Source organism: Pempheris klunzingeri, chromosome 8 (assembly GCF_042242105.1).
Source record: "Pempheris klunzingeri isolate RE-2024b chromosome 8, fPemKlu1.hap1, whole genome shotgun sequence".
Lineage (NCBI taxonomy): Eukaryota > Metazoa > Chordata > Actinopteri > Acropomatiformes > Pempheridae > Pempheris > Pempheris klunzingeri.
In genome coordinates, this window is record NC_092019.1 from 22,057,489 (window position 1) to 22,175,145 (window position 117,657).

The 117,657-nt window shown below is 42.2% G+C and overlaps 9 protein-coding genes across 14 annotated transcripts in view; 4 read left to right on the plus strand and 5 right to left on the minus strand.

The window, feature by feature from the left end:
* Window positions 1-3,286: 3,286 nt before the first annotated feature.
* On the minus strand, window positions 3,287-7,987 carry LOC139204668 (beta-1,4-galactosyltransferase 3). The gene is made up of 6 exons (XM_070834623.1): window positions 7,627-7,987; window positions 5,186-5,421; window positions 4,289-4,476; window positions 4,031-4,153; window positions 3,764-3,868; window positions 3,287-3,543 (listed from the first exon to the last, which is right to left on the minus strand). The coding sequence occupies exons 1-6, from the start codon at window positions 7,898-7,900 to the stop codon at window positions 3,315-3,317; spliced, it is 1,155 nt and encodes a 384-aa protein (XP_070690724.1). The 5' UTR covers window positions 7,901-7,987; the 3' UTR covers window positions 3,287-3,314.
* A 12,274-nt stretch (window positions 7,988-20,261) lies between these two features.
* On the minus strand, window positions 20,262-26,760 carry psmc4 (proteasome 26S subunit, ATPase 4). The gene is made up of 11 exons (XM_070834622.1): window positions 26,710-26,760; window positions 25,985-26,083; window positions 25,225-25,411; window positions 24,209-24,355; window positions 23,792-23,901; window positions 23,559-23,652; window positions 23,130-23,297; window positions 22,847-22,923; window positions 22,019-22,187; window positions 20,861-20,916; window positions 20,262-20,732 (listed from the first exon to the last, which is right to left on the minus strand). Exons 1-11 carry the CDS (start codon window positions 26,740-26,742, stop codon window positions 20,619-20,621), a joined length of 1,254 nt encoding a protein of 417 aa, XP_070690723.1. The 5' UTR covers window positions 26,743-26,760; the 3' UTR covers window positions 20,262-20,618.
* A 1,679-nt stretch (window positions 26,761-28,439) lies between these two features.
* LOC139205671 (uncharacterized) lies at window positions 28,440-35,811 on the plus strand. The gene is made up of 5 exons (XM_070835957.1): window positions 28,440-28,523; window positions 29,955-30,314; window positions 30,904-31,173; window positions 31,953-32,089; window positions 35,383-35,811. The coding sequence occupies exons 1-4, from the start codon at window positions 28,478-28,480 to the stop codon at window positions 32,063-32,065; spliced, it is 789 nt and encodes a 262-aa protein (XP_070692058.1). The 5' UTR covers window positions 28,440-28,477; the 3' UTR covers window positions 32,066-32,089; window positions 35,383-35,811.
* A 4,392-nt stretch (window positions 35,812-40,203) lies between these two features.
* On the plus strand, window positions 40,204-56,450 carry scn1ba (sodium channel, voltage-gated, type I, beta a). Of its 2 annotated transcripts, XM_070835368.1 has the most exons (6): window positions 40,204-40,788; window positions 50,760-50,926; window positions 53,528-53,765; window positions 55,159-55,300; window positions 55,597-55,668; window positions 56,242-56,450. In XM_070835368.1, exons 1-5 carry the CDS (start codon window positions 40,734-40,736, stop codon window positions 55,661-55,663), a joined length of 669 nt encoding a protein of 222 aa, XP_070691469.1. In that variant the 5' UTR covers window positions 40,204-40,733; the 3' UTR covers window positions 55,664-55,668; window positions 56,242-56,450. The 2 variants fall into 2 exon arrangements, with proteins under 2 accessions (XP_070691469.1, XP_070691470.1); XM_070835369.1 differs by lacking the exon at window positions 55,597-55,668.
* A 4,567-nt stretch (window positions 56,451-61,017) lies between these two features.
* On the minus strand, window positions 61,018-88,099 carry gramd1a (GRAM domain containing 1A). Of its 2 annotated transcripts, none has more exons than XM_070834954.1 (19): window positions 87,747-88,099; window positions 78,421-78,655; window positions 77,387-77,407; window positions 77,032-77,116; window positions 76,761-76,864; window positions 76,444-76,539; window positions 76,047-76,127; window positions 75,185-75,303; window positions 74,137-74,446; window positions 71,571-71,724; window positions 70,581-70,727; window positions 69,067-69,188; window positions 68,331-68,473; window positions 66,832-66,935; window positions 65,806-66,036; window positions 65,424-65,508; window positions 63,935-64,042; window positions 63,218-63,338; window positions 61,018-62,964 (listed from the first exon to the last, which is right to left on the minus strand). In XM_070834954.1, exons 1-19 carry the CDS (start codon window positions 87,860-87,862, stop codon window positions 62,863-62,865), a joined length of 2,484 nt encoding a protein of 827 aa, XP_070691055.1. In that variant the 5' UTR covers window positions 87,863-88,099; the 3' UTR covers window positions 61,018-62,862. The 2 variants fall into 2 exon arrangements, with proteins under 2 accessions (XP_070691055.1, XP_070691056.1); XM_070834955.1 differs by lacking the exon at window positions 87,747-88,099 and adding an exon at window positions 80,873-80,954.
* A 3,971-nt stretch (window positions 88,100-92,070) lies between these two features.
* Window positions 92,071-96,026, plus strand: LOC139204925 (sodium channel regulatory subunit beta-1). Of its 2 annotated transcripts, none has more exons than XM_070834956.1 (6): window positions 92,071-92,407; window positions 93,232-93,398; window positions 93,711-93,945; window positions 94,823-94,982; window positions 95,080-95,132; window positions 95,257-96,026. In XM_070834956.1, exons 1-5 carry the CDS (start codon window positions 92,365-92,367, stop codon window positions 95,123-95,125), a joined length of 651 nt encoding a protein of 216 aa, XP_070691057.1. In that variant the 5' UTR covers window positions 92,071-92,364; the 3' UTR covers window positions 95,126-95,132; window positions 95,257-96,026. The 2 variants fall into 2 exon arrangements, with proteins under 2 accessions (XP_070691057.1, XP_070691058.1); XM_070834957.1 differs by having other exon boundaries at window positions 92,071-92,345; window positions 93,240-93,398.
* Window positions 96,027-97,528: 1,502 nt separating this feature from the next.
* Window positions 97,529-98,055, plus strand: LOC139205284 (potassium voltage-gated channel subfamily E member 1-like). The gene has a single exon (XM_070835450.1). The coding sequence runs from the start codon at window positions 97,529-97,531 to the stop codon at window positions 97,970-97,972; it is 444 nt and encodes a 147-aa protein (XP_070691551.1). The 3' UTR covers window positions 97,973-98,055.
* On the minus strand, window positions 98,021-100,613 carry dnajc28 (DnaJ (Hsp40) homolog, subfamily C, member 28). The gene is made up of 2 exons (XM_070835449.1): window positions 100,537-100,613; window positions 98,021-99,582 (listed from the first exon to the last, which is right to left on the minus strand). The coding sequence occupies exon 2, from the start codon at window positions 99,567-99,569 to the stop codon at window positions 98,418-98,420; it is 1,152 nt and encodes a 383-aa protein (XP_070691550.1). The 5' UTR covers window positions 99,570-99,582; window positions 100,537-100,613; the 3' UTR covers window positions 98,021-98,417.
* A 9,370-nt stretch (window positions 100,614-109,983) lies between these two features.
* The window catches only part of LOC139205641 (uncharacterized), a 17,346-nt gene continuing 9,672 nt past the window's right edge, over window positions 109,984-117,657 (minus strand). For 2 of the 3 annotated variants that reach the window (XM_070835915.1, XM_070835914.1), the window contains 13 exons: window positions 117,479-117,657; window positions 116,028-116,071; window positions 115,858-115,919; window positions 115,492-115,706; window positions 115,141-115,394; window positions 114,853-114,984; window positions 113,260-113,413; window positions 112,806-112,835; window positions 112,543-112,587; window positions 112,184-112,228; window positions 111,928-111,968; window positions 111,526-111,811; window positions 109,984-110,968 (listed from right to left, as the gene is read on the minus strand). The exon at window positions 117,479-117,657 is cut by the window's right edge and continues 98 nt beyond it. In XM_070835915.1, the coding sequence (XP_070692016.1) occupies window positions 111,548-111,811; window positions 111,928-111,968; window positions 112,184-112,228; window positions 112,543-112,587; window positions 112,806-112,835; window positions 113,260-113,413; window positions 114,853-114,984; window positions 115,141-115,394; window positions 115,492-115,706; window positions 115,858-115,919; window positions 116,028-116,071; window positions 117,479-117,657 (1,465 nt within the window). In that variant the 3' untranslated portion in view covers window positions 109,984-110,968; window positions 111,526-111,547. Of the gene's footprint in view, window positions 110,969-111,525; window positions 111,812-111,927; window positions 111,969-112,183; window positions 112,229-112,542; window positions 112,588-112,805; window positions 112,836-113,259; window positions 113,414-114,852; window positions 114,985-115,140; window positions 115,395-115,491; window positions 115,707-115,857; window positions 115,920-116,027; window positions 116,072-117,478 lie in introns of those variants that run through there. The other variant, XM_070835916.1, reaches the window with a different exon arrangement.

Here is a 117,657-nt window from a genome sequence, read left to right on the forward strand (position 1 = left end):
GAGATTTATACATATTTCCAATACAGGGGCTTTTTATTCTGGGGGGAAATACATTACTGATTACTGACTCTAGAACTACATGGTGCTTTTCTTTTCTTTCATTTTCAGTAACCTATTTAGGTAGTTAATGTAGGCTGTTCAATATTTCTCCAGGTTGAAAATCTGAGGAAAAGGCCATTTATGCATTTGTCCAAATGTAGGAAAGGTATATTTAAAATGATCAATATAACTGTTGAAACTTCTCATTTCTGACTATGTCTAACAGAATTTGGTATATTATAAACTCTATGGGTAGAATTTATGGCAGAGTTGCTGAATTTAAACTCAGCAGATTGTACTTCTTGCCTGTAAATTTGTTGCCATTATGTTAAGTGCTGATTCTGAATGAATCCTTACAGCAGCTGAACAAATGATAGCTTGCACGCAAAAACTTCTTCAGACATGATCTAATCAGAGGATGGAGGTTTTCATTCATTGATTGTGTGTTAGATCTCTTGAGGGCTCCCTTGCTTTGTTCAAACATTTGTTTTCTAGCATGCTGAAGGAGCGCAGCTTTGTAATTTTATTTCTTAGATTTGAACCATGTGTATTGTGAAGGGGATATATGCTTCTGTCCACTCACATTGTTTTAAAACACAAAACAATAAAAGAATTGATTGTGAAAAAGATCATTTGACCTGGAAATCATTTGAACAATCAGTTTATTAATGAATTTAAGGCCACTCTGGACTGTGCAGAATTCATAAAGAGAGCAGAAATAACTCACTAAGTCACATTGCCCTTGGTTGCTTCAGTGCTATTCTGTGACGGCTGCTCTCTGTTGCTGCTGGGCTTGTCCACATCAGAACGGAGTCCAAACAAATCAAACAAAGTAGCTTAAAGAGAACCAAAACGGGTCAAGTGTTACATAGTAAATGGTGGAAACTGTACATTGTGACTTTGAATATAAGCTTCCTTTGTACATTTTGCTCAAAGATGCTACACAGCAGTGAGGAGCACTGCAGACGGAAACTTGCATTTGAAATCACAATAAGACAGTTTCCAGCTCACAATATAGACACTCCAGCATGCTTCTTATTTTCTGGGTTCGCACTGATATGTATCATCTCCATGTTGTACTCGGTACATTCCCGCACCCTTACTAATAGGTTCTTTGCCATGCATATTAAGTTTTGATATAAAGATGCTATTAGTGACTGAGTGGATAATAGTATTGTGTGTTGCTAAGGCAATAGGAGCTGAGTATGAATTCACATCAAAATGCTAATACAGAATATAGTCAGCTATTCAGGAAATTCACAGGCCACCGCTCAAATACCATAATGGCATGAGGGTAAAATAAAGTTTTCAGTACAGTGTATTAAAAAAAAAAGAAAATAATCATGAACCGTTGCTGAAAACTGGTTTTTCCATCTCTGGTTTCAGAAGTTAGAACTGGAAGAAATTACAGGCCTCTAAGACAGAATAAAGGACACAAATCATTCACCATGTATACGTGTACTGTACACATACATGCCCACACACAGCTTTTATCTATCGTCACAGCTTTCCATGCAGTAATCTTTGGTTTCAGCCTGCTCACCACACACTGAGTGAAGGGGAAATTGTTTCACTCATGAACACAATCAAATCTGTCAGACGGGGGATGAGTGAGGAGGGAGGAGAGTTGACATGCAGTAGGTGGGCACTAGTGGAAATGACACGGCAGATATCACCATGTGATGACAAGTTAAAGGACTGCCTGTCAGTCTCATTGTGGGGAAACTGGGGGCAGTACGTTTTCAAAATAAACTAATTGAAAGAATAAAAAAGGAGAAGGAAAAAAAAATAAAAAAGAGAGAAACAGTGCGTTTCCTTTTCGGCCAGCCAACCTATAACTTGCGAATATTGCTTAAGATAACTGCCAACGCTACAGATGTTTTTCATCAATACGTCAACTTGACCAAAACAAATGTGGACAGAAATGTAGCAAATCAAATCGAAGGGCAACATAATCCTTCTGAAACGCAAAATCACAACGGCCTCTTCTCTTGTAAGGAACAGCAGCGTCCGATGGCTGTATTCAGCGACCGCAGGCTTGTCCTGTCCTCTCGGCTCCAGCTACTGAACAAACTTGTTTGTCTGGACCTGCTCTGTTCTGATGATGCTGCAAAAGCTTGCAGAGAAGATGGGCAAAAGGTGGGAAAAAAAAAAAAAAAGATTGTTGAGGGAGCAAGACAGCTCTTGGGGGATACATTTACATAATGGGTTATATTGTACGCTAAACACAATCAACATGTATTGACATACATAAAGTTAAGCAAGACAGACTCCGTTTTGATGTGAATCACAAGCTCACCTGAAGGCAGAGGACTGATCACCATCACCTGCTCTATTTGATAAAGGCAAATACACAAGAACACACACAAAAGAAAAGCCAACCAAATGTTGGTGATACTGGATATGCTGAAACGTGAAAGGCTGAACTGAATGTACTGGGATAGCGCTACACAGGCCCCTGGCCCCCAGTGGATGTGACTTTACTGTTTTCACTTTGCTTACATTCACACTGGTGAATGCGCGTGACGAGAGGAAAAATTATGTGTGCGGCACCTATTACTTTGGAAAACAGTAGAGTGATGTGGTCTACCTTCTGATGCGATAACGTAACTGATACAGATCAGCATGTCTTGCTAAACGAGCCAGATGAGTCAAAAGCAGTGGTAGTAGTAACAGTAATACACACCCGTCAGGTTCCCTCACTGTAGCAGCTTTACACACTCTACTGGAAAACAATCTCCTTCAATCATGTATTCATTGGCGTCGAGACAAATTATTAGTCACACTGTGTGTAGTGGCACAGTGTGACTGGAAGTTGCAGCTACTGCTCCATTAAACCAGATATTCTAAATAATGTAAGGTACAAGTGAGAAGACAAAAAAAAAAAAGAACAAGATTCTAAGGCATCACAAGGTTTAACCAGCGACCACAGCGCTGTAGATATATAAACTCATAGAGTCCAACTTTTATCCTTCACTCTTCACTGTGGCTCCCTTGGAAGAATAATCAGTGATGTCACAGGGACCACGGTGGGGAGCCGTCACCTCACGGTTGAGAAATCCCGGTCTGTTGTTTCTATTTCTAATAAATCACCCAAGTGAGTGTTCCACTGTCCGAAGGCAGTATGATGTCAATTCTTCAGAAACTGACTACAAAGCTGAAAATGAGCAAAAAAAAAAAAAAGAGAGAACAAAACCACCACCCTACACCGTGTACAGATTATCCCACTGAGGTTATGAGAGTCAAACATGACTAGCGGTCTCTACTAGGGTCGACTACTTCGCTGGGTGGCCCTCTGTGAGTTTGGCTGGGTCTTTTCCTGCGGCAGGTGCTTTGGCAGGGGGACGAGGCGTTGGGGGTGGTGGGTGCAGACCGACCTCAGTGCCGATATTGACGGTGATGTTGGTGTAGAGGGGCAGGTATTCCCGTGAGATTGTCTCATATTCGGCTGTGTTCATCCCATCCAGCTTCCAGGTCTGCCGCGTCTTGGCCAGCATGTTGAACCTTGAAACGCAGAGCAAAGACAGAGCAGTGAATACCGACGGCTGCCTGCCTTTTACACTCACCTGTACAGTAAAAACGTGGCTAATAGTATTGTCGCTGCTCTTTCTATTTATAATCAAGAGGTACAGAGTTTGTGCCCTTTAACATCACTTTTCTTTTTTCTTTTTTTTTTTTAATTCAAATCTGCATGAGACCAAATGCAACAACTTCTTTGACGTACCTCTTTGGGTTCACATCATTGCCTTTGTCCAGCTTGTGTTTAATCATCTTGTAACGGCCAACCTTCAGCGATGGCCGAGTGATGTACATCCCCGCCAGAGACACTCTGAGAGTGCAAGAAACAAAAGTCAGCACTTCACATTGTCCATCTCCTTATGTGGTTCAAGAGGACATTTTGAGTTCGACTGGAAATGTCTGAGTAGCTATGGTGAGCTGCACCATTTCCACAGTAGAACCTCTCTTCTTCAGGAGTATTGGATATTCTCACCTGACTCCAATGTCGTCGTCCTCTCCGCCCCAGCCCCAGTAGTTGTTGGGAAAGCCGTTCATTTTGAGGTAGTGCAGTGGCGTCAGAGCTGACACTCCTCCAAAATACATCTTGTACGGAAGCCTGGAGAGTATTCAAGAGCACAAAAACACGGGTAAGTATTTCAAGTAAAAATGTCCCATAGAATAGAATGTGCTGTGGGCCTATCTGTGAAAACCAAATGCTTCAGTCGACGTTCACAAACAAGAAGAGACGTACTTGTAGCCAAACTTATCCATGGCGATGGCTGCGTGCTTGGGGTTGGAGTCGCAGACGTATGTGTTGCGATCGTCCTCTGGAATGAGGTCCACATCATGGAAGAAGAGACAGTCCCAGTCTTCCTCCTTCATGGCCTCCCGGAAACCCACATTCATCAGCTTGGCCCTGTTAAAAGTGTAGTTTCCAGCCTGCCGAGAAAACATGGACACACACTGTCAAAGCGGGCTGTTTGTAGAATAATAAATTATAATATTACTGTACTTCCCGTCAACCTGGAACACATTCATTTTTGGCTGGCTACAAAAAGGAAAAAAACACCACTACTCGCTTTATAATTTTAATACACAAAATAATACATATAAATTTCTATAGACAAATAACCATAAAAACCAATAAAAATCACGATACTCACCAATAAAAGGCAATATATACATTCTGTTCATTTCTACTACAATGTTAATGCTGCATCATAGAATAAGCCTTGTTTAGGGAGAATAAAAACACACCAACCCACTAGGATTATTTTGAGGTTTTCCTCTAAGCAGAGCCGAGACAACACAAGATTTAACAATAGTATTGTGCAAAAGCAAATCCAGCTCAAGGCGGTGCAAAAGATAAAGTGCCAAAGAGTAAACATGAATGAACTGCTACTAGAAACTAAGGAGATTAAACCCTCTAAGACACTTAGGCGTCTCATCCTTTAACATGCACAGCCGGTGGCAGAACACAAGGGGGCACTGCTCATCTAGCCTGAACTGTAGTGGATACCAATGAAAGGACACGCTGTCAAAACAGTCCAAATCAGCTTATGACGGCTATAAATATCCAACAAATAGCGATATATATGAACCTAAGGAAAGTGTTACTTTCTCACTGTTAGTGTTTAATGTGTTTCACCTGATGAATGATGTAAATCCCATAGTGGAGCTGCTGTCGCTGCAGAAAAGGATGTAGGTAGTATAGTAGAAACTTCAGGTGGTGCTCTCTGTGTCTGTGAGGGATGATGATGGCTGTTCGGTGCCTCGCCTCACAGTCAGGTGGCCTGTAGCGTCCTCCGCGCACCACCAGTGGATTTTTCCTCTGAACCTCTGCCAGAGTGAGCCCGGATGGAAAGCTGACGTGGATCGGCCCACCTGTTGGCAGAAATTGGCCTGCTGTCATTACCAGTAGGAAACAAGGTATGTTTGTTGGAGCCAAGGCAAATACTCTGGCTAAAGTGACGGAGCCTGTCATTTGAATGTGAGATCATGTGTTGACAACGCTTGTTCTTTATTTGATTAGCGTAGTATGTTTTAGGGCCTCAAACAGTTAATTTTCGTTTCTCTCAACTTTTACTGTCAAATTTAAGCAAAAAGGCCAAACATTTGCTGCCCCGGCTTCTCAAATGTGAGGAAGTCAAGCTTTTCACATTCACGGACTTTTTAATACACCATAGAACGCAAATAAAACCCATTTGGTTATTACTATGCTGCTTTTTCAGAACCTCCCAGCAGTGTGCAACAATACTTCCTAATGATATATACTTAATGAAATGACCACATGCTGAATTAGAATAAGCAGCAGAAATGGATGGAAGAATGATTAATTCATTTACATTTATGCTAAAAAAGTCTGCACTTGGCCAGTATTAGTCTGTGACTGTCCTAGCTTATGTATCTAGCAATAGCAGCAGTGTTTGCTACAGCACTGATGGTGCTGACTGAACACAACCCATGATCGAAACAATCCCTCTTCTAGCTAATAGGTGTGTCCCTGGAGTCCATAGTTTACAAAAACATTTTTAGCATTGCTGCCTCCGGCAAGTGAGAGACAGTACTTATACTTTACTTTAGCAAATTCAATTTAAGACCTTTTCTGAAGGTTTTTTTGTGCTTTCGGTTGGAACAAGCAATTTGAAGATGTCCCCGTGGTCTCACAATTCTTCTTGAATTCAATTGAAAAGTAGAAGGAAGGAAATCAGAGGTTAGCCAATAATCTAATTAAATTTTTTTGTAGTAGCACTAGATGTTTTTTTAAGTACGCTGCAGCAGGAGTTTGTTCAGGTGAAAAAATTCCAATGTGCTCCCCACATAAATTTGCCTGTGACATTCTAACCCGACCTGCTGGGCCTGTGGTAATACACGAATACCAGCCATTCTCCTGTTTCACTGACTCACCAGGTGGTTTCTGTTCACTTCCTACTGCCTGAGAGAACCTCAGTGACCTATATCCATTATTGTTTTCAACAAAAGCAGCCCGCCTCAGTTATCAGCATGTAGTTTAAAATCACTGGCAGCACTGTGGGAACAAACAAGCTACAAACTACGCTTGCTTTGACAGTGTAACCTAGGTTTACTGAATAAACATAAAGCAGGATCAAATTGTCTAGGTAATCTGTAACGAGTATGATCTCGCTGTCGTCAGGAGCTTGTGGAGTTTGTTCAGCTGTAACCGAGCAAAGAGAGACGGTTGAAAGCTCTGGAGGAAAAAAGACATTCAGTAGAATTTAAGTGAAGATCGTAAGTGAAGAAACTGCTACTACCAAGGTCAAGATCAATTTTTCACACTCAAAAGACACAGTGAGGTGGTTTACCCATTGGTTACATTTACAGTCTCATTCAGTGTGTTTAAATGAATAAAAACAACTCAGATTTCTATTAACCATGTCTCTTTTTGTTCTTTTGTTATAGATGTGTTTTCACTTTTCCATTTACACCTCTATCACTGTGTTACTTTTTGTGGGCTGAAAGCTTTACGCTGTATGTCAGAGAGAGCAGCTGATGACGGATACAACAAACTAGCACAGCTGATTTTGTATGACTCTGGCTCAACCTCACTGCGCTAAATGGAAATGTCTGGCAGCTGTACCACCGTGATGCGTTTGGCTGCCATTGCTGCTGCCGAACAAGAGCAGGAGTTGAGATAAAGGCCTCTGTTAAGGTGTGACATTGTAATTCTAAACTTCTAACAGCAAAGAGTAATAAAATTTCAGACACTTTCCATAAAAAAAAATTACTTGAAGGAGGAACAAGTGGTGCCAATGTGTCCCAGTGTGAATCTACAACCACAGATGCACAACACAACTATTGAACCGGAGAAGTCACCTCCAGCTTTCAAGTAAACACAACTTAGTGTCATAATCCACTGAAATTTGCTTTTCAATTCATAATGTTGACCATTTAAGCAAGCAGACCAGGGCTGCCATTAGCGACTCACTGTGGCAGATTGCCAGGTAAGTTTATTAATACGTAATGTTGCTTACAGATTTCCACGTGTGTGAAGGACTAAATGATCTCCCTTCAGTAATAAAGTCTAGTCAGGTACTATGGAACGGCACAGAGGCAGGAAAGACCACTCACGTATAAGAGGGGACGTCTTAGGGCAGTAGGTCAAGTCATCTCCATGGCTATGAGGTTTGGATAGGTGGGAGAGGTTGGCGTACACATCCCCTCCAGGGATGCTAGCTGCTGTGTGGTTACGGCTTGGCGAGCCAGTGGTGTCGGGTTTGCGGAAGATGCGGATGAAGTACGAGACCCTCTTCTGGTATCCCTCTCGGGACAGCAGTGCCATGACCACCAGCTGGATGCCCAGGAACATGAAAAGGTAACGCCATTTGGACTGGATACTGACCATGGTTGCGGCACTCCGTCGTCAAAGCAGCGGAGGTCCGGAGGGGGCAGTGCAGAGAGTCACGCTGGTCTGGAGCAACCTGACTTTCAGTTTTTTTAACGCGGTGGCTGTGCTGATAACTGTCAGCTGTGTATGTGACCCACGCATAAAGTCAAACACACTGTGTACCTAAAATATGGCTACACAGTGAATGTGACAGTTACTTCATGTAAAGTTACATGCAATAATCTGTGGCAATATGAAATATGAATATAAGTAGATGGGGCGAGATAAGACAAAAATAACACAAAAAGGCACTTTTGGTAGGTTATAATTGAAAAAAAACACCAAAGAGAAGAAATGATAGAAAAATATTCTAATTCAAACAAAAAGTCTGTCTACGTTTCTCTATTTCACTGCATCCCTTGCTACAGATCACTATGTGGCAAATATCTCCAAAGTTGAGTGTTGGTCCGATACGTGATTGGCGTGAGGTGGTGAAGCCAGTCCCACATCATGTGGTTTCACCCTCACTGAATTCCATCCATTGCCCCCTGAAGCTCATTTTTCTCTGGTCAAATGAACGGCGGCGTCAGTGTCTCTCGCTCACTCTCTCTTCCTCCCTTTATGAGCTTTATGCTGCCTTCTGTTCTCCCTCATGTTCTCTCCTGAGGGAGGCCTCTGCAACAACAACAGCCACCATGACAAAAGGGAGCATATGCAGCCGTATAGGCCCTTTACTTTACAAAGGATTACACAGCCTCCACCGACTCACTGCCTGACTGGCTGGAGAGACAGGGGGAGTGGACCATGGCCAGTGTGGGAGGAGTGGTCAGACAGCTGCATGTGTGTGACTGTGTATTTGTAAGGGGGAGGTTTTTAGTGGCGAGTCAGGCTGAAAAAAAAAAAGAAATGGGGGAGAGATGAAGGAAGACGAGGAGGAGGAGGAGGGAGATTCCCACTGTTATTGCCCCATAATGATGCAATCAGCAGCTCTGAGACACCTCGAGTGGCTCACTGGGCCGTCGGCCTTTAGACTCACTGGGTGGACGGGAACAGGAGCAGTCGCTACAGCACAGCTCTGAAAGACAAAACACAGAGGAGGAGGAGGAGGAGGAGGGTTAGTTACATTGACTGACACCCTTTTTTTTCCCCCCAAACTGTTGACATCAGCGATTTCGTACTTGTACAGCAGAGTGGCCATCCCATACAAACAATGAGTAATTGTGTGCAGTATAGGCCCAACAAGTGGATTGTGTTTGTTTACATGGAGAATCAACAGCACAGTTCAACAGCCCTGACTAATCAGGCCCAGCGTGGGCTCCAGCGCTGATGCCTCCCCAAAGAGAGGCCTGCTGCCCACAGCGGATGGCAGGCAGGAAGCCATGTGCTGCCGTGCGGCTCAAGCTTCCTAGTTCTACAGCCAACAAACTCAACAGCCCCGTTGCTGAAGTTTGCTGCAATGTTGCGTTTGCCGACCTTACATAACCCCTGCCCCTGCTCTGTTGCTGTCTGCTGCAGTATTCAACACATCCTTAGTCACAAATCAATTAGAGCTTGTTAAAGTAGACGGTCTCAGGCCACTAATCCTAATCCCGCTGAATGCTACGAGCCTCGTAGAAAGACAGAGAGACAGACATAAATGTTCAAAACAACTAGAGCAACTCCTCTGTCATGAAGGTCAGGATGCATGTTTCCCACATTTTTTTAAAAAATGTTTTGCTTGGCTAATGTGTGCTTCATGAAAAGTATTTCAAGAAAAGTCAGAAATTGAAAAATGTCCGGCGTGCAGCTACTTCAGTGCTTCTTTAGATCATTCCTCCTCAGCCATCAGTGTGTTGTTGACATCTTCAGCCCTGAGAGCATGCAATGCTAATTGCACGGAGGGAAACGGCAGCATTATGAGCACTCCGATGTGTGCAGAGTACATTTGTTTTCTGAAGCAGCGCTCTTGTGTTTGCCTGACTCCGTTTAGTCTGTCAGGCAATCCGTATCACACTCTACAAAAGCAGTTACATTATACACAGCTTGTTAAAAGGAGAGAAGCAAAAATTAAAAAAAGAGACAGAAAAGAATAAAACTGACGGGGCTGGCACAAAAGGGGATGACTGCTTACTCTTTGTTATGCTGCATTATATTTTCATCAAACAAGAGATGAATTACAATTATTGTCTTGACAAAAAATTACTTTTTTGCACCATTTCACATTGTTATCATCTAGCTTTTACAGCTCTGCAATACAAAATTGTAAATGATTAGATGGATATAAATTGGACTCTTTATCAGTGAAGATGAAGAATAATCCCTGAATGTTTGCTTATCTGACTAGAAATGGTTAAAGGATAACCTGGCACAATTGCACCAAAGAACAACATTACACCTATTGCAGCTCTTTGCTCGCCGTTCTCTGCTGCGCTGGAGGCAACCTACTGGACTAATTCCAAAACTTGCACCTACCAGACATTTTGAACCCAAAATTCGCAAGACAAAAGACAGCACATTATCCTTTAAATTTATAAAAACAGGTTGCCAAAAAAATCCTTTAATAGTGAATACACAAACTGACATGTACAACCTACCTAAACGACTACACAGATGTGGAGCTGGCATCTGACAAACTCCTGCCTGCTGGAATTTCTGTATTTTGCTTTGACAGCTTGACTGCGAGGATTTTCAGTTCAAGGATAAAAAAAGGTCTTCCTCTAAGGGGATATGTGGATCAAAAAGGAGAGGAAAGCCTCTGCTTGCCGCCGCAGATTTTTATCTGCATGTGGAACTGTGAGCAGATGGGAGATTTACCCCTCTCACTTTGCCCGGCCTGGTAATAGCCACATAGATTATGGATATGGTTTATAAAGATCATGTCGTAAAGACTTTGGGTAATCCCACAGCGGGGAAATCCAACTCCATCACTCAGAGATGTGATCCAGAACACAAAAACAACCGACCTGGAGGTAATCTTTACCTAGCAATTTGTTTTCACTAACTGATTGGTGGCTTTTCAGGCTCAAAGATTAATATCGCCTAAATGATTAATCCTCGCACATTTTCAAGGACAAAACATGGCCGATAAGATCAATGTGGTATTCAGGTTAGAGACGCAGGATGACTGAACATCATGCATGAGGAAAACACCCCAGGACTGAATTCAAATGTTCTATGACATCCCCTTTCTATTCTCCCACAGACCAGTGTCACATTCATCTGTAATGAGATATGCGAATGTCTTTACAAAGGAGAGAAATGATAGGCCTGGTTTGCTCGAGGGCCACGTAGTGCTTGAGCTGGATTATGCAGCGATAGAAACTGGCAGCGAGCACCTTCTTTAACAAAGCTCTGGCACTGACTTAACGCGCATATAAAAAGAGATCCAGTGGCTGCATTTGGACAAATTTTCTGAGTTAGAGGGCCGAGGATGAGGAGTGAACCAAAAAGAGACAGGGACAAAGCAAACTAAGAGGAGCTGGAAGGGTAGAGGGAGAGCAGCCAACAGTCTGGCTACACTATGTTCCTTTGACTTCAATGTCTCTCTAGCACAGATGTCCTTCCGGTCTACATTTAGAATTTCAAAAGGAGGCAGGTTTGGCATGGCATTACAATACTGGAGCGAGAATTTTCTGGTCTCTGCTCTTTTTTTAAACCTCACTGTGCAATGGGTTCTTTTAAACAGTGATGGCACATAATGGTTGACAAATAGGACATTTTCTTTCCTGCCCATGGGGCATTAATATTACATATATGTGGTATGTCCACATGCATGCTTGCACACACATGAATGACTGCAAGAGGAGCCACGAGGGCTAGCATGTGGGTTAGAGTGAAGAACAGACAAGAAAATAAAAAGGGATGAGGCTATAGAGTGTGGAGTTATATATTTAGCCCATCATCTAGGGACTATAGCAAATCCTAAAGGGACAGTATAGAACTCATTCACAGTCCACTGGCAGCCACAGCAGAGAGAAACAAACAAGCAGCCGGACCACGTCACAGCAGGAGGACTCACAGAGGAGGTTTACCTAACCAGACAGTCCTCGAGTCTCTACTGGCCCTAACACCTGAGTCACGTATCTTCCTTCTTCTCCCATTTTTATTCCTCTCAAACTGTCCAGGTAGCTTATTCCATGGGCTAGAACAGATCAGTAACATTAATGTACAAAATTTTATTTCAATTTCCTCATACTTCTGTCATTTACTACACATCACAGGCTATTTTATAGTTGGTAGTTATCGGAGCCAGAAATTCCAGGCACAGCTGGTTCACATCAAATGAGCAGAGTGCAGAGCAGAGACACAGTCCATCCCATCATGAGTACAATGCTATTTTAACATTGAATATTGTTAACTTAAAAGTGTGTGTGAAGGACCTGGACGTGCATCTCTCTGAGGTTGAATGGGATGGAATGCTTGGCCAGTGCGAGGAGTGCACACCTCCTCTCTTTGTGCTGGACATGGATTTATTTAAGCTCTTGCTTACACTACACTCAACTACTCCTAAGTTAACTGGGATCTATCCAGATGTGGGCCCTGCTTGCAGTAGATGCAAGCATTCACCATGCCCTCTGGCTCACAAGTGATGGCTTTGCCCAGTTACATTTTGGAGGGAAAGTCCTGTAATGGAACTCAGTCTTAGTAACGTCCACCCCTGGGCATATTTGGTGTGGGAATGCATGACATTGACCTGCATAATGATAAGTACAATGTTACTGCAGTAAGAACTTATTAAAATAATTTTATATTTTATTCATTCACTCTATTTTTTCCAACTTTATCTGTAATTATCTCGCTCATACTTCATCTGTGTAAAGTATATCTGCATTTACACTCCTGTTATTGCCGTTTTTGCTTAATAGGCCATTATTTTTACTTTTATGCATGTATCCATATATTCACTCTTGTCATTCTTATTGTTATTATTACACTGCCTAGAATTATAAAAAGATTTTTTTAACAAAAGAAAACTGATTGTGTCCTTTTTTCCAGTAACAGACAAGGTATTGGAGGAAACATGCATCTTAGTCAGTGCCTCCAAACCAAAAAAGGCCATTATTCACTAATCGAATACTGACACAGCAGATAGAAATGCTCAACACTTCTGCTGCTATTTTTACCATGAAAGTAGACAAAAAAGAATAGAAAGGTTGCCACAAAAATCGAGACTAGATTGTATTATGGTGTAATGAGGGCCTTAACCTCTTAACCCCAATGAAGCACACAGCAAGGCTCTGCATTAGAGGATGAAGCTTTCACATGAGTGAGCGCTCTCTCGTTTTAAATGTGACTTTCCTGTTAAATCTGCTAAACCCCTACTCTACTGTTAGTGAGGGGAAAGTCCATCAAATCCCACTCACTTTTATACAAGACTCCCTTTAAGCTTTTATTCAGGGACACAGGATCACTCCTGCATGCTGTAGGGTCATGATATCCATCTCTCTTTCCACCATTTGTAGTGTTTGCGTGAAACATTATTTCTTGTGGTGAATACTCTGAAGTCCTCCCTCCAGCCCATACACTATATGGACAAAAGTATTCGGACGCCTGACCATTATACCAACAGGGAGTGTAATGACATTGTATTCAAATACATACTTAAATGTGGAGTTGGTCCTCCAGCAAATTTGGTCACATTTTCAGTTGACCCATAATAAAGTCACAAAAGAACCAAACTTCATGAATGTTTTCTGTTCCAATCACTCTATCAGAGAAAAATCAGAGTTGCAGAAATAACTGGAAACTCAAGAGAGCCATGACATTATGTTCTTTACAAGTGTATGTAAACTTTTGACCACAACTGTAGGTGTGAAAATGCACCAGATCCAATAGTGAGCAATGTTACAAAAAAGTATTTCCAGGGCATGTTTCCCCACAGTTACTATGACTATTTCCACCACTGATAAAAACACAATCTGAGCCAGGTCACATCAGTGTGCTGTTGGGTTCATTGTGACCTCAAATGATTTGAACACACCAACAGGTGGCCTCATGCTTGGCACCCTGTTAGCCTCGCAGCAGAGCTGTGTTACGAGGTCTGAAATGAAAGCATTCATTTATTACCCCTGGTGATTTAACTTTGTCCTCGGTTTGCCTTTTCTCTGGCAGCCGTTCAGCAATCAGTGATGTGTCACGCACTCCACAACAACAACAAAAAAAGGTTTTGCGGGGTTGAAATAGGAACTTCTGCCATTAGAAATGTGCATAGGGACGGACAGTTCGCAGTTCACTGCAGCAAACTTGCCAAAGCCAGCTTTACTCAGTCTTGCAGCAATAACAGGAATTAATAATTATACTATATGTTATCAGTTCCTCATTCTTCAAGATACAAAGCAGTTCCACAGCTAGGCAGCTGATCCACGTAATTGCTCAAAACTGATACAGTGAGGATCTGTGAGTTAAGCAAACTAACAGTTGTATTTCTACTAGTTAAGGGACTGGTGTTTAATACTGCACATAGGAGAGAAACTGATCTGCACAGATGTGGTCAGTCGACCAGGAAGCAGCTCTTGCAAAACAGCTTTTTTCTTCTTTACTAGGCTGCCAAGGCAGAGAAATATTCTTTACACAAACCATTATCGGTCTTAAAAATACAACAGACTTAAGGGGAAAGCATTATTCAGACTCTGTATTCGCAAGCTGGCCTTTTCTCCGGAGTACCAAAACGAGCAAGACCAGGCAATGAAATGATGTGCAAACATGCCCTGAGAAAAGAGGTGTCTGCATAACAACGCGTGCCAGCGTCCGTGTCATGGCAACACATCCTAAGCCCTGGCCATTCATCGTGGGTGCAGCTGGTACACGTCTCTATGGCTGTTCCCTCGAGTACAGCTCTGCTGGGACAGACTGCTGAGGAGGGAGGGGGCGGGGGGTATGGGGAGAGGGCACATCGTCCTCCTATTTCCTCCCACTTTCGCTTCTCTTCCGTCTTCCAGTGGTTGTCTGTGCTGTTTAGTGTAGTGTTCACCTCCAGCTATAACCAACCCACCAGGGACAGTCACTTATCCAATCACAGGAACTTTCCAACTGAGCAAACGACTACCATGGTGATAGGGAAACCCCCACGGGTCCAGAATATCCACAGCAAAACTGGAGCGACGAGTTATACAAGAAAGAAGAGACTCCTCTAATATTCAGCCTATTCAAACAAAATGGAACTGCAAGTAATTGAGAACAGTTGTTCCATGGGAATATCTAAAGCAGAAGATAAAGAACACAAGTTATGACAGCTGATGCCACCAGCTAAATCTGATATTATTCAGTTTGAAAAAGACACAGATGTTATCTAGGGAGCTGCACTTTAAGATAAAGATTATGTATCGCAGGACCTCAATATCGCTAATGTGACAATATTTGGACCTGACTGTTAAAGATATTAGATAACGTTTACCCAGTCTAAGCTGGGGTAGGAGCTGTGGGCTGTCAGGAAAAAAAAAAAGACTGATAATATATCGTTACAAGTTAGTTTAGATAACGATTTTTAGTAATAATTTTGGGCTTTAGTATCTTGTTTAGGCTTTTTAAATAGTAAATGACTGTTCAATGAGAAAAAAAAACAAAACAGTAATGTGTACGACAATAATTGAGAAATCATGATAAACCGTCAATGACAACCTCAGTATCACAATCACCTGCAATAACTGCCAACGACCAGGTGCAGAATTCACTGCCAACAACCGAGTAACAGAGAGATTACAGGTGGGGATTGTACGCAGTTAGATGTACGTCCAGCTAACTTTGTATTTACTGTTTTGTTTAAAAATGGGCCATCATATTTGCTTTAACATCCAAGCACTTGGATTTATACCTCAGCTACTATGACTATTCAAGTGTGTGCATTTGACAGTGAGGATAACAATATATTAAAAAAAAAAAAAGACCGTTTTCATTCATGCCCAGTTGGAGTCCTACTCTTAAGAACACAAACGTCTATCCAGCCTGACAGGTTGGATGTGCAGGTTTCCCCTGATGCAGAGGTGTGTCTGATAAATCAAACAAAAAGAAAAAAGGTGTGTGAGTGTGTGTGTGTGTGTGCACCGTCCTGACCACACACACACACACACACACACACACACACACAGTAAGTCAAGGACAACATCCCAGCTGTCAGAGGGTTAAACTACTTGTCCATCTTCTTGTGTAACACACACTTCAACACATCTAAACACACACGCACACGTTCACGGTCCTTCAGTCATTCGTCAAGCAGGGGCTCAGTCTGACACTTGAGGGGGGGAGGGGGCCGCCGTGCACAGCCTTTTGGCCTTTTGTTCTTCTCGTGCTCATAATACATGAGAATCAACAGAGGCAACGAAACTTGTTTCGTCTGGAAGTGACACAAGCGAGCAAGTAGCGAGAGTATTTTTAAACTCCCGGACATCTCAACAGTGAGCATGTCGCTAACTCTAGCCCCTCATGAATAGTTAGCTATTAATACACCGGGCTGTTCGCCAAAGTTAGTGGCTATTAAACTTTTGTTTGTGTCGCCTTTGTGCTTTTGGCTGTGACAAAGAACCTCGCGGACTTTGGTGGGCAAGCAAACCTCAAAGTGGTTCGACGAACATTTATAAAAAGTTATGCAAGCGTTTTTTGGGGAGTAAGTGAACGCACACTGGGCTAATAATGACCAACACTGGCGCAATGTTGGCTGTGTAGCACGATTGGCTAACAGCGCACGGCTAAAACCTGAGAAAACGCGTGTCTTCCCGTGTTTCTGTCACGGTGGGGGCTCTTTTATCCACTTTATTCACCGCAGTGTTTTATAACGCTGCCGCCTGCTTGACTTTCCACAGAGGCTAACACTGACGCCGCCGCCGCCAACTATGTTAAACTGTTGGGTGACTGAACAGGTTCACTCAAAGCCAAAGATCATCAACCACGCTTTCAAACACACAATCCCGTGAACTCCCCGGGAGGAAACTGCTCTCACCCAGCCTCCTGCTACAGCCAGCTGTGATGGGGAAGAGCGAGCCGAGCTGAGCCGAGCCGAGCCGCTGCGGGTTAACTGACGTTAGTTAGCAAGCTAGCAAGCTAGCAGCCTCTCTCTCATACACACACACACACACACACACACACACACACACGGTGCTGTTCTCGCTGTCGTTTAGCGATAGTTTCAGTGTTTTATAGTTTATTTCTCACCCGGGCAGCTGCTCCGGTCCCTCGGCTGGTCCGGTAGCTGTTAGCCGTCGATATGCCCAGCAGCACCTCCCTCCTCAGGATTTCCGATATGTTTTGAAGTTGATGCCGTGCGGACGCGGATATGTGCGGTAGTCTCACGCAGCGAATGAGCAGAGCCAATGTCGCACAGCACTTTTCCCCTCCCCTCCTCTGGAAACCCCAAATTACGATCATGTGCCCACAGAAGCTCCAAAAACAAAACCAGATGCAAAACAACAGTTATTCTTAGTTTTTTCTTTTGATTTTTTATCGTTATTATTCCAGCAGTAGCAGCTCAGATGTCGTGGTAATATAACCTAATGATAATGTTTGGCATTTTTATATTCAAGATTCCGTGTGGAAAATGCTGTGCAAATGTTGTAAACGCACGTTCAACACCATTTATACAAAACAACAACTGCACCGTAGACACAATCAGAGTGAGATCATGAGAGGAAAATGAAGTTATTATAATATAAAGCTGCTGGAGACGTTTACAAGTGACAGAAATGAGGACTTCGGTTTGGACTTGACAGCTGTTAAGACTTCAGCTGAGACTGAGTCTGAAGGTAGACAAAGACCAGTTTTGACCTAAAATCCTAAATAAATGAAAAATGAGACAGCACCAGAGAGGCTCTGAGCAGCTTTGCCACATGCATTCACTGGATAGTGTAAGTCTATTACCCTGTGACTTTTAATAAAGAGAAAAAGAAACAAAACCACCAGACAGAACAAATAAACTTTTCATCTGTCCAAAACGTACAAAAAACAACAGTTGGTCATGTTTCATTCAACAATGAAATCTCTGTGTAGCCGGTTGTTTTTCACTCCTCTGGTGCATTAATGAATTCATCAGGATCAACTTGTTGACATGAGTGTTTAAATAAAGCCACATGTTCTAGAACTGGACCAGGAATAAAAGTAAACAAAAAAAAATGGCATTTCATGCAGGACATTATATTTCACAGTTAAGGTAAGTGATGGTCATTTACTCACACACATATGCCTGCTTTATTCTAATGTAAATGCCAGTTCTGATGGAAAACATGCAGAAATAATGAATGATTAATGAATGATCATGAATAATTACATGAACATTTTAATAAATACATAATCACCTCATGCTGCAGCCTCCAGGACACTGATTTTGACCTTGTCTTTGTTTTTGGTGGGACAGACACAGCAAAATGGCTGCATCTTTGTACCAGTTATTTAACCTCAGGCCCTCAGCTGCTCAAACCAGCATGGACGCTCTGGTGTCAGCCTTGTGGTGCAGACTCTTCCCTGGACAGTCCTTTGGTCAAAACCACAGGCTGGATCCAGTCTTTGCCAGGATGTCCCAATGGCCAGAACTGGCAGCCGTGAAGCTCTGCCCTTACTATTTTGACCAGGTCACTTACAGCCTTCCTACCAGAGACCAAGTGAAACACATGTGGGTATCAAGTCATATTCAGGGGGTTCCCAAACCCTCATGGACCCCCAGCCAGTGTTTTTATTTGCTTTGTAGTCTAGAGTGTAACAGCAGGTTACATTGAAACTTATTTTACAGGTCGGAATAGTCATTTCTTTAAAAAGTCCCATATTGTAGGTATTTGAATGTCCTACCAGGACAAGTTTACATGGGTTAAAAACACATTGTTGCTCTAATGGCAAACGTGGCTGCTGCAGCTGTTTTCAGTCTCCGTTTCAGAGGAACAGTAACAATCCGCTGCTTCGCTCTCTTTCATCATCTTCGTGTTATCGAGAGCTGGCTTGAGTCAGGTAAAAACAACGGTTGACAGTGAGGTTGACTCAGGAGGTCCTCTGTCGGCCTGCTGAAGCGCTGGAGGAGGTCACATGATCAACAGACCCCCTCATGACATCAAAAGGGGAGCCAAATCCAAACAGTGTTTTTACATACTTTTAGTGAAAGATGGGGCAGGGAAAAAAAAGAGAGAGAGGACGGTCATTTCTCAGAGTTTGAGTGTCTCACACACTGGGGACACATATTTATGCTGAAACAACGTTAACATAATATGGGAACTTTAATCAAATGTACTACCCCAAATTCCAAACTATTCCTCCTGGGACTCCGGTCTTCAACCCTCAATCTATCCATGTTGATCCACACTGTTGGTGGACAAAGGTGATATTTGGTGTGTCGTGTTTGTTCACTGACCCTGAAGCTTGAGTGTTCTAATGAATGATCTTCCTCCCACTTGTGGCCTGAAGGGAGAGCTGCAACCTCAGGCTGCACTGGTTCAACTCATGGGCAGACCTAACAGAGGAGAGGCTGAGGGCCACCAAGCAGTACTGGAGACCGCATTTAAGGACTAGCCGAGACACGGGGCCCAACACTGGCATCCACTTGAGTCGACTCTGTCAGCTCCAAGATCCAAACACTGGCGGGAGTATATCCACTGAACAGTATATTTATCTGATGTATGGCTGCCACTTGACTGCCAACAACCTCACACCTTTGTCTCACAGCTGTTAATAAATTTGTCTTATTACAGATGTGAAGGTCGAGCATGTTTAATAGAGAACACTTTCTATGTGCATGTGGGAGATGAGGTTCATTTTTGACATATCATTTTCAGGTTAATGCCCTTTTGTTTTGTTTTGTTTTTACAGAGTTTGTCCAAGTAATCAATTCCCCCCTCAAAGGCAACATTTCCCATCTAAACTGCCTCAAAATGTTGGCCAACAGAATCAGAGTACCGGCTTTGGAAACATCTCTCAAAATAACATTTTACTGTCAGGAAACACAGCACCACTACTTAACAGTGCACAAGTAGTGTCGCTAAAGGTCAGGTGATGCCAGACTATAGTTGAGGTAATTACTGCATCCACAACTTTCTACTACTGCTACTAACAACAACAAGGTCTTATATTAACAATTATTTTCCTTGTTATTTTCTATTAATCGTGTGGTCCATAAAATATGAGAAAATAGTAAAAAAAAAAAATCCAAAAAGCTTGAGCTGACATATTTAAATAGCTTCTTTTGTATAAACTGCAGTCTACAACCATAAGGATAATTGATTTAATATAATAAATGACTGAAAATCAGCCAATGTTCACATTTGCAAAGCTGGAACCAGTAATTTTTTGCAGGTTTGTTTAAAAATGACTACCTGTTGCAGCTCTAGTCACAACATTCAACTGGTGCAGGAAAGATCGAAACACAACAATGTTGTTTTACAGTTAAAAGCCATATATTTTAAAGCCAGAAAAACAAACCACCATTTACTTTTTTTATGGAAAACATCTTTAATGGATTGTTAAGTGAGTACATATAGATACAAATGTTCTATCCTAGCTACAGTCAGGGCCAGATATTTGTAGGAACCAGTAGAGTGGCTGCACAGCAAAGCCTCCACCACGTGTGTGTGTGTGTGTGTGTGTGTGTGTGTGTGTGTGTCTTCTCAGGGCTGGAGACACAGGGCTAATCTGACATTAGGCCTTGTGCTGCAGTGAGCACATTTCGTCCAAAAAAAAAAAAAAAAAAGTGAATGCATGTCAGGGACTGTAAATCCTAAAAGACACTGTAGACACAGACGTAAATCAATAACAAATTGTGTCTGGACACCTTGTTTTTCTGTATTTTTTCTCTCTACTTGTAGAATTCGTGCTCCTGCTCGTCCTTCTTGATGACGGTCTTGTAAGCTTTTTCAAAGTCTTTGGCCAGGACGATATACCTGTTCTCACGCACGGCCAGCATGCCAGCCTGAAAAGAAGAAGAAGCAGCAGCAAAGTAAAAGATTATTTTCATTTCCATTAGTTTTCATTTCACATTGCTTCAAGAAAAGAAGAGGAGAGCGTAAATAAACAGATAATTCAACAGCTACAGCTCACCTCCTGGCAGATGGAGTTGATATCAGCTCCAGAGATCTTGTCTGGTCTGGCCACATCTGTACATCAGTTAAGGATGACTGAACAACACAGACGTGCCAAAATACACGCAAAACATCTGAGCGTCTGAGCTGTGGTAAAACATAATGATGGGGAATATGTAGCAATCATGCAGTGTAAACAGGCTGCAGATTTTCACCTTTCATTTTTTTGAAATAGCAAATTAACCAGCTGACTTTGTCTTTGTGATTCCAAGACTGTGTTTTTACATATTCGTCAGTCTGCAGGCAGAATTAACAGTCAGAAGATCAAACAATGACTTCTTCACAGGTCCACAAGAGAAAGCTTCTCACACTCAGAGCTCTGTGTTAAACGTGATAAATGTCATATTGATGCGACCAAATATGTGACTCGAAGCCAAACGTCACAGGTCATTAAATCTAAGAGGGGTTCATTTTCAGTAAAAACACAGGAGTAGGATTGATGAGTTCCTGCTGTCAGCCTCTGTGTTTTCAGTAAGAGAGAACGCACTCGTATGGCTGGAAGATAAACAGCAAACAGATACATCCTTACATATGGTAACCGACTGACTATGACACTATTAGAAGTATTTCAAACATGAGTCATTTTAGCGTCCATGACTCTACACACTCATCCCTCCACACAAGACTGATTGGGTGCCACAAATGATACTGCACACAGAAAAACACATATTCTGTACAGACCAGGAAAGGCTCAAAAGGGAGCTTGGGGCAAATGTGTTTTTTAAAAAGTTACGTGTATATGCTCTACACCAGGGAAGAATGATTATTAAAACAACAGAGTACTCAGCCAAAAGGAGGAAGAACCATTGGCACAAAAAGGCAGTGGTACCAAAAAAAGATGCTGATCTGATGCATGCAACTGCTTCAACACAAAAAAAAACAGCCCATATTGGAAGAGAAAAGAAATTCAAGCCATCTTGATTCATTGTTCCAGCAAACAAGTTCAAACTTATCTTGAAGCTTTATTCTATTCTATCTTTATGTAAAGCGCATGTATTATTTTGTACTATGGAAAATCCATCAAGGGAGCACAACATCCCATCTAACAGGAAAAGTTCATTTCTCACTGTTATACACACACAAACTTAGACATGCTGTTACTGAACCAAAAGGATACAGTCCTCCAGGTCGACCTCCTCAGAGAGGTTCATTTTACTGGTGATGGTGGAGAAAATGAGACGTTTCTGCCTGCGGTCAGGCAGGGGGAACTCAATCTTTCTGTCCAGACGACCAGGACGTAGCAGGGCAGGATCCAGCGTGTCTGCTCTGTTTGTGGCCATGATCACCTAAAAGGGGATCAAATGGCAATAGACGTCCTGTGAGCATGATGGCTTATTGTAAACATATCGTGATATGGAGAGCATTTGCTTCCACATAAAATCTTGGCCTCAGGCTCACCGACGGGGAGACAAATGAGCTAAACTTGGAATGCCCCCCCAGGTATCTACGACAATGGTTTTGCCGATGGTATCTGCCACTGACAATTTTCAATGGCATTAAAAGGACGATTACCTTTAATGGAAATGTTTGACTTTGCATTGTCAGTGTTATTTTGCCAATAGAAATGCTATACGTCAGGCAAAAAGAACTGCCCTTGCTACGTCTATAGTGTACCAGCAAGCACAATGCAAAGCTACAGCGGCACAGTTAACAGGATTTGTCAATATCATTTGTATACCCATGGCACATTGAATTTTTCACAGAAAAACCAGTCCTTAGAAATAAACAGCCATCCACTCTATATGCTGAAGGCTTCTTTGTGCAAGTCTGTGCTGCTTTCACAAATAGCTTAATGGAGAATAGCATTGAAGGAAGATTGACAACACAGAGCTTTTGGGTGCTTGCTGAGCTGAATGAATGGAAACAGGGCATAGTGACAATGGACATATGGAGATGGTGCAGTCACAGGGGAGAAGTTAAGAGTCAGACCGGTACATTGACTCACCTTGACGTTGACATTCTGGTCAAAGCCGTCCATTTGATTAAGCAGCTCAAGTAAGATTCTCTGTACCTCCCTGTCAGCTGCAGAAGAAAAAGACAAGGTCAAACACAAGAGTACATTTTTTGCCATGCTGTTGTTAACCGGAATGTAATCAGAGAAACACAAACATTCCTTTAAATTAAAAGTAACATTTGTCCCTAAATAAAATCTATAACAAACCCAGTGATTGAGATGGTGGTTTGGTTTGCGTACAGTTAGTCTACCAGTGAGCCACACATGTTCGTACCTCCAGTCTGTGCATCGAAACGCTTAGTGGCGATGGCATCGATCTCGTCAATGAAGATGATGGCCGGGGCATTTTCCTTCGCCAGCCGGAAGACGTCACGCACCATACGAGGGCCCTCACCCAAATACTTCTGCACAAACTCCGAGCCTACCACACGGATGAACGCCGCTGGGGACAGAGAGAACGGGCAAAGATTGTTTTATCTTTTCACTGTACACACCCTTTAACAATAATCCATAACTAAAATACAGTATCTACTGTCGCTGTCACTTATGGTTTGTAGTAATCTGCATTGTTTTAAATAATGGAATGATGTAAATATTGTCGTGTTTGAATCCAACTTCTACGGAAAAACGGCTTTGTGTCTAATTTGGTATCAAGATATCTCACTACACTAAAACATACAGGTTTCTGACATGAAGGACTTACCAGTGGTGTGGTGTGCCACTGCCTTGGCCAACATGGTCTTACCACAACCTGGAGGTCCATACATAAGGACACCCCTGGGTGGGTCAATGCCAATCTGAGAAAGGAGATAGAGTAGAGTTATTAAGTATCTAGCCCAGGTTTTGTACATTTTTAGAGAGCAAATTCATGTTATTTCCTTCACGGTGACAAGGAGTGTAAAATCTATGAATAATATTTGTCCATGTGTATCTGACCTGTTTGTAGAGCTCAAAGTGTGTGAGCGGCAGCTCTACAGCTTCTCTGACTTCCTGCTTCTGAATGTCCATACCACCAATGTCTGCATACATCACATCTGGCTTTTGGTCTGTGAGCAGAAACAGTGAAAAAGGAAAGTTACAGCAGCTCTACTATTCAAACATAGTAACTTCAGCCTTTTTTAAGAGCTTCAAAAAATGGCATCTGTGTATTTTCAACGGATGTGATTAATGGCCAATTGATCAAGAATTAATAAAGTGATTGTTTGGTATAAATAATGGGTAAAAACTATGAATGCAATTTTCTGTGAGAGTAGTAAAAAGTACTCTCCAGATATGACCATGGAGGTCTTTGCAGAGGAGCTATTCAAGCATGTCCAGAAATCCTCTGGGAGACAGCGGTACACAGTGTTTTACCTGACGTCAGCATCATAATGCTGCTGTCAGCTTCAGGAGGGAGCACATCCACCAGGGCATTGCTGTGCTTGTGCAAGGCCACCGAGGCGTTGGGCTTCAGCAGCTCTCTGTCGATGGTGCTCAGGATGCGCACATAGTAGTTGGACCCTGAGAGGGGAACAATGAGGAAGAGCACGGGAACAGAAGCCATTACACATTTAAACCATGTAGTTCACACTGAATAATTAAAATGTAACAACACACAGTATTGCTCTTCCACATCCTCTCAAAAGACTCTGAAAACCTGAACATAATAAAGCATTCAAATATACAACTTGTATGCATCATCTGCAATTCCATTAATTTTTAACTCCCAGTTTTATCTATTCATTTATTCATTTCCACAGCCAGTATTTTCTGGTTTTAATGCACACTATTTTATTTTCTATGTAACTATAGAAACGTAACGTAAACTGAATGCTAATAAGAACTTAAGTGTTCCTCAGTGCAGAGAATATCACCTTAATATTAAAGTTGAGACACACTAACATTTCAAACGAAAAAAATCAATAAAAAGGACAACACACACAACAGGAAACAACAGATTCTATTTCAGTGTTCTCACACTTGAGAACCAGTCCAGTCCCAGTTCCAAATCTAGCACGTCTTTAAATGCAATCATCTCATGATGAAGCCACGTCTGTTGGCGAGATTTTCAGTAACCGCTTCACACTGAAACTTAACATAGTCCAAAGACACAGGCTATTTGTTCACTGTTTTTGAGCACAGCTACCACAGGCAGATGAAACTTAATCAGTAAATAGATACATGCAGCAGTAGAAAACACTTAATGTTAATAAAATTTCAATGTTTCAGATCCCATCTCAAGGTGCAGCTGCAATCATATCCATTTTAAAATGTACAAGGTTAGTCTTGTGTTTGTGTTTAACAGTCTGAAATGCTGCGACATAATTAGTTGAAGCTGGAGTCAGTCTTTTATATTAAGGCAGGTTTTTATTCATATTATTTCACGGTACCTGTAGTAGAGCCAACAATGGCTGTGTTCTGGTCAACAGCTTCCAGGAACTGGCCGATGACAAGCGGGATGCTCTGTATCCTCTTCACCTCCTCCTGGGCATGGAGGAACTCTTTCTTCAGGTTCTTCTGTTCATCTTTGATGTATTCCTCCTGCACCTCCAGGAACTCCAGCTCCTGTTGCAGCTTCTGCAAACACACAACAAGAGGAATGAAAAGGTGAGAGCCTGCTGGAGTACCATAAAGCTTTGCCGGATATTACTGACCAAAGTTGGTGACTTGTGCTCTGACATAGAAAGTTGAAGAACCACTAAGACAACAAATGTTTCATTAAAAACATTTTGAAATGTTGGGGGAAAAAAAACAGTAAATGCAGATTTATCTGCAAAGGCAGTGTGGATGAAGTTAATCCAAAAATACATGTTATGTTTCATCATGAATATAAATTGCCGAGATGGAAATTTTTGAATACATTGGCCTGAGGAGACCTGTTTATACCAAATGCACTACATTGTATCTGATGTAAACTAATGTTCACATTTTCAACATAAACTGAAGTAGGCAGATCTATATTGGATGAACCTTGTGTAAATAGGATCTGACAAGATTGAAACCAGGCTGCAGTAATCTTAAGCATAATTAGACAAATTTGTTGTGTTTCTATTCCATTGTGATGGAAATTTCGGCAGTCCACAGTCCTCAAGCTATAACATTGTGGGTAGGGTATAACCTTCAATACAAAAGCATGAACAGATATCAGACCTTGTATCTGCTGTAAAGGTCCTCCAGATCTTCTGGTTCTGGGGCCAGGAATGACAGCCCTGTCTGGGGTCTGGAGGTCAGTACTGCTGGCATTTCTTCCTGTGAAGGTGCAAAACAACATTAACATTTGAAATTAACAAACTAATGTATTTAACATCACACATCAGCGGAAAACTTGTATTGTATTCAAAGGGTGGTATGTTACTGTTATTTGGGCTCAGAAACAGAGTACAGCGAAAATCTAACTTTGGAGAATCACACCGATAAACAACAACTCTGTTATGACCCTGCAGCCAACAGACAAGAGACACTAGCTTAGCTACCACCAACTCGTTAACAGCTAGCTAACTAACAGCTAGCTAAAGCGAAAACTAAACATACACAAAAACCGCTTGCAACGCAGCGATGAACATTAAGAATACCCTCCAAGTGATTAACATCAAATAGCTTTACAAAATCAATACAGCTTTACACAATCATCATCTAGTTTTTAAACACACCATGCTAATGCTAGCAGCTACCCTGCATGACATAGCAACTGCAGTAAGTGGAGAATGAATTGGCAGGTTTACGTTTCGCCAGTGTTAACGAGCTAACAAATGGTAAAAGACTACGATAAACAAATATAAACAGTGACACTCAAAACAAGTATATTTACAAAGGTCTACTCCACACGCTCCGTTAGTTTAAAGAGCAAAACACGAAACAATCACACGAATTCATACCGGGCTCTTTTCTACAGCTACGAGGTCCTCCATGTTGAAATATGCCTGACGATTGACGTTATGACGTGACACGCTGGCAGAAGGTTGTGTGGGTAATGTAGTTCATCGCACGGGATAGGCATTTTATTGCTTCAGGCTACTTTATGAAACATTTTATTGTGTTTAACTAATGTTTAAAAAATGTGTCACACATATAAAATCAGCAAGGGGTCTGAAGAAATGTATAAAAGAAACAAAACAAACGCTTTTTAATGATTTCTGAAATCATTCACATCCAGTGTGACTACATTTGCATAAACTGCTCATTAGATAAGATTCAACTTCATTGTCACTGCACAGAGTACAAGCGCTAAGACAATGAAATGCAGTTTCGCGTCGAAAACCAAAAGCAAAAAAGCAGGAAAGTGCAGAATATGTTCACACATGTCGTGGTAGCATATAAATAAATAAAATAAGCCTATATGCAGTAGGAACAGTATTCACTGAAGATAATGGCTGTAATGAATTCGCTATATTATAGAGTAGAAGTAGAAGAGTATAAACAGAGTGCAGATATAGTCTAAAAAGTCTAAAAATGTGCACATATCTGACTTCTGTTGTAGGCTAAAGGGGTGAGTGTAGCAGAGCCCAGCTAAGACAGATGCAACCACTTTTAGAGAATATAAAAGAAATAAATACCACTTATTAGTATTTTTATGCCTTATGTGTCAACTGAGAGTAGTTTTTAAACCGTTTTTGACACCTTTTTACCACAGGTTACTGGATGTGCTGAGACAATAGTGTTGCAGAACTTGGGGTCTTCACACCTCTGCTATATCGATGAATCACACACACACACACACACACACACACACACACACCCACACACACCACAACGTTTTCTATTCACAGATGGATGATTACACTACAGATGCATTTTTCCCTTGTGTAGGAGGACATGTGGAAAAAGTACATCATTGTCTATCAGCAATAGACAGACCTCCGCATTTTCTTCTGGGGAGATGGTGGTTTGTTTAAAGCGCATCAATACATCTTGGTCTAATAATCTATTAGTCGCCCATGTTGGTGGTTGACAAACAAGGAAAAGAGAACTTTACGGTTCAGTCAGCACATGATTGTTATCTTAAGTGAGCCTGACAGTTTGTCTTTAACCTAATCTTCATCGGTAGTTAAAACTTTTCGGACTTCTTGCTAATGTTGGCCAGTAAATTGAGTTTAACAGTTCAGAGTTTGGAAACATCAGTCGAAAAAACAATCTCACAGATTATTTAAATCAGCTGATGTTTCCAAGATGCTCAGAATCAAGAGAAGTTTAAACATCTACAGTTTTATCACAATTGAACCACATTGGCATGCTGATGAAGACCATGTGATAAAGTTGAAAGCTCCAAAACAAGCAAGTAACTGGACATTGAATGGAGGTTGTTTTGTCAGTATGTTATTCTATAACTTTTCACCAAAAGGAGCTCAAACAGGTCCACCCTGTTAGCTTTCACTTTCAAGTCAACATTGTCATTTTTTGACAATCTTTTATACTTATTTTATCTACTTATTTACATACTGCATTTCATTTGAAAAGTCTTCAGTACTTGCGCATTTTACATTTGTTTACATTTCTAAGGTTCCCCAGAGGAAACTCCAGAGGAAGTGGTATCAGATATGCCTGCGTGAGCTTCATTTGTGTGCAATCAAAGGAGGTAACAGCATCTTTTTTTTGTGTGTCTGCAGTCGAAACACATTTTAAAGATCATTTTGTCGGTTGTTGATAATGAAGAAGTGGACACAATGGATGTTTCTCTACTTCATGGTCTCAGGTACAATTTCAAAAGCTTTTTAAATTGTAAATGGAAAGTGTGTGTATGTTTGTGAAGCTTGTCTTTGCTATCATTGTTATTCTGTTAAAAAAGTGCAGATCTGGATTTGACAAAAACTATGGTTTAACCTTAGTCTCAGGTTGTTGTTTTTTTTACCACGCTACCTTCTTCCCCATCTCTGGACCTTTTTTTGTAGCGTCTGCGGACTCCCACAGCAAAAGGCTGGTGGGCCGATGACTTTTTTTTTTTTATTTTCTAAAGTTCTACAATTTAAAAAAATTCTAATCTGTAGTATATTAAGTATACATTCCCATGATCTTGTGGCAATAGAAAGAGAGAGGAGATATGCAACAAAGGTCCACAGCCCAAATTTCAGGTAGTTTTGGTTACAAGTTATCTGCCTTAACTATTCAGCCCCTGGTCATGGTATCATTATTACTGCATGTGAAACTAAATGAATGACTAAATGACTTTCACTATCACACCCTCTCTGTAACATTCTTTTTGTCTTCCTTTATAAACTTTTTATGGCATTTTTGCTAAATCCTGTAAAATCATGCACCAGCTCTGAGCAGATATAATTTGTCATTAGACAAGTTTCACTTTACAGGCTGTTGGTTAACGGCTTGGCTGCCATGGATCAACACTTTTGGTAACTGAAAGCTGAAGCCAACATTCAGTAGGAGAGGACACATCCTCCTGTTCTACAACAAGTGTCTCAGAAAATCCTGTTTTTTCACTTCTTTTCTAATGTTCTAATGTTTGAATAATGTTCATCAGGCCTTGCGTGAAGCTTGGTGGCATTGTTGCATCTCAGCTCCCCCTCAGTTTCGTTGCGTCTCTGGGTTTAAATTTGGATTTTTATTTAATTGGGTCCAATGACTGCAACCATGGCAGAACCTCAAACTTCAGGCTATAAAACCTTCCCTCAGAAATCTGCGGCTGAAGTCATAGATGCTACATCCACATTTCTCTTCAGTCTGTTTGGAGCCGTGTGTCCTAATGACTAATAACCTATCAATCTAAGATAATGCTTAACAGGCAGAAAAGTTTTTTTCAGTAATCTGAAATACAGAAAGTAGTGCCACCTACATGCAGCTATAACATGACAATAGATTCCAAATAGTTTTCTCTACTAAGCTGAAAATTGTTTGTTCAAACATTGTTGCCCTGTACTGGCAATCACCATATGACACCACACAGAAGTAGAACCACACAGAAAGAGGTTAGGCATCTCTCTGAAAGACACACTGATCTGGTCTACTTTTAACAGGAAGTTATTAAGAATAGAATAGAATAGATAGAATAGAATAGATAGACTTTATTGTCTGCCCGAGACGGTGACAGAAATTCTCCTTTGACAAGGCTCCAACAGGTTATACAGCATCCTGTCATTGGTTTTGTCTTTTTATTTTCATGGCTGTTTTTTAGGTACTCGCTCCCTGGTCGAGGTCCACCAACCGCCTGTGCTCACCACGCCTCTGGGTCATGATGTGGTGCTGCCATGCCAGTTCACTCTCTCCCACAATGAGAGAATGGTCACCCCACCAGTTCTGTATTGGATGTGCTCATCACAGAACACGGACAATGCCAGGATGTGGCCCATTTCTGACAAATATGAGGGACGAGTTGCCCTTCTGGACAATAATCGGAGCTCCTCAAATAAGTCCATAATCCTGAAGAATGTGCAGTGGGCCGACAGTGGGAAGTACCTGTGCAAAATGTCCATCACCACAGAGAGGGAAAAAAGTTTCAGGAAGAGGGGAAATGAAACTTTACTGATGGTTTATGGTATGTACAACATTTCTAAAGTTTCATTTTGTGTGTTGAAATCAGGTTCAGGACATAGAATATAGATTTAGAATCTATTTTAGGACAGGCGAGGCCGTGGTTAGGTCGGGGTAGGCCTCAAGCCTTGAGCCTCAAACCTCCACAGCCATTTGCAACCAGGGTCTGCAGCATATTGTGATCTCATGGGGGAAGTTTCAGCTGGAAACTTCTTAAGAAATGTAGAGAAAAAGGAAGAAGTTATTGATCAAGTTGTAAATGGTGGGTGATATGAAAAACAGTAAATATGTGTGTATTTATGTTGAAAATAAAATGTACACAGTTATCTGCATCACAGTGTACTGTGGAGCTTTGGTTTGGGACACACTCTTCAAATAAGGGAAATAACGCAGAAAAGAAAGTGAAATGAATCAAGATAAATTTGTTTTCATTGGCTGTTTGCAAAGTTAAGGACAAAAAGTTTGCCCCGTCTATTTAAAAATCTATTAATTTAACTGTCAACTATCATTTCACTATTACAACCTCAGCTCTAATCTATAGTAGGCAAAGGTGAGAAATCAGATCTGCCTGCATCTGTGTGCATTTCTTTCAGACACCATGATCTTTAACCTCAGCTGCCACAATGACTCTCTGCTCTGGTGTGAAGCCAACGTGACCCGAGATTCCAGATTTGTTCTGTCCATTTTTCTTGATGGGTGCCGACTCCCGACCGCCAGCTCCGCTCGAGGGGATGCTGCTGCAGCTCTGCCCTACGCCACTCTCTCCGAGGCCACCACTCTGAGTAGGGGAGGAAAATACGAGTGTCAGCTACACCTGAACAATGAGCTGATAACGAAGAGCTTCTTCCACTACCATCCGCCTGGTAACAAACCTCCCCCCCCCCCGATCTGATTCATGCATGCACGTTTCACACCTGCTGCTCTGTATAAACACTCCTCAGCCTCTGCTAAGCGGAGCTGTTCTTTCCACCAGTCATTTATCAATCACAGTTTTTGTAGGTGGCTTAGGTGGAGTACGCGTCCTGTCAGCATTCTACTGCAATGGTGGTTTTCTGAGAAAAATGCTTTTTGGGCCATAGTGGATTTTTTGTTGCAATACAGCAAGTGGTCACTGAGAAAAACTGGCGGTTTGATGCAAATCTTTAGTGATTATAATAAGAGTAGAAAACAGGCACGACAGGACCCAGGTATTAAAAACAGCACACAAGTAAAAACCCAACCAAGAACTAAGATAAACTGACAACAAACAAGCACCTGGCCAGGCTGACTGATGAGGGAAGTAAAAGCATGCTGGGTTACCAAGGAACAGGCCGTATGAAGGGTGGGGAAACACGCAAAGACAGGAACTAACAGACATGAGCGAAAAATAGTACAGAATTTAACAGGAAACAATAAATGAGTAAGAGAACCCACAATAATCAACGTAGCCCTTCAGAAAAACAACTGAGAGAATAATAAAAGACATCTGTAGGCTTTGTAGGTTGGGTTTGTTTTCATTTTGCCACTGGGGTGGCAAGATTTTCATTGTCTGCGTTGTTAATTCTGCATTTTCAGGAGGAAAGAGGAGAGTATATCCCACCTTGTATCAATGTGTGATTTAATCTCGGGACTCTTCATATCTGTGCTTTTGTGTTTTTCTCAGAGCCAAGTGAGGCAGTGTTTCCAGAGCCGTGGTGCCTCTATGCAGCTCTCCTCCTGGTGCCTGCCACCATCCTGTTGAGCCTCCTAACCTCCTGGCTGCTGTGCAGATGCTGAGTCTGTCAACATCTGGCTGGAACGGTGAGGTTTAGCAATGGCGATCCAGGCTTTCAGCTGTAGGAGATATAGGCCTCTCACTGGGGCACCAATAATGTGGCAGGTTGACTACCATTTAATTAATTAATTAATTAAAAGCTCTCGTATCAATAGGGGCACCACCCGTCATTGGACGGGAAATTCAACTTATTATTTTCTTAGCACAGATGGCTTCAGGTCTTTAACCTTAAGAATTAAGCACTAAACATTAAACAGTCTCAGTTCTAAATGTGTAAGTTCTCAGTGGCATTGATCCTCTTAGACCTTGTTATGAAGAAATATCCAGGCAGCGAAGTGGCGATTAATACACCTTTTTATTAATAAATGCTAAATATCAACATAAAACACTAATGACTATAAAGGCAGATGAGACAGAAATGACACTAGACAGACAACAATCAAGACATAAGACTAACATTGCTGATAAACCTTTGGATTAGTGATAGTGAAATGAAACTGAATACGGATTTTACCGGAGGACGAGGGAAACCCATCTGACTTTAAGAATGTTATAGTTAGAACCACAGAGGATCCACTGACTACTCTCCCTGCAGACTTAGATAGATCTCAGAGCTACACTGACACCAACTTGTTAACTAGCACCAGCTGTTATACTTGACGTGGTTTCCAGGGGAGGAGGAGAGAGAGGAGCTCTCTCTGGAGGCTGAGACAGGAGGCTGGAGGGCCTTGGCGATGTCGGCTCAGTTCACTCGGCACCGTGGTTCAGGAACTTGAAGGTTCTGGTGGATCAGGATGTGCTGGTTCTTGGCGGTGGCGTCTGTCGGTCCGTCCGGACTACAGGACAGCCAGCGGCATTCAGCTCTTAATAGGCAGGGTGCTGGATCTGGATCTGATGTTGGCCTCAGCTTCAAAACTCATTTAAAGCTCACTAAGAAAAAGTTGTCGCTGGTCACACGCAACAGTTCAGAGTTATCAAAAACGAGAGTTGCTATCAAAGAGTACTTGGTTCTGGCTGGTGTTTCAGGCGGTATTTAAGAGGACTTTAAGAAAACTCTGTTACACTTTCAGTCATAGTGATCAGCTATAACTTCAGAAGAACGGTCTACAAAAGTTTAACTTGAAGGTAGCAGGCACAAAGATTATAAGTAACAAAGTAAAACTTAAAAGGGAAAAATAAAAATAAAATTAAAAAAACGGCAAAGCAGAAAAGAAGGGGGCTAAGCAATGACAGAAGGGAAGACAGAGGTTTTATCCTCTGCATCTTAGGGGCGTGTTCTCCTCTGACAGAGGGACGCCTGTGTCATCACTAAAAGTTTAGACGTATTAAATTAGATTTCTGTTTCATATTCACTATGTTCCAAATCCATTTTCATTCCTAACACTGCATGGTATACAGAATCAAGATATTTCATCTCCAATACATATATTCATTAAGTCTTTACCAAATAACTTCCTCAATGGCATGACACACAATGACCTAATCTTTAACATTCTCAAGTTTGCATTAACTTCCATTACTCTAATTATCACATGACACAGATTAAACAGACCTGGATTGAATATACTGTTGGTTAGTTTCTAATTTATTAGACACAGATTATTAATTATATGGACTTCCTGAGTCTTTTCACTCATTGGTGAATTACAGTGTTATCACAGGATTTGAAGCAGCATCCTCAAAAGTTGAAATTGGTTAGTTGGTCATCCTTGGATATTCATGAACATGTCGGTTACACCATTAGACAAAAGAACACATTAATTAGCATTAATTGATCTGTGGGCACTTTGGACAGTTCCTTTAACCACATTTAAACTTATAGCAGAAATGAAAGAATGTTCGTACAGACTTCACTCATTCCTCTCTGTGATCAGTCTGGCCTGGACCTCAGGGGTCCACGAGTGAAGGAGAGACCACAGGGTCGCTCGGACAGGAGCGACCCCGTGGTTCATAGAGGGTTCAGAACGTATATGTCGATAGAAGCTCTTTGTTAACTTTGTGTGGCAGTCACTGTGAGGCCTTTTACACCACACCTACCCAGAGGCAAGCTTTGGGTTCCATCACTTCATCATTGTCACTTATCAGTCTTTTTAGCGTTCATCACGTTATCATCCGGAACTCTCATACAATGGCTTCCTGTTTTGGATAAGTCAGTTCAGGGTTAATTCACAGCCAGTACACTGTTAAAGCATGGGTTTGTGGCAACCCCCCCCCCCCCCTTTCCTCTGTCACAGGACAGTCCAGGAGGTCATAGGGCAAGTGAGTCAGCCACACTACTGGTTCGACGGGCTACACAGCGGAGAATCGATACCCATCTCCCATCTTTAAGATCAAAGTCACTCATAAGCAGGGACAAACACTCATCAATTCACTTCAAGTTAAAAGGTGGAGTACACTGTTCTATGTGGTTGCTGCCTAATTCAGAGGCAAAGTCCCAACACATCGCCACAAGAACTCCGGGTAATCTGAAAAGTACCTCCTCACTACTAGGTGCTTTCCATGGAAAAGTACCTAGTAGCGAGGAGGTACTTTTCAGATGGAGGTTTTTCAAAATCCCGGAGAAAAGTTCCTGCGATGGAAACTGACCACAAAGGGGGACATACTGTATATAATGTTTGATCATTTGGTCACAAGACAAATATTACCAGCTAAACTCCAAACAATCAAGCCAGGACAGTTAGCATTTAAAGAAAACCAAACTAATGTAATCCAAAGAAATACACTTTACCTCTCATCCTTTTGTCCAGGCCTGTCAAGACACCCACCTACAGCAGCTGCAGCCAGACCAGAAACTCAAAAAGAACATGGATTAGAACTAATTAAGGCAAACGTAACTAAATGTGTGCACAATAAATAGAAACTAGTGTAGTGCAAACAATAAAAAAAAAAAGAATGATGCGTGAAACAAAAGCTATGTGTCATCAAGTATCTGTCAGCCGATGCATGTGCCATGTGAGTGCAGTAACTATAAGGTCAATTAGAAGAAATAGTAAAAATAAGTATTACAGCAGCAGGTGTGGCCATCACATGTTTCAGAAACGTGGTAAATATATCACATGATGTGGAGCATTTTAAAAGAAAACTTTGCAGGGTGTAAATAATGGAAACCAACCAAACTGTATCAGCCCCTGAAGTGAATTGATGATATTTCAGGATCAAATACATCATGATAATGGAACATGGCTGATAAAGCTTTGGCCAAAATGCAATAAAGACATTAAACAAGATTCAAATAACCTTGCTCTACATCAGACAAAGTAAATCCCCGTCCGCAGGCTCCTCCTTCATCAGAAATGTGTACTTGTGCTTCCCTTTTCAGGGTCACTTTCTTCACAATCCTTTCCCGTTTCCTTGTGCTGAAAGAAGAAGGGCTATTTTTGTTGCTTCACCTCCCCCTGAAGGCGACTGAGAGCAGCTGCATCAACCGGGAATCAGTGCGAGTGACCCCCTTTTCCCTTTAGTCATTAAAACATTTCTGTGATAACTAGAAATACAACCATGTGGCATTAGCTTAACCGGAAATATAAACCTGAAACACAAACAATCAAATGGGTGAGCAGATGCAGCTGCTCATGGCCTGCATAAGAGACTCCTCTGTGCCGACGTGAAAAAGACCAAGAAGATGAGTGTGGATTTGCACACATGATTCTTTATCACTGTTAAATGCTTGTTGTTATAGTGCTCTTGTTTATTCTTTTATCCAGTTTATTTATTCTCTTTGGCTTATAACCGGATCTGAGATCTTCATTTTGTGCCATTTCATGTGGAAATGTGTGCAGGTAATACAATAAAGATCCTGCGTCCGACTGGATGAGTGATATTCACCCTCACTGGTGTTGTTGCTGTGAGTGAAGTTAATCCACATATTTAAAAAGATGAATGGGGATGTTGGTGGAATTAGGGACAGGAAGGTCACACACACACACACACACACACAGGGACATTGCATTTGTCATGACGAGGACAGGGATGCAATCGGCACAGTAATCCTCAACACTGGCTTCATGAAATGGCCAAATCGAGAGATCAGCGGGCACACGCGCACACACACACACACACACACACACAGCGGGACTGCTTCCTCTTTGAGCTGAGTCACACAGAAAGTCAGTGCACCTGTGGTCATGCTACATGTGGTTGTGTTGGGCTGTGTGCGTCTGCCTATGTGGGTCAGTGACTGAGACAGAAAGCGGTAATGGCTACAAAAGTGGGCAGTTGACGGTTGAAGAGTCGGTGGATGGCTGAGAAGAGGACGCGGTCAAAGCGAGTACATGAGAAACTTTGTGTGCAGTTATGAGTGATTTAGTGACAAACACTTAGTTCTGAGGTGAGTAACCCCTCTGAAATCCAAATGTCGGATGTTAATTTGAAATGAGCTAAAACAGTAGGTATCTGAAGACTGTGAGATGTTCACTAATCCAATGAGTTCAGAGCATTTTGATGAGAGGCCACAGTGAGAATGTGTGAAGACTCAGATTTAAAGCTGCCGTTCCTGGCAGTTATGGACAGTATGTTACGAATAGTTACTTTGCTGATTTCATGTAACAAATGAATGCCAAATTAACAACTTTAGATATTCTCACATGAAATAATATCAAACTAGAGTTACCGCCTTGTGGTGGTTTTTCTACACCAGCCTGTCAAGTAGCGGTTTATATCCATGATGAGTGTCACCGGTTCGGTGTCCAACCAAAATGTCAAATATGTTAACGATCCCTTCCTGAGTTATGGAAGGTGTTTTTGCAGAACACTATGATGTCACAGTGAAGCTGACCTCTGACCTTTAGAGTATAATCTGCCATCACTTCATCCTATTAGACATTTGTGTAAAATGTTGTCATAATGAACGTTTGAATTCTCGACTTATGGGTAAAAATGCGTTTGTGAGGTCACAGTGACCTTTGACCACCAAAATCTCACCAAAAACTCCAAGTGGACGTTTGAATCTGAAGAAATTCCCTCAAGCTGTTCCTGAGATTTCACAAGAAAGGGCCGGAAGGACGAAATGAGAACATACAAGAAAAAAAAATGGCTGCAATAACTTCTAACTAAAATATTATGAGACAACGAGCCCCTGAACAGATAAAAAGCCATTGCAGTGGTGGAATAGATGGGATAAGGGGCGAGCCAGCAGATGGCAATAATGCAACATGTTCGCCAACCAGCATAAGACTCAAAAGAAGAAGAAGAAGAAAAAAGAAGCTTGTTTGCAGACAAAAAACTTCAAATGAAAGCAACCGTAAACAAGTCACAAGTCATCAGCAGAGTCTTGTGATTGGTTTTCTGGCTCCAAGTGAAAGTCCTCAGATGGACGAGACTGTATATGTGCTCGTCCCTACGGTGTTGCTGCTTTCTTTCACACAGGCGTTTTCCCTGAATCGTTTCTAGGTCTATAAGTGGGAAACTGGCGGTGCAGATTTCCCTGAATATCAATCCCTGGCCCCATTCACACAACCCCATGCTGGAAATGTTCCTGAACATTTCAGGGATAGACTGCATGTGTAGAAGGGGCTTTAGTCCGTTCTAGTTTTAGCAAGATGTAGCTAATAAGCTCGCAACTGAGTGCAATAGCAGGTGGTGCTGCGTTTTCCTGTTTGGCTCCTTGGTGGTTCTGTTGTGTCACTGCTCCTTTAAACAAAGCAGAAACCAGCAGAGGTTTGATTAGCAGCTTTACAGACACAGTAATGTGGTGGCACAGCTCTTGTCTGTCTTTGATACTGAAGGGTTTTCATGGCCGTAACTCTGACAACAAACATATGTCTGAAGAGGACTTATTTTCTTTTCCCTGCCGACTGATGAATCAGATCATCCGGGAGCAGAACTGGAGCAGTGCTGGTTCAGAGGACGTGTGCTCGACGGCGACAGTGATTTGTGCTAACATGCTGACTAATTTGTGTCACAGAGCAGCTACAGTATAGCCAACGTGTAACTAAACACCAAGCAGTCATTTTTAAAAATGTGTATATTTTGGCATCCACAATTTCTTTGAGAAAAACATTTTTGTCCTGAGAAGTTTTACACCATTTTTCTGATTTGTAACTATTTATGTTTCTCTGCCACATCAATATCACTGAGGAACCAATAATGCTCAACAAAACAAAGATGCTCTGTGTAAAAGACTTCATTATTTCATATCTTGTCTCTGTGTGCCCTGCATATGACATATGTACAACGTGGTTTTCTTTTTCCTTCTTCTTTATTTTAAACACTCCTCTTTTAGCACAACCTTGCATATCTCCACAATAAACACTGACTCTTGTGTGTGTCTCATTTTTAACAGCTTAGGCCTGCGTTGGGACTAACCGCTGCCTCTTCTGAGTTTTCTGGATCCACGTGAAACACATTTCTTATAAAATGTAAATGTTTCTTCTACTTGGCACCGCACTCCCTTTAATTCTCCTTTAACATGGGCCTACTGTGCAGTTCTTCAGTGGTATCAGCGACCTGACTGTAATCTTTGCCAACACGTGGGTTTCTGGAAGAGATGAAAACATCACAAAATCACCGTTGCCATAACAACGGCTTTATACTTCTGCCTCCTCCTCCTCTTCTTTCTCCATCCCTCTGCTGCAATGCATCACACCCTCCCTCCCTCCTTCCCTCCTCCTCCTGCATGCACCTCCCTCCCCCAACCTTCACTCATCCCAAAGACTGATTAGCGCGGCATCCTGCCACTGACACACCATGTCATCTCTGGAGGTTACTGTTTCTTTGTGCGTGCGTGTCCACCCGCTTTTCTTAAAACTGACGCCTCTGCCAGCATCTCCGGGAGGCGTGTCTCCTCCTTGAAGGAGACCAGAAGAAGAAGAAGAAAGGGGTCTCGTCTGTTTTCTGTGTCGTGCTCTGAGCCTAAAAATCTCCCCGATGCTCCCCGGTGTGAAAGCGGAGGGACCTCCAGCATCTGACGACCTACCCGGGACAGAAGCCGCCCACCTCTGACCCATTAGTAGGACCAGACGTTTCAAGGATATCAGTGAGGGAAAAGCGCAGGATTTTCTTTTCAAAGGGGATTTTGATAAAGAGGTAACAGGTAAAAGGACGCCGAGACGCTGCGCTCGGCTCTGCTGCGTTTTGGGGATTTAAAAAAAAAAAGTGGACAGACAGGATTTTATGTTGTTGTTTTTTTTTCCTCTAGCAATTTAGCCGCTAGTTGATTGTAGTTTCTTGAATGATCACCCGAGTTCAAACACAGTCGCAGCCTTTTCTTAATTCATGGCCCCACCGCTGGAATGCACAAAAGAATAGCGCACTTTTTTTTTAGCCTCCAAAGACGCGCAGGAGGCGGCCAGCGCTGTAAATAAATCCCCTTAGCTGTGCAGTGCATGCCTTCCTTTCAGACTGCTGTCATGCATCGCGACCCATCTGCGCTCCAGAGCCACCTGTGCTGCCTCAGTCGAGCCTGAGACGCACCATGCGCAGACAGCGGCCACACACACCGCAGGCTGTGGCTCCACTGACGCGCGCAAACAGCGGATGATTTCACGTGAATAAGTCAGAAGCAGCCAGACTCTTCCCCGCATCACCCGCCTTTAGAGCTTTACCCGGAGAGAAATGTAGTTCTGAAGCTCCAATTTGGACTGCAGAGAGAAAGCAATAACACAGATATGAGGCAATAACAATAAAAAAAAAGGGTGATAATTGTAATTTCTTCCAAAGCCAAAGAGAGGTGGAGACAAGCAAGAGGACACTTCACACACTGCTTCCATTTACCATTTCACCCACACTGTGGATCTACCCAACACTGACCCACCTTCCCGCCCGGGTCGCATCTGCAGTCGTACCTGAGGGAAAAGTCAGAGCATCCAGCTAAATGTGTCCATGCTTGCAACACTTTTTAAATTCTAACAGGCTCATCTGCACAATCACTCCAGCATCATTGCACGACTCTCTCACGAGCCACGTCTTCCGTTTTCCGCACAAATTCCACCCTACCAGAGGAGCCTAAGATATCAGTCTTCCAGTAGCTTTAATTGTTAATCACCGCCTGAGCCATTTATCGACCAGCCTGCGTGTCAGGATACTGGCACTATTTGGTGCACACTGTCTCATTGTGGAGCTTAACAGTCCCAAGGGTGTGTCACTGAGTATAAATAGTTGAACAAAGGCCCTTTTGAAGGGACAAGAGGCTGAAACCTGAAACTTGGAGTGATTCCTCCCCTCTGGTAACTCTACACGCTCACACACTGAGAGGCTGGGCAGACGCTCCAGCAAATATAGAGTGATTTGGATCCTGAGAGGGTGAAGAGACAAGGCAGCAGGGCACATGCGTTCCACAGTGCTGCTGTCAGGTTTTTCAGGTGCTTAAGAGGACCAGGTCAGCAGGAAGACCCACCCACCCCTCCTTCCAGCTCTTCTATCAGCTGGAAAAAAAAAAGGAAGGAGGAGAAGAAGACACCAGGGCTGACCACACCCAGAGTCCCAACAGCCTCAGGAAATAGTCTCCTCTCCTCACCTCGCAGACTTTTACTTGTTGTCAGGACATCTTTGGCTTCTCAGTGCTTTGAGGTGTTCGTCCCCAAGGTGGAATAGCTGCTGTAGATTTGTCCTGTGCCTCCCATTCTGAACTCTGTGTGTGTGTGTGTGTGTGTGTGTGTGTGTGAGTGTGTGTGTGTGTGCGGTGTGTTTTGACGCCGCCTGAGAGCCACCACCAGTGTTCTTTCTCCTGTCAGGATGTCTGCAGTACAAGAGCTGCTGGTGCTACCTCTGGCCCTCCTGGCACTTCAAGGTGAGTGGGCAGTGGTTGTGTTGCCATGGCGATGCCGCAATGGCAACACCTTGGCATGCATGTGAGCCACCATCCAATCCCCCATTCACTGACTGTGCTGTCCGTTACTGGTGTTGAGGTGCTTCCTGTCATCTGATGTTGCCCGCCGTCTGCTCTGTTTGTAGGCAATGTTTTTGGGTTTTTGTGTGTGTGTGTGTGTTCAGATGCAGATGTGTGAGTGAGTGTCTGTGGTTCGGATTGCTTGCTAAAAACCCAGCTGTTCAGAGGTTTTTTTTCAGAGTAATGAGATGAGACCATGTGGCGGTGTTAAAATAGGCACACACACACACACACACACACACGTAAACATGCGTTCAGACGCAGCAGCTACTGTGTATTCAAAGGTCATTATGTCATATTATTTATTTGTCCCTGTGTGTTACTCCCGGCAGACTGTTCCTCAGAAGTGTGTGTGTTTAGGGCAACTAATGATTTTTCACTAGCCATCAGTATGTGAATGTTTTTCTTGCTTAATCTGTCTTGTGTTGTTAAGACGTCTTAATAGGAAGTGAAAAATGCCCACCGCAGCTTCTTAAAGGCCACGGTGGTATCAGCAATCCTCAGTCATCGTTTGTTGTTTTTTACTTAAAAATTGCTTAGACAATTATTTGATTATCAAAATAGTTGCTGAATAATTTCCCTTTGCTCAACTCGTCAGTTAATGGATAAACCACTCAGCTCTAGATCAGCTGAACGGATATTCTCAGTTAATGTGATTTCAGCACAAGCCTTGAATTGTTCTTGCAAACGTTCCTGCAATGGATTTTTTTTTTTTTTTTTCTTTGATGCTGTTCACATCTGTACACATGCAGTAGGAAAGTACAGTTTCTCTACAGCATGTTGTAACTGTTGTGTTCCACTTAAGTCAAGTTTCCTCTGTATGTGCAAGCTTTACACCACCACCGCCAGAAAATATTCCTTTAAATGTGTGCCAATCATGTAAGTTGCCTTCAACGTTTCCACTCCTCCTGCAGGCGTCTGTATCATTTGAGATATCCCAACTCAATTTATCACCTTCACAGGAAGCCTTTTTTTTCTTTTATAGCATGAAAAACACCCTCCGCTGAGATTAAAATAGCTTGAACTACATAATCCATCACTATTAAGTTACCGTTATTCTCCTGACACCCGCAGCAAGAGAAGCACATCATCTTTCACAATCACAGCAGTGTCTCTTTATTTACGGCCACTTGGTTTTGTGAAAACACGACTAAAAGTAAAACACTCAATTGGCGCACATGCAAAATGACGAGGCGATTCAAACACGACGTAGTAGAAGCTGGCAAATGTGGCATTTAAATTTAAAACATGCACATGTCAAACGTCTTTTTAGGGGACATCTTGTCATCACAGATAATCTCATTTTGAACAGTGCATTAAATGAGAGATTTACAGAGCACTTAACCCTGTCAGCCGGCTGCTCTTCGTCACACACTCACTTACTGACAACAACTAACCACACACACACACACACACACACACACACACACACACACACACACACACACGCAGGCATTTATTATTATAGTAATGTTGCTGATCTTTTACATGCAGCAGTAATGTGCGTAGAATATAAAGTTAAACCGAGCAGGCAAAGCTGCAGAAAGTTGAACCAGTGAGCAGATAGTGAGCAGACAAGAGAAGCTCGTCAAAAAGGTTATACAACCTCGACTGACAGAAATAGACAGTTTGGTCGGGTTAGTTAAGGACTGAAGTGAGCGAGCACATCTGGAGCTGGATGCAGTGAGGATAAGGATTTTAGACGAGACTGGAAATTGGATGGAAGAGGAGGAAAAGGAACAGATTGAGGCTAAATAGCAGCTTGTGCTTTTTTTATTTTGAAATGTGCATTTGCATGCGCTAACAGAATGTGAGACATCTGGAGTGCAGTGGAGACATTACAACACTTAAATAGTAACTAAAATATCAACGGATCTCACTGCTGTCTATCCAACACGTCCTCATACCCAAACGCCGGAATAGATGGAGTTCCAATGACTTCCTAAGTAACAAATATGAGCGTTTTCATTGACTTCCATAGGACGGATTGGGACCAGCCACAAGCTAGCAAATAAGTTATGTCACGCATGTGAGGTAAGTTAGGCTAATGTTGTGAAACTGTCTCGGTTTGGTTAGGTTTAGGACAATGTGTTAATTTGGATTAATATAAGTGCATTAGTTATGAAGCTAAAGTCACAGGACGTAAGTTATGGTAAATGTTATGTGCATCACATGAGCTACGTAAGTTAAACTCAGCATTGACTAACACAGGACCGAAATATGGTCTCCTGGGTGACAGTCTGTTTGACCCATCCCATGCCATCTGGCACGGGTCGACTGCAAAAAAAAGTGAACACTTGAACATAGGCCAACATGATAGGAACTACCTAAAATGATCATGCGAATGACTCATTATCATGGGTAGATTTACTTGAAAGCGTTTGCTGCTGTTGAGGTTATCATGCTTTAAATGTTACAAACTAAATGCTAGTGAGCTACAACTGATATTAAAACGTATAGATAGATACAGGAAACCCCTTTCGATCGTAATACATTTTTTAACAAGAGGCTGATCAAGATGAGCTGCAGGTTGATCTGGAACAAACCTTGTGGAGAAATTAGTATTAAGGTCTAATTTTAGTCACGTTGTCTTCAAATATGAACAAATCTAACAGTAAACTGACCGAGTCATGCGTCCTTGCTTTCAAGCCAGACCAGAGGCTCATAAGAGCTAATGCAGCCATTGGCAGCCTTAACTAATGCATGCAGCAGAGGCACCGTTTGCCTCGGCAGTGGCTGCATGAGGCCATTTGGTCTGCAAATGGTCTGAGGCATGAACGTAAGGTCAAAGGAGATCACTGTCAAGAGGATGTTTGAACAACCACACCATTTTCTCAGCCCTGAGCCATTTGAAATCATGTCCACTCCATCACTCCACTCCAACCACTGCATCTGTGCAAATTGGAAATTACATTACAAAGAAGCTCATCATTTTAAGTAGCAGTGGCAGAACATAAACTAATTACAACTACTTGAGTAATGCACAGCAGCAAAACCTTTTAAAAAAAAAAAAGTCACCCTTTCTCCTCCTTCAGTGGGCTTTGAACCCCTGATAAGATATTATACCAACATTGTCTCCCAAAGTTGTACAAGTCCGTTCTACAAAACTTACAATGGATCCCAGATACAAGATATTGGATGTCTGGATCTATTTTTATAGTCTCACACAAACAAGAATCTTTAAACTGATGCACTCCATCTGAACGTGAACAAAGATATGAATGTGATTTTTAGAAACTCGTGCCCCATCTGCAGCTGCTGTCACACTCTGAAAGCTGCATGAATCTAATTCTGAAGAGCGTCTGGAGAGCCTCTCTAACCCACAAATCTGGTGCGAGATACTGAGCTGCGCCTTAATTGCAGGTTGCGTGTGTCCTGATAACTTGTGTCACACATGACAGACGAACATGCTCATACACTCATTCTCGTCTTTCTATCGTTGTGATGACTATTAGTTGACGTAATGCATTTCCTAGCCCCTTACCCTAACGTTAGCCATCACAACTAAATCCCTAACCCTTACCCTAACCTAATTCTAACCCTCACCTCAAAACCAAGTCTTAAGCCTCAAAACAACCCTTTGATGTTGAGGACCAGCAAAATGTCCTCACAATGCAGGAATGTCCTCGCAAGAATGGTTTAAAACCTACGCTTGTTCTCATTAGTATTCAGAGGTCACAGATCCACACACACACACCTGATCCCTTGTTCATCCAGCTGTGTGACAGAAGTCTGCAGCACCAGGATGCTGCTCTGTAGCTGTTGGAGGGGACAGCTCAGTTTGTATGTGAAGAGTTGGGATCAGTTTCAATAATTGTTAACACAGTCAACATAGTTAAGTATTGTGGCTCAGCCTTGAATAAATCTTCTGCTCTGTAAGTAGATTTCTTCAAGTTTCTCTTGTTGTTGTTAAAGAACGATAGAAAGACAGAAAGAGGCAGAGTGAGATGACATCCTAGAGACAGTCAGACCAATAAGAAGAGAGACATTAATCTCGTAAGTGCGGTCACTGCCACAAAGCTTTATCAGCACCAGTGACGTAGTGCTTCACTCCACTCATACACTTACTTCACTGAAATAGTGCTTCTGGAAATTGCTTTGTGTGTGTGTGTGTGTGTGTGTGTGTGTGTGTGTGTGTGTCAGAGCCACACAAGGGCAGACAAGGACAAACGCACATTGAATATGAATTAAGACATGCAGATCATTTTCAGTGTGTGGAGCAAAGTTTTTGAGCAATGTGCCACAGACTGCTGGAGCTGGTGGAGACCAAAACAGAGCTAAAAGAGAGTGAACATCTGTAAAGTTGTATGTCAGAGTACAATTCCTCCCTGTTTTGGCTTTATCACAAGTCACTATGATCAATTCAGTAAAAACTTATAACATTAGAATTTGTCACACACAGAGGAAAAACACTAATATATTGGGGTTTTGGGGTATATGTGTTGTTTTACACAATATTCAAATTAACTAACTTTCTTTAAAGTTTTCCTAAAGGTTTTTTTTTCTTTTCAGATTCAGTTAACATTTTGCCATGGTGGCTGTTGGTTACAGTAGTTTATTATTATTATATATAGAATATGTTTATTTAATGTTTAATAATGTTTAATAATGGTTGTAGGCCATTTAGTAGAAACAGTTTTCCTCTTCTTTTGGTCAGTGTTATCCATACCTTGCATAGCTTGTTTGAAGGGAGAAGCTAGAGTATGCTGTAGATTAAAGTGTCTTGCTTGTCAACAAGCAGCCCTTCACGTCTGTTCACAAGGATGCGCATCATAGGACCAGGCATGGCTATGACTATGGGCAGTCTGGCACTCTGTGCACTCAGTGTTAATTCAAATCACAAAGTCGAACGTAGCTAGGAATGTCGTAACCGTTAGGACCTACTTTTTTACGCCCAGCTGGTGCACTCAGCTCCAGGGCCCAAGAACTGGAGCACCTAAACATAACAAATCCGTCGTTCATGTCATCAACACCTGTGGTTCTCTTGCTTTGACATGCCAAAATGTCAAAGTATCTCAACCAAGTTGAATAGACCACCGAGGCGAGGATTTCTTGAGAGAAGAATGAATGGGCGCCTTGTGTTTCATTCTTTACATTTGATTCAGATCTAGATTGCAGAGTAAAATGTCACTGAACATCTGTATTAAGAGCCTTTGCATACATTGCAGAGAACAGAGCTTACAGCAGAAAAGAAGGAAGTGAGATCTACAGACAGACAGACAGAGATCTCAGTCTGCGTCAAAGCATGCACACAGCAGTGGTAGAATGGTAGAAAAAAGCACAATTTGAGTAACGTTACATTTCTCTCAAAATATATTTGTTGTTAAAATTTGGAAGAACATGAATGTAACTTCTAGGGGACAGGACTGTATAGATATTCTAGTAACAGTTAGACATTGACTCATTTGTACTGATTTTCACCTCAGACAAAGTGCACCAAGAGCAGAACCTCCCTGGCTGTTTGTCAGCAGGATTACAGACAAACTATCGGCCAGATTTTTATGGAACATGGTGCCGGGGTGTAGTATGGGCCAAGAGAGAACCTATTTAATTTTGGAGCAGATCCAGGTCCGATTCACGAACAAGAAATAACATCGACCAAATTGTAACATCAGTGTACTAACTGTCATAGATTTGGAAATATCTCTAGACGTGTATGCAGATTTGGATAGTCTTCACTATCCAAGTGCCCCTCCAGTTGGTAATGTGGTTGTGATAGTTTCTTTCTTTCTTTAGTAGCAAATTCAAGCAACTTTTGAAAGATAAAGAAGAGACTTAAATCTAACTCTAAAGTTAAATCTCATTGAGGATATTTTCAATGAGTTGTTGTGTCTGTTTTGTTTGTGAATTGGAAAAAGTTTGATCTGTTTTGGGCTTTTGGAAATTGTGCTGTTGATTCATTGAAGCTGTTCAAAGAGAGGATTAAAAGACAGAAACTGCCGGCAGGGATTCCTCTGGCTTCTGTTCAAAAGTGACAAAGCAGTGCGCCATCACTTTCCCAGCCATGAGAATATGACAGCTTTGTGGAGCAAAGTGAAAGAGACGCTCACAGAGCAGTGTGCTTCAGTGGTCTACTTGTTCCAGTGGAAAGTCTCTGGCTCGCTTGGTGTCAGGGGAAATGTCACGGAAATGTCATGGATGCTGCATTTCCCAAGGTTATGTGTGCCTACAGTGTGTTTATATCAGTGGGAACCCAGTCATGGAGCAGAGGTTGTCCTCCCTCATCTTTTTTGCTGTTGCTTATCCACTTTTCTTTTCAACCTCTCTCTTATATGGCTACTTCAGCAAATAACCATGATCCTCTTTGTATTTCCTTTAGCTCCCGGTGACTTGCTACGCTAGCTAAAGTCAATGGGTAGATGGTCTTTTGTGTAGCTAAGGCTATAAGTCAGTTTTTTTTTTTTTCGCTTTGTAGGCCTCAGAGGTTGACAGCAACAGATATGAGGGATTAATCAACCAGCTCCCTGTCAGGCAAAAAAAACCCTAATCTGCAATTTCTAGAATATCTCTTGCATAATCCTGAAACCCAGTCCACAGATTATGCAATGGATTTGCATTTTTGATGCTCTGTGTTAGGGAGAACTGTTGCCGAGGCAGTTTGGTGGCTCTGACTGTTTAGTCTGCACTTTGGATGTGCAGTTCCTTTTGTGTCTGCTTGCATCTTTGTCTCTCTCTCTCTCTCTCTCTCTCTCTCGCTGTGTCTTCATGCTGTCTTCTTAACTTGCCGTCTCAGCTTCGGACAGTCAGCAAGCATCCCTGCTCACCTGGCACTATCTGGCCTCTCGCTGCGTCACCAGCCTCCCTCAGGATTACAGTCTCAGGCTGTCTGTGTGTGTGCTGCTGTTCCTGCTAGATTTTCATCTGACTCGGTTGTTGTTTGTTCATACTGCAATGAAAGTGCTCTCTTCTGTACGACTAATTCATTTCCGTCCGTCAAGCATGTGCTTTGTTGCCGTTGTAACGTGGCTCCTCTGTCTATGTTCCAGGTCCTTTTTCTCCAAGCAGTCAAAATGCCAGCCATCTCAAACCCTTCTGTGTTTGTCTGCATGGGACGTCCTTGCCCTTATGTCTGTCCGGTGCCTCTATGTCGCTCTGTCTCTTTTGGCCTTTCTGTGTTTTCTACACCGTAGAAGCGTATAAAACGAAGTTTATCTCAGACTTTAGTAAACATGTCATGTCCTATTGGGGTGGTGGTGTAAAAATGTCTATTAGTTAATGTTCAAATGCTTTCCAAAATGTCCACAAAGTGAAAAGCTCTGCAGTGACGATACGGAATATCGAGGGACATTTAGTGTTACAACCAAGTTGAATAGACCACTGAGGCGAGGATTTCTTGAGAAAAGAATGAATGGGCGCCTTGTGTCTTATTCTTAAGAATAGAGTCAGATCTAGATTGCAGAGTAAAATGTCACTGAACATCTATACTAAGAGCCTTTGTGCACACATTGCAGAGAACAGAGTTTACAACAGAAAAGAAGGAAGTGAGATCTAATGGAGTTTGGCAGCAGATATACAAACCTCAGTCTGCATCAAAACATGCACGCAGCAGTGATAGAGAATTAAAAAAAAAAAATGTCATTTGGGTTGCAAGTTTCTCACACACAGGACAGGAGTGTATAACGTTCTAGTAACAGTTCAATATTTGCTCATTTTGTAATGATCTTTGGAAATGCAATTCTGGAATCTATTTACTGTAGCTGATTGATTTACATCCTTTTTTTGTTTCTTTTTCTTTTCACATTTTTGCCCATATTTTATTTTCCACAGTGTCTAGAGAAAGCACATTTCGGAAGGAAAAAGAAGGGAATTAAATGTGACAAAGTTAGATTTGGTTAACGTCGTGTTTTCCTCTGGTGATTAGTTGCTTTCCTGTCAGATTTTTACAGGTCCAGCAAGCGATGAAGGACTTTCATCGACCTCCATTGGCAGCCAAGGATTAGCTGCAGCATTGACAGCTGGTGCAGTTTACAGCAGCCAGTAAATTAACTCAAACGAGCAAGTCACATCTGCAGGCTAATCAGAGCAGACATTACATTGTAAACTATAAAGTTATGCCCCGAGTTTGTGTTTTCCACTCACTGCATTGCTTTCTGTGAATCAGCACGCCTCTTCTGTAAGCAGTTCAGGAGAGGTATTTGCAAATGCTGTTTGCCTCAGGTCTGCTTGTTCTGATCTGCAGGTCCTCAGCAGACCCGCCTCCCAGAAAACCCGAAAACCTTTGACCCTGGGCTTAAAAAAACCTGATTTATAGGTTCAAACATTTAAGTTTTCCTCCCTTCTCAGTTCTGTGTAAATGATACTTAAAACAACAATCTGGTTTATACAACTGTGGTCGTATTTTCATTGTTTTGGCCATCGTTTCTTCGGGTGATTGTTACATCCTCACCTGGGGAAAATGCGGATAATGAGATAAAATGAGATCCTTCATCATGCATACTGCGTTTTTATCCATCTGAAACAAAGTGCAACCGATGACTTGCCTGAATGAGGCCTTGGCACAAGCGCAGCAAATTTGAGAAAATTCAAGCGTTTAGCTTTCATTCTGGTCCATTAAAACCACTGAATCTAGAATAAAATCAGTTTCAGTCAAGTTCAGGCTCAGGTTTAGTCGTTCTCAGGTCCAGCTGGGTTCGGGTCTGTGTTCGGTTTGGTACGCACAGGGTCACGCCTTGTTTAAACACAACAGCATTTACATTTGGGTTTATATATTTGGGCCTGTGACGTCTGAATTGATGCTCCTAACTGTCTCCTCTCCTCCTTCCCCTTTTCTCTTCCTCTTCTCTCTCTGCAGTGCATCAACCAGCATTAGGCCCCTTCCCTCCTGCTTCCCCATCTTCCCATGCTTTTGCAGAAATGGCTGTTACTACTGAAGCCTGTACTAACTGTCTCTTCCTTCCCTCATTCTTCCCCTCCATGTTTCTCTGCAGTGTGCTGGCATTTAGTATTTGTCAAATTCTTTCAATTCTCACTTTGGCGCCGCTATTTTTGCATCCCAGGGAGTAAACGACAGACCTTTGTTGTTGTATATCTGTTAGGCCGTGGACGATGTGCAGCCTCTGTGAATCTCAACCAAACGTTTAATGATTTCAGTTCCTCTGATCAGCGTTGTGTTTCCTGTCCTCTCCTTCACCTCTCCCCTCCTCCCCCATCTTGCAATTCACAAACAAAAGCATCCCCAGGGGTCACAGTTGAGAATAGCACAAGATCATTGGTTGAGAGCCATGCTGAGGCCTCAGTGGAAACTGCAAGGTGCAGTGTGAGAAAGAAACATTTGGAGTTGCAGGTGTGTAACTCCCGGCCGATGAGAAGTATGTGTCATGATGATAATGGCATATATAGACTAACGCTTCTATATATGAATTTAGCTCAGATACCAATTGACAGAATGCAAGAAACTAGTGTCACTCTCTGCACCATCTTTATTTCCCCTCAGTTTCACAGATTAAAGACACCTAAAATGTACTTGACTGCAAAACTAGAAAACCAAATGAATCAAATTCACAACAATCTATGAACTGAAATGACGAGTGGAAATAAAAAAAAAATGCAAGAAAGAAGCTATGCCCGATACAAAAGACACGCATGCAATGATCATTGGGAGCAAGCACGCAAAAATTCCAAAGTTGCTCTAGCTAACATTGTTTTGTAAAGTACTGTTTTAGACAGTTTGCCTGCAAGTACTGAGATAGTGGAAAACAGCAGAGCTCTGCCCGCGTATCAAGTTTTCCCTCGAGACACGGGTACATGAAAAAGAGGACGATGGCCACCCAAGGCTCTTACCTCTGAACCGTGTGACCCGCAAATAGACAAAGAGCGATGAAGTGATACAGGAGGTTTCTGACTCTGCGCTCTTCATCCTTTTGGCTCTGTAGCATCTCTGTGCCATGGAGCCTGCGTGGAGGTGGACTCGGACACAGAGGCCATGGTCGACAAAGGCTTCAAACTGGGTTGCATCTCCTGTAAGAGGAGGGGAGAGGTATCAGCCACCGCCACTGTCGACTGGTTCTTCAAGGCTTCCAATGACACTGATTTCTCCCCTGTGAGTAGTAATGAGACATACGGCAAGGCATGCTTTGCAAAAGTGTTACTCATTGACTTAAAGGAATAGTTTGTCATTTTGGGAAATACACTTATTTGCCTTCTTACCGGCCAGTAGCGCAGTGGATAATTGCGCATGCCATCGGCCTGGGGAACCCGGGTTCGACTCCCTCCCAGTCCCAGCTACCAAAAATGGGCGAGGGTTGCGTCAGGAAGGGCATCCGGTGTAAAAAAAAAAAACTAACGCCAAAATCTACAAGCGGATCATCCACTGTGGCGACCCCGGAAGGGAGCAGCCAGAAAAAGGACAACAACAACACTTATTTGCCTTCTTGCAAAGAGTTAGATGACACGACTGAAACTGTTCTGTAGCCATTTAGGTTAGCTCCACCTGCCATTAACACTTCATATCTCGTTTGCTTAATCTTTACAAAAAACAAAGTGTAAATATGATAATTCCCTGTTTGCAGCAACTTGTCAGTGCCAGTGTGCAAATTAGGGGACCTGAGATGGAATCAATATAGTCTAGAATACAAAAAGTCAACCTTTCTACCATTAAATAAATCGTAGCCAGTTGTCTCCCTGGTGTAATTAGTTATCATGTGTCCTAATAAAGCAGATAAAATCAGCAGGAAGGCCCAAACATTACATCCATCACAACAGGGTTGTTTATGTCCTCTTCTGGGAAACGGCTGCAATGCATTTATCATGAGAGAGAGCAGAGGCTTGCATTTTTCATGAAGGGCTTTTTTTCCCCGCGGTGTCGACTGGAAGACAGCACTTCTGCAATAGCGAAGAGGCCATTACTGTATAAATCTACAGCATGAGAGAGCCCATTAGGCCATTTAGTGTCTGCATGCACTAATCTACCAGGAAGTGCAGGGGTGAGGCCTTAACTGCAGCTCAGTCGATACAGAAAAACAGCCGCAGCGATGTGAGGACCAGCTATCCGTTTCCTCAAGGGTGGCTGGAAAACTGAACAATCGTTTTACTCCCACCAGCATCCACGAGAAAACAGCTGCTTTCTGTTGAAATGTCGATGGACGTCCGTGTCCTTGACCACAACTGTTTTATTCGGTGTTGATGTGGAAAAGGTCAAAGGGCACTGAGAAGTACAGTACCGACAAGTACCAGTTGCTTGATTGACTTTTTGATCCCCATGATTTTTTTAAGCTGGTTGATTGCTTAATGTTGACAGTGGGGGAGGAAGTGTGCAGATTTTTTTTTGTTTCAGTAAAAGTCTTGATTAAATTCTCTGTAAAAGTTCTGCACTGAAAGTGGTACATAGTAAAAGTGCAGATGTTTCATCAACAAAATATACAAAAGTAAAAGCACTCTTTTGTGTAGAATGGTCCCTTTAAGAGTTATATATATATTACTTTTTTATTTTTATTAATGCTTTAGCAATAAGCAACATGTTACTGATCTGGTTGGTAACGGCTGATTACTGCTTAATATTTACTGCCCTATTTATACATATTTTTCTGAAACTGATCACATGTTTTGGAAGCAAAATCTGAATCTGTTAAGACACCAGAAAATACTGGTGAGTAAAAAGTGCAATATTTCCCTTTGAAATGTGGTTAAGTAGAAGCATAAAGTAGTACAAAACAGAAATACTCAAGTATCCTAGAAAGAAACTCAGCTAGAGTACTTTTACTGACAACATGACACAGGAATGTAGTTTTTGCTTTTGAATTCACTTCATTATCAGACCAGCACATTAGCAACAGCTTTCAAAATGGATTGACACTAACCATTAGCACACTCATGAATGTGTATGTGGTAAGCAACAATCAGAGTTAAAGCTACAGAAACACACTTAGCTGTAAATAAATAAAGAGTTTAATAACTTTGTCCATTCATTAAGATTTTCATTAGACTCTCCCTCTGACTCAGCTTTTTACTGAGGATGATTTTCACACAGTAACAATATGAACAGATATTGGCCTGTGTGGCTAAAGCCTTATTCATCTGTGCTACAGAGCTCAATTGTTGTCATATGTGACAGAGTGACATGCAAAGCTTGCCTTTCCATGAACACACTTAGTTTATTTTGAGTCAAATTCACATGAACCATCCTTCTGTGATAAATACTCAGTAAAGCACAAAATATGCATTAATCCACGGCTGAAAATAGTCCTCAACAAATGCACAATTTGTTCCTGTTTGAGTGACGTTCGGTGAAAACTACAGTGCCCAGCTGTTTGAGGAATTCATTTGGTATTTTTAAAGATTCACATCTTCATTAGGAACCACCGGGTTTAAAGCCACAGACAGAAAATCTGAAAAAGACGAACTAACACATTGTTGGGTTTGTTTTTTTTCATTTGTCGACAATAACAAAGATACAGAATTCTGCTGGCCACATCCTTTGTGGAAATATAAGCATGTTTCAGGTATCTAAATGTTCATTTCCACAACATACTGGAATAAACTGTGACTGTATGTAAGAAGGGAAAAACACAATTGTCAGACTTAATACTTGCAATAATGCAAAGGTTATGAATTTGTAGCAAATTGATAACAACATGCAGACACATCAGTGTGATCTTTCAGCACTATATTATTGCTTTGTCTCCATCTTGGAATTGTCTTCCAGCTATATAGCTACGAAGAACAACAGGCCTACATCACTGACTCACGCTTCTACGGCCGTCTGGACTGGAACGGCAGCAAAGGCACTAGAGACCTCCAGGACGGCTCCATTTACATCCTCAACGTGACCTTCAGTGACACAGGAACATACAAGTGCCAATTCACCCGCTCCCTCCTTTATGGAAGCCACGTCTTTCCATCCAACACCACCAAGATTGTCTACCTTAACGTGGTGGCACAACGTAAGCACAGAGGGGACGGATGCTGTACTGTATTGTTTGAGTGGGGAAGAGGGAAACTAAATTATGTATTGTTAGGCTTATTTCCACTTTATTGTTTTAGGACAACATGATATCACACTATTTATTCTTCTATATCCTCACAGTTTACTCAGAGACATTATTCTGTAAAAACAGATGTAACTTTAATTTTGAAAAAGGGAATTCTGCTGGTAGACAAGATGCATCAGAGAAATTATAGCATGAGAGAAATGCAGCACCTCACTGGCAAACCTTTATAATAACACAGAAACACAAAATAACTCAACGTCAGCGATTGCTGACATTTAATTAAAAAGGTTGTTAAAAGTGAGGACAGCTCTGTTCTTTCAGTGTAAACACAGTAACTGACTATGTTGCATGTCTGTGTTTGTCAAACACAGTCTTCTATGTGTCTTGGGAAAAGTACCAGACCAAACAAAATCAGCCGCACAAGCAGAGCTAAAATATTGTATTTATAGAGCTGCAGTGTTGTTTCAAATGTGGTTTTCTTCCACGGATCATAAATGTCCAAGAGGGAAACTCTCAGGAATATTATTGCAGTGTTTGTAATTTCAAGCAATGCTGGGACAGTATTGATAGATGCAGAACATTTTTATTCATACAATATTTCTGTCTATAATGTTTAACTATTGCAATATTTACTATAATATTCATATTTTAGTATATTTATAATATGTTTAGCATTACTATGAGCATTTTTTACCTTTTGATGCCCCACCACTGTTCTACTAATATTATTATATAATTCTATTTTTGAACATAGTGGAGCATTTAACTGATAAAGAGTCAGAGATTTCCCTCAGGAGTTGGTGGAGACCCAAAACAGAACTAAAAGGAGGGTAAATACTGGACTTGCATACACTATATGTTGTATATATGTAATATGTTGATAGCTTGTTTCATTGTCCCAAAGTGCTCAGATGAATAATAACCCAGGTAAGCGTTGTTACCGTTAATTAAGATGGTTGCTTAAAGTGACAAGTGCTTAAATTAAATTACCATAGAGGTGTTCCCCAAGGTTCAATGCTCGGTCATCTGAATTTTCATCACTTGGGTAGGCAGATTAACTATTGGATGTTTATTTTTATTGTCAGCAGTAACCTTTAATCATTGGGGCTGTCACAGCACTGAACTCTTGTGGATGTCAGAGAGGTTAACTGTGTCTGCAGCAGGATGTAGGAAATGATGAGTTCATTCAGGACAGGAGGTCATAAATTATGACTCATATCATTTAAAAACTGTACATTCTGGGCAGCCCTCATTCCTTTGCATGGTACAAATTACATTCCGACCCCCTTTCCATAGGCACATAGGTACAATGTATCTCACCTCATCTCCCTCTCTGTCTGTCTAGTCACCAGGGGACTGGCATCCATCTTGTCTGAGGTGATGATGTACGTTTCCATCATCGGGCTGCAGCTCTGGCTGGTGGTTGAGATGATTTACTGCTACAGGAAGATTGCAGCGGCAGGAGAGGAAGCTCTGAGAGAGAGCGCGTGAGTAACCCACGAACACAAACACACAGGCAGCCGCTCGTCCAGTGCCAGTCCTTTCATTTCCAGATCCTGCCGGGCCGTCCAAATGTCCTGATTTCCCACCAGCCGCTTTCACCCTTGTTTTTCCTTCCCGTTTCTGTTTGGAAAGCAGAGACACAATCTGTTTCAATCTGCCCTTTTCAAAGTGAACATTTTCTTTTTCCCTCATTGACCTAATATCTTGTTCTGAATCTAATTCACTGATCTTGACCGTCTGTTTCACCTTTTTCTTGTTTCTACCACTCTCTTCCCCTCAGGGCCGAATATTTAGCTATAGCATCAGAAAGTAAAGATAATTGTGCAAGTGAACAAGTGGCAGAATAGCACCGGTAGGTCTGAATTTTCACTGCACTTAATTCTATGTCTTCTTGTGCTTTTGTTAATTTTACAGAGCATGTGCTTATACCATTAGTTTACACCCATTCCATAGACAGACATAGTAAATGACCTCATATAGATTTTATGACTATAATTGAATCTTCTCCACCATCCCGTCATTATTGGATCAGAGACATTTTCTGCTTTGTTAAGATGGATGAAGTTGATGTACACTAAAAGGGTCATCTGCCAGTTTTAAGACATGGTGACCTTTTTGTAAACATACCTTGGAAAAATCACTTTTCCTGCCATCTCAGACGGACTCTGTGATCCCCTGACTTTTCTATGCAGTGCCATCATTAGGTCCAAATATCTATTTGTCTAGTATTTTGATTTGTGACCAAATTCCTGCAAAACTAAAAGCATTCTCATCTGCCCCAAATATACTTCATTTTTGATGCAGATTAGCAAATACTAGCATGTTAGCACACAAAACTCAGATAGTGAACATGTTGAGACTTTGGGATGTCACTTGTTATCTATTATTTGTTTGGCAGTTGACAGTTTCATGTTTTCTACTTCAGGTCGAGGAAGAACTCAAGACTGCTTCCTTGAGGAATCTCACATCCACTTTCATCCCCGTCCTCTCACCGTTACTTACCTCCAACCATCCTCTCCACATGATGGAACCACAGACGGGACAAAGATCTAAAAGAAAAGCTTTCTTGAGTGACTTTCTGCAAAAGGATGGAAAGGACTCATCTGTGTCCAGTTCTGAGGGGCAGGAGGGATGCATCAGGTCGTGGTCCAACGGGACGAGGGGTGGGGGGTGGGGGTATTGTAGTGTATACAGTAGGTGTATAAGTATGCACAGATAACCTTTGAACATATGTAGAGTATATTATAGGCCTACATTGTATATCCACTTACTGCATGCGTACGAGCTTATCAAAACAGCCGACATCATGCTTTTGAGGATCTGTCACGCTCATGTTCAGAGGTTTTAACCGATTTTGTCACATTTCATTTCACATCATGTGTGTGGCGATGTCAGGGTTTGACTGACAACCCTAACCCTAGCCCATTTTTAAACTCTCATTTAAACCTCTGTCAGTGTTTCCTCTGTACATTTACCAAAAACTATCTAATATTTTTTTTTTAATTTGGAATGGATTTATTTTACTTTTCAGTACCATTAGGATTTCATTTGACTGCCAATCTTTGTGTTGTTTTGATGTAATGCTACTAAAAAGCACAGAGGAAACATGCTGGAACAGCTGAGATTGTGTCCTGATATTCACTGTTTCAATTTGACCCGTTTTAATGCGAAAAAGTAAAAAAAATATTTGGTATTTTTCTGCAAAATAAACCTGAAAAAAATCTCTGAAATCAGCATGTAGGTCAAAATGCTAAACAATGAATAAGAAAGAGAAAGGCACAAAACAGAATTTTAGGTCCATCGTGCCAGCAGGTGCCACAAAACAGGCCAACATGTAAACTTCTGGAAAACTTCTAGAATCAGAGAGCACATTTTAATGAAGCAGATGCCTGAACCTAGATTATTATCGTGAATTTTGGTTAACTAAAAATGAAATACAGCTGGATTTTTTTGGGGAAAAAAAACAACCGTATTGTGTACTTGTAAAACTAAAATTAAAAAGATATACAGGAATCATCACAAGCGTTAGAAGGTATTGGTGCATCTGTATATTGAGACTGGGATGTCTATATGACTCAGTCAGCTGCCTTCACAAAGTGTTGTGTTTGTAGTGTGGTACAAATTCTGAACTTTTTAACTCTGGCCCTGACAAATACCCCCCATCTTATGATAATAATAAACTAATAAGCTAAACTAATAATAAAACTACACTAAAGCTAAGCATTTTAAGCAATGAAAACTAAATGAACAAACACACTCATATGAAAACAAAAACTAATGAAAAAGACTATAATAACTGATGAGAACATTCGATCGCTGGCTGCTGGTCATTTTATCTGCAGGTGGAAACAGCAGCGCAACAGGAAAGTGATCGTTGAATATATAGATTCTGCTAAATGTTTAATGTCACGTTCAAGGATTCTCTCAAATGTGGGAACATGCAGTCATCAGGCACTGTAAACTGTACCTTAAAACCTAATACAGGAAACAGTGCTGGTCATGTTTTTAACTTTTCATATTGGCCTGGGGAAGCAGCTGACATGAGATCTTGTCTCATTTTAAATTCTCAGACCAAAAAAAAAAAAGTGATGTTTAACGCTCTTTGCAGCCAACAACAATCTAAAGCTACGTCTCACTGGAATTCCCTTTTAATCGAAGCAGTGCGACAGCAGACCACCGCCCTGTTTAAACTGGCTGCGGAGCGGAAGCTTTAACGCTGAAATCTGGCTGTTGAAAAGTATTTGGGTGGGTGAAGAGTCAAAAACGTCTCCTGAGGCAAAAGGGAGGCATGTGAAGAGATGATGCCCACTTTAGTGCACCAGACCAATTTGTATTACACAAAAAAGAAGTCATATTTTGGTGAATTTGTCTACAGTGGAGACGTTTCCACTGATGTGTAATGTTACACAAATGTCTTAGTGTCTTTGTAGAAACGTAAGGGCTTGGCAAATTGCTATTCTAACTGCCGTGGACACATGTTCCACAAAACCTGTCCAGCGTGCCTCCCAGGGTGAAGCCAGAGGAAACCAAAAGGAAAAAGGAAAGAGCTGAAGCCTTGGTACTTTACTTTGCTTCTTTTTCCAGACAGTTGAGTAGAGATGAACACTAGATGACAGCCAAACACTGCCGCTCTGCATGCTCACTGTTCACCTCTCCTGCACCAACACTGACTTTGGTACATTTTGAGATCCCGAGAAGGCGACACACACACACACACACACACACACAAACTGCATAAGGAATACAAAATAACTGCATGCTTACTGATGGAAGTAGCAAATGACATCCAAAGAAACCAAGACAAAAAAAAAAAAAAAAGAAAGCTAGTGATATCTCATTTGAAGGCCATTCAGGGGGGATCTACTTTCTGGGTAATAAGTCAGTTTACATCTAAGCACCTCTTCCCGCACAGATGAACCAACCCAGTGAAATGAAAACCACACAGCTCCTCACATCATTGGTCTGCTTTGTGTCCGAGTTTGCTTTCAGCGGCGAATAAAACTGCAGCTTCCACTTCATGTGTCGGTGTGAAAATGTTACTTGCCTAAATACAAATAAATAAATAAATAAATAAATAAGAGTGAAAAAAAAGTGACACAAAGAAATAAATACATTTCTTGCGAGAAAGTGTCTCAGTGTGTTGGTGCTTGGTGACCGTCGGTGACGGATCAGGACGTCGTGTGTGTTAAATCACAGTTTGTTCCGTGGAAAAATGTGACTTTTAAAGACCAGCAGGTGTTGACACAACATGCGACTTATAGTCACATTGTTGCGCAGGTAGGTGGGGGGGTCCAGGCGGATGAGGTTTCAACCACCCAAGTGCTGATCAGTCAGGGCAGATGCCCAACACCCCCCAGAACAGTCTGTCCAGATACCAAAATATCTTATTTATCCAACCATTTGGTTGCATGTCTCTTAACTGCAAGACGATTTAAACGCTGTCACAAAGCCTTTGACTCCTTTTATGTCAGTGAAATAAAAAGTGTAACAAATATTCACATAATGACTGTGTGATTGGCTCTTTCCAGTATTTTTAACACACACACACACACGCACACGCACACGCACACACTTTTTCTTGAACTGTAGTGTGTAAACTCCTCTCGGGACCCTAAAGTATCCTTGATGGCGGCTGCAGGCCTGATCGCAGGTTTATTTTAAGCATTTTGCTCTGTGAGACCGGGTGGCACAGGTGTCTGAGGGGTCGAGCCGGTTTAACACCTCCAGGGGAAGAGGAGCAGCAGGGAGCTTGTTTTTAAGTCATATTTAACCTTGTATGTTGTTCAGCAGCATCTTAACTTGACAGCAGAGGCCGTCTCCTCCTCTCTCTTTAGTCATTTTGAACCAATTGGCTTCCCCTAAACATTAACATTTTATCATTTCAGCATCTTTTTCTTTTTTAATGAACTCCTGTAAAGCTGCTTTCTTTCAATTGCCGAACAAGCTATTTTGATCATTTATTACTTGATTAATCTGGTTGCGGCTTCTCAGCTGTGAGGATTTGCGCCTGACTGCTTCTGGAAGTCTTTAGGTTTTGGACTTTTAATCAGACACAACACGTAATCTGAAGATATGGACCAGATGAAGACCATGAAAATCAAAACCATGTCAAAGAATTTTAAGAATTATCAATAAAGTGAATAATCCTAAAAAGGACTTTGTTCCCTTTGAGTTTTCCTCTCCTGCACCGGACAGTCTTACCTTTTCTGACTGCCGCTCCGCTGGTGTGCACTGTTCGGAGCGAGCAGCAGACTGTAATGCAAACAATTCAAATAAAACCTTAATGTCCACTGTAATTATCAAGAGTTGCAGTTTGTTTTTCCATTCTGCACAATAAAAAGGGAAGGTATAGAGATGGATAGAGCAGCAAGACACCACCAACCAGGTCCACGGTTTTCCCAGCATGCCATGTTCAGTTTCCCCTCAGTGACACTTTGCCAGCCGGTTCAGGAGCGGCGTCCTCTTTAGGAGACCGTTTGTCTCTAAATGCGACCTCAGACTGAACGAACCTCACATCGGGCCCGAGTCAGCGCTTTTATCTTGTGACCGCGTTATCTTGAAGAGAGAGTTTCTGTGTGGACAAGATGACTGCAGAGTTACAGAAGTCGATTCCTTATCACCGAGTGAACAAGGCAATATTTGTCCCTGATTTAATCGGGAAAACCTGTTTACTTTTGCTTTAGCGTGGAGTGAAGATGGCTGACAGAGGATCTGCAACTTTCTGATTCTCTATTGAATGAACAGCTTTGGGGTTCGGACCGTTAAACAAGTCATTTAAAACCTGATTATGATGGACTTTTTTTTTCACACAGTAAATCTAGAAATTAACCAACAGATGTATCATCAACGAAAACAACCTTCAGCAGCAGCTGTAATTCAGAGCTGCTTCTGTGCTTCATTCACACCAGATAAACTAATTCAACCATTCTGATGACTGATTATCTCGATAACTTCTTCACCAGAAAACGTGCAGAAAAGTCTCAAATGTGAATGTTCGCTTTTCTTCGTCTCCCACAATCCACTGCAAAATGTGACCCAAATCTTATCAAGGTGAAGACACACACGGACTCAGAGAAAAGAGCAGGAGTAGTTGCAGGTTTTAGAACTTTTCATTTCTCTCCATGGCGTGGTGTACAATCACATCTTTACAGTACATTCTCATCCCCGCCCCCCCCCCACAATCTACCCCAGACCCCCCCTCCCTAAATAAATATTACACCCTTTTGTTATCCCTGGGTGGCCACGCGCAGCATGGCCCACATGCTTGTGTAGCCGACCTTTTCAGTGAAACAGAGAGAGAGAGAGAGACAGAGAGAGGGAGAGAGCATGAGCGGGTGACAGTTTAAAGAGAGGAAGAGTGTGGCGGAGTGATGAGAGGAAGAAGACGACAAAGAGGGAGCAGAGTTGGGGGAGATGTTTTCACATCATCAGAGGTCAGAATCAAGAGGACGGAAGGGACTGGGTGAAACCGAATAACCAAGAATAAGGATAGAAAATAAAAAAAAAAGCTGAATAAAAAGAGAAAACAAGTGAGTCAAATGAATCTTGCAAACGCAAAACAAAAATACTGCAAAACAGATTCCCTTTTTTCTTCACCTGGGCATACAAAGTTCTGCTTGGTCCTTTTGTTTTGAAACGCCCGGCCCAGTTGGACAACAAAGTAGCTGACTGTGTAGAAATTCAGGTTTCCACCTGATCAAGTCTACGGTAAATCCTGAACTGCTAAAGTCTGGCTCTGTGACAAAAACAGTGAGAAATGTGCCGGAGAAATCTCCGAAAAAACGACTCAAGTAACGCTAATGTGAAAATGTAACATGGAGGACTTCTCGTGAACACCAAATCTTCTTTGCTTGGTTTTTTTCCACTGTCTCTACACACATTCACGCACACATCATCATCATCATCATCATTATCATTATTATTATTATCATATACTACTTTGTTTTAAACATTCAAAAAGTACTAGAATCACTATTGTCGTTATTGCTGTGACAGTAATCCCTCTTGTGTGGCTCCTCTTGGTCCGCACCGCTACAGCAAATCAGAGCACAAGATACCCACCAAAAGGCTTGTTGAGAGCAGGACAGGACTTTTACAACAAAAGTCAACGGTGATAATAAATACTGTTACAGACCGACAAACTGTCAGATGCAGCTGTCAGAACAAACAACCCAACACGCTGATCTTGGGAAAAAGAAAAAAAGTTAAAACCCAGGCGGCACTGGGAGGAGTGTGAGGGTGTTTGTTTGTCTTAGTCATCTTCAGATGTATAATTTGCATCTAAAAATCCCAAGTGTCTGGAGTTGGAACGTCCCTCGTCCCATTTCGCAGAGGGCTGGCGGCCTTTGAGGGGGCTCAGTTCGGACATCCCCGACCGCGAGGGCGTGAGGGGCGTCCTGCTCGCGTCTGCGCTCTGCCCTCTCCTTCCAGATGTCTGTTTGTCACATCCGCACAGCAGGTGGTGTCCCCCTTTTTTGTCTCAGCAGGCGTTCACTAGAGGCGAAGGTATGGAACTGTTCCCAGGACCAGGAGGAAGAACATCACTGGTCCTTTCCCACTGCGCCTACGACATGCTGCATGTCAAAAGAGGAAGTGAACTGTGCGATGCTCGTAAAAATGGGGCAAACTGAGGAGGTGAAGTTATTCTGAAATGCGGTTGGCCATTTTGAAATGTCTCCATGCTTCTTGAGGAGTGGATGGTCTGGACCGGCCCACCAGTGGCCTCGTTCCACACACCACATACAGGTGACTTGCAGCTGTAGGGACATTATTGCTGTGGTCCTGATAGCTTCCAGTCTGAGTGAGTTCACTGAAGTTGTTACTGGTTGAGGCTGAAGGCGAACGTTGCCATTTCAAGTCAGTCAGGAAAGGAGAATTGTGGGTAATGTAGTTCCCCTGAAGGTCTCACTCCTGGTCTTCGATTTGGAGATGAGGGAAAGGGCAAACTGTGTCCTGATCCAAGCTGGCCAGCCCCCTCTTTTCCCCCAGGGTGTGTTCAGAGATGGGAGACCGTCAGGGGGGGTGTGTTAACCAGAAGAGGTGGGACTCAGGCCTCAGTCAAGGATTCTGTGGGGGTATCATCAGGGGGATCCTGCTGCACTTCTGGGACCACGATGCCCCGATGGAGCTTTTCTAAAGACTGCTTCATCTGGGAGATAAACATAGATGGGGTGATTGGGGGGGGTGGTATTGAGAGAGGGGTATGGTTAGATGTGCTAAAGTACATGATGCAGTATTGATCCAGCACATTATGAGCACAAGCAGTTCGTGTTGACTGCTGACTCGTCTCTGCAGACCAGCACTACAAGCACTTTACTTCACTCAGTAAAATCTATAGAAACACACACACACACACACACACACACACACACACACACACACACACACACACACACACACACCTGGTCAAGAAGCGTGACAGAGGACTGCAGGATCTGCTGCCACTTGCTGAGCTGAGCCTGGTGAAACTGCCTCTGAAGCTGTAAGACCTGAGCCCATTCTCCAGCTGTCTGGGGCAAAGGACTGTGGACAGGAGGAGAGGAAAACAAGAGCGGGTGAGAAAGAGGAGGTGGAGGAGGAGGGAGGAGAGGAAGAGGAAGGAATAGGGAATGAGAATGAAGGTGTGGAGACAGTAAAATCTCTCTTGCCAGTAGTTTAGTCATAGTTCTTAGAACTGAAATAACAGGTTTTGGCCACTAGAGGGCAGCAGACGAGGCCCCTACATACAAGGTACAGGGTTCACTATCTACAACACAAGGTTGCACAAGTTATAGTCCCATTCTGCTACTCATGAAAATGACAAACTTGTTAGAAAACATTTGCCTATTTATGCATTCAGTAGACATGGAAACTCATTAGTATTTGATTGGACCTGATGAACAAGTGCTAGGCCGGTGGTTCACAGTTAAACTCAGAGGTGACACCTTTCACGTACGAGTGCTCCTGTGATCCATTGTTAATAATAAAATATGAATTCTCTTTGCTGCTTATCTACTTGCTTTGCAAAAGGCAAAAAGAGGATTCGCTTCGATGCCATAATGGCACAGGAATTACCGAAGACCAAAGGCTCATTAACACCAAAACATTGTTGTCGATTGCCGTCAGTGCGGTGTGTTTACCTGTCAGCGACAGAGTAGGAGTGCCATGTCTCCAGTGTGTGAGCTGCTCTTTCCAGAGCGTACAGCTTGTAGAACAGCAGCATGTTGAGGGCCACCAGCACCACCAGACTGACGGAGGCAGAGAGAGAAGACGACTTTACTGACTTTCATAGAAAAGGAAATGCTTCAATGAATTACTGAGAGCACCATCACAACCCAGCACTTGTGCACAACAAAGAGAAAACTTTAATGCAGGAAAAATCCACCCTGACACAAGCATTAGTGCTGCAAATGAATATCATCAATTTGAATGTTTCACTGATCCTGTATGTATGACATGATGTAATATTCCCAGTTTAATGCCTCAATTGGGAAGACTTTCTAGACTAACTTTCTAACAGTCAGCAATCGCACATTACTGACAGATTACAGAGAAACGCTCTTGATTTACACGGATCATACACACTCTTTCAGTAGACACATGATTCTAGTGTGAACTGAGAGATTAAACTACCATCAAATTTGTCTTCTGGTCATGAACTGTCAACGTTCAAAAAATATATATATGTACATATTTTTGTGCAAATCATTTGACAACACAGATGTGCAGCACCGATGTGTACTTTTTGACTTGTTCCAGATCAAATCAAATCAAACCAACAGGTGTGGAAGTTGCTTGAAGATGCTTTTAGGCTGAATATGAACCAAAAGTGAACGGCAGCGTGAACACCTGCAGTCACACTCCACTCCACATACACACGGAGCTGGTGTGTTTGTTGTTAGCAAACTACAGCAAGATCTGCCGAGTCCTTTTGACCGCTGGAGCAACTTCTGACACAAACGTCCAGTTTGTGTGAAGAGCTGAAGGGAAAAATTTGTTCACCATTAGAGTATCAAAGAGTGGATTTTTCCTGTATCATTTACAAAATTCTTATTTATGCAGCCAGTGGTATAGAATCAAAACCTCTTATACGAACCTGATACAGATCCTATTCACAAGAAGTATTGCAGAAATGAAGAGAAAAGGAGAGAAATAGCAAGAAAGGCAAAGTGAGGCTGTTAGTCTGCAGAAGATCGATATCCGTCGGGTCTGAATGAGGGAGCATTCAGACGTGGACAGAGCCAAGACAGCGGAAAGCCAAAATAGTCAAAGATATACAATCAAGCCAAGGATTTGATCAGGTACGCACTCCTAATATTCCACTATATTACACAATATAGGAAAGGATGACCTGTGTGACGAAGGAGGACCACAAGCAAAGAATCTGCATGTCTTTATGTAACTGATCTCTACTCTACATTTGCAGACTCATAAAATCCGTTTAGATACGCTCATGTCCGTTCTGAGTGAGATGACGGGTGATAAAGACATAAGACTCATATGATCAGTGTGCAGCAAAACATAAAAGCATGCTGGGAAAGACTTAGAGCTAACATAGCCAGAAGGGAAGCTCACAGCATGGTTTCAGAGAGAATACTCTTTATGCCATGAAATCACACTTCAACTTACATGAAGCTGACGATGAGGAGGATGGTGGATATGCTGTTGTGTCCTCCACCACGTGAACGCTCTCCCAGCTTTATATACTGAGCACCTAAAAATAAATGAATAAATAAATAATTAGAATTTTTCAGTGATCATTGTAATTCCGATGTATAATAATGTATCCAGTCCCTAAAGATGCTATGCTACGGCCTCTGGCCACAGACCAAACAAATTACAGGAAAATGATTTATATCTCAGTCCCTGATTTTTGTCAGTATAGTCCAGGATCAAAGAATAATGTTTCTGTTTCTGTACTGTGGCTCCAAACAGAACCACTAGGGGGCAACATTGCACAGGCTTTTTGCTTAAATCCATCATTTCAGCGGCTATATCCCGGCCGACTCACTGGCTTCTCTCCTGTCCCTGTCCTCTCCGACTCCTCTGTCCCCTCGCTCTCCGGGGCCCATGCCTCCTCCCTCCCTCTCTCTCTCCTTCTCGCCCTGCCGTCGAGAGCAAGTGCGTTTGCGGCGGCGTAGGGCGGGTGGGGTCTTGGCAGCGTCGGCACCCACTGCTTCGCCTGTGGTTACCACGGAAACCTCAGACTGCAGTAGCGTCTCTAGCTTGCACACCTCGCTCTCTGCATTGGGAGTTGTAAACAGATGGATGAATTAAAATACACACAATGCAGGAAAGTACAGTTGGCTAAACATGGCTGAAGATGTACCATACAAACTGTGTGAGTCTGACATCAGTATAAAAATATGTCAAGTGCAAAACACTGGTATTGAAAACTTCATACTTCCCTGAATAATCCAATCTCAGTGTATGTGTGACAGAGGTTTCAGTTTTCCACATAACACTTCACTAACTTGCATACTGGCTTCCAAACTAGTTATGATTCCAAACTCCTGCTCGTAGGTAAATGTCTTAAACACAGATTTCAGGTGAGCAAAGAATGTGAAAACAACCTTTAAGTGTCAAACTCATGGATCTGCAGAGTACAGCTCAAACATCCAGGTGAGGCAGCAATAATCAGAGCTCACTTTAGAGTGGAAGGGGAATTTAAACACAAAGCAGCGAGATTCTTTGGTAGTGCTGCTAGAACACTGGTTCGAATACAGTACAAGACTCCCAGCATCCATTTATGTTGACAGGGAAAGTAGGAATGGCACAAACTCACACAAACTTTACAAATGGGGACACATGATGCTAGTAAACATACTCAGGCAACAGCACACACAAATGGACAATAGGTGGTGATCTTGTGTTTTGTTGTCTGCGACATGAAACTGCACGTTTGGATTTCAAACCAAATGCGCCCTGCTTTCACTTCTGTTCAGTTATTTGCAAAAGGGAAATCAGCTAGAATGGGTCAGTTTGATTTGCACAGGCTGCGTGTATACTGAAATAACAGGTGGACCATGTGACTCACCCATGTGTCTGTAGTACTCCTCAATGCCGCTCCAGGTGTTCTTTTCAATCAATGCTTTCACCAGGCTCCACGGCTGCTTCCTGTAGCAGATGTCTGAGGAAACTCTGGGCAGAGGGAAAGCAACCAAACCCTGTCACCAACATACAGTACATATACAATCTAATGTATGGATCGCATTTTCCCTTTTCAATTCAAATTCATTTATGTATTTTCTTTAAGACTAGATTTAAAGATTTGCTTTGCTTATTCTCATGCTTTATCCCAGGCAGGATTCAAATTCAGCCCACTGCACAAAGTCACAGCCTTTATGGTACACACTCTACCTTCTCAACTTTTTTAACAAAGAAAAACATCATAACATAATGGGGGAAAAATTTGATCGGCCCCAGACTGCGCTGAAAGGTGTGCACCCCTTGGCAAAACGTGGACGAAAATATTTTTCCTCTCCAAACGCAGTAACAGTCATTTCATTAAAAAAAAAAAAAAAAAAGTTAAATTAGCCTAGCCAAAAAGAAAAGTATGAGAGACAATCGAAAGGGAAAGCAGTTGTTTACAAAAGGACAGAATATGCATACAGTTTCATTATGCCAAAAAAAATTCCATTCCAGTGAAATCTTTTATTATGAAATACAGTAATTATTTCACAGTACAGGAGCAGAGGATGAGGGCTTGTTTTGTCTTATAACCAGGATATAGAGAAAAAAGCTGTGACAGAAATAATGAAGCTCTGTAATGATCTATAACCTAATAGTGATTACAGTATGTTGTATACAGTTAATTACTGATGGCCCTAGTAACCTCGACACATGCATGTGTTTGCTTGTTGCATTGTACAGCTGTACCTACAGATGTATCAAGAGGGGAAGGGGGGCCACTCGAGCTGCGTAGCTACAATGCATAGATTTTGGTGGTACGCTGATGTAGCCAGTTTACTCCATTTGGATCCTATTCAGATTTCTTGTGTTAAAAATGCTCCAAATAAAGACAACTGGTGGGCGACACAGTCACTGAATAGCAGACAGCAAGTATTATACAATGTGTCTTGAAGCCACATTGTATAATACTCCATTGAGGCTACTGTCAGTGTAGAAACTACTGTCTGCCTTTTCTTTTTCACCGGGAAATGAAAGCAACATCACCAGTAGATGTTTACGTACAGACTTTTTTAAGCAGCAGGAAAGCAGCGAGGGACAGTGGATGAAACAAGCAGAGAGCGCTCTGCACTCACCAGAGGGAGTTTCTGGTCCCCATGGGGAGGGACTTACTCAACCACAGTTTGCATCATCTATTTTGCTGCAATCTGACAGCACATGTTTAAAAAGGATCCTGTGGATCAAATGTAAAGAGGTTGGATTTCTGTGTCATGCTTACAGGAGACTGAAGAGTGGAAAACCCAAAACCTGCATGTGCAGAGAGTGGTCCTGAGTATGACTGTCACTTGTGGCTCTCCTGTTTTGTCTGTGGTTTTCACATCAGTGGGTCAGCAACAACAAACCTACCTGAGCCGGCTCTTGTGCTTGTTGATGGAAGTGAGGCAGTATCTGTGGACGGTGTAGAAGTAGTCCTGGTAGGGGATGCCTGAGGTGATGACCTCCGAGTCCACCACGTAGCACTCGCCCTGTGCGCTGCTCTTATGCAACGTCTGGAGGCAGGAAGAAAAGTGGAGGGTAGATTGTTCGTGACATGCAAACTTACTGGTTTCCTGTGATACACAACAAAACCATCAACTGACACCAGAGACACACAGGACACACTCGGAAGCGAGTAAATCATTTAGTGTTCCAAGTAAAATGTAGTCAGTACTACAAAAACACCACTTCACATTGTTGAGCTTTCAAAAAACCACTTGCACAATATGTACATACAACACTGACATGTCTCAACAGTTCACCAGTCAGCTTTGGCTCTGTATGAATATAGTAGTACCAGTATAGCACCGCACACTGAATTCCTCATGTTCAGAATGTGTATGGTTGATTTTTCTTTTTGTTACAACTGATAATCACTTTTAGCACCTGCACTGGATTTCAATCAAGGCCCAAAACTGGAACCATAACAAAGCAAAAATTAAAAGATCCCAGGCACACAACTGCATACAACTATAGAGAGTGTTCCACTCCAGTTCACTCAAAATGAGCACAATGTTTCTGTCCCGTTAGTTGCCTTTAGCAAAGCCTGTTCAGAAAAGGGAGAAATAATGAAACTAAAGAAGGCGGCTGTTTGTCAAGGACTGACCTGCGTCTCCACTACAGGGGCGGTCTTGGGGCCGAGGGGGTTGTTGAGGGCGATGGTGTAGCTAAGCACACGGGTGGTATTCCCACTGTTGCTGTCCTGCTGCCATTCACCCACCGACAGGTCTAATAACAGAGAGAGAAAAGAGACGGAGAGCATGAAACAACAAGTTCCAAGAGAATTTTAGAAAATGAGAGTGTGAAAGGACAGGGGAGGTTGAGAATCGATAAATGAAAAGAAGAGAGACCACAAGATTCAGAGTGGATGAAGACAGCGAGAGAGAAAAAGAGAGGGTCAATCCCCACTCCCTCATAAAAAGGAAAGAAAGAAATGTCCCAATTAGAGCCACACAATGTTCCCCTGCGGGCTGGGCCTCCAACTGGGGTAGCCACTGGCCAAATCAACTGCATGGTTCCACTTCTGTCCTCATTTAAACTACTACAGAAAAATATCCAAAATATACATCACACTTATGCAACAACGGCCTTACATATCTGTCATGTCTGTTGAATTAAAAAAAAAAAAAAAAAAAGAGTACTGTGAGCAAGCAGGGCAAGAAAAAACATAACTGCAAAGAAAAGAACTGATGGTGGAGGGTGGTTAACACAGCGTAAGCAGCTAGTGTGGCACCCTCATTAGTGGCACAATACAGTGGGCTACAGAATGTCTGAGGACTGGGGAAACACCACTACCACGTTAATATTTATCAGCTGGATAGCATAGCTGCTTCATAAGAGCAACGATACATTCATAGCATCACCAAAAACTCTGTTTTAAAACTAGATACGGAGCTAAGGCCAGAGTTTTAAATGTCAGAAAGGTGGCGCTCTCTTAACCCATCTAGATCGCATCACAGTTACTTATGCTTAACCAGGTTATGCACAGATTTCAGATATAAATTGGTTGTAAAAATTGGCAAACTCTTTCACCGTACGTTAGTAATGCCACCGAACAAAGCCATGCAAATACAGTAGTGCAAACTGTTTGCATGCCGTTGTCACAGGAATCTACATGCATTAATTTGGTGCATCATCCATACAGTAAAAGAACGGTCCAGACACAGCAGGTTCACACCACTTTGGATTATGTTTTTATGCTAATATCCACAACAAACATCAGGCTCTAGTGGCAGACACAATGAAAGCATAAGTGATTTTTCCACTTAAAAGCAGCCTCAATAGTCCAGTAAGCAGCAGAGCAACAACAGGCACTGGGCTGTAACTGTGACTGTCTCAACAGGAAAAACATGCTTTCTTGCTCTTAATGTTATGCAACAAGTTAATGCAAGTTCTGTGCTGGTTGCTAAAAAGTATTCTGGGCAATTTCAAGAACATCACATCATCATCAAAGCTGAACAATTTCACAGCATGAGAAAGAGCCTAATATTTCATACTGAAAAGTTGACAATTCATTTAAGTTGTGTAACTAGAGCAATCTGTATTTTTCTCAAACCCACTGTATACAAGCGGTTAAAAACTTTTCACCATCATGTGTGTGTAGGTGTGCGTTTTACCTACCAGTAAAGTGTCGCTGGGAGAAGAGGTGCTGGATGAAGTGTGTGTCAGCAGAGAAGAGCAGGTCGTACAGCTTGTCTACACTCATGCGTACTGCAGTGTTGATGTGCAGCCGCCCGCTCAGGTCAGTGCAGAACGACTCCACTTCGCCTGGAGGTCAGAGAGAAGTTTCTGTATCACTCAGTATTTTTAGCTGTTGTTAAACATGTATCCCTGTTTAGCTCTGAGTCATCAATCCTGTGCAGTGTTAAACTTCGGCCACCGAGTGTAAACATTAAGATATCTATGTAGGTTTGATTTAGAGGTAAATTTGACATTTTAATAATCACACTTACTCTATCCATGGTGATTTAATTGGCAAATAAATTTGGGGGAAGTACAGATTTCTGCTGCATGTCTTTGCTTACTTCTGAAGCGGTTCAGGCCTGCTGAGCAGCTTCTGGTTCACACATCAACATTTTCTGAACTATGTGCTTAATATCAAATCTCCAGGCGATCGTATAATTATCTTGTCAGCTGTAAGGGAATTTAAGGTTAGTCATCTGACTGTGCCAATGCTACATGCATTAACTTATCGTTCACAAAGATCAGGAGGAAGTGAAATAGAACTCACAGCAATAACTTTTAGCACTTTTATAAAATAAAATTAGCTCACAGTGAGATTAAAGCCTCTCCATCAGCGGTGTCTACTCAAGTGTGAAAAATTTGCATAACCGCATAAAAGCCATCCTAATAGAATTTATTCAAATAAGTTTTAAGACGCAATTAAAACCCAATCTGAATGTGAAATCTTAAGTCCTGGGATAGATTTTTAAAAGCCTTGAGTGCCCTGATGGTATCTTGGCTATAAGTTCAGAACAGCTCAGTATTGACTTATGTCTAGTTTTTAGTTTAAAATTAAATGTTGTTAAAAAAATTAAAAACAAACAATATATCTATATCCATCTAATATTGATATAGATATGGTGGTCTGTTTACTCCAACACTACTCACTCTCTTCTTGCGTGTCAGAGGAGTTGCTGGGGTCTGTGGGCAATTCCTCATCGTTGGTGATGTCCAATGAGGAGAGATTTCCCAGACTGGTGGTTGGTGGGGGCAGCATGTGATTGGCTGACTCAGACTGGCTATCTCCACCCTCTTCCAGATTCTGATGCAGTCAGAAGGGAAAACACACACACACACACACACACACACACACACACACACCAGAGGACAGTTGGCAAGAGGTTCGCAGGGAAATCACCCCATTGTCATATGACTTGAGAGGAAAGAGGACTCAGCTGAGCTGACTTGGTGTTGACGCAGCCGGAGCAGACATACCACTGTAGCCATGCAATTAATGTGAAGCCGACACACAGTCAACACAGCACTCCATTTATTCACTTTAGCTTGGCTTTAGCTTGATCTGTCCATATCAAGATCAAGACTGTCAAGACTGCAGAGTGAACAACCACAGCAGCTACACAGAATTCCATGTCTTTACTTATATAGATTCTGCATTGCTTGTCTACAATTGTTTGTCTTTTTTATATTATACTTTCATTCACTTTGTTTGTGTTTTTAAATGTTGACCTAATGCATTATTTTTGCCTTTACTAGGCTTATACGCTGTGTTTGAAAAGCGTAATGTTTTGTAATGTGTAATGTTTTACACAGTATACTAATTTAAATCCAGTTTCTAAACTCGGGCCAGATTTACATCAAAGCTTTAAGTCAGAAATCCTTCATGTTTGTTCACCTCAAGAGCCACAAAAGGTTGATGAAGCAGAACAACTCCAGCAGATGGATTCAAGTAGTAATTTCAGTGTTAAAATGGAAGCACTGAGCACTGCTGGATTCAGCTTGTACTGGACGAGCTGGCATTTGTTTATCAAATACAACATGAATCGCTGGCTAGATACTATTGTTGCTGACATAACACATACACAGAACGTACCAGATCTATCACTAGAACAATGATTCCACTGCACCAAAAAGGTGCTCAGAGTTTGTTTTTGCACAGTTTGTTACCAAAACCAAAATCATGACTTCAACATGATACCTGCCTAAATATCTTGATACTGATACCACAGCAAAAACCTAAAAACCATCAGGAAAAGTAGAACTCAGTAGAGCGTGAGAGGGTAAATGAGCTCAGTAGAGCAAACACCTCCAACAAAGGTCTATTAAGTCATCTGTGTTCTGTCTGCTTTAGTGCACTACTGTGGTGTGAGGACTAATAATCCTGGTTTGACTTTCACTTAAAGTCACTTATGTTTATTATTTTCCTGCTCAATAAAAGTGTAGCTTATGTGCTGCTGAGTGTTTTCTTGTTTGTCCTTCATGCATGTAAGTGTGTTTTTAACAATGAATAATATATAACATGAATAATTGGATTTTTGCAACTATCAAAGTCAGAGTGCTATAAAAGCTTTTGCATGTATGCAGTAACCTGATGTCCCCTATTCTCGAGTTTGTTTGATTTCTTTGATAGTTAACATAACTAACACTGAACACAAACGATTCAATACACTTCCTCAACAGAGGTCTGCGCTCTACTGAGGACATGTGCTGGTAATTGAAATAATTATAGAGAAGATTGAGAGTTTTGCCACATTAGTAAGTAAGCTATAAAGCTAAAGCCAAATTAAACAGTTATGGTAGCTCTTAATTGTCTCAATGCACTTTGAACTCCTTGAACAGGTCACCATGTCTGTCCACGAGGTGTCTTGCTAAGCTGGACGTGTGAGCTCCCTTGGTCTGTTTGGGTTTAGAACACCTTTTACAGACAAGCTTTGTGGTGTCCATTGGATTGTCCTGACTGTCGTCTATGTAAGTGAACAATGCCATATTCGCTCTGTGCTTCTCTGTGCTTACGAGAGCCGCAGTGAGCATATGAGGGAGGAGGACACACGGACACACGGGCACACGGACACACGGACACACACACAACCCTGCTGTCGCTGAAATATGGCTCTAATTCAAACACTGTCATTCTTAAATTATCAGTACTATGAAAATGGTGTATAATTCAGTGGTAGGGTAGCGCAACACTTTTCTAGTAACATCTTGAAAATGTATACAAAAGGTTATTTTCAGTCCGAACCTGACAAAGATGATAGCTGCTACATTAGCTGTCGTGAGTCACAACAGTCCTGTAAACTGTGATGAGAATAGTTCCAATCCCTGACACAGATTATGAGACAGTCACAGTCTGTCTCCAGGTGGCTAGCTGGCTCTGGCTACATCTACCAGCAGGACTGACGGAAAAAAAGTCTGCACACTGGTCTGAGTTCTTGGTTTGAGTTTTTTTTTTTCCTGGTTACAAGAGGTGAAGCCATGGGAGCAACGTGTGGATTCTACTATACTCAGTCCATCTACTGTCCATAGCTGTGGGAGATAGTCTGTCCTTTAAAAAATAAAACATTTAAATGCAGGTCTTTTATCATTTTTGCTCACCTGTCTTGCACATGACGTAATAAAAGACACGACATCTAATGTGATCAACCTGTACATAACACTACAGCGAAGAAAAGCTGTTGCAAGGTTAGTACACGAGGATGTGAGAAAGAACACTTACAAAGGATGCAGCAGCAGAGGCCGGGGCAGAGGCAGAGGCGTTGGTGGGAGTGGTCGATGGAAGCGAGCCGTGGGAGCTGGGTGAGCTGGGTTCAAAGGGGTCAGAGCTGAGTCTGCGTCCAGATGAGGAAGGCACCTCTATCGGCAAACAGGAGGCGGAGGAAGGGGGTGAGGAGCCCCCAAGGTTAGTAGCTGAGGGAGGGCTGGCTGGACCGCAGGGCACCAGGGGAGGGGGAGAGCTGCCCGTGGAAGGAACCGACACTGAGCTCAGGTCTAGTAGATCTGTGACCGACACCGACTCGTCTCCTGGCCTGTGAAACGGAGGGAGGGGAAGTGAGAGTGAGTGAGACAGAGACATACAGAGAAAGTCACAGTGTGAGAGAAAGACACAGAGAAAGGGTCATGTGTTTGTTGAACTTTAACCGACCAGGCATTTAATGCATTTGTTATTCTAGCTGACATAAAAAAAAAATAGTTTCAACTTAAATTATTAACTTAGATAAGGTCTGCAAAACAAAAACGTACTCACAAACAACCCGTGTCCTTATAGGTGAGGATTTGCTTGTTCAGTTAAAGAGAGAGCAAACTAACCTGTGAAGCTACATGTCTGTCAGTTTGTCAAGCTGCATGTATGTCAGTTGAGCTGGTGGTGCTACCAGGGAACCTGATGAGGATTGTTTTTATTCTACTGCTCCGGTTTAGGTAATAACCACAGTTTAAGTACAACTTTGGCCCCCCTGTCTTCCCTCCCTTCCTTTGTAATACTAGTGATGAAAGCTGATTTTGAAAAAAGGCAATTCCCAAAGTTGGCAAAGGAAGACTCAGCACAAATAATGATGCATAGCAGTTTTTAACTTTGAAAAATACATTTTTAAATAGTATTTAGTAAAAACAAATACAAGAAGCACACTCTTGCCCTAGCTTACACAAGCTTTACCCCAAAAATGTTTCTAGTCTGTTAACATGTCTGCACACATACATAAACACCATGAGTCTAACATAACGTGCACTGCATCATGAATTAGTATGTTTAACACACGAACACTCACAGTAGGCCGTTCATGTGTTCGGCAGTGGGGGAGACGTAGTCGTCGTCTTCACTAGTGAGGCCTAGTTCAGTGCCATAGCACTGGTGTACGATGTGCCAGAGCTCTTTGGGGGACAGAGACTGCAAAATACACACAAAGCTCTTATTCAATAGTTAATTAGGATCCAATTAAAATGACTTATTTCATGATATCTACATTCCTGCATTGCCATAATTTATTACACAACAGCTCTCCATTTCCTGCATTCACAAGATATATGCCGGTGTATTAACTAGTCTGAGACGCCTCTGTTCATTGTGTAATATAGTGGGAGAGTTTTGATTGATTCTCAATGCTCCCTGAATGCCAATGAGTTCTCTAAATAGGATACATGATGAGGTGGTGCTTAAGCTGCCAATGTGATATGACAGAGTGAAAATGGGGATACAGTCACTTTGTTACCTACATAATACAGTGAATGAATTAAGAAGGGTCACACCTCTGAGAGACTTAGCTTTTAGAACTAATGACATTTAAATAGTCAGTTGACATATTTTGGTTTGACAGCCTTTTGCTGGTGAAAGACAAAGACAACTCCGAACACTGATATAGAGTCAACATCTGGCTATGTTTGCTCTGCATGTTTCACCAACTGTTGCCATGTGCTTTAATACTAAGCAGTTGTGTTTCTGCATCCGCGCTGTCCAAATCAATGTCTATAGTCAAGCTCAGCAAATAACAGTGATTAAAATTGCTCTCCCAAGCCTGTGGTTTTGGCCATCTCCGGCTTCTTGACAGTGTTCTTTTCTAAGATGTTAACTACTAGCCGTGCCGCACGAGGCAGCAGCATAAACCAGTAGGGGGGTGGGTGAGGAGGTTGTACCTTTTCCAGCAGTGCGTTCTGCCACAGACGGAAAATCATCATGAAGCTGCGATCCCGTGCTCCGAAAGACGTGAAGAAGTGCTGAAGCGGTGAATATCGGTCGGCCAGGAAGGAAGGAGAATAAAGAAAAATGTGACAGTGGATTTGACAGATGGTTTCCCTCTGAAGGGATGTTTGCTTTGTCATGGTCAGGGGAGATAAAGTTGCTCATTTCATACTGCTACACTGACAGAAAAAATGGATTGCTTTAAGCTAACACTTTACAGATAACTACACTGTAAAAGAGAGAGAATGTGTTTCTATACAGAATACAGAAATCTGCTTTCAAAGTAAGAGACTAAAATTAAGTCTTCAGGTCTTTGAAAATGTCTTAAAGATTATTTGTGTTGAGTCTGACCTTCTCATTGTCAGTGGTGATCTGGATGGCGTTTGGAATGAGCTTGGCAGTCTTCTCCTTGGTCATAGAGGTCACGTCTTTCAGCAGGATAGTGATCTGAAAAGAGAAGGGAGAGCTTTACTCTGCGTATGCTTCAGCGCGTATTTCTGTGTGCAATACTCTTATCTCACTGGGGACCTGAGCGAATCTATATTGATCTGCAAACAAGTACATTAAAAGGACTGCTTATCTGATTGCAGGTGCGACAATAACCGAGTTACAACGGGCGTGTTTGACTGTGCGCATGCCAATGTGTACACAGCGTGCTCACGACTTACAGTGGTTTCCCAGCGGAAGATGTTACTGTAGAAACAGAGCCAATTCTCTGACAGATAAAGGCGACCCTGAAGCAGTATGTCCTTCTGCAGAGCGCAAGAGTAGTCTGAAGGAAGAAAAAGGAGAATAAAAGAAGGTTAATTGAGAGAGAGACCCCTGCTTGTATCAGGAATTATTTTAACAATTCAAGGGGTTGACTTTTAAGTGTTCAACCTTCTTGTCGATCCTCTCAGAGTTTATCATATTCCAATATGTCTTAGTCACTTAACTCACCCACTATAAGCCGCTCTGTGTCAGGAAGTTTCTTGAAGAGTTTTCGAAAATCCTCGTTGCGCTGTTTGTATGTAGGACTGAGAACCTGATGGTGTAGACAGAAAGGAGAACTTCACAACTATCCTACACAAAACGGTCGACAACCATGGGGCTGGACAGCGATATTTGGTGAAGCAAGTGAGAAAAACACTGCGTTTATATGAAGGATAAACACTAAAATTCTTCAACACCAATAATTAGCATTTTACTATGTCAACAGGTTCCACCCGCCTGGAGCTACAAGCACAAAAACATCAGCAAAGTCAAGTACCCCGGAGTGAAAATGCCTAATGAGGGGCTGTTAATGCATACTTACATTGTACCAGCTCTGCATTTTCTGTAAAGAAAAGAACAGCATATTTAATATTGAGCAGTACTCAAATTTCTCAGTTAACAAGAAAAAAGGTTCAGTACAAATTGATTTTACACAGGTATGGAAGATCTATGAGCACTTTGATAAAGTAACCCACTTCAATATTTGTGATCCTGCCAGTCCGGTACCCAGCCTGTCTGTTTTGTAACCTTGAGGTTTTGAAGTTTTCAGAGGTGTCAAAACAGTCCGTACTTCTCCATTTTAACAAGGTACTTGTTATCAAACAGCTGTAATGAACAGTCAATAGTTTACAAGCTGTTGTTTTCACAACAATGAGCCTGAAATAACACCATGTGAAAGCTTAAACACAACCCTCAGGCAGACAGAGTTACGGACAATGTCTAAGTCAATTTACAGAGAGCAAACATGCTAACATTTTACAGTTTGCTGACAGAAACAGTCAACACTGTAATAGCCCACGCGGCTAAAATGGAAGGCAACCAAAATACAAAACACTTACATTCATTCAAGATATCTGGTGTAGGTGAGATGAGGAAAAGTCATATCTCCCTACTCGGAAACATTTCTGGCATTCAAGCTTTGTATTGATTAATTTGTGTGCCTGAAAATGTAGTTGAATGGTCAGGCTGATTGAAAATTGTGCCTAATTGTGCATTCAACAGTTTGCTAGCTTGCTGTTTTACACCAAACTCCACAAAGTCATCATGGAAATGATTCAAGACTTGAACACCATTCAACATAACATAAAACATGTAACATAAATGGTCTTGGAATAATAACATGTTTGATTCAGTCATGCCAGTGCTCACTGGGATCACATGACAGAGATTGGAGTTTTTTTTTTACTCACACACATAAAGCTTACATAGCAACCTCACTGTATATTGAACTGGAACACTGGTAGTAAGTTCTTTCCTTTAGCCCCTCAAGCGTCTCAGCAGCAGCAGCAGTTTTAAGATTTAAGCTTGGAACCCATCTACACAACACCACTGTGATCAGTGGATACTTTGACTTACCTTGGCATTGCGGCTGAAGTGGCGAGAAGCAAGAGGGTAGGCGGACGTGAGGGAGGAGGCAGAGGGTATGGAAGGTAAGGGGCTATCTGAACCTCCTCCTCCTCCTCCTCCTCCTCCACCACCACTGCTCTTCTCTCCTCCTCCTTCGCTCTCACTGACCCTGCCACCCCCAAGGACCCTGCGCCGCAGGGAGGGAGAGCTGCCGGGGGTGCTGCGTGGAGAGTTACTGGCCGTACTGGAGACAAAAAAAAAAAAAACAGAGCGCTTTAGCTCAGGGGAGAAAAGAGGAAACTCTTTCATATTTAATCACTAAATTTTGCTCTGTAATGCATTTGATGTCATGCTATGAAGAAAGGCTGCAGGCGTTTCAGATTTGATAATAGCATGCCGTCTCACAGCGACTGCTGAAGACCAAAGAAAGGCCATGCAAGGCCAGTGTTATCAGCTGATCTGATTTTGACTGGTACAGCAGCAAGGCATCCAGGATACTTAAAGCTGTTCAGTAATGGGTCCTAAGACTGTCCAACCATTACTGTAACTGTAAAATAGACGACCTGCAGTTTCCTTTTGAATAAAAAACAACGAAGGCAGAACTTTGAGTTCACTAAGAGAAAATGACTGCAAAATAAACATTATTAGACACACACAAAGACAGTGTGGTCAGGGCTCAAACAACTAGCCCACTGACAGAAATGTAATTGATAATAACCATGACAATCAACTGTTCTAAATAAGCAAGTTAATGACACTTGAGAGCCAATGAAATGTTTCTGACATGGCTCAGGTCAGTGACTCATGAAAATGGTCCTATTTACACCATTAACGGTTTCTATGGTTGCACCTCATTCCAAGTAAAACAGCCCCAATATTCACCATCAGTCAACTTAGAAAATCTGCCTCTGTGTTTCAAACACACACACACAGCTATGTACCACTGTCCATTCCATTATCCCGAGCAGACGCCATGAAACAGATGTAGATGCCCATGAGCCAGCTTTGAACTCTGTAAACTCCCCACTTAAGACTGCCTCCTATTTGATGAATGCTCTGCTCACTCTCTCCATTGTATGTTGCAGTGACTCCTCCTGGGCTGCACCAATTTCATTAATGAAGCCAAACCAACAATTCATCACTTCATTTACTCCCTTAGAGCCAAACCTCTCTTCGCACTCAAAACCACCTCTTTCCATCTATCTCAATGTTAATGAATGCAAGGCAGCTTTCTCTATCAAAATGACTGCTCATGTTTCCACCCCCCTCCCCTCTCTATGATGATGACATTGATGATAATGACAACTTCTCTACCATCTCCCACCCTAATTTATGCTGTGAGTCCTGGGACAATTTAATTCCTTTCCATCAATCTCTCAGGAGTCTGAGCTGGCCCGAATACTGTTAGGATGGAGATGGATAAGACATTTTTAAATACACGGCCCCTTTCCCCTGTACAATGTGCAGAAGGAAATTAAATTAAGTTGACAACTGATATTTAACCTTTTTTCCTACACTGTTGGTGAATTCATGCATGCTCAATTCAGAAATAACCATTTTTACTGTATTTACACTGGAAACTCATAACTTTGTCTTGATTTTAAAGGAGCATACAGCTAAACTCTTCTGTAGAGTGTGGCAGTCATCTTGACCCGTGTTGTCTGTGCTTATCATTGTAACAGTGTTATCATAGTGCCTTCATCGTTAGTTCTCTCTTACAAAGGAACCATTTACCCCCTAAATATTACGTTATCTACCGCAGCACCGTTAGTCAGAGGGCTCAGTGGCGAGTAGCATGGAGCCATCTGTAGGTGAGGGGACGTCCTGTAAATAGGTTTGGACGGTGCGACCGAGTGACCAGGACGCTCAGTGATCAGTGAATCTGTGTCAGCGTGTGTTTACCATCCGCCAGCAAAAGAAAAAGAAAAAGAAGCACACTCTCTGTGTGTGTGTGTTTAGCATTAACACAGGATCGTCCTCTCTCCAGTCACACATGACAGTGAAGCGAACTCGACAGCTAATGAGCAGCTAGCACACCGGCGGCTAACCAAAACAACCCAGTCACAACACTGTAAAATGGACCATTACATAAGAAACGGGAGAAGAAAAAACACGAGTGGTCTGGAGAGAGAAGCATTAGGTTGTGCAGGGGTGGAGGCTGCTATGGTCAGTGAAACGGGATGGAGGGGTGGGGGCTCCGGTGGGACAGTGTGGCCGTCTGTGCACCGACCGGACCAACATAGACACACAGGCAGCTGGCTATCGGTTTAAAGAGCTAATATCAGACACCTGTGCTCCTACAGGAGCCATGCCTGCCCCATCCATATCATCAGCGGGATTTGCAAGCTGTGTCACTTGACCACAGCAGACGTGCACGAGCGGCGTCTGAGGACCACAGACGGATCACTGCATAGCATATGCCATTTATCACGCTAGAGGAGACTCTTTACATGTCACTTACTCGAACATGTCATGAGGCGTTTGCGATCCAACAGATATCCACAAAAAACACACACACACGTTGCCGCTCACTATTGTATCAATATGGCATCGGTGTCCCCGGTGTGTGTGCAGCTAAAGCAAGCCAGGCGCTACGGGGCTGTTTGTCCGCTATTCTGCCTTGTTCTCCTCGCTCAGCCTCGGGGTACAGATGCACCCATTTCGTCCACCGTCCCACGGTCGGATGTTAATTTCCCATCGTGGCCGACGCCCCTGCACCTCACAGCCAGGTACCGGACGGACCGCTGCTCCCTGTGCCGCTCGCAGGACCCGTTAACGGGCTGCAGTCTCTGCGTCCATCCGTAATCCCCTTTGCAACGAGAGAGCGGGGGGTGGGGGAGGAGGAGGAGGAGGAGGAGGAAGAGGGAGGAGGAGGAGGCTCAATGTGTTGAGTGAGGCCTTGCTTTTTTTTTTTTTTTTTACAGTGAGGTGGTGCTGAACTGAGGGGCGCCGATAAGGATGATAAGGCTGAGTCAAAACGGAGGGGTTTTATCTGAATTCAGAGGGACCAGAGCCCCACAGACAGCAGGTCACATAAACATTTACCAACACCGTTATCTTAGACAAATGTGATGAATGCCCTTTTCCACGTGTGAATTACTGACATTTGCAGGCTCTGTATGCTTCTTCTGTTCAGTTAATCCAAGAGATGCTCAAAACAAGCTTCAGCATCACTCCTCCCATTCATTTGTGTGCATTTCTAACAAGACAAAGCAACACAACTGGTACTGTGTGTGTTTTAAATGATGGATTGATCAACCTCATAAGTACACAATGAGTCAACTATTTTGGTAATCAATTCATGGTTCCTTCTTCACAAATGTGAATATTTGCTGGCTTTACTATCAGTGATAGTACATTGAGCATCTTTAGATTGTGGATTCATGCAGACATCACCTTTGCATCTGGGAAACTGTCACGGGCACTTCGGACTACTTTCTGCCATTTTATAGACCAAATAATCAATCAAATAAATTATCTGCAAATTAATTGATGAGAATAATAATAATAATAATTAGTTGAAGTTGGGTTCTCCGCTTTTTGGGATGAATACGCTCACACTATCAGATGGAAGGCCTCGAGTAGAGCATCATATTACCGACAGGCTAAAAATGACTAGCATTATTTATACAGTGACCATGGCCGCCTGCAGTGAATCCACCTGGCCAAAGCCCAGAGCCCATGCAATCCCTTAACCCTCAATCTCTCTGTCCATCCCTCTGGATTAGAGTCCACATCATAATCCACGCTGGGCTGAGCCAGGCCCACATCTCCACCATTCTGTCTCCCTTTGTGTAATCTGCTTTTCTGAGGTTCACCAATGGCCCATAATAATGTCAGAGTTTCATGGGTTGGGGAGGCATCGAGAGAGGGTCAAGAGACAGAATGCAGCACAAAAGAAGAGCCGAGAAAAGCGTACAGGATGACGGTAAACAGGACAAGTTGTAAAGGTGCATTTTCCTTCCTGTCAACAGAGAAGCTCGTATTTCTACAGAGTAAGAGAAAGGACAACAGTGCAAGTGAACTTCTATGAGAGCACGGATCAATGTCTGGGCTAACGAAGATATTGTAAGTTCAGGTATACACATGGTGCAAATCTAAAGAGTCTATGGTACACGTTCTCCATAATACAGAACAAACAGGTGATCCACAAACAGGTTCAAAGTAGATACAAATGTACTGGACATGAGATACTGACCAGGTGCAGCGAAAGAAACTCGAGAAGAACCACTGAAATCAGGTTACTATCAAAAGCGAGTAATAATCAGACAGAGTGCATGTAAACACACCAACTGAATGCAGACTATGTCAACCAGGAAATGTCACAAATTTGCACGGATACGGTGTGGCGGAAGGGGGGGTCACAATTACAATCAATCACAATCAGTCAGCAGGGCCGTGTCTACATCTGCTCAATACTCAACCTTCGGGCTGATTGATTACTCCGTTGATCTACAAAAATGTGCAGTTGTTTCCTTTCGACACATTTCCTACACAAACTGTCACATAAAGCATTAAAGTTCAAGAAGCTTGACAGATTAGAAATATTTAAAGATGACTATCAGAGGCCTGCCAGTCTACATATTTGTAAAGTTAAAATTATTATAGTTATTATGACAGTTTAACATGTAAACATCAAAGTAAGAAGAACAAAGTCCCTGTGCAAGTGATGGCAGCCCAATTAACTTCCAACAATGACATTTAAAGGCTGGGAACAAGTAGTGCACTGAGCAAATGGGAATCTAGAAAGTGATGAATCCATCAAATGGAGTTTTGACTTTATTGGCCACTGTTTTAGGAAGAAAACAACCCAGATTCCAGCTTAATGATTCACTTAATAGATTTTGCCCTCACAAACATACATAGACACTGACCTGGTGGATGTTCCAAGCTCCAAACTTTGGCGACCGCTTTGAAATTGTTTTCCTTGTACTGCAAGTAGTCACACTAGCAAATTGAAAGATTTTATGGTTGAAAAAAAATTTGATGTGCTTAGAATAAAATACCTCAGTTGCCCATGGTGGAAACTGACAGGCATATAAAAACACAACCAAATACGCGCGAAAACTATTTTAGTCACCTGATCGTTTTTTCAGGAGCTACAGCTTCTTTGACTAATGTCGCTGATGCATCTCCCTTGAGTAGTGTCCATGGTGGGCCTGGCTTTAAGGAAGGATCTGGACAAACCGCAGCCTTTATTAGGCTCTGTTCAGACGTATACACTGTAACATGTGACAAACAACGACCTGTGTTTAGGTTGCCAACAGTTGATGATTTTATCTGCAGGAAACTTTCCACTGTTATTTTCCAAAAGAAAAATAAACATTTGCTATACAGCCGCAGGGGCAGCTTAGCACCCCACCTTTGAAGTAGACTACGTTACAGCCTTGTCCAAGTTATTTGGCAAATGCAAATCAACTGTTTATGGAGCTTGTCATGCTGTACAAACACCTCAAAGTTGACTAGAAATTTCTTCAGTGTGGTGGAGAACGCATTTGTATTGTGTGAATAGGGTCATTTACTTTATCAGAATTATGGCTTACAAAATAATAGATATTTGTTTGCTGTACCCTTATTCTGAAAAGGCAATTATGTGCTTTAATTTACCCAACATCATTGAAACCTGAACCAGTCACTTGCTTTGTTAGCTATATAAACATATGTTTTTCCACTCCTTCATTGTCAAACCAGTTTAAAGAGGGTCATAACTCAGATCGGAATGCAAGTTTCATTGATATCCACCAAAAACAATATGACTGGGTCAATAAAATGATGTGTAAATGAAGGAGACAAGGGCACAGCTGTTACTACATACTGAGCACAAGAGAGAATCACCCTCTGCTTGCCCTCTGTAGCCCGCTGCAGTGTTGCCCAGAACCTCCTCTGATTGGACTCACATGACATCATCAGACTAAGAGCCCGCTCTCATTGGCTGAAAGTGATGTCATGCTTCAGAGGTAGGATAAATGGCACATGAACCCTGCCTCTAGCTCCTTGTGACTGGCCCAGCTCTGTTATTCCTTGCTGCCACCACAGCAGTCTCACTGTATTTGTTTACATTTTACATAACCTTGCTGTTTTGCTTATTTAAAAGCTTATACTATTCATTTGGAATACAATTAAAAATGCCAATCATAGGTCATATGTAATGTGTGTGTTGTCTTTTTTAGTTTTTAGTACAGGGTAGCGATTTCTTGCTTCACCACTGAAATTCTACCATTTGAACACTCCATGAATCAACTCAGCTTAATCAAGATTTCAACAGTGCAATCTGTCCTCACTCGTTTTAGACTTAAGCTAATTAACTCCACCCTGTTCCAAAATAGTTGACCTCTTGTGGCATTTGAGAAAAGTCAACTAAGCGTAAATCTGTCAGATTTACAGCCTTTTTGTTCCCCACCAACATGCACAAATGAGAGGCTACTCACTCGAGTCAGCCACTGCAGGCAAATCTGGTCTCAGAAGGCCTGAATGCAAATTGGCTGAGGTTTTAGAGAGCTATAAGCATAAAATGCCCATGAGACAGTCAAACATAGTGCTGACGCTGTGGACGCTCTGTTCTGAGCCACTGAACTCTATGTGTTGCTGTTGCTCTAAGATAACTGAGCCCATCTGCAAACAGAGAACGGATAACTGAATGAATGAAGAGAAAAAAACCTTTAGTTTGGGCCTCTGCTCAGGAGGGAGTAAACACATGCTGCACCCCAGGACTTCACTTATTTCTTTCATGATAATTTTTTAATCACCGGCTGGTGGATTGGGATGAATCCAGGACACTAACCTGCAGCTGTCCCAGTCAGAGTCTCTGCTGAGCAGGCTTCTGAGGGACCAACGGGAGCGCCGGCTGGGAGAGGGACTACGAGACCAGGAGCGAGACGGTGGCAGGAGGAGGTCCTGTGAAGGGCTATTCCGACCTTGCTCTTCCCCCTCCATCTGACTGGCCACAGAGGGGGAGGGCGAGGGGCTCCGATGTCGTGTGATGCCCTTCTCTGCAGTCTCTTCTATTACAATTTGCGTTTTTTTACCCCATTGTCGTTTAGGAGTGCAGCCTTGCTCTTCTTCGTTACGTTTCTTGGTCCGGGTCCTGCTGCGGTGGAATCGACCATGGCGGCTGGAGCGTGATGGTCTTGGACTAGGTGAGCGAGACCAGGACTCTGTATCTGAGGATGGTGGCAGGACAGTCAGCGTTGGGACAGGGATAGGTTGAGCCACAGTGATACCTTCTGGTCCCACGGGAGAGGACATAGTCATTGTCCAGGGTTTAATTTTCTCTTTTAATGGCATTTAGGGCACCAACAAGTGCTTGTTGCATCACAGTTGAGGCTGACCCATGACTAATTGAGATGTTCTTGTCATGCTTGCGCAAACAGGATGAAGGGGTAAACACAAAGTACTCCCTCCACTCAAACCAGCACTGCTTAATAATGATCCACTCATTAGGCAACACTAACCACAGTTAAAGACGATTCAGTGTTCTTCATATTTCCTGTAAACTAAAGGAAGTGTCTTCACATGAGAAGTAAATTTCCTCGTAAGTTGTAAAACCACAGAACAGCTCACAAGTAGGCGTTCCTTTACAGTCAGATACAATGCAGCAATGAGTGTGAAGCTAGGTGGGGGGCCTTTCACATATTTTCACAGGGGCTCTGCATTTGTGTTCTTTGGGCGATCCTTTTCCAGTTGTCCAGTCAGTATATATGTTAGCTGAGAGTGACTAAAATGCTCTATCGCCCCTTTTCTCTGTTTAGCTTATGTGCCTCACTCCACTGCACCTTTAACACTGTCCGCTGTCACTCTCCATCTTCAGTACTTCTCCGCTCTCTCTTCCTTTGGCAGGCTTCAAGCTCGCATTTGTACCATCTGGCTCATCTGTTCAAGAGCTGAAGTCTCAGACAAAGACAGATCTGTGTTTAGAAGAAGCTACCTGAGGAGTGAAAAGAGCAGACACTTTGCATTGAAAAAGTCTGGCCTGCATCTGACTACTGAAGTTAGGATCGTTTAACTTCCACACTAAAACAAATGATTGCAAGACTAGTGCTATTTCTGTCTGGTCTTTGATACTGCCTGCTCTGCCAGTTCTGGGAATATGTACATATCATATGACAGTGATGATGATTTGCAGTGATATACTGTTCCCGTTAGAGGGCTGATCAATAGGATTTCTTTATGGTGGGGTAGTTTATGTTATGTGCATTCTTTTGCCCGGGATTGGGGCTTTGTTACAATATTTTAGCAGCATTTTTCAAGATCGTCTCCCTTCAAGTAACTCAGAAATATCCAAAACTGGGCGAACGTGAGACTGACTGTCACCAATAACAGTGCATTTATTAGTGGATAAGAAAACACCAAGAGACATCTCATCTCTGTGTGTTCCAGCGAAAGCCTGTACAGATAAGACCATAGACAATAAAAAAAAATAAGTGCTTCATCTAAATGCCAGCATTTCCAGATCTTGATTTACAAAAACAGCTGGTCATAAAACTGACCAGATAGAAAAAACACACCATCTCACACACCAACTACAAGACACTGTAGCAGACATGAACAACCCCCCCCTCCCGATAATATGTAGTTCATACAGCCAATAACAAGGTCTAGTTGCCACCAGAGGCAACCAAGGTCACAACTACATGAAAACACTGCAGATGTGTCCTCAAACAGGGAAGGGTTGTGTGTGTGTGTGTGTGTGTGTGTGTGTGTGTGTGTGTGTGTGTGTGTGTGTGTGTGTGTGTGTGTGTGTGTGTGTGTGTGTGTGTGTGTGTGTGTGTCACTCCATTGTTTGCCATCAAAGCACTCACTTCCAAGGCAGAGGGCCCGAGCACGTCTGACAGTATTTGCTGTGATTTGCTTGAACAAGAACAATCTTGGCACTGACTTGTTTGTCCAGAGTAATCAACCATAATCCTCCGTGCAGCTTTCACTCTTAGCTCCACACAAGCCTCAACTCGTTATCTCCAGCCATCACCGTACAACATTACACACCGACCAAAGCCGTGTCAGATGCTAAGAGCTACAGCACAAAGGAGCCAATACAAGCGTTGGCAGTGTGAAACAAGTGCTCGGGAACAGCCGATCCTGTGATATAAAGTTCATCGCTCGACACTGTTGTCGCTGCTCACTTTGGATTGAGAAACGCATCACTTGAATGATCTTCATTTAAGTCAAACGCCGCCGACCACTGATATCTGCTGACATGATGTGTGCAGTCTAACACCAAAGGACAAATGGAGAAGGTTAACGGTGTGCAGAAAGAAATCGGTTGGTCTTTAACTCGATATGGCACGAAGGGGGGGGGGGACTTTGCAGCCAAAGAAGACTTAAGTTGTAACTCCTACCTCCCATTGGATGAGTTTCCTCCGTTTCTGCTATCTTGCTCGGCCTCGAAAACAAGCCGAGCTACGGTGCGGGGAGTAATGTTAAAATCCACTTTTTCGCAGGAACACATCAACATGCTTAGCGGCGCAAAGAAGCATCAGCCGGCTGCAGCTAACAGTTAGCCTTTAGCCAGCTAGCGCTAAGGGTAACCAAGTTTAGCTAGCGTTACCCCCCGACCTCTGAAGGCCGACAGCTCACAAAAAGATGACTATCCGGCTAGCAGGCTTTAATTTTCAGCAGGGAAAGCACTACGCCGACGTCTTCCATTTTCACCTTAAAAGCCACCCGGTATAAAACACTGTTATCAAATACATTTAAAGATAACAGCCGGAATTAGCTTAGCATTAAAAGCGAACTAACTTAGTTGGTAAAAGTAACATACAGTCTGTTTTATTGTCGAAAAGTGAAAAGGAACGAAGTCAGGCGATTAACTTCGTACGTGGGGGGGTGACGACAAGTCTCATCATAACAAGTATCACCTTTGTTACGTATTTTTAATACGGAATAAATCCACCTACACTTTTCTCAACACATATTATATAAATTATATTTAACATTTGTTAATATACAGTAAAATACACACAGCCACCACAAAAACAAGACGAGCACCCCTCTGGCAAACTTTGTGGTCCAGTCCGGTAAAATAACTGTTCAGAGGATGTGGCTAGAGGAGCAGAGGAGTGTTTACCTCCAACTAGTCCACAGAAAGCCTGATTTATCCCTCATCTACTATTAATCTCCCGATACACTTTAAACAAAGCGGTCGCGTCGCATGTTTGAACCGGTTCTCTTATTATAGTTAAATTGTTTTATTCCGAAAACGACCGAAATGAGCAGTCTCATGCAGTCTTGGTAAAAAAGTCAAAAAAGTCAAAGTCACCACAACAGGTTTCCTCAACACGCCCTGAGCTACAAGTTCAGGTAAATCCACAGATTTAGCACAATTCCTGAGTTTATTTGAAGGGAGCCTTTATGTGACTAAAGTGAATGGACAGAAACATTGCGACCCCTTGTGTCTAACACGGCTGCGTGCAGTCACGTGATAACTTTTGCCTCATCACTTAATTGTTCATTTTTACTTCATTAAATTGCTATAAAACGATATGTGAGTTTTTTTGTTTTTTTTTTGAGTCTATGTTATTTAGAAATCCTCTTAAATTCATTGATCACAGAGCTTCTTGTATGTATGACAAACGGAAACATTCATCTCACCCCTGGCCTGCAGCAGCAGCAGCAGCAGCAGCAGCAGCATGGCTTCATGTGGCCTCATGAGCTCTTATATGTAGGATGCAGCCTGCAAGAGATTGGATATCTCTTCCCAAAGGACACATACAGTGAACGGGGCCGGCGCCAGGTCACCTTGTCTGAAGCTGGAAACAGGAGAGCACACGATGTCAAAACACTTTCATTTAAGATGATGCATGAATGTAGAGACTTCAACCGACAGGCTGAAATGCTGTCGATTGTTAGGGCTGTAACTCATGGCTCTTTCTGCTATCTGCATATTTTTAAATCATTTTCCAAACTTAACTAGGAATATAATTGTAATTTTTGTGACTATTTAAGAAAGTGATAGCGTTAATAGTCCAAAATTTCCATTAACGCCAAATGAATGGCTTCAGATATCTTGTTTTATCTGACCAGCCATATCTTCGATCCAAAATCCAAAGATCTTTGGTTTATTATCACATGAGACAAAGAAATGCAGCAAATCCTCACAAATGAGAGGCTGGAACAAACAAATGTTTGGCATTTTTGCTTGCAGAAGAACCTAAATAATTATCTAAGTAGTTGCTGCTTAGATCTGTGTTAATCAGCTGATCAGTTAATCATCATTTCAGCTCTTGTGGCTTAGTGTACTGCACAGGAAGCACTACTTTGCCTCATCTCTAATGCTCACACCCCATCATATGCACACACTTCATATGTTTCAGTCTTAAAAATACATATTAGGGCGTTCTCCATCAACTACATTTTAGAAGCTATAAAACAGAGACATTTACAGCCCTGATAGGAACAAAGTCATAGTTATTGTTTAAAGTAGTTTTCTAAAAGTATTATACAATATTTAACAGCATATATCCAGAAAATCTGCTCATCTTTTGCTGCAATAAACGCGCCTTTACCTTCTTGTCAGTTTTAACCTTCAGCCAGCAGTAGCTTCTGTGTCCTTTCAAATCAATGGCAGAGCATCACAATGACTTGGCAATTTCAAATTCTCCGATGGTTTACCAGACATCTCCTGTCGTCTCACTCCCTGTGACCGCCTCCTGCAATCAACACTTCACCCACTGGCTCCACTTCAAATCAGAGAGCCGAGCTCTCTGTCACATATGCAGCCCGGGCAAAGAAACTGCTCCAGGATCCAGGGAGTTGTGTTGCTGAGCACCTCTGGCTGCTGAATCGGGGACTGGAAACTCGATCTGAGCTAAAAATAAAAAAAAAAAAAAAACATCACCAGCATAGGGAGAAAGGAGGTGTGTCACTCACTGTGTGTATGCGTGTGTAGGCTCACAGAGGTGCAGCCTACCCCATATACACAACACACACACACACACACACACACACACACACACACACACAGGGTTTGCCATATATCAACATTTCCTTGAAGTTTCCCCCCTCATGTGTGCGCCAACCCAAGGTCTCTCCTTCACCCCGTCCTGCTCATATGTGTGTGATTTCCAAGATTGCTCCGACTGATTTTTATTTCATCCATCATAGGCTAACACAAGGTTAAAAGAGGCAAGGTCTATTATAAAGAGCTCAGTGCTTCACTGTGTCATCTGGTTACATCACATGACAACATCTCTGACCTCCAGCGCAGCCAAAACACACAAACACACAGCCTGGCTGGCATAAGCACAGCTTATATCCTCGCCCTGTGCACTGCACAACTTGGTTTGTTTAATTCCTCTTTAAAAAGATTTTTTAAAAAAACACCTCATTACATTTATCATGTCGACACGCTGACTGTACCAACCACGTCAGTCTCTCTGTCACTGTAGTCAGCACCAAGGTGAGGCCTTCAGTCAGCGTCTGTTCTGTCAGCCTTGACTTCAGAGGCCTTGTGTTTCTGTCCGTCCAGCTGGCATTGACTGACTGTCAGACCCTTTGATGGCAGATATCTAAACTTGATAGGAAGAGAAACTACATACGACACTATACGTCACTTTTACTGTTTTCTGTGAACTGGAGGAAAAAGCATGAAATGCGTGGGTGAAGGATTTATCGGTATAATTAACGACGTTTTAATTACTCAATGACACCTTCATATTGAGAGGAATGTCAGAGAGCACTTATTGATACCAAATTACTACGTAAAACAAGACTAATGAATAAGCAATAACAAAGAATGTCAAGCACATTCAAATAAATTAAACACAGTCAAACTGGACTGTGATTGTGGGGGCTAAGGGGAAAGAGCAAGAGAGAAGACAAATTGCATTTGTATAGTTTGTTTCCTCTGAGGTCATTTCCAGATATTTAAGTCTACTGGAAAATGAGCACAGTGTAGTTCATTTCTATGATGGCCTCAAAAACAAAAGACTGAGGACGTCAGGTTAAGCCGGCTCACTACAGGGAGTGATAGAGAATGGATGAAAGTGGTGTGAGAATCCTCAGAAAAATGATTTTCATTAGGGTTCATCCCTGCTGATGTGTCCTTGAGCTACTTCTGTGGCTGACCGTGACCTTTGGCCTGTGGAGGGTGGGGGGGCAGAACACAGCATTTATCTACAGGCAAAAATAAAGCATCACATTACACTGAAATGCATTTATGTATCTGTGTTCAGTCCCTTTAAGCCCTGCATGTGTTTGTCCGAAAGAATTTGTTTAACAAAAGGACTGATTTTGCATGGCAGAGCTGCTGCTCCTTCTCATTACAGAATGAATATAGAAGCCTCCAGCCTACATAGTACCACAACATGAATATATGTGAGAAAAGATGATATTAAGGAAAGAATAGTTGATAACCAAAGCCCGCATAGCATTTCCTGCTTTACACTAATAGCCTCTTAGTAATATCTGCATTCATGCTCCACTAACAAAGAAAAACAATCTTTGGGGTTTGTCAGAAACTTTTGTCTGTCTGAGAGAACTTTCCTTTGTCAGTCTAGAAATCAGAGGAAACATGGCTGCAGTCTGTAGGCTGTAGACGCTCATGCTGTGGTTATGGATCAGGTCTCATCTTCTCAGGTTTCCTGCTGGCTTTCAGCACTCTCAGCGTGCATCTCTCCTGGATTCACACGCTCTAATTATAGCTGCCTTAAAGTCAGCCGGGACTGCTGGGGAGACTTCTGCGAAGACACACAGAGACTCAAGTTTTTTTTTTGGAAAACATTTCCCAGTTCTGAGGCTTTTGGGCATTTTTGGCCTTTGTGGAATGGAGGATTGTTAGAACCGATGGACTGACAATCTGGTTTAAAGGTTTTTTTTGGACTGCTTTGTGGTGGGATTAAGCAGGAATCAAGAGGCATTATGTCAGTAATGTAGCCCCACAGATATTTCTCCGCTGGTTTATGCCAAGGAAAGGTCAATATTTTGTTCAATCGCCGGCTGTAAGTTGCTCCAGCAGAAATGATATGCAACTTGTTTCTTTTGGTCGTCTTCAGTCTGTTCGGTGAGTTTAAAATCGTCTATGTCCTTCCCTTTAATTATGAGGAAGACTTGATGTTGGTGGTTGAAGTTACATGTTTGAAAGTGAGTTCCTGAACTGAATTTCTTGTTTTTTCCCAGAGCTTTTTCATAGAATAAAATGTCAATCAGTGAAAATGTCTTTTGTTTAAGTTTAAGTTTTTATTTTACTGGATTAATAAAATAACAAATAATAATAATAATAATAATAATAAATCAGAGTTATTACTCTCAGACATGAAATATCGTCTTACAAAACTTGCCTAAAACTTCAAAATATCAAAATATTCGTGTGACTGATGAATAATCCAAAAACAAGTATTTATTCATATTAAATTAAATATATCAAATTAAACTTGGGCCTAATCTCTCACTGCAATGTAACTGCAAAGTGATTTCATCCTCTTTTTTTAATTTCGAATTCCTCCATTTTATTTCACTGTATTTAAATCTGATTTCTATGTGTCTTTTCATATTGCGGTGCTTATTTTCTCTTGTGCTTTAATGCCTTTGAAAGGTGCCACACAAATGAACCTGCTTTAAAAACACACAGCATCAATTTTTAGACAAATATTCACTTCACTGAGAGCTCCAAGCGCTTCATTGGTGGTATCAAGAAAAAGTTCTACTTTATAGCTCCTCCGTAACTTAAACATATATAAAGTCTGGATGGTTGGTGGACAGTTGTCGCTACACATGCACGTTCTTCCTCTCTGCTTCTTGATCATTTCTAGCATTGATCCTTTCTACTCCTGTGTTTTTGTCTTCTTCCTCTCCTCCTCTTCCTCCCCTCCTTCTTTTTTCCTGCAGTGTCTCAGGGCCACGGCGGCTGTGCGGAGGTGGACTCCCTGACGGAAGCCGTGGCAGGAGGAGGATTCCTGCTGGGCTGCATCTCCTGTAAGAGAAGGGAGGAGGTGTCAGCCCGGGCCACGGTGGACTGGCACTTCAAACCGCTTGGAGAGGAGGAGTTCATACATGTGAGTTCACCAAAGAGATTGAGGGAGCAGGCGGATCTGGCTGGGGTTTGTCAACGAAAACTCTCTTCTACTGTCAAGATGCCTTCAGCAACTCTGAAAGGAAGTACATTTTACAGGGCCAGTTCTTTACATTTGTCATTTTTATCAGCTCTGTATGAACACTGGAAACTCAACAGCTGTTAACTGAACATTTTTTGTCTCTAAATAGAAGAAATCCATATTTATGCTGTTTTTGCATTTATTTTCTATTCTATTTTCTATTTTCTATTCTTATTTACATGTTTATTAAGTTTCCTATCTGTCCCCCCTCAGATTTTCCACTATGACCACCCCAGAGCCGACATCCTCCATGAACATTTCAGCGACCGCCTGAAGTGGCACGGGACAAAAAAAGGCGATATTCAGATAGGAGCCATTTACATTCATAACGTCACCTTCAATGACACAGGCACGTACCGCTGCACAATCCACCGCACCCTCTTCCTGCCACAGTACGATGAGCACGTCACTGTGGAGAAGGAGGTGGAGCTCAGCGTGGTGTCTGTAGGTAAGCTGGGCTGGACCTGTGAGAAGGCTGGCCCTCTTTTACAAGTAAAAGTCCTTCATTTTACATCTTAGATACCTAAATATAAGTACGGAAGTATTATGAGTATTATGAAATCAGAAGTAAAAGTACTCATTCTGTGGAAAAATGCCCTGAGTGGTTTTGTAACTACATTATATACAGTTTGGTAGTTTAACCCAGTGGCTCCCAAACTAGAGGTCGGGCTCCTCCAAAGGGTCAGAAAATGCATCTGCATGAGATGATTAATGAGATTCGAAAGACGACAGTTCTGCTCCACAGATTTTTGTTTTTCTCTAAACTTTGCTCTTTTTTAAAAAATATTGGATAATTTTACCTCTATGGGCCTTTGAGTGAAACATCATTTTTTTGGTGGAACTAACTACTGCTGGATATGTGAAGTAGATATCGAGGGGCCTGACAAAGACACTGTTTTTTTTAGAAGGGGTCTCATGAGCCAAAAAGATCGGAAGCCACTGATCTAGTACATATGACAGCTCTGTTTGTTACAAACTTTGCCTTTTATTTTGTATGTAAATCCAAACCGTAACTATGAACTCAAACTAACAGAAGTGGAGATGAAGCATAAAGTGGTGTAAAAAAGTTAAGTTAAGAACAAGAACCTCAAAACTGTACTTGGGTACAATACTTTAATAACTTAATTCCACTACCTTGTCAGATTTCCTCTAATTTTTACTTGAATCTGTCTTTTGTTGAGGCACATCTCCACCACTGAGAGGATTTCTGACTTCAGAGCTACTTTACCTTCAAATGTTTGTGATAGTCTGCACGGAAAACAGTCTTAACCCTGGTGGACCTGCTTCCTCTGCACTGCTACATTGTTGGCTCTTCTCTCTCTCAGCCAATCGGGAGCTGACAGCGGTGATCGCAGAGATTATAATGTACGTGCTGATTGTGGTTCTGCAGTTGTGGCTTGTTGTGGTCCTGGTCTACTGTTACAAGAAGATTTCAGAGGAACACGAAGCTCGGGAGGCTCGTAAAGCTCTCAAAGCTCAGGCACAGTGAGTGATTTGTCTTTTGTGTGATGTATTACTAAACTGATTATTTCACATGAATTAAGCAATATAAGTAATCCACCTTTTGTTCTTATATTTCCAGGCTTTTGGAATCAAAAGACAACTGTGACGGGGTGCAGCTAGAGTAACTTTACCGTGAGTCAGATCGATCTTTCAAGTCGCCATTATACACATTTACAGGCTCGCACAACATCCGATTTTTATATAAAATAAAACCTTAAACTGTTTTTATGTTTGTTTGTCATTTTGCATCCACCAGGTGAAAAGATCATCTCTGCAAGAGTCAAGTAACAAATGCTGTGCCGTGATTTTGCCAACAAAGGCACAATTATTGTTTGTGCAAAGAGGTTGATTTTGAACGCCTTGGTCACGCTCAGTCCTATATGCAACCTGTGTGAGTATACATAGGAGCTGATGGTGCAGATGGCCGTAGGCAGGGCAGGAGTCCTTTGGATGTCAGGAAAACAGGGTGTCCAAGGCAAAATCAACTACTGGAAGCAGTGAGACGTGTAGAAACGCACGTGTAACCTGCTGCAACTGTGGGACATGGCAGTTCATCAGGTATCCAAATGGTCACTGATGAATTTTCTATTGATGAACTAATCAGACGATTGACGCATCAATTCAGCTTCACTTCAAATGCTTGAAAACACTTTAAAATGTCCCAGTAGCAGCCTAAATTGTCACTACACTTGTTTTAGAATAAATGGCTTCAGGCCCCCCCCCCAATCTATGCAATGAGTTTGCCATCGTTTGAAAATGACATGCAACAAATGTGGCCTCTAAATGTTGAATTTTGAACGACTGTCATGTCTAAATCCTACCAAAGAAGAGCTTCTAGGTAGCCGTGAGTGGAACGGCAACCCTGATGTCTTGACACTGGCCTCACTCCTAAACCAGCTCCAGTTAATGTTAAGCACAAGCAGCATGGCTTAATTTACAAGTCAGCCAAAAACACAGTTCGAGTCAATCTAAACTTATCTGACCATCCTAGTCCTTCTCTGTGCAAGATTGTAAATCAACTTGAATAAAGAAAATGTTTTTGTAAATCACTTGCCCACTGCACTTTGACAGTGATCCAGTGTTGAGGAACTACATCTGTTTTGCAGATGTTGCCTGAGATGCTTCTTCATTCTGTGTGACGTGTTTTAGAAAACAAACCTGGACTGAAAATGCTTTGCTGTGTTTGCCAAATCCCACAACAGAATAAGTGTACGTCTCTGTCTTAAATACACACACACACACACACACACACCTACAACGGTGAGTTAAAGGACATTTGGAGGTGACTGTGTGGTAACTCAATCTAGTGTGAGCAGTGCTGCAGACTGTCCAAACTACCTGTGTTCTGAAAGCAGCTTTGTTCTCCTGCTGCAGCCCTGCACCGTCCTCAAAATGACCACATGCTCCTACTGCAAAAGGTGAACAATGGAGATTCTGTCAATACACAACACAATACAAGCCACACCCTGGGATTTAACATCAGTCTAGAGCCACAAAGGATGATGATAATCCTTCATGTTTGTTTATCCCTGCTTACTAGTGGCACAAAATTAGTAGACTTTTCCACATGCAGGCGTAACATTAAAGCTAATTAATTCTTTTCATCTGATTTTCAAACCATTTTACCAGATTAACGCCGCTTGAGTGAGGTCAGATGTAATGACAATATCCTACCTCCAAACATGCTCATCTGAACCGCACCACTATAGGACACTGTTGTAAATCATGCTACACCACCGCCCCACTATACGGAGCTCCCGACCTTGCCCTGTGACCTCCTCGTTTCATTAGACGTGTTGACATGCTGAACATGCTGCGGATCTCTTCCGCGTGACAGTATGAGAACGAAGGAGGGCACATTATGACCAGGAGAAGCGGGGGGGGGGGGTATGTTTCTACCAGAGGTGTAGTCTGGGACCAGCTGCTGGATACACATGACTTGAAATAATCGTCTGCAGGACAGCAGGAGCTGATTCCACAGCCTTGACAGGTAGGCTCGTCCGTCTACTGAGCAAAGCTTGAATAATGTTGATATCATTTTGTGGGAATCAATTAGGTCACCTTACCTTTACTCCAAAAACACCAAAACTAAACCCTGAGAGCTCAGCCAAATTGAGAAAAAAGGCTCTTCAGCATTCAAGCTCAGTTTGTTGGGTAGGAGTCAGAGAATACTTTTCAAATCAGACGGGATGACATACTTAAGTGTCACTTAGTGCAAATTTAAAGTGCAAAACTGATTTCTCCTTACGTCCTTCTCCTGGATGACTGAGTTATATAGCAAACCTCTCAGATGCCTGATACTTTCTTGGACTCTCACTGCGCTTCCTTTCCTTTTTTTCTAGTGTTTTAACATGCACTTTCTTTACTCAAGTGAATTTTGAGGGAATATTTTCCCACATAAACACACTAAAGTGAAATATAGTATATTTTTTCCTAATCTTTCCTGAGAGATGAGTCTTTTCCTCACAGTCTCCTCCTCCTCCTCCTCCTCCAGTTGCAATTCGCTGAGTGTGCAGCAGAGGTCAGCCATGTCCCACATCAACGCCACCGAGCTGCAGTCACTCCTGCTCTCCTTCCTGCAGCACTGCCTCAACAGCACGAGCCCGCTGTCTCATGCGACTCCTCAGAACTACACTACCCAGCAGGCCGCGCACCACGTGGCTGGAGCCAGGGCCCACGCTCAGTCTCAGGGCATGATGTATATCTTTCTGGTGGTTGGCATGTTCAGCTTCTTCACATTCGGCATCATGCTCAGCTACATTCGCTCCAAGAAGCTGGAGAGCTCTCACGACCCGTACCACCAGTACATTGCCCACGATTGGGCCAAGGTGATGACTCCGTCCAGGGTCGTCACTCAGGCTCTGCACAGGGAGGCGGGAGGTAACGGGGCCAGCAGCAAGGAGCCCATCGTCATCTGCAACCCTGGAGCAGCTGCCAGACTAGAGGGAGACGCTCAGCTATTCAAACACTGACCACTTTCAAGAATGTAATACTCTGTAACACAAGATTTTTTATCTACCTTAAATTTTAATGTCACATAGCAACCGAAAGTTACAGTGTTAGGTTCGTATTGACAGATCAGTGACTTCACAGAAGCAACTTGTATCATAAAATTGCCTCGTGTTCATCTTGGTTATCGACACATGCAGTTCCTGGCACTTCACAGTCACGCAGCCATGATTGCTCAGTGCTGTTCTTCTACTAACAGCTGCTGACACTCCTGCGTATCTGGACAATAACAGTAGTAACAGAGTCAAAGTGTTGAAGTGGTGCCATTGTATTTGATTCAGAGTGATGAACAGGTCTGTCTGAAGTATTGCCTCGTGGACTGAAATGATTGGTTTAAGTGAATAAAACAAATGAATCACTGATCCCAAATCATTTTTCTGTTTGCTTAGATTCAAAGCTTTAGTGTTTTCATCTCAGCAAATTCTTCATCCAAGACATCAGGCCTTGTTTCATATTTGTGGGCTTAGTTCTGACATTGGATCTTTTTTTCTCCTCCTTCCTCCTCTCTCTCTCCCGTTCTCTCTCTCTCTGCCGGTCCAGCCTGTGTTGGTGGGCTCCTTTCACAGCGCGGTCAATCTCTCGCGACAAACTGAAGTGAACCATTTGCATGTTGAGCATCGGTACGATGAGGTTGTAGTTGTCCACAATCTTGTTAAGTTTTACCAACTCCTCCTGTACAGATGCACACAGCTGCTCCCACTGGCTGTGCTCGTCGGGGGTCATGGGCTCACTGAACCTCGACCTCCCCTCCAATAACCTATTTCGGATCTGAGCCACGGCCTCCCGGATGTCGCGTTGTGTGATGACCCAGGGTGGCTGGTAACCATTATCTATGAGGATGCGGTTGAGGTTGTGGGTCATAGGATCAGCGTATGGATTGTGGTCAAACTTGTTGAGAGGTTTTCCAGCTCCACTCAGGTTCCTGAAGTCTCCCCGGGCCATGGACTCCTGGATCAGGTCCTCCACAAGTCGTTCCACAGCCTGGGTGATCTTGATCTTTCGGCTGCGCTGACGCACGTCCCGTTCCACCAGCGCCCCCTCTGCAGCAGCTGCCCTCTCGTGCTCCCTCTGCCGGTAGTTTAAAACCTGGTCTGAAGCCCGGTCCACACGAATCTGACGGTACTGACGCTCACGCTGGCTGGGCGTGCCTGAACCCAGACCCTCATAGTTGAGGTATTGTCTGTGTGCGAGTGCGGTACCTCTGAACTTATCCTCATCTACCACCTCCTTCCCTTCATCAGGTTGCTTGGTCTTGCTCTGATGTGCTAGCACAGCACGGTAGGCCTCCTCAACCCGAGCAAACAGCACTGCATCTGCGGTCGGCGCCCCAGAGTCCGGGTGGTAGAGCTTTGCTAGGCGCAGGTAGGCCTCTTTCACCTGCACAGGACTGCTGAGTCCCTCATCAGGCAGCTGCAGAAGCCTGTAGCTCTCTTGCAGACTCCTGCTGATCTGGGGCCTGGAGCTGAGAGCTCTGAGTAACAGGGACTTGGACAAAACGAGCAGAAAACGGCCATGGTAAAAGTTACCGCGGGAGACCAGGAGGTGGAAAGTGCAACTCATTTCTGGCACACTCCTGTGGATTTGAAAAACATTATTATTATCGTTATTTTTAACTAGTTAATAGTTTTTTAAAAAAGTTATAAAAATATGAAATATCTAGCCTGCTCTGTCACTTAAGAGAAATCTTACAGAAATAAACTAAATCTTTTCACCAGGAAGCAATTATGTTTCACAATAGACCACTAGTAGTACAAATAACCTTAAATAAAGATGGAATAGTTCTGTCAAATTAGCAAGTCAAATAATAAAAGCCTGGTCCAGCTCTGAATATCTACTGAACAGGAAGTCTGAGTCATTGCTTGTCACTTTAGGGTTGCAGTTGGATACACTAAAAGGACTAATTCATCCCTCATGTCTGGTGCAGCAGGCCTGTTTAACTCCCATTGTTTCTCCATTTTCATGAATGTAGGTGCTGGTAGTACATTTTAATAAATATTCACCACATTTCAAAATGAAATGTCACACTTGACATGACGTTCTTTCCTCGCAGGCATCTCTGCTGTATGTGCAGATCTACTTAATATGTTTTCCTCTGAATTGATTAAAGCCCACTGTATAGGAAAGTCTTTAAGCGTGAAGTCACTTTTCCAGTCACTGAGTGTGCACATTTGATGAAGGTGTCTATTAATGGAAATGATCATAAAGCATTGATATCACAACAAATAAGGTAATGATTTCCTCACTCACAGTTTATAATTCTACATTCACGTTCATTTGGTGTTAATCAGACCCCAAAGAGGTCGATAGACAGGATGAGAAATCTAACTTTATGTGCCTCACTGTTAATCCACTGGTGGCTAATGGACAACAGCTGCTAAAATTGTGACTTTTTTTTAAATCCTAAAAGTTAAGATCACACAGCTGAATGACACCATCACGAGGGCTCCATAACAAAGCTGATTAGATCCTGTCTCACTGTCACAAATCACTGAAATGAGCAGTGCATGCATTTGAAGGTGTATCTTACCTTTAATGGTCAGGGCCATCCGGGCTCCACACAGATCACTGTTACAGACAGAGGTTAGATTATAGTTAGCTGGTACAGGTGTTAGATTATAGTTAGCTGGCACAGAGGTTAGATTAAAGTTAGCTGGTACAGAGGTTAGATTATAGTTAGCTGGTACAGAGGTTAGATTAAAGTTAGCTGGTACAGAGGTTAGATTATAGTTAGCTGGTACAGAGGTTAGATTAAAGTTAGCTGGTACAGAGGTTAGATTAAAGTTAGCTGGTACAGAGGTTAGATTATAGTTAGCTGGTACAGAGGTTAGATTATAGTTAGCTGGTACAGAGGTTAGATTAAAGTTAGCTGGTACACAGGTTAGATTAAAGTTAGCTGGTACAGAGGTTAGATTATAGTTAGCTGGTACAGAGGTTAGATTAAAGTTAGCTGGGACAGAGGTTAGATTAAAGTTAGCTGGTACAGAGGTTAGATTATAGTTAGCTGGCACAGAGGTTAGATTAAAGTTAGCTGGCACAGAGGTTAGATTAAAGTTAGCTGGTACAGAGGTTAGATTAAAGTTAGCTGGTACAGAGGTTAGATTATAGTTAGCTGGTACAGAGGTTAGATTATAGTTAGCTGGTACAGAGGTTAGATTAAAGTTAGCTGGGACAGAGGTTAGATTAAAGTTAGCTGGTACAGAGGTTAGATTATAGTTAGCTGGTACAGAGGTTAGATTATAGTTAGCTGGCACAGAGGTTAGATTAAAGTTAGCTGGCACAGAGGTTAGATTACAGTTAGCTGGTACACAGGTTAGATTAAAGTTAGCTGGCACAGAGGTTAGATTACAGTTAGCTGGCACAGAGGTTAGATTAAAGTTAGCTGGCACAGAGGTTAGATTACAGTTAGCTGGTACACAGGTTAGATTAAAGTTAGCTGGCACAGAGGTTAGATTAAAGTTAGCTGGCACAGAGGTTAGATTACAGTTAGCTGGTACACAGGTTAGATTAAAGTTAGCTGGCACAGAGGTTAGATTACAGTTAGCTGGCACAGAGGTTAGATTAAAGTTAGCTGGTACAGAGGTTAGATTATAGTTAGCTGGCACAGAGGTTAGATTAAAGTTAGCTGGCACAGAGGTTAGATTAAAGTTAGCTGGTACACAGGTTAGATTACAGTTAGCTGGTACAGAGGTTAGATTATAGTTAGCTGGTACAGAGGTTAGATTATAGTTAGAGGTTACCGCTGATGAGCCCTGAAGACAAGATGACAGAGAGCTGCTGACCTGTCAGTGTTTACCTTGTTGCTGTTACGAAGCCTGCCCTCCTCCTCTTCCTCCTCCTCTTCTTCTTCGTGGTTTTCTCTACAGTTGTCTTGTATTATCGCCCTCTGCCGGACGTCGACAAAACATCTACTTTTCTTCTTCCTCCTTAGTTTTAATGGCGGGCTAAAACATCCAATCATCAAACTGAAGATACTTGGTGCCTGCCTCAATAATAATGAACAGAGATAAATAAAGAAGTCCTGAGGACGGACGGACGGACGGACGGACGGTCACTCTGCATTAGGAACGGCAGCGGACTGGATGACGTCACCACCTCAGCCTCAGCAGTTGTCGTCATTAAAATACACAGTTACAATTAAACGAAATATAACATTAAACACAACTCCGCCTCGTTTGTTCCCATTTTAAAAACCACACTAACATTTAAAAATATAAATGTGTGTATATATTTCGTGTTCAAGATCCATAGCCTGTGTATAAAAAGCCAGTAGCGTGAAAAAAGTTTGTGGAGAGTTGTTGTGGAGTGAATGAATGAGTTGCCAGAAGGAAAAAAAGAAAGATATTCGACAAAAAGCATGGATACTGGTTGCTGTTACCGTCGGTATCCTTTACATGGAAGCTGAGGAGGAGGGTCAGGGTGCAGAGGAGACCTGTTAGCATGTCTAGCTAACTCTGTACGTTTGTCTGATTATTGTACTGAACTGTTGGATTACATTGATCTGTTTCTACACTGAACAAAAATATAAACGCAACACTTTTGTTTTTGCTCCCATTTTTCATGAGCTGAACTCAAAGATCTAAAACATTTTCTATATAGGCCTACAAAAAAACAACAACATTTCTCTCAAGTATTGTTCACAAATCTGTCTAAATCTGTGTTAGTGAGCCCTAATCCATCCCACCTCCCAGGTGTGGCATATCAAGATGCTGATTAGACAGTATGATTACTGCACAGGTGGGCCTTAGTCTGGCCACAATAAGAGGCCACTCTGAAATGTTCAGTTTTATCACACAGCACAGTGCCACAGATGTCGCAAGTTTTGAGGGAGCGTGCAATTGGCATGCTGACTGCAGGAATGTCCACCAGAGCTGTTGCCCGTGAATTGAATGTTCATTTTTCTACCCCATTGGGGAGGTCTGAAAACCAGTCAGTAGGCCTATCTGGTGTGACCACCATTTGCCTCATGCAGTGCAACACATCTCCTTTGCATAGAGTTGATCAGGTTGTTGATTGTGGCCTGTGGGATGTTGGTCCACTCCTCTTCAATGGCTGTGCCAAGCTGCTGGATATTGGCAGGAACTGGAACACGCTGTCGTATACGACGATGGGTGACATGTCCGGTGAGTATGCTGGCCATGCAAGAACTGGGATGTTTTCAGCTTCCAGGAATTGTGTACAGATCCTTGCGACATGGGGCCGTGCATTATCATGCTGCAACATGAGGTGATGGTCGTGGATGAATGGCACAACAATGGGCCTCAGGATCTCGTCACGGTATCTCTGTGCATTCAAAATGCCATCAATAAAATGCACCTGTGTTCGTTGTCCATAACATACGCCTGCCCATACCATAACCCCACCGCCACCATGGGCCACTCCATCCACAACGTTGACGTCAGCAAGCCGCTCACCCACACAACGCCACACACGCTGTCTGCCATCTGCCCTGAACAGTGAAAACCGTGATTCATCCGTGAAGAGAGCACCTCTCCGACGTGCCAGACGCCATCAAATGTGAGCATTTGCCCACTCAAGTCGGTTACGACGACGAACTGCAGTCAGGTCGAGACCCCGATGAGGATGACAAGCATGCAGATGAGCTTCCCTGAGACGGTTTCTGACAGTTTGTGCAGAAATTCTTTGGTTATGCAAACCGATTGTTGCAGCAGCTGTCCGGGTGGCTGGTCTCAGACGATCTTGGAGGTGAACATGCTGGATGTGGTTACACGTGGTCTGTGGTTGTGAGGCCGGTTGGATGTACTGCCAAATTGTCTGAAACGCCTTTGGAGACGGCTTATGGTAGAGAAATGAACATTCAATTCACGGGCAACAGCTCTGGTGGACATTCCTGCAGTCAGCATGCCAATTGCACGCTCCCTCAAAACTTGCGGCATCTGTGGCATTGTGCTGTGTGATAAAACTGCACATTTCAGAGTGGCCTTTTATTGTGGCCAGACTAAGGCCCACCTGTGCAGTAATCATGCTGTCTAATCAGCATCTTGATATGCCACACCTGGGAGGTGGGATGGATTATCTCAGCAAAGGAGAAGTGCTCACTAACACAGATTTAAACAGATTTGTGAACAATATTTGAGAGAAATGGTTTTTTTTTGTATATAGAAAATGTTTTAGATCTTTGAGTTCAGCTCATGAAAAATGGGAGCAAAAACAAAAGTGTTGCGTTTATATTTTTGTTCAGTGTATTTTGTCCAGCGCATTCATATCGATGAATGACAGAAACACCTCAGCAGCACCACAGACTAGATCGTCCCATGTGACCGCACAGGTCAGTATAGACCTCTTTAAGCAGTTCAAACACAAACTGAACATTATAACCTTCACGAAGAAGGATTTATTGTAGGGCTGTTGTCTTAGACAAGTTCAGTTGGTGGACCAAAGTCCCTTGAAAAGGTGCGCAAAATTAAACAACAACGTGCCGATCCTTGTTGCCTTTTTTGTGGAGCTCAACTCTTAAATAGCTCAGCACAACTAATATTACAGGTGGTTTCTCCACATTCAACACAATATGACACACAATAATGACCACTGCAGTCTCAAAATTATTCAACCCCTTGGTCTTGTGCTTCTGGGTCAGTAGTGGTGAACCTCTTGGAGTTCAGTCATGGAGTCCTTCAGTGTTCAGTATACTGTTACTGTAGAAACTGAAAGCTCACTGCCTGCTGCCACCAAGTCTTGCTGCAGGTCTTTTGCAGTCACTCAAGGGTTTTTGGCCTCCTGCCTCCTCAGAAATCTGGTGGCAGCCGCTGATAGCTTCCTCTTTCTGTCACATCCAGGTAACTTCAACTTCAACTTTGCCTGTTCCAGGTAAAAACAGAAATTTTTCTTTTGTCACGGCTGTAAAACAAAGTTTAAAAACCAACATTCAGGCATTAAAAACACCCCCACACATCAAAAACACAGTACAACAGGTGAAAACAAATAAAATAAACTAAAAACACAGTGCAGTCTATTTTGTGTTATTGTAGCGTTAGCGTTCCTTTAGCTTTGGACTTGTGAACTCTGTTTCCAACAGCATCTACAGGAACATTCAGTGCCTTTGCTGTCTTTTTGTATTCTTTTCCTTGTTTGTGCAAAGCAATCATCTCCTCTCTTAACTTTCTGAACAGTTCTCTTGACTCACTCGTATTTCTAACATGTAACCGAACGTCACTGTGAACAAAAAACCCCCGAGCCAGTCTGAGTATTTGATTTGAGTTTTCTATCTCAAGCACACCTGATGCAGCTAATGAGGCTCTTGATTAGTTACATCAGGTGTGCTTGAGACAACACCTGGTTTGTAAATGAGTCTCCTATGAGGATTCTGTTCAGGGGGTTGAATAATTTTCAGACTGCAGTCATTAAAAGTGGCATATTGTGTAGAATCTGGAGAAACCACCTGTAATATTAGTTGTGTTGAGCTATTTCAGTTGTTCTTGTTTGAGCCGTTCATTGAACACAGCTGAAAGTTTTGTACATTTTTGCCAATAGACCTAATTTGCAATGGCGTTGAATAATCATTAGTGCAACTGTATTTGTGATAGGCCCATATCAGCTGAATGATGAATCAGGCTCTACTTCTGTTCCTTTTCTATGGAAATATATTGTTTCATAAGAAAAATATTACCCAATATCTTTTCTTTAAAGAGCATTTTGTACACATGGTTTTGCACATTTTATCCCAGTTATAAGGCTTCAAGTGTATAGTAATCATTTACTTTTAAGAGACTTAAACCTAAAATCAGCTGAAGTTACAAATTACATTTATTAAATTAAGATAATGAGCACTATCTATAATATTGAGCTAACAAGATTGAGATTTCTACAATGGGCAGTGTGTGTGTGTGTGTGTGTGTGTGTGTGTGTGGAGAACTGCAACTAGAGCCCGGGGAAATGGGAATGTGGCTGGAGGAAGGGATAGATGCAGACTGCAATCATGACCACTCTGCTCCATGTGATCCTCAAATTAAACTAAACATTTTACCAATATTTGGCAATACACAGCAGATGCACTGTATTCTAAAAGGAGGTCTTTTGTGCCTCTCGCCGTTTTCTTGAAAGATTCTTGTACTTTAACTCCGCATTACAAAATCATGTGTTTTTACACAAGTTAAAGATTGGATATGACCACAGGGGTCAAAACTTCTTTTAAGTGTTCATCGAAAAACCAGACGGAAACCTCACACTCAAGCCAACACAAGAAAATGAGCGTCAGCCAGTGTGGACGAGTGCAACTCGAAAAGGTCTGTTTGAAACAACACCTCAAGTAAACTAAATAAAATATAAATAAAGACAATTACTTAAAATACAATAATGAAATCAAATTTTAAAAAAAAGGAGTGAACATACATAAATACAAAGATATTCAGTTGGAGGTTTCAGGTGAAAAAGTACAACAAATGGTCTAAAAGATTACTTTTGTTGTCTAGATATTTAAGTTCTAGGAGAAAACATAAGTAGGTGTTGATTTTGGAAAATAACCTTTTGTGAGAAGAATTTTACATATAGGATAATAAAATTAATCAGATATTCAAGACCACCATCATCTGGATTATAATAACAGATCATGTCTAAAGTGCAATATGCCAACATTACCATAGCATCTTACTATTGATTACAAACAGTCATCTCTCATCAAGACATTCGACACTATTCAGCACTCTTTCCTCCAAATTATGCTTGTCCTCGTTTTTCTGTATATCTGTATATAAGTGCATGACAGTAATGAAAAAAAAGTAAATTCCCTGTATGTGTGCACATACTTTGCAATCAAAGCCACCTGTTGCTCGTTGAACAGGCATGCACAGGTGTAGACTACTGTAATTTGGGGGTGCGAGAGCCTAATTAGTCAGTCAACAAGTCACAACTTTGAGGATTTTTGAGTAGGTTGGATAGTTAGAAAATTACAGTAGTGATAGAGTGTGATGGTTTGTATTAGTTTGTGTATTTTGTTGTATGCGTTGTGTGAGAAAAGGGGAGGGGAATCAGGAGGAGGGACAGATAAGGCCACCATGGATCCCAGAATTGTTCAAGAGGTGCTGGATCTCAGAATGCACAAGCGTTATCCCGAAGGTTTAACCAGCAAAGATACATTTGTTAAGAGAAGAGTTGACACCTTCAGGATCAAGGGTAAAAACGCATGCCATATAGACTTTAGAAGACTGTCTGCTCTGGTATAACTCACAACAAACCTAATAATGACATTGAAACACCAGATGGAGACCTCCACTACATCTGTAGGCACAAGAGATATAGGTCAGAGCACCTAGCTAAAGTCACTTCAACTGCAGAGGCAAAGACCATCTTCGAAGAGTTTCACTCCAGCCATTTAGGGGGACACTGGTGCGGTGAAAACGCATGGTGCAATCATCACCCGGTATTATTGGCCCGGCATGGAGGAAGATATTCAAAAGTTGATGAGTTGGCCACATTAGAATTTGACTTAATGGAGCACAAAGGAGAGTAATGTGCAGTTTTTGCGGTTATGGGAAGCCTCTGAATGTAACACTAAAGTAATGTTCTGCAGCCTTCCTGGGCTGATTCGACGATGCCTGCTGACATTGTGCACTTAAAAGCCTGCCATTAGTTTGCAATATGAGCAATAATTGATAGTAACATATTTGTCATAATGTTTGTGTGCCGCTGTCCCCAGTGCTGATCAAAGAGAGCCAGTATTAAAAAGAAAAGTGCGAGTACAACCCAATTGAGCTAAAGGAAAGAGTGGCATACATTGCCAGCTTCCGAACACACAGTGATACAACACTTGAGTCTGTTATCTGTCCATCATCTTCCCAGGTCGGGGGACTGACCTAGTGGGAAAACTCAAACAGATGGTGGCAACCAGTACATGTGTCGTGGTGGATTATTTCACCAAATGGGCAGAGGCCTACCCACTAAAGAGTAAAACAGCAGATGAGGTGACTGTATACTGTACTGATTGTATACTTGATTTCTTTTACAAATTTGGTGTACCTAAAGCCTGCCAACAGACCAGGGCTCAGAGTTCTACAGCCTGTGTGAGGCTTGGGATTAAAAGAAGCCTCTGTGCACCTTACCATCCCGAGACAAAAGGCCTTGTAGAGAGACTAAATGGCACGATACAGAGGTACATTGGGTTTTTAACACTTCTAGATTTCACAGAACATTTACATTTCCTCTATCTGAACATGTGAAGTACTGACACCGTTTTATTGTACCTCAAAACCCAAGTTCTCTCCTGCTTCTTCATGCCCGTACTTGATTTCTGCATTTTAAGAAAAAAAAAAAAAAAAAAAAAAAAAAAGGTCCCTCAACAAAATGGTGGCTGATAAAGTGGGACCCATTTCTACAATCCACAATGTTTGGCCTTCACAGGAAAAAAGCAGTTGACAACCAAATACAGCTCCTACTATTTGATGTTTGGGATGGAGGCAAGGTATCCATCAGAAGTTCCACTCAAGTATGAAGTAAGGTTCTCATCCTCGGGGGGCGTCGTCTTATAAGCTACATTTTTAACAATATTCAACTGAGCTTGATTAGAAAAGGATCTCACGTAGGCTTGAGTTAAAACTGGCAAACTAACCAGTCTGTGTTCTGTGAAGAGCACTTGTCCGCAGACATTACCCTGCCATTGGGAGATGGGAATGTGCCACAATAGCAGGACTCAACATCAAGTGGCGTCTTTGTGTGCAAGGTGACAATGTGGTGATCTCTGTGGCCATCCACCATAGAAACAGTCATCATGACCACACCTGTCAGAAACTTGGTAGCTTGCAGAGCAGATCCTGCAAAAACAAAATGCTGAGTAGCTTGTGGACCAGTGGCCGGGTTGAGGCCTGGGGTCTTTGCTGCATGATGCAGGTACTCACTACTCTTGACAAGTAATTAGCATTAGACTGCATTAATGCCTGTATAATTGTTACAGATGGCCTGTCCCAGCTGTGTTGGGAGGAGAGCTCAGCGCCATACTGACTTTTGGCAGGAACACTGGGGATCTACATTGGACGGGTTACCTCAGCATCACTGGGTGATCACACATTTGATGATATTGTATAGTAAAGTCTAAGTTTAAACAGCTTCCTTTTTATTTCTCTGGATGAGCAGTGTGCACCTGATGTTATCAATTAGCGGCCTGTTTTGCTTTTTCCCCCTTTTAGATTGGTGCCACGCTGTGTGTTGGCCATCCCTCCACAGAGGATGTCTTTTTCTGCAAGGCATGCAGCCTTTACAATAAAACTGTGACTAAATCAATATTGTTGTCTTTCAAGGCGCCTGACCTCTCCTGGACAGATAACATCACAGCTGTCACCAAGAAAGCCCAGCAGCGACTACATCTCCTGAAGAACAACCTGGACACTACACTGCTGCTGACTTTCTACCACTCGTCCATTGAGAGCCTGCTGACATACTGTATTGTAGTATGGTTCGGGAGCTGCACCGAGAAAGACAGGAGGAGGCTTCAGAGGGTAATCAAAGCAGCACAGAAGGTCGTTGGTTGCCCTCTCCCCTCCCTGATGGACATTTACACCACAGCACAAACTATCACCAAAGACAGCTCACACCCTGGTTTCCACATGTTTGACCTAACGGGTGCATCAAGGCAAGAACAAACAGACTTAAAAACAGTTTCTTCCCCAAAGCCATAAGCACTCTGAACTCTCACATGCACTGACACAGACTCATCCCCCAACATTCACGCACTTCTTTCCCACCTACTGTACAATATATTTATATATGGATTTTCTCCTCAGGGAGCAAATGTTCTCTCGTTACACATTGTATAATGACAATAAAAGCATTCTATTCTTCTTCTATTCTATATCAACAATTAGAATTATCCTATAACTAGAAACAAAGCATATATCCACAAATGTATTCATGGCCATGAGCCCTGTAAAGTACACCTATATGTTTGGATAGTGTTTGGACGCTAACAGCAAATAAACAAAAAATTCCAAAAATTTGGAAAGAAATAGTCACTGTTTTTTATTCTCTGAAACGTGTTCTTTCATTTGGTCGAGGCATCATTGCTGATAAACTCAAAGGACACAGCAAATTCATATGCAACACAATACCAATTGTATAGCATCTTTCAACAACAAGGCAATTTGAAGTGCTTTATGTCTGAAGAAAAGGCTTAAAAAATATATATATATATACACAATTAAAAACAAGGGGAAAAAATAGGAAATATGATTTTACAGTAACAAAATATATTTCAATAAAAAAAAGAATAAACCAAAATATAAAAAACCTACATCAGGGCATATACCATATTTACTTTACAACAATAATCAAAGATTTATCTCTGCGAGTCTGAAAACGAGAGGCGTGTAGGTATCTCACAAGATTTTAGGTAACCTGAGAAACCTCTGACTAACTAACTAACTGTCCTTTGTTTTGGTCCTCAGGGCGGCTGTGTCTGCATGTTAGTCCATGTGAGTCTGTGCCCTGCTGCCCAGCAACACTGTAGCACAGAAGCTACGAGAGGTTGTGTACAGAGAATATCATATAAAGAAGCTTTAAGTTCTGTAAACTGGTCAATATATTTCAATGTTTTATATTATATAAGTCACACATTATAACGGTAGAAAACACTGGAATGAGACGCCTGATCTCTGAGTATTCTATTCTGTATTTGAACTACTACGTTGTTTTCATGCTTAGAAAGTGTTCTAACAACTTTACACTTCTCTTTTAAAAACTTTAAAAACAAAATTCAGTTTGTTGACTGACATGAATATAAAAGTCACACACTCATGTCCCCTCTTGTCTTCCTCCGTGTGAGGAGATCGTTTTCTTGCTGCGGAGATAAACCTGAATACGGCCTCTCTTTCTGTGACAACTTTATCAAGATGAAGATAATGACTAATGGTTCATTATGGTTTGGCTGATGATGACCAGCATGTATTGAAGGAAGGTTGTTGCTGATATGCCTTTGCTCTCTGGATTGGTGGAGACCACTGTTCATCCAGAGTGTTTGTCTGGACAGGAAGAGGATGAAAAACATCTGTTACTTTCAGTTAGCTGCTTTTTAAGAAAAAACTCATTCACAGTCTTCATTGAAAAAGTGACACTAATATCTGATCAGAAGTGAAGCCTACAGCCCAGAGTGGTGTCGGCATGGACACAAGCAGCGAAGAACATGGCTTTAAAATCACAGAGTGATGCTTGCGGGATTTTTATTGTTTTTGGTGTCTTGATACGTTTTGCACAAACCCCACTCTGGTGTTTACACCAGATCCTGAAGCTGCAACACTTTTAATGAAAATTCAAACAGGGCTAAAAGCAGCCAAATTCAAACTGTAGACCAAATGTTCCTCGTGTTTCTAGTAAAGCAGAACATAATTAACAACTAAATAATTAAAGCCCTTTCAGAGATGGACTACCAAACATTACTGGCTTCAAACCTAAACAAACCGACCAAAACCAAACTCTGCATGCAAAGTTTCAGCTTTATAATTTCATCTAAACACTTGTGGATGAATGCCACTAAACACGCCCCTTTTTGTTGTTTTGTTTTCTTTGTTCCACAACTCACCTTTGGATGCTGAGCTGGTGTCTCACAGCCTCTGCATCAGGTCGTTCCTGTTTATTTTCTTGAAAATGTTCTTGGTCACCTCCACAGACTGTTGTCCGTAGGTCTGCAGCATCAGATCCACCAGGTCCAACACGTCACTCTTCTCCAGTTGCCCTGCTGAGATGCAGGGGAGGCCCGTCCCGATGTCACAGTCCTGCAGGAACCACTTGAATTCTTTGAGTTCCTCCGGTTTCAAATCCTTCAGCGTTTTCAGAAGCCTCTCTCTGTCTGTTGTTATTGTTACTGCCTGATGGATTCAGAGTGAGCAAACAAAGGGATATGAGTTCACTATAAGTTTGGTTTGCTGCACAGTTTAAATATTGGATTTCAAGTCTGCATTCAGAGTGATGTGACAGTACTCACTTTCATCCCTGCAGATAGGAGTTCATCCTCACAATATTTCTCTGAGGAAAAGAGGAAGAAAGCATTTTGTATCAGGCTATTTTGATTCATGAAGACCTACAGTACAAACAATAGTAATAATAGTTTCTGTGCTTCCAACAAATTGAACAGAGCGATACGCCTTCTGTCTTGCACACTGCAACAAGCTGAATGTAAAATTCTAAATCAAAGGTTGGTGTAACAGTTTTTCTGCACTGCTTCACGATCAGAAACTCACTGTCAATTGAACCCTGTTTGGTGGATTGTCCATCCGACTCTTGCGCTACAAAAATGAGCATACACAAAATTCAGCTTTAAAAGAATAGTTTAATTTAGGACTTGAATGACATAAAAGTAGTGAAAATATAATTGACACTGCATCCTGGTAAAACCAAACACTGTGTCTTGAAAACAACTGTGAAAATCTTGAAATCCAGATAGTGCGTAGTAGGAGTATTAACATAGTGCATACATTAAGGTGATGAAGTATGGGCAGTCCTACATTTTCATAACCAAGATTATCTGAGTATTCAGTCAACTTTAACTTTCAGGAAACATACAAACTTTAATACGTTCACATTTTTGCAGTGTACCTACCTCCTACTAGAGCACCACAGTACAGTTCAGTTGATGATTCTGTAGCTGAAGTGAAACGACAGAGATGCAGATATTATTGTAGAAGACAAAAATACTACAGTGGGCTAGCCAAAGCCCAGTTCAGTGATCAGCAGCAACTATATAACACTGCTGTCACGGTGATGTAGTAGACAGAGGCTGATTTTTTATTGAACAGGAACATTACAGTGTATTCATGTAAATACTCAGTTCCACACTACTATAATCATACTGCAGTATCTTACCTTCTAAATGAGCAGAGTTTCGGTAGTCATCTGAAGTTTTAAAAAAAAAAGGAAGGTAACAAAGGTAGTAAATTATTTCTCAATGCATTTGGTCCCTTTTCTCTCATATAACACTGTAGCTGCTGCAGGGAGGGACCTCACATCACTAATATTTCAATTACAGGAGAAAGTAGTAGTTGTGTGTACGGTAAGTCACGGTTGGGAACAAGTTTTCCCTGATTATCAAGTATCAAATGGAAGGAAAGCACATAAACTAATTGCTCCAATCAGATTATTACACAGAGCAGCAAGTTATTTCTTTAATATGCTTTGGTGTTTGGATATAAAGTGTGTTTTGTCCCTCTTTCACCTATTATTGACATCTATTAATTGAAGGGAAAAGACTTGAAGCTTGAGGCAGAATACATCAACTTTTTTTATATAGGGCAGGTAATATTGTTTAAAAACCACTGACCTTTTCGAATTTCACAGGTCCATACTGGTTCACACAATGTTCCACCCTTATTTGTGCAAAGTTGTGAGAGCGTGAGGTGGAAGTTTCTCTCTGGATTCTCGATGTACACTTCGTAGAAATTTGGGTCTTGGCTATCATATCTGAGAGTTATTTTCTGTGTAAAAAAATAGAAGCGGGAGAGGAGTTAGTAATAGAGTGAATACTAAAACTCTACAACACATTGTGCAAACCTACATGTATCATGGAGATTTTCTGGGGCAAGCGAGGTCTTGTCATTAGAATATACAGGTTTCTGGGCTCACTGCAACCTAAACATGACAGCCTGAATTATGTTTTTATAGAATGATTGTGTTTACCAACCCTGTCACCAGCTCTTGCAGCCAAACAACCAGCCTGGCCCACCAGAAACTGCCCTGTGTCTCTCCATGAGCCACTCTGTGCCTGAGTAAGATGTAATGCACTGTTGGGCCTTCACCAGAAAATGGTGGAAACTACAAGTTTCTGTGTCTTTTGAACAAAGACATCCCTCTCTGCACTCAGTCTCCCAGAGTCCTTAAGTTTTCACACATACGTGCTAAACGCACCCCTGGACTCAGCTTTACAGTCACCATTGGCCAGTGTGTGACACATGATCCTACAACCTCAGGTCAACAAAACCAGAGCTACCTGATGTTAGTTTGCTCACACTGACACAGGGTCTTGCATGCAGCTAACCATCCCTTCCTAACCTGGCACCTTCATCCTACACACTTACAAATACAGTGTGTAGGATTATTGGTGCCCCAGAGCACTGTGCACAACAGCAGCCACTCACGCCTCTGTAAGGCTCTGTCAGTCTAGTGTGATAATATTTCCAATAAATATTGTGGTTGGACAGATTTGTGAGTTGGCTGCTGAGCTCCATGCGCCTCAAGTGTTAGCAGCCCAGTTGATTAACATCAGTATGTGTCCCTAGCTTAAGATGTATCATGTTATAGTTGCTGTTGATAGTTGGAATGAAGGTTGAATGTTATCTAGATTGTGCTGGACCAGTAGACGGGAATGGTTGATTGAAATTCACACACAGCCTTGCATTTGCTGTGATCCCTACAGTACCTTAAATATGTCTGAATTACAATTCACTACAAACCATCTAACTCAAAGGCCGGCTTTGTATTATTGTCAGTCAGCAGTTGAACAAATGAGAACGAGAAACCTGGCCTGTGAAGCACACATACATTTGCTGCTACGTTGTACTGAGAACCTTGAATTTGTCTCATGGATTATAGAAAGTCACCCAACTCCGTTTTAAATGTTTCAAAACCAGGAAGAGCCAGGAGAGTGAAATGTGCACAGAATGACAACTCAAACTGTCACTGAGTTTTTCTTTGTGTGTTGGTTCCTATGCCAAAACAAACACTCTGTCACAATGTTTTTGCTCCTGGTATAAAATTCAAATGCCTGTGGATATCTTAGTCAGTCAGATCCTGATTTTTTCACTGTGTAAGCTGCGCATGCCACACACACTGTCCAGCGTGTTTGCCGCCTTTGTCTTCCAGGGAATCCCGTGTTACATACTTAGATTTAATTACTGATGGACAGAAAAAAATTTACCTTTGGTAGAATTTTTGCTGCATCTATGTTTGCTGTGAGGGTGAAACCCTGATGCATTTTCAGGTACTTGTCGGGCCGTGGCTTCGATTGGATTACTTTGTATCCTTCAGAGAGTTCCTTCTCGTGCACTGTCTGGAAAAAAGGCACATGAGGCACAGAGCTGCTTCAGGGTTACAGTAGCAAACATAGTTATCTGTATTTTAAAGTACGTTCGTGAATGTACTGAGAATCTTTAACAGTATGAATCTTGTCATGTTATGTTTATTTGACAGTAAGATATTTAATAACCTGTTTTAGAGCAGGATCAAGCGGGATCATGTAAACATGGAGTTTGAGGAATGGCGTGTTGGGTTTATAGTAGATTAAGACAATACATCTGATTTTCACAGGAAAGCCGATTTTCATCAAAACTGCTCGTGGAGAAAAAAGTGGTTCAGACAGCTTGGCATGGGCTGATGTGACCTCAGCCGCTTTTTCCACAACATCTCCACAGTCATCGATGTGTAGGACTGCAAACTTGTCTGTTATTTCAGGGTTGTCATCTGTGCAAAGTACAAGTACATACACATTAATGAGGAGAACAGTGTTGCATAAATGTTTTTATACACATATTATCCAACACTAATTAAGTCCACTTACCTATGTAGATCCAGTGTGGCAGGTACACTTCATCAAACTTTCCAGCAATGACTATGATGTCAATTAGGGGGCCTGCAGGCATGTATTCGATGCTTTCCATCCTCTCCATGTGTTCCCCCCAAGAGAAATACTGGTACCTAAAGCTGACTTGTTCCTTACAGACCCAGCGCAAGCCAGAGACACAGCATTCAAAGCTTCCTGCTTCAGACTGTAGGCTAAGTCATGGAAAAGAGAATGTCTGTCTTGAGTTTATTTGGTGTAAAGTGTATTGCCACATTATTGTCGTGTTGCATTGGTGCAGCAAGCTTAAACTGTGTGCTATAGCTCCAGTTTGCTGTGACAAAGTATTCAGGATGTTATTTTTACCTGTAAGTTGCATCTGTACTGTTCACTTCAGGTCCAAGTTTAGTCCAGTCATTGGAGTCCTGCTGCAGAGGACAATCATTTGAAACAAATAAATGGAGAGTTTCTTTTTGCAACACCACCTGAATGAACAAATAAATGGAATAAATGAATGAATGAATGAAAGGGATTACCATCATGCTTCCACAACCCTCAAGTTCCAAGCTTCTTGAAGGCCCTTGTGAGGACACATTGGAATTAGTTTTAAATGATGTTATGTTGATATACAAAATCATATGGTAATTTGAAGTATTCACATATGTAATGGCTGTTGATGCTGCAGTCCTGCTTTATGGAGTGCATTGGCATTCACTGCATTAACCAGGTTACTCAGAGAAAGCAGATTAAGCTGATTATCAAAGAATACATGAGAGAATGAGTCAGTCTGTACCGATCGATCCTGTCAGCTGTCACTCAGCAGTCACTTTCCCTGTCTGAAGTATTTTGTCCTGTACAAGTGTGCCTGTAAAAAGCACGTTAGAAACATGACCCCCACAGCTTCAGGTCAATATATGCAGAGTTCCCCCACTGCCCTTTCTCTCTTTTGGAGGGTCCAGCCCCGGGTCCATCTCCAGGCCTGCAGCTTTCTCCTCCAGCTCCAGCCTCAGTGAGGTCTGTACCAAGCAGACCACCTTTTTCAAAGCAGCAACACAAAGTACTGCCTGAACCGAGTTTATTCAGGTACGACCGGGCGCCTCCAGCCTGAAACCATGACATCGCAATACAAAGACCAGCTTTTCACTGCAGATCCACAAACCTTCTTCCCACCGGGCTCATCAACAGATTTGCCAGTTAAGAAAGCAGCACAGTGAGGGACCTCTTTCTCTTCTCTTTAAGGACGGGTAACAAACTCTAACTGGGCATACATAGCATAGCATAACTGTTTACATGGCTATGTTTAACCTTGTTAATGTATTGGTTTTGATTTGCTTTTGATTTGCTTTTATGTCGTTTTAAGTCATTTAGTTTGATTATCCTGCTGTATTGTTGGTTTACTGTGGAGCCATAAAGTTATGTTGATGTTATCTCTGGTCACAGGCAGAGGGTCTTCCATGCAACTCATCATCCTTTCTTAACCAAGCACCTTTATCCTACACACTCACATATAAACCAATGTAAGTTGGCCTTCCGAGAGACAAAACAGTTCACAGGCTTGGGCCTTTGTTTACCTCTGACCCACACACCACAGGTTTTTGCAGGCTTTTGTAGACCTCCATCTTCCCTTCGTTTGCATATTCATACACACACACACACACACACACACACACACACACACACACACACACACACACACACACACACACACACACACACACACACACACACACACACCACACACACTTTTTTCTGCACCAGAATGTAATGTGCTAGCAATGCAGTTTCACTGAGTGAAACAATACTGTAACGAAGAGTCGGTTTACTTTTTTCACTTTCACTTAATGGAAATGTTTTGCGTTGCTGTAGCGCATTTGGCACTGAAACTTCTGCAAACACACAAATCCAAATGGCTGCCTGACTGTCCGCATGTATTTTGACTTGAGAAAAAAAGTAAATGTTATGTTGGAATAATATTTTCAATATTTACCTTTGGATGCTGAGCTGGTGTCTGACAGCCTCTGCACCAGATCTCTCCTGTTCATCTCCTTTAAAACCTCTATGGTCACCTCCACAGACTGTTCGCCATAGATCTCCACCATCAGATCAGCTATTTCAGCTCTGTGTGCCATCTCCATTGGGATTCTCGGGAGGCCTTTTTTCTTAACT

What these genes read in the sequence shown, in the direction of transcription:
- LOC139204668 (XM_070834623.1), bottom strand. Translation starts at nt 7,900, where the DNA reads ATGGTCAGTATCCAGTCCAAATGGCGTTACCTTTTCATGTTCCTGGGC. An exon ending in GACGACGACATTGGAGTCAG is followed by an intron (nt 3,869 to 4,030) that starts GTGAGAATATCC and finishes TTGCACTCTCAG; the next exon opens with AGTGTCTCTGGCGGGGATGT. An exon ending in AATGATGTGAACCCAAAGAG is followed by an intron (nt 3,544 to 3,763) that starts GTACGTCAAAGA and finishes CTGCGTTTCAAG; the next exon opens with GTTCAACATGCTGGCCAAGA.
- psmc4 (XM_070834622.1), bottom strand. Translation starts at nt 26,742, where the DNA reads ATGGAGGACCTCGTAGCTGTAGAAAAGAGCCCG. An exon ending in AGTGGCACACCACACCACTG is followed by an intron (nt 23,298 to 23,558) that starts GTAAGTCCTTCA and finishes CTCTGTCCCCAG; the next exon opens with CGGCGTTCATCCGTGTGGTA. An exon ending in TTTCGATGCACAGACTGGAG is followed by an intron (nt 22,924 to 23,129) that starts GTACGAACATGT and finishes TTTCTTCTGCAG; the next exon opens with CTGACAGGGAGGTACAGAGA.
- LOC139205671 (XM_070835957.1), top strand. Translation starts at nt 28,478, where the DNA reads ATGAAGAAGTGGACACAATGGATGTTTCTCTACTTCATGGTCTCAG. An exon ending in TCTCTACTTCATGGTCTCAG is followed by an intron (nt 28,524 to 29,954) that starts GTACAATTTCAA and finishes GCTGTTTTTTAG; the next exon opens with GTACTCGCTCCCTGGTCGAG. An exon ending in CTTCCACTACCATCCGCCTG is followed by an intron (nt 31,174 to 31,952) that starts GTAACAAACCTC and finishes TGTTTTTCTCAG; the next exon opens with AGCCAAGTGAGGCAGTGTTT.
- scn1ba (XM_070835368.1), top strand. Translation starts at nt 40,734, where the DNA reads ATGTCTGCAGTACAAGAGCTGCTGGTGCTACCTCTGGCCCTCCTGGCA. An exon ending in ATGACACTGATTTCTCCCCT is followed by an intron (nt 50,927 to 53,527) that starts GTGAGTAGTAAT and finishes ATTGTCTTCCAG; the next exon opens with CTATATAGCTACGAAGAACA. An exon ending in GAAGCTCTGAGAGAGAGCGC is followed by an intron (nt 55,301 to 55,596) that starts GTGAGTAACCCA and finishes TCTTCCCCTCAG; the next exon opens with GGCCGAATATTTAGCTATAG.
- gramd1a (XM_070834954.1), bottom strand. Translation starts at nt 87,862, where the DNA reads ATGTTGATGTGTTCCTGCGAAAAAGTGGATTTTAACATTACTCCCCGC. An exon ending in TCTTCCGCTGGGAAACCACT is followed by an intron (nt 76,540 to 76,760) that starts GTAAGTCGTGAG and finishes TTCTCTTTTCAG; the next exon opens with ATCACTATCCTGCTGAAAGA. An exon ending in GAACACATGAACGGCCTACT is followed by an intron (nt 74,447 to 75,184) that starts GTGAGTGTTCGT and finishes TCCGTTTCACAG; the next exon opens with GCCAGGAGACGAGTCGGTGT.
- LOC139204925 (XM_070834956.1), top strand. Translation starts at nt 92,365, where the DNA reads ATGATATGCAACTTGTTTCTTTTGGTCGTCTTCAGTCTGTTCG. An exon ending in GGTCGTCTTCAGTCTGTTCG is followed by an intron (nt 92,408 to 93,231) that starts GTGAGTTTAAAA and finishes TTTTTCCTGCAG; the next exon opens with TGTCTCAGGGCCACGGCGGC. An exon ending in GAGAGGAGGAGTTCATACAT is followed by an intron (nt 93,399 to 93,710) that starts GTGAGTTCACCA and finishes GTCCCCCCTCAG; the next exon opens with ATTTTCCACTATGACCACCC.
- LOC139205284 (XM_070835450.1), top strand. Translation starts at nt 97,529, where the DNA reads ATGTCCCACATCAACGCCACCGAGCTGCAGTCACTCCTGCTCTCCTTC.
- dnajc28 (XM_070835449.1), bottom strand. Translation starts at nt 99,569, where the DNA reads ATGAGTTGCACTTTCCACCTCCTGGTCTCCCGCGGTAACTTTTACCAT.